We start from the raw sequence: 144,179 nt of genomic DNA, 5'->3' as shown, positions 1-144,179 counted from the left end.
CAAAATTTGTGGGATGCAGCCAAAGTGGTAATAAGGGGGAATTTTATATCCTTAGAGGCTTACTTGAATAAAACAGAGAAAGAAAAGATTAATGAATTGGGCTTGCAACTAAAAAAACTAAAAAAAGACCAAATTTAAAACCCCAATCAAATACTAAATTGGAAATTTAAAATTAAAATGAGAAATTAAAAATATTGAAAGTAAAAACTATTAAACTAATTAATAAAACTAAGAGTTGGTTCTATGAAAAGCCAATAAAATAGATAAGCCTTTGGTAAATCTGATTAGAAAAGGAGGAGGAAAATGAAATTAGTAGTCTTAAAATGAAAAGGGAGAAATTTCCACCAATGAAGAGGAAATTAGATAAATAATAAGGAGTTATTTTGCTCAACTTTATGCCAATAAATTTGATAACCTAAGTGAAATGGATGACTACCTCCAAAAATATAGACTTCCCAGACTCACAGAGGAGGAAGTAAATTGCTTGAATAGTCCCATTTCAGAAAAAGAAATAGAACAGACAATTAAACAACTCCCTAAGAAAAATCCTAGGACCAGATGGATTTACATTGAATTTTACTAAACATTTAAAGAACAATTGGCCCTAATGCTATATAAATTATTTGATAAAATAGGAATGAAGGAGTCCTACCAAATTCCTTCTATGACACAGACATGGTACTGATACCTAAACCAGGTAGGCTGAAACAGAGAAAGAAAAATTATAGACCAATCTCCCTAATGAATATTGATGCTAAAATCTTAAATAAGATATTAGCAAAAAGACTACAGAAAATCATCTCCAAGATAATACACTATGATCATGTAGGATTTATACCAGGAATGCAGGGCTGGTTCAATATTAGGAAAACTATCAATATAATTGGCCATGTTAATAACCAAATTAACAAAAACCATATGATCATCTCAATAGATGCAGAAAAGCATTTGATAAAATCCAACATCCATTCCTATTAAAACACTTGAGAGTATAGGAATAAATGGACTTTCCTTAAAATAATCAGCAGCATCTATTTAAAACCATCAGTAAGCATCATATGTAATGGAGACAAACTGCAACCATTCCCAATAAGATCTGAGGAAACAAGGTTGCCCACTATCACCTGCTATATTTAATATTGTATTAGAAACGCTAGCTATAGCAATAAGAGCTGAGAAAGAGATTAAAGGAATAAGAATAGGCAATGAGGAAACCAAATTATCACTTTGTCGATGACATGATGGTATACTTAGAGAACCCCTAGAGATTCTAGCTAAAAAATTATTAGAAATAATCCACAACTTTTAGCAAAGTTTAGGTTATAAAATAAACCCACATAAGTCATCAGCATTCTTATATATCACTAACACAATCCAACAGTCAGAGTTACAAAGAGAAATTCCATTTAAAGTAACTACTGATAATATAAAATATTTAGGAATCTATCTGCCAAGGGTGAATCAGAAACTTTATGAGCAAAAGTACAGACCACTTTTCTTTTTTTTTATTTTTATTTTTATTTTTTTTAATTTCATTTTATTTATTTATTTATTTATTTATTTTTTATTTAATAGCCTTTTATTTACAGGATATATACATGGGTAACTTTACAGCATTAACAATTGCCAAACTTCTTGTTCCAATTTTTCACCTCTACCCCCCCACCTCCTCCCCTAGATGGCAGGATGACCAGTAGATGTTAAATATATTAAAATATAACTTAGATACACAATAAGTATACATGACCAAAACATTATTTTGCTGTACAAAAAGAATCAGACTTACAGACCACTTTTCACACAAATTAAGTCTGATCTAACCGATTGGAAAAATATTAAATGCTCTTGGATAGGGCGAGCAAATATAATAAAGATGACAATATTACCTAAACTAATCTATTTATTTAGCGCTATACCAATCAGATCTCAAAAACTATTTTAATGACCTAGAAAAAATAACAATAAAGTTCATATGGAAAACAAAAAGGTCAAGAATTTCAAAGGAATTAATGAAAAAAAAAATAAATGAAGGTGGCTTAGCTGTACCAGGTATAAAATTATAATATAGAGCAGCAGTTACCAAAACTATTTGGTATTGGCTAAGGAATAGATTAGTTGATCAGTGGAATAGATTAGGTTCAAGGGATAAAACAGTCAACAAATATAGCAACCTCGTCTTTGACAAACCCAAAGATCCCAGCTTTTGGAATAAGAACTTACTGTTTGATAAAAATTGCTGGGAAAATTGGAAACTAATATAGCAGAAACTAGGCTTTGATCCATACTTAATGCCGTACACCAAGATAAGGTCAAAATGGGTTCATGACCTAGGCATAAAGAATGAAATTATTAATAAATTAGAGGGACACAGGATAGTTTACCTCTCAGACCTGTGGAAGGGGAAGGTCTTTATGACCAAAGCAGAACTAGAGATCATTACTGATCACAAAATAGAAAATTTCAATTATACCAAACTGAAAAGTTTTTGTACAAACAAAACTAATGCAGACAAGATTAGAAGGGAAGCAATAAACTGGGAAAATATTTTTACAGTCAAAGGTTCTGATAAAGGCCTCTATTTCAAAATATATAGAGAATTAACTCTAATTTATAAAAATCAAGCCATTCTCCAATTGAAAAATGGTCAAAGGATATGAACAGACAATTCTCAGAAGAAGAAATTGAAACTATTTCTAGTCATATGAAAAGATGCCCAAGTCATTATTAATCAGAGAAATGCAAATTAAGACAACTCTAAGATACCACTACACACCTGTCAGATTGGCTAAGATGACAGGAACAAATAATGATGATTGTTGAGGGGATGTGGGAAAACTGGGACATTGATGCATTGTTGGTGGAGTTGAACGAATCCAACCATTTTGGAGAGCAGTTTGGAACTATGCTCAAAAAGTTATCAAACTGTGCATACCCTTTGATCCAGCAGTGTTACTACTGGGATTATATCCCAAAGAGATTATAAAGAAGGGAAAGGGACCTGTATGTGCACGAATTTTGTGGCAGCCCTTTTGTAGTGGCTAAAACTGAAACTGAATGGATGTCCATCAGTTGGAGAATGGCTGAGTAAATTGTGGTATATGAATATTATGGAATATTACTGTTCTGTAAGAAATGACCAACAGGATAATTTCAGAAAGGCCTGGAGAGACTTATACGAACTGATGCTGAGCGAAATGAGCAGGACCAGGAGATCATTATATACTTCAACAACAATACTATATGATGACCAGTTCTGATGGAACAGGCCATACTCAGCAATGAGATCAACCAAATCATTTCTAATGGAGCAGTAATGAACTGAACTAGCTATGCCTAGAAAAAGAACTCTGGGAGATGACTAAAAACCATTACATTGAATTCCCAATCCCTATATTTATGCACAGCTGCATTTTTGATTTCCTTCATAAGCTAATTGTACAATATTTCAGTCTGATTCTTTTTGTACAGCAAAATAACGTTTTGGTCATGTATACTTATTGTGTATCTAATTTATATTTTAATATATTTAAAATCTACTGGTCATCCTGCCATCTAGGGGAGGGGCTGGGGGTAAGAGGTGAAAAATTGGAACAAGAGGTTTGGCAATTGTTAATGCTGTAAAGTTACCCATGTATATATCCTGTAAATAAAAGGCTATTAAATAAAAAAAAGATATTATAAATTGTATCCTTCACAGAGGAGATCCATTTATGATGGGAGTTTAGGTCAGACTTTCCTTTCACGATGTCATACAAAGACTGCATTAAAAAAATAGAAATAGGGGCACAAGCTCTTAGCCACTGAATTTGTCCAATAAGTTTCTGAAAGAGTATTCCCCTTGTCTGATTGTAAGTTAGGTATCTGATTAGTAACTGCAGAAGTCCCCATGAGGAGTCCCAGGTAAATAATGGGATAGTTATGTTGGATCTTTTCTGGGGCTACCACTAGTCCATGTTGAGCAAGAACACTTATGGTCTCTTTAAATAGAGCAGCAAGATCTTTCCCACTGCTTGTTAATAACAGCATTCTGAATTTCCCAGATTTTTTTTTCTTTATGATAAATACAGGACTATTCCATGGGCTGGATGTTGGTTCTATATGTCCAGCCTTCAATTGTTGTTGCACAATTTCACATAAGGCTTGGGCTTTATAAATTGAGAAAGGCCATCAGGGCACCCAAACAGGGGTATTAGATTTCCATGTTAATGGTGTGGGTGTGATATGAAAGGTGGTGCCCAAACACCCAATTACCCCAATTAAAATCCTGTGGAGGTGGTATATAAACTGAGTCCCCACAAGCCTTCAATATATCCCTTCCCCATGGTTTGTATCTGAGACCTGTACCCAGAATATTCCCTGTTTGTCTGTAAACTGCCAGGGCAGGTCTTCTTCTGCAACCCTGTTAGATATAGCAGCCATGAGGGCATTCATTTGGAAGGCACTGGAGCCATCATCTCTTCCAGGCCAGCCTCCCCATCTATAGTGAGCATGACCTTCTGGCAGTTAGTATTAGCATTTGTGGCTTGCACCTCTGAAAGCGCCCCCCACCCCCAATCAGTTGATAAATGAGGTTTTGCCATTCTGGGATGGCTCCCAGTTTTTCCTTATCATAGGAAGCCATATGATTGATTACCTACAACCTCCCACTTTTTAAAATCAATTTCCAATCCTGCTTGCTTTATTATTCTATAAGCTTCTTTCTCTAGCACCTCCTGGTCTGGAACTCTCACAATAATTTGTCCCATTTCCTAACTTCCTACTCACTAGAGCAGAGTTCTGTCTCTTTTCCCATCTGTAGACCTGCTACATGGTGAGGTCCTAGCCAAAATTGTCCTTGTTCAGCCACCACTTGTAGCATCTCTTAATGGTACTCTATCTTTGTAGCTCCCCTTTGCCCGTCCATTGATGGCATGGTTAGGCCACATTTACCTGTCTTCGAGCACCAACCTGGATCCCACAGAGGCAGACCGACAAGGAGGTAGGGGTGAGGCAAAAGAAAACTTTATTCTTAGGTAGCACATATTTATACTCCCCTGAGAATCCGGGGGGGAGGGGAGGTCCTCTAGGAATCTGGCTTTTTAACCCTTACATAAATAATATTGAAAAAAAATTATAAGAAATTTCTATGATGAAGAATTTTTCAAATGTAAAATGAATATAGAAATAAGTCAAATTTATAAAATAGGGCCATTCCATAATTAACAAATGATCAAATAATATAGTCAGTTTTCAGAAGAAATTAAAGTTATCTATAGTAATATGAAAAGCATGCTCTAAATTATTATTTATTAGAAAAATTCAAATTAAAACAACTCTGAACTATGCTCTCATGCTTATCAAAAATGATAAATGCTGGAGAGTTTGAGAGAAAATAGGTCTACTCATGAATTGTTGATTGATTAATACACTAGTACAAACATTGTATGGGGAGGAAATAGAAATATTCCCCAAACACCATAAACTATACATATTTTTGATCCAGTAATATTGCTACTTGAAGGAGAAGACCATTACTGTTTCTATTTACATTCAAACACTTCATTGCCTCTGTCAAACTGAGACTTATTAAAGACCTTAGCTTAAAAAGTCCAAGGTCTCCTATTGCATCCAAGGTCTAATCAACCTGATCTATATTTTATCATAAATTGTCATTTGCTCTGGAGAAGAAAATCATATTTTCACATGATCTCATGTGAAACTTGACTTTTCACAGCCCTTCTTCCCTTAAATCCAATTTACTTGCATGACATCAACTCACTTATATAAAAGTCTATTTTGAGAAGAAAAGTCAAACAACAACTACTAGTTTAATATCACAAAGAGATCAAAGAAAAAAGAAAAGGACTTATAATGTACAAAATACTTAATACAACTCTTTTTTTTTTGGTGCTGAAGAATTGGAAATCAAGGGAATGCTTATCAATTGGGATGGCTGAACAAATTGTTGCATATTAATGCAATGTTGTACTATTGTGTTGTAGAAAAAGAAAAGGAGGGTGATTTTAGGGGGAAAAACATAGCAAGACCCATATGGACTAAGGCAGAGTGAAGTAAAATGAAACATGAGATCATCATGCATAGTAAAAAGCAATATTATAATAATGATCAACTATGAAAGACTTTACTCTGGTCAACATGATGACCCATGATAATTCCAAAGGACTCATGAAAAATTCTGCCTACCTTCAGAAAGAAAATTGATGAACTCTTACTTCAAATTGATGTCCTCACTTTATGTCTTGCTATTTTTAGAAATATATCTAATATGTAAATAAGTTATCTATGATTTTGCATGTATAATTGATTTTATATTGTTTGTTTTATAAGAAAAGGTGAGATGGAGAAAGGGAATTTGGAATTCAAAACTTAAGAGGAAAAGAATATTTAAAATAAATAAGTAATTAATTAAAAATGATTTTAAAAAAAAGAAAGTAGAAGTAAAGCTTAGAATCAAAACGACAGCAGATAAGCCATAGCCATACTTGGAACCAGCTAATGTGCACTGTCTGCAAACATAATGTGATAGAGTTGGACATTTTAGATAATGTAAAAACAATCTGCATTGATTCTTTTTTATATCTTATTTTCATTGATTTTAGGTTAAATATGTGCAATTCTTTTAAACATATTTTGATAGTTGTCATGCTGTGCAAGAAAATCAGAACAAAAATAACAAAGAATTAGAAAAAATTGGGAAAAAAACTGATGCTTATAAGTTGGGGAATGGCTGAACAAGTTGTGATAAATGAAGGTAATGAATATTATTGTTCTATAGAAATGCTGAATAAGCTGATTTTAGAAAGGCCTGGAAAATTTACATAAACTGATGCTAGGCATGACAAGCAGAGACAGGAATACATTATATACAGTAACAGCAAGAATATGTGTTGATCAATTATGAAAGGTTTGGTTCTTCTGTAGTTCGGTGATCCAAATCTCAATAGACTTGGGACAGAAAATGCCATCTGCATCCTCAAAAAAAAAAAAAAAACTGAATGTAAATCAACACATACTCTGTTCACTTCTTTTTTCTGTTTTTTTTTCTTTCCCATGGTTTTTCCCTTTTGTTCTGATTTTTCTTTCCCAATATGATTCATAAAGCAATGTGTGTTAAAAATAAATAAAATTAGTGCCATACAAAAAGAAAACCAGACCAAAAGGGGAAAACACATGAGAAAGAAAAAAAAAACTCAAATAAACAAATAAGGTGAAAATACTATGCTTTACTATGCTTTGATCCACATTCAGTCTCCTCAGTTCTCTCTGAATGTGATCAGCTTTTTCCATTCCAAGTCTATTGGGATTGCCCTGAATAATCACATTTTTTATTTTATTTCCTTCCTTTTAATTCAGACTTTTGGAATTATTGACCTCACATCTTTAAACTAAAATTCAGGGATGTTTCTTTTCTATTTTTAATAAGAAATGTTCATGTTGATATTGAGAATTTCTCAGTTCATTTCATCCAGAAATGGAGCCATGACCTGAGTTGTTGAAGGTTATAGCCAAGAAGTCTCAGTAGTTATGGATGCAACCATAATGGAAAAATATGGTCACTTCTAAATGTTTTCTATCAGATGCTAACTATCCCTTGAAAAATTTAGAAAAGTAATATTCAAACTGTAAGTGTTATTTCATAACAGTATCAGACTTCTACATATTTACATACCTAACCATCTTTGACATATTTCTAGTATTAGATGTTTAGTGATGTAAATATAGAGTGAATAAAGTGCTAGGTGCAGTGTAAGGAAAACTCTTCTTCTTTAGTTTAAATCTGGCCTCAAACGCTTACTAGTTTATATGAGTCTGGTTAAGTAACTGAAGTCTATTTGCCACAATGTCTTCATCTTTAAAATGAGTCAGAGAAGGAAATGGCAAACCACTCCAGTATCTTTGCTCCAAATAAGGTCACAAAAAATCAGACATGGCCAAAACGACTCAAAACAAATACTTCAATTTGTATTTTATGATAGAATTATATATAGAATAGAATTATAATTAGCCCTTTAATAAAATGTGCTGTCATTACTCTTCCTTAGACAAAATCATTGAACATTACAAATCATTTTTGTCACTAATAATATGAAAGGACTGCTAAGAATTACTAGTTTCTTGTTTCATAGCCCCTTGCATATAATATTTAATTCAAATTTTGATATATAGAAACAAAGGACCATTATCTCAGAGGTGAAGATTTGTAGAAATACAACATATACTACTAGGTTTTTTTTTCTTTTTTTGGTAGCAAGATTGTACTTAATGATATTATATTTTGGTTGGTGTGATCCACTGTTAGGGAAAAAAAAATTCCCCTTCTCTTTTAAAATGTTGTTGGAATAGCAAGATAAAGCTTCATATTTGGAGAAAAAGGATTATTTTTCAATATCTATTATATGATATTTTACTTTGATGTTATTACAAAAAGAATAATGAAAAGGGAAGAAACATTGAAAGAACTTTTATTATCAGCTGCTCTGGAGAATTATTCTACAAACCACAGGAAAAACACTATTGTGTAGCTCTTAAGGAAAATGTGATGTTGAATTATAGCTTTAATATTCAATCCTTTTGTATGTCATATTTTCCCAGAATATGCAGTGGTTGTGATGGAAATAAATTTACTCTGTAAACCCCATTTGCCTAATTATCCATTCGCTAGAGCTGATACATGGTTCCTGGGACTGGTAGGTCACAGAACTCTGTACAATCCCATTTCCACCATGAATTATTATGAAATAACTAATATTTACAGATGGTATATGTGAAGTAGTCTTGTGGACAAACAACATTAGTTTCTGGGCTGCAACTCAATCAGAAATTTCTAAGATAGCTATAAAGCTCAAGAACTCATTATTTTAGTGGTCTCAAAGTTTCAAAAATTCTCCTTCCTACTTCAAATCCTAAATTATACCTCAAACTTGAGTAGTCAAAGAGATTATTTATACAAGGAATACAATATTACAATGAAAATGACAAATATATGAACTATATCAATACATGAAAGTGTATGTCTAGCAAATATTTTATTGGACAAAATGTTTACTTTTTATTTGGGTTGTAGATATGGGTGTGATTTCAGTTGTATCTCACTCTTTGTGGTCCCATTTGGAGTTTTCATGGCAAAAATATTAGACTGGTTTTCTACTTCCTTCTACAACTCATTTTATAAATGAAGAAATTGAGGCAAAAGGGTTAAATGACTTGCCATGGCCAAACAGATACTTTTGCACTCATAAAAAATAAGTCTTCCTGACCTAGTTGATACACAAGTGAATACGCACATACACACTTTAAATGATAAAAGCAGACCACAAAGTTTTATGTATTCACTGATTATGTATCTGAAAAAAGTAGCCAACATGTATTTAACTTAGCACTTTAAAATTTGGAAAGAATATACATATGCCATTTCATTTGATCCTTATTACATTTTGAGGGGGAGTTACTATTATTGTTCCCATTTTATGGATGAAAGGACAAGGGAAACATTAAAAGATTTGCCCCCAAATCACACTGAATTCAGGTTTCTCTTTCTTCAACTTAAGAATTATTATCCTTCCTCATTCTCATGTGTTTCTGTATTTAAAAATATCATAAAGAACTTGAACGTGAAGAAGAGTTAAATTAATAATAACTGACATGTCCATACTACTCAGCAAACATCACATACATGCATATATGCATATATACATATATATATAGAGAGAGAGAGAGAGAGAGAAACACACAGTCACACATGCAAATGTATATATATATATATATATTTTTTTTTTTTTCACTGCACAATGTCAGTACTACAGATGCTTTAGAATCATTAAGTCATTAATCCATGGTATCAGAAAGATATCTGTGAAGTGCAATGTGGTAAAATGCACTAAAATGTGGTATGCCTGTATAGGATGATGATAATGATGATGATAAAATTAATAACAATAATAATATTTATTATCATTATTATAACACATAGAAATCTAGTTCTTTGCAAATACTCAAAGTCCTTCCATCCTTTCAAAGTTGTCATGACTTTTGAAAGTACTGAGTTACCTCCATTCCATGAATTACCAAGGGGGGAATGCTGATTATGTATTTTAAAATTATTGCTAATTGTCATCACTATTATTATTAGTCATAGCAACGTACAATTTAGAATTGTATACTACCATATATACAATAATATGCTAATATTAAAAATATGTATATGTATATATTATATATATAATATTTTGATACATCTAACAAAAAATGGCAATCCATAAAAAGCAAAATGAAAGTACAATTATTCTCTCCACATCCCCTCCACAGAGGTTAGGATTGGAGCACCCCAGCAATCTGGAAAATCCACATAAAATTTTTGATTCCCTCTTTATTACCAGAGAAGAAAGATGAATTAGTATGGTACTAAAAGATAAAATATATTATTATACATTACTATTCATATATTTTATGCATTTTGGGGTTTCTAAATTTTTTGTGTCATCTACTGATTTTTTCATGTTGTCTGCTGCTTCCACAGAACTCTCCCCAAATTCCCTTTTACTTTCTTATGCCAACCCAAGATATTTTGAAACTTAATGAAGAAAATCAAGATGTGGAAGGTATAATTATATAATGATAGTTAAATCATCACCATACTTAAAAAGGTAGAAGGAAAGATTTAGGTTATGTGTCCCAAATAGCTAAGAAATTATATTAGGAAGAGATTTGCATTCACATGATTTTCTTTCATCTCTCAGAGTATTGATACATATGAGAATACTGATATTCCTCCTATCCTTGAGACATTTGCTGATTGTAGCTTCTTAAATAATCTACATGCAGTGAAATTAAGGCTATTTGTGTATGTGTGTGTGTGTGTGTGTGTGTGTCTGTACTCCAGATAATGTTAACTTATTCCTCCTACAAATTCAGATGCGGAGACTTTTTTGTAATAAATAGAACACTTTGTGGCATGCTGTATTAATATAATGGAGTATTATTGTATAATAAATGATAAATTAGAAGATTTTGAAGGAAAGTATGAACTTTCCTGAAAGTATGTGAACTAAAGCATAATAATAATATAAATGGAAAGAATAATAAAATTCATCTCAACATTTAGTAGTATTGAACTCAAAAAAGAAATATATCTTCCTTTTCCCTTTCAACAGAAACGTGGAGGGCTATGGATGTGGAATGCTGCATATACTCTCAGGCATGGTCTATATATTGATTGATTTTCCTTAACTATGTTCTTTTTCCCCCTTTATGAGGAAAGGTCACTAGAGGGCAGAATGTATCCTGAAATGACAGTAATATAAAACAAACAAATTCCATAATTTTTTAAAAAAAGAAATCAAATAGAAGTTTGAACAAAAATTAGACTTATTATGTTTTTGTGGAAAGAATAAGAAAAAGAATGGGCAAAAAAATTTTTGTATCATTATTTTATACACCAAAAAACTACACATCATTGAATGATGATAACAACACTTATAGAATTAATGAACTCTACATATGACTTTTTTTATTTGCCACTATGACAAAGAAAATTACAAACTACCATATTAATGATTAGTTTGCAAATTAAATATGTCATAGGCCAAATTTAATTAAAAATTCTAAAGCAATCATTTATTAGGGGCCCACTTTGGGCAAAGTCTTGTAAGTTGATAACAATGCTAATAAGTTGTGTTTTAATTGAGAGAGGGAGATATTAGGACTAATATATTATAAGTTAAGCAATATATGTAATATGTGCAAACCTAAAAATAAAGTTATAAGTATTAGAGAAAAGAGAAATTTAATAAAGAGCACAAGTGTATAATAAATTGAACTTCAGTGGCATTTTAAGAGTGCTCTGAACGACATTCCTGTAAAATATGCACATTGACTCAAATATCTTAAATATATAGTATGAACTGAAAAGAAGACATTTCTGGAAGTCATTTCTGCACATTGAATGGTGAAAGGACATGTTCTTCTATTTAAGAAGTGCTTAAGAAAGATGAGCCATAGTATTAGGAATTTATTTCACACCCTAAATCATCTTCTTCACTAACCCCTAATTTAATGATTTGGGGGGAGTGCTAAAATCCAAAAATGACTCATCTATTTTGAACATTGGTGGCTTCCTGCTATTACTAATGTTACAATAATGTTAATTAGAAAAGTTTATTTGAGGTAGAAATAAAAGCATAAAGGTCTTGATCATTATGGAGATTACACAGTTTTTAATCACAACACAGATAGAAAATTTGCAAACATTTGCTTTCTCTTCTGTTTAAGAGCTTATAACACTTTTAAAGGAGATGTTTTTAAAGGAAGAAGAGTGAGTTCCTCTTTTAGAGGCATATTATTTTGTGTTATTAATAGCTTGATGATGGTCAAAGTAGGATCAGATTTAGACCATTAACTTCATCTTAATTGTCAAGTTAACAATACTTGCATTGTGTTCCAAAGAAGGGGAAACAAGTGTTCATGAATAAATGAAATTATTTTGAAGGGTAGGTTATTAAATGTTAATATCACATCTGGCTCTTTCAATTGGCCCACATACAATGTATTTATAGAAGACACATTACCCTGCTGTCAGTCCATTGGAAAGTGAAAAGTTAGTCCTTGCAAAGCCCCCTGGGAACCCCTGGGTCTGGCCTGCTTAGCAGGCTTGAGCTGGATGTTTCCTTCTCCTTTGCAGAAGGAGGCTGACATCTGGTGCCTGTAGGGTTATTGTGATGGAGAAATACAGCTTTCATTTCATCAAAGGGAACAGGTCAGGCTGGAACAATGGAGCATGTTTCCTGAAAAATGGGTTAAAGCATAACAGAAGCTCATTCATCTTCCATTTGATCTGGAGTACAGCTGGGCATCTGTATCTGTTACCTGGGTGTCTCAGTTGGCTGAACCCCGGCTAATAGAGTAACTGCTCTCACCCCCAAACACCACCCTGTGCTGGGGAGCGGTCACAGGGATAGGCTATCAAGGCCCTTCCCATTGTGAGGGTCAGAAATGGGACTTGTCCCATTTGGAAACAGATCAGTGTGTACAGGCCATCTTCAAAACCATCTTTCTCTGCTCCAGTTCCCTCTCTCTGTTGACTATAGCTTGGATCCTGCTGGTATTGTAGCCCCAAAGACAATTGCATTCCAGCAGCTCTCAGTGTGCTCTCTGCAACCTTAAACTCCAAGAGTGCAAATGGGAGGTCAGTGGTCTATGTAATGGTTTATTAGAAACAATTATTCTGGCTTTAGGTCAAAAAGTCTTGTTCTGTATGACTTTAATACAGAGCAACTAATTTTGCCATTGAAAACTGTAGGGATTCTCCAAATAGTAAGTATTATTAAATTAAATTAAAGCACACACACACACAGGAACACAGGAACCTGAATACACATGCACAAATCACATAGAATAATAGAAGCAACCTACTGAATTAGAATGGACTCATTGGCTATCTAGTTCAATTAATACCTCCAAAAGAATCCCTACCATGGCAAACCTGAATGGTCTTCCAATCTTTCTTTGAAGGCTTCTATACAAGGAGATCCCTTTACCTCCCAAGGGAAAGTGTTCCACTTGCAGACAATTTCACTTTGTGTTTTACTTTTTCTCTGACATGTCTAAATTTTTCTTTGCATTGATTCCGATTCTTTCCTTAAGCCAAACAGAGCAAGTGCAATCCACATGATAAACTTTCAAATACTTAAAGAAAGCCATCACACCCCACCCAATTTTTCTTTTCTTCTCTTGGCTAAACTCATTTAGCTCTTTCAACTAATTCTTATATGGCACAGATTCAAGACCCTTTACTCTCTTGGTAGGGACTGTATGTTCAGGGAGGGTTAGTACCATTGGTATGGGAGCTACTGAACTTTTTTCAGGGCTGCCCATCCATCTTTGGTATCTACCTGATTTACCCAATTCTCACCTGGGGTTCCAAGAAGCAGTAACAAACACAGCAAATAAACTTTGTTAAACTGTTTCAACAGATAAGCAATTGACAGACCTCACATTTATTAATGATTTAGGGGGGGTGTCCACCCCAAGCATGTGAAGATTGCCTTAGGCAGAATGGGTAGATGAGAACAATTACTTTCAAGAACCAACTCAGATTCTGTGGAGTGATTAAAGCTTAGTGAGATTTCACAAATGACAAGGTCATCCCCTGTATTGTGGCATATTGTCAATTGTTTTGTGCAACTCTGTCTCACTGAAATCCAATCCATGCACAAAGTAAGACATCACCATGTGATGTCACGGGTTCTCTTTGAAAATGAAGGATGAACAATAATATTCTCCTCTGGATGCTTTCCAGATTGTTAATATTTCTCCTATATTATGGTAACTAGAGCTGAACATAATAACCCAAATATGGTCTGGTAGCATGATTCTCTCTTTTTTCTGCTATCTGCTTCTCTAAGCATAACCCAATATTGCCTAATCCTTTTGAATCTCCCAGATCTTTTTATTTTTCCAAATTGGTGCCTAACTCCTTTATAACTGTGAAGTTTTGAATTCTTGTAAGATTTCATATTTATTTATGTTAAGTTTCATTTATTAGATTCAGTCCAAATGTTTTAGTCTTTTAAAATCTTATTGAATCCTGTCATCTATTGGTTTAATTATCCAACCCAAGTGTGTTTGGAATGGAAATGTAGACTAGGGAAATAAGAAGAACTAGGTTTAAGCATGTAAGTGATCATAAAATTAGGAACTTATTGTCCAAAATAGATTTTGTTTTATGCATACATAGGTAGCCATTTTTTAAATGAGCTACTCCTTTCCTATCTGATAAAATATATATTTATTTTTATATTTGTGCCTTGTTAATTAGAAAAATGAGTGTCTGCTAGAGTGAAGTCAATAAATGTCTGTCCTTTTTCACAACTAGTCTTATTCATGACAGAGTTGGCACAGAATGAAAGCCACAAGCTTTTATAGGTCAAAAGCTCATGTATTAAATAGTTACTATGGCAGTAAAGAAACATCAGCTTTAGGAAAGCAGAGAAGTCCACCTATCCCTCAGAAAAGCAAACATCAAAGGCAACTAATTGCTAAAGCAGTTAAAACAGAAAGAATATGAACATACATCAGAATGTGAACTCAAAGGCAGAAATTGTCCTTTGCCTTTCTTTTGTATCATCAGCATTTAGTACAGAATGACATAGAGTAGATGCCTAATAAATCCTTATTATTGTTTTATTTGTGTAATAATAATATGTAAATATATTATTGTAATAATAATGATAAATAATAATAATAAGTTAAATTATTAACTATTGAAAAGCTTCACAGGACATTGCCTTCCCAGGTGAGGCTCTTTCCAAAAGGAATGCTCAACCAAGCCTATGGCATGAGTAAAATATACCTGCTAATCTAATTGAGATCTGAGACTTAAAGCAGTCATTGCGACACTTGGTGTGATTTGGTTACTATATATTGATACAGAGGTAAAGACTTTGGGAAAATTTTGCTGCTGTTATTCTCCCGCTCAGATTCTGAAAATCCTGATCTTTTACCCATATTTGTCCATTTATTTCCCTTTCCTAAAGTCTTTTTTCCCTATGGATCCTCCTCATGGAATGTCCATTTATTCCTCATCCCTAATATGTGAATTTGCACACTTTACTCCATAGAGAAGACAAAATGCTGCTGAGAAATTTCCTCATTCTTATATGGTTTTCTGTGGTGTAGGGATGGATAGATATGACTAGTAGTGATTAGACTGTTCAAGGGAAGAGATAAAGAAATTTGTGACACAGACTAGACTAATTTACCTCATGCTTTTAAAATATGTCACTTAGATTCAGCCCTTTTCAAATCCTCAGAAATGATATCCATGGAGGTTCTAGATCCTTTGGACTTTACATTACTTTTTGATATGTCATATGCCTGTAATTGTCAAGAGAAATACTAGTGAGTAGATGGCTCTTGAAGCAGTAGCAAAATTTGCTTTTTTCTGAGATAAAGAAAATGAGGTCGAAATTAAATAATTTGTCAAAGGTACACAACTGGTAAGTATCTGTGGCTGGATTTGAATCCATGTCTTCATGACTCTTGGCCTATCTACTACACCACCTAGCTGCTAGAATGATTCTTTGATACTTTAAAAATAACTTTTTATTTTGAAAAGTTATTTTTGCTTATCTTTATCAAAGTGATGAAAATCCATGGGTAGGAGTACAAATGATGGAGTCACAACACTTTAAGTTGGAAGAGATCTCATCAGCCACTCATTCCCATCAATAGCTAAAAAGTAGTCCCCATTATAGTGAACCTAACCATAGTCAGGTGAACTCAATGTCTCCATGAAACTCTAAACTTTAAGTGGCAAAAGTATACATCCATATTCATTAAATTGAGAATTATTCAACATGAATCATGAGTCCAGTGCCTCAAAAGATCTAAGAATAAATTTTCCATTCTATTTCCATTTTGCTTATTTTTCAATAAACTAATTAAAGTAGACACACACTAATTCTCGATGCAAGACTTTCATGAAGGGAAGCTCATCACCTCCTGAGACAACACATCCTAATTTTGGATCTCTTTGTCAGGGGGATTTGTTTTGCTTTGTTTGCTTTTCCCCCTGCCAACCTCAAGTCTAAATTTACATGTTTCTATATTACAACTGATCCTTGGGTTATAATTTCTGATTCCAAACAGAACAAGTCTAACCTTTCAGCTAGGTAACAACGCTTATAAATATTTGAACACAAGTCATCAGGTATTTGTTATTTGTTTCTTCTTAAAAGAAAAGACAAGTTCTTTCAATTGATTTTATATGACATAGACTCATGGCTCTTCACTATCCTGGTTGTGATTGTCCCCTTTGGATACTATCCAGTTTTCAGTATCTATGGAGTGTAGTTTCAGAACTCAAAAAGTTAGATGTAATCTAAACAGGTCAGAATACATAAATTTTCCCTGATTGCCTTCAAGACTCAAAGAAAATTCCATTTTCTGCATGAAGCCTTTCACAGTTTCCCCTGGTGCATTTCATTTCTGTAGGTCTTACATCTTAGAAAAATGTTTGCTTTTTATTTATATTTATTAAATATTGAATTTTATTCTAAAATGCATTGTTATGTTCTTTCTCGTTAGAATGGAAAATTCTTGAGGGAAAGGCTATTTTCCTTCTTTTATGAATATATTGTATAATAACTGCTATATTGTTAGAACTTAATAAATGCTTTGGGGTTGATTGAATAATTAATTATTATTTCCTTATTCCTATAATTTATGATCCTGTCAATACTCTGCAAGACAGATCATATTGGTAACTCATATTGAACTCCCATTTCATGAAGTCTCTGAGGTCCCTTTTTTCCCTTCCCAAAATGCTGTATAACCATGAATTCTTTACCTGTATCCAGTTTCTAATCTTGCTTCCAGCTTCTACAATAATAGAGTTTTAGATGAAACAGAAGTGTGAAAATAAATGGTTAATAACCAGCTTTCTCTTACAAAACAACAAACATATACATGATACACTTTTAAGTTTAATGTGCATAATTATATTTTCTCTATTATTTTCTTAAGTCTTGACATCCAACAAATAATTGAATCAAGCCATGATTTGTAGTATTTGCGAAGTTCATAAGGGTAAATCCTCACATTGAAAATTCAATAACTCTCTAGCATACTTCTTACATGATAAAACTGGAACCCCAAAAGTAAATATATTATGCTTTTGTTGGGAATACATTAATACTAGGAGACTTTATTGGGACATATTACCACCGTAACATATTTGATATATTAGAAAGAATCTTGATCTCAGAGTAAGTTGTCCTGGATCCAAATCCTGCCTCTCTAACTCATTAGCTCCATTACTCAAAAGTCATTATATCATTTTCATTTTTCAAACCCTCAATTTCCTCATCTATAAAATGTGGATAATAGTATCTGTACTAACTATCCTCACAGACTTATCATGGGGAAAGAATATTACAACCTTAAGGTTCTCTATCAATGTGAGTTTTTTTATCAACTAACTGTGACATTTAAATAAGTCACTTAAACTGTCTAGTTCTTTGAAAGGAATTATGAAATGGTAGAGGGAAACCTAGATTTCAAGGCAAACATTCATTTCTCACACCGGATACTTGTTGCTTGTGTGACTTTGGATAAGTTATTTGCTTCCTATGGACCTCAGTTTCCTTATTTGTAAAATAAAGGAATTGGACTAGATTGCTGCTAAGATTATTTTTCAGCTCTAGATCTATAATCTAGGAAATAGGAAAGTATATGACAAAATAAAGTGCTGGACCTAGAATCAAGATCTGACTTTCATATTCATTCTCTAGTTATATGACCCTAGACAGGCTTTTTAAACTCTTTATGTCTCTTTCTCCTTATCAATAAAAGGGGGATAGTAGTACTTACCTCATTGGATTGTTGGGAAGATCAAATAAAATGACATTTGTAAAATAGTTTGCAAACCTTAAAGTACTACATAAATGCTAACATTATTGTTTTTACCATGAATTTTTTTTTGAAAAATGAAAGGCTTAGATTCGATGATATATAGGTAATTCATATGATTCTTTTAACCTTGATGTTCAATGATGTTTATTTTTATTGACACATTTTTCTTGCAGCATGCAAAATTTCTTATTCCTTCTTATTTGCAGCCAGTTAAATATGGAGGGGGAAAATGTCAAAGTACTGATTTTGTCAGTCCATAGAAAACAAAAGGTGTTAATATTCCTTAAATGTTAAATCCTTTGGTTTGTGTGTATCAAGATGCTCTATTTAAAAAGGGCTCAGTAGGAACAGGAATGGTCATTTGAAGATAAACCGATGATCTCCGATTTTTTCATGGTTAAGGAGTTGTGCTCCACTCAGGGGAAATGGATGGCCATACTTTGATTTGAACATTTATACTTCCATAACAGCAACATGATGTTTACAAGACTATTTTTAAAAGAAAAAGACAAAATCCGGAAAAGGATTCTTAGCAGGAAAAACAAATACAAATATATTCCTCTCTTTCAGAGGCCATACTACTGATGATAGTAAATAACAACACTGATACTACTAAATGCAATGGTTCCTGAGGGATTTAAAAAGCTGCATTTTAGTTCCTCCATCTAATAAGTGGTAAATAAAGTTGACATCTATATATTTCTCAAGAGGTAGTTGACTTGGGGCATTGAGAATTGGCCTTAGAGTCAGTAGGATCTAGTTTTACATCCTCCTTCTAACATTTGCCTAATTTTGGTTTTTAACCAAGGCACTGTCAGTGCCCCTGTAAAGTCTTTGAAATTCTAACTTAAGAACAGTTGTTGACCTACATTGATTAGATGGAGATTCTTCATCTGGAGTTCCATACACCAATGAAATTGAAAGTTTGAATCGAACCAAATCAATCCAAACCCAAAATAACAGTAAATAAATAGAAAGAAGATAGTTAGATAACATTTCCAGGATCCTATAATTTTACATTTTTTGCCATATAGAACAAATTTTTTTGAGAATTTCAAATTGTAAAAAAAAATGATTAAAAACCCTACCTAGTAATTTGAATGGAAAATGTCCATTTCTGAAAACAGGATTCTTGCTTTAGAGATAGCAGATACTTACACTTTTGTTATTATTCTTCCTTCTTTTTTCAGACATATTCTTCATTATTGCATTTAAAGCTCCATGAGGACAAGAACTATGACTTATTTAAATTTATTCTCTCCAGAAAAGAAGTTTGCTAGCTTTAAGAAAAGTTGGTTTAATTGAGTTGAATAAAGTTAATTGGACTTCATTATTTACCTTACACCTAATTTGACTTCAGCTTGTAAAGAATTATAATGAATTAGTCAATTGAAAACTCATGAAGTTGGCCTGCCCATGACACCACATCTTGATATTTCTACTATTCAGACACTTCCATTTTGCTAATGGTTTATATATTGCATTTTAATATTTTACATTTTCCCAATTACATAATTTTATATTCTTTTAAAAATTATTTCCAAATTCTTTCCTTTCCTTCTTTCCTCCCCCTTGATTTGATACAATACATGTGCAATCAGGCATAACATATTTCCATATTAGTCCTATTGTAAAAGAAAATACAAAATGAAATATAAAACAAAACAAAACAAAAGATAAACATAGTTTTTGTTTGTTTTATTTTGACATACTAGAGTGAAGAATGCTAAAACAACAACAACAAAGATGAGTAGCACTAAAGTTAGATAATAGAACTAATAATTTTCAAGGGCAGAATTAGAAGCCACATGTCTTGACTCCATGTCCATGTCAATATAGTCATTGTATCAACTAGCCCATTATAGATTTTTTTACAATTCACATACACCTTTCTTAGGAGGTAATTTCATAAGATGCTATTATTTCTAAAATTTGTAATTTTTTTAGATAATCTCTTGATAACATTGATAGCATTAAGGTAGGTAGCATTTCAAATTAAGACAACTCTAAGATACCACTACACACCTGTCAGATTGGCTAAGATGACAGGAAAAAATAATGATGATTGTTGGAGGGGATGCGGGAAAACTGGGACATTGATGGCATTGTTGGTGGAGTTGTGAACGAATCCAACCATTCTGGAGAGTAGTTTGGAACTATGCTCAAAAAGTTATCAAACTGTGCATACCCTTTGATCCAGCAGTGTTACTACTGGGCTTATATTCCAAAGAGATCATAAAGAAGGGAAAGGGACCTGTATGTGTACGAATGTTTGTGGCAGCCCTCTTTGTAGTGGCTAGAAACTGGAAACTGAGTGGAAGCCCATCAGTTGGAGAATGGCTGAATAAATTGTGGTATATGAATATTATGGAATATTACTGTTCTGTAAGAAATGACCAACAGGATGATTTCAGAAAGGCCTGGAGAGACTTACACAAACTGATGCTGAGTGAAATGAGTAGGACCAGGAGATCATTATATACTTCAACAACAATACTATATGATGACAAGTTCTGATGGACCTGACCATCCTCAGCAATGAGATCAACCAAATCATTTCCAAAGGAGCAGTAATGAACTGAACCAGCTATGCCCAGAGAAAGAACTCTGGGTGATGACTAAAAACCATTACATTGAATTCCCAATTCCTGTATTTATGCCCACTTGCATTTTTGATTTCCTTCACAAGCTAATTGTACAATATTTCAGAGTCTGATTCTTTTTGTACAGCAAAATAACGGTTTGGTCATGTATACTTATTGTGTATCTAATTTATATTTTAATGTATTGAACATCTACTGGTCATCCTACCATCTGGGGGAGGGGGTGGGGGGTAAGAGGTGAAAAATTGGAACGAGGTTTGGCAATTGTTAATGCTGTAAAGTTACCCATACACATAACCTGTAAATAAAAGGCTTTTAAATAAAAATTAAAAATAATAGGTAGCATTTTTCATTGTTATTCCTTTGGAATTATTTTAATTATTGAATTTCTGAGAATTGCTTAGTTATTCACACCTGATCATTGTAAATTGTTTATATATTTTAAAATGATCTTTGCTAATCAAAACACCTAGGAGTTATAACCTTATACCCATCAAATTGGCAAAAATAGTTTAAAGAAAAACTAAATGCAGCATTGTTAGGGGTATGTAGTAATAATTTTACAAGGGAATCATTGTTGGAGTTCTGAACTAAGAAAAAAATTTTTCCTTTGAAAACAATCTAAAAATATGGAATAAAAATTATCAACTTAACCTCATTTTAATTCAATATTTCTGTAATTGATAATTTGAAAACACATTGAAAAAGAGTTTTTTGTTCATAGATAGTCTTATCAATATTTTTGTAATTGAGAAAAACAAATGGAATTAACTCAATTTAGAATTCAATAATGAAGAAACATTTGAATAAAATATGATATATGACAATTTACAAGGAAAATGAATGGACAGATATTTCTGATGGAGACTTATAGATAAAAACTGAAAAGTTGTGACATTTTTATGTTTTAAATTAATTTGTATATAAATAGTTGTAAAGCAGTCTAAGCTCTTGTGTTGATAGTTATTACTATACATAAAAATCTGTTAATGGAAATATTAAAATGGTCTTCAAAATAAGCAGTAAAAGGTATTCAAAGAAAGTCAGCTAATTTTATATGTGGCTCATCATCTTAAAGCTCCAAATATAAAGCAATTATGAAAGTTTAATTGGGCAGAACACAGCAGATGAAAATATTCTATATCTTCTTTCAATCTCTTTCCCAGTATTTGGCGGCCAGATGCCATAAAATTCTCTGGTTTCTTAGGCCTTTTCCTTCTACTTAATGGAGGTTTTTGGTTTGGCTTTCAGCCAGAAAGAGGTTGATCTGGGCTGAATGATAATGACTTCTAAATCATTTTTTTTTTTTTTAGTGCTAGTTCAAATCTTAAAGTTCACAAAGTGTTTTCCTAATAATAACCCTGAGAGGTGGATAGACTATAGTTATGCTAGAACTCAGAAAAATACTTCCTCATAGGCAGCAAGAAATGACTTCTTGGGAAACATAGGACATGAAAAAGCCTCCCAAGACACTGAATGTCCCATACATTCTAGTTTTCAATAAAACTTCAAGATATCCAGAATTTTTTTAAAAATTTCATTATTAGGGAATCTGCCTCCAACTCATTCATGAACATTAAGAATATAAATTCCTTAAAGCCAGGACTGTTTCACTTCTGTCTTTATATCCCCAGTGTGTCTGACACACAGCAGGCACTTAATAAATACCTGCTGATAACAACAATAATGCCAACAAGAAACACTTTGAGTGTTTCAATTCAGTAAGAAGCATTCACATTTGTCTTTTATCTCCAGTACATATCTTTATGCCCAACACAATGCAGATACTTAAGAAATAAACACTTGTTCATTACAACAATAAGAATGGAAACTGAAAAATGTAGTGCATTAAGGTTTGCAAAACAATTTCTTCCTAAAATTTTGTGCAAAATGTAAAGCATTATTCCATTTTACTGAATAAATTGGCCTTATAAAATATTATATCTTGCCAATGATAAGAGAATCAAAATTATCAACGGCAGAATTAGAAGCCAGATGTCTTGACTCCATGTCCAAATCTCTAATCACTATCTAAAGCTGCCCATTTTACATCTTTTACAATTCACATATACCTTCCTTAGGAGGTAGCTTCATAAGATGCTGTTGCTTCTAAAATTTTTTACCCTGTGACACATGTTGATAAATGTCCCTTTCTCTTTTCAACAATGAAGTGATTCAAGGTAATTCCAATAGATTTGTCATGGAAAATTCCAACCACACCCAGAGAGAGATCTACAGAGCTTAAATATTCATTAAAGCAAAAAATTTCCATCTTTTTGTTCTTGTTCCTTTGCTTGTTTTTTTTTTCTTCTCTTTTTCATCTTTTTCCCCTTTCAATCTGATTTTTCTTATGTAGCTAAATATGAAAATATTTTGCATGTTTAACATACATCGGGTTGCTTGCTGCCTTGGAGGGGTAGAAGGAAAGGAGAGAGAGAAAAAATTGGAACACAAACAAGGTTTTGCAAGGGTGAATATTGAAAACTATCTTTGCATGTATTTGGAAAAATAAAATGCTATTTAAAACAAAAGTCTCCATTTCAGGTAGACTGCCACAAACATTCCCTTTTGTTGGTGCCATTCCCTTTTAGTAGATCCTGCCAGATCCACTGACTCTTTGGCTTATGTAAACTTTTAGTTCCAGGATAGCTTTAGGCATTGGAGAGGATGCCTTAGATACCACATATTAAATCCATTGCCTGCATTATGCTACACTGATATAAAATTTCACAAGTAATCTATTTAAAGGGAAGATCTGTATTTTTAAAATGGTTGCCTGCTTTGTATATGTTTACACAAATTTGGAAAGAGATAACTTGGAGAAGAACTGGGGGAAAAGGGAGAGAGCAGGGAGGAAGTCAGTATGGAATTACATGTGCTTTAGATTCTTTAAATGCAGATAAGAGAATTGATTCAATTTAAAAAAATACCTTGTAGACAGTTTAACTGGTGTTTTAAAATAAGATAAAAGAGATTGTTACTCATAAGTATCCAACTCTTCACTTCTTCCTGCCATTTTGAAATTTCTCAATCTTCTTTCCATCTAGCTGAAATAGCTCTTTAGTGCTGTGCCTCATAAAATGTTACATTTCTCAATAATAGGATTTATCCTCTCTGCTATAGCAGCTCTTTATAAGAAATGGATGATGGGAGTTTTTACTATCATGGTAATCTTGCTAGTCTTTCTATTTTATATCTTATGATTTTCTATCTATATTTTGTACCTCCCTATAGCCATTTCATATTGAAAAGCATCTTCTTTGTTTACTGTCACTTAATGGAACTATGACTTTAATGAATTCCTTATCCTTCCAACTCCATTAATTAACAATAATATGTTATTGTCAAATCACTCTATTATCTTTGCCAAGAAAATCCCAAATGGTGACACAAAGAGTGGTATAATAGAAACTGTTGAAATTTGTGTCAGGGAAGCTCTGTTATGGTAATTTCTCTTTGGTGAGGTGTTATTCAGGCTCTCTAAGCTTCACTTTATTTCACTGAAAAAACATGATTTGGGTATGATAACTTTGGAGATTCCTTTTCAATTTTAAATCAATGGCCTGTGCTATAATTTGTCCTTGACACTTTTTCAAAACTAGTAGGTCCAGAACTTAAGCTCTACTTACTACAGTGACACATTAGAGAATTTTAGTTGAAAAAAATAGATTGATCCACAAGTATTTATCACCTCTACACTCAGTAAACTCCAATGTCTCCCTGTCACCTTGAAGATCACATATAAAATCCTCTCATTGGCTTCAATGCTATTCATAGCCTTTTCTGCATTTTCTAATTTTCCTATAAATTAAACCCTCTTGCAATTCCCTTTCCCTTTCCCCAAACACATTTATTGTGTCATCCAGTAGCATAGGCTCCTTCCTTTTCTTTAAACAACCATTTTCATCTCCTATCTCTACCATTTTCTCTGACTTTTTCCCAAGGCTGGGGTGTTCTTTCTCATTTCTGACTCATAACTCCCCTGGCTTTCTTTAAGTCCCAGATAAAAGCTAGCCTTCTACAAGCACCCAAGCACAGATAGAAGGATTGAGTATGGAGAATTAAATCAGGAAGAGTGAGTTCAAATCCAGCCTCAGACATATACTAGCTGGGTGACCCTGGATTAAGACCATGTACTCTATTTACCTAAGTTCCCTCCTCTGTAAAATAAGCTGGGAAAAAATGAAAGACTACTCAATATCTTTTCCAAGGAAACCCTACATAAGATTACTGGAGTCATACATGACAAAACAACAAACTACAAGAAATCATTTCAATCCCCTTCAAAGTATAGTACCTTCTCTTAGTTGATGATCATCATTTGATCCTGTAAATAGCTTTATTCTATATAGTTGTTTGCATATCTCCTCCATTAGATGATGAGTTCCTTGAGAGCAAGGATTATTTTATGAATTTTTTTTCATCTTGATAGCCTATAGTAGGCACTTAGATGCTTATTGATTATATACCAGGCCTTGTTCTAGGTCCTGGGGATAGAAACAAAGGCAAAAGTGAAATATTCTTTGCATTCTAGAAGCATGTGTGTTAGAGACTGAGGAACCCAAAAAACTCATCTAGTCCAACCACTCTTTTGCAGATGAAGAAACTGAATTTCAGGAAAGTAAAGTCACTTGCCCAAGGGGCATTAGCTGCAAGTTTTAGAGTAAGAATTTGAAGCTGCATCCCCTGGCTACAAATCCAGAATTCCTTTCATCTTTACCCAAACAAACTGAATTTTGTTTCATCAATGATTCAAAGCTTTCATCACTTTCTTCTCAACTCTGCTTTCCATTCAGTTCATCAATATCTTTGTCACTGGGCAATTTGCAGCTTGGATTAAAATCTTTCAGATACTCCCTCTCATGCTGGGTGAGTTCCTGAAGCCAAACCGTTTTTCCTTTTATGTGGACTGCAACCCTAAGCCTGTTTTTCCCGCCTGTTACTGCCCTGTAGATTCCTTTTTTGCATCGGCACATTCCAAGCTGTTTTCTCCTTATTAAATATCAACCTTCCTGTCACTCCTGTGCAATTACAACATATATCACAAAGATGTTTAGAAGAGTATGCTGGAGAAGAAGTAAACCTATCCAACTGTTATTTTAGAGGCCAGATTTCACCTGATCATTTCCTTCCTTGTAAGCAATAAATGTGTCACCTTAAAACAGCTGATGTGAACATCCAAACATGATGTTAGAACGCTACCTAAGGTTTTGCAAACATCACACATGGCTCCCTGAATGTTCCAAAACTGGGAAACAATATTGATTTATTAGAGTTTGTATCAACGTGGAAATAAAGAGAACAAATGTGTTATAGGCAATATTTTGTGTTTATGTGTGTGTGTGTGTGTGTGTGTGTGTGTGTGTGTGTGGAGTTGGTCACTGAAAAAAATATTGAACGAGAACCAGAAAACCTGACACAATTTAGCTAGCTAGGTGAGCTTTATTTGATTACTTCACCTCAGAATCCTCGGTTTCTCCATCTGGATAATAGAAGGGGGGTGGTTGGATTAAATCTTTGTTAGAATTCGCTTCCTTTTGACAATTCTATGCTTCTCTCTCTTTTATTTTTAATAGTTTTTTTTTAAATTACAAGTTATATGCATGGGTAATTTTACAGCATTGATAATTGACAAACCTCTTGTTCTAATTTCTCCCCTCCTTCCCCCTACCTTCTCCCCTAGATGGCAGGATGACCAGTAGATGTTAAATATATTAAAGTATAAATTAGATACACAATAAGTATACATGACCAAACTGTTATTTTGTTGTACAAAAAGAATCGGACTCTGAAATATTGTACAATTAGCCTGTGAAGGAAATAAAAAATACAGGTGGATAAAAATATAGGGATTGGGAATTCAATGTAATGATTCTTAGTCATCTCCCAGAGTTCTTTCCCTGGGTGTAGCTGGTTCAGTTCATTACTGCTCCATTGGAACTGATTTGGTTCATCTCATTGCTGAAGATGGCCAAGTCCAGCAGAATTGATCATCATTTAGCATTGTTGTTGAAGTATATAATGATCTCCTGGCCCTGCTTGTTTACTCAGCATCAGTTTGTGTAAGTCTCTCCAGGCCTTTCTGAAATCATCCTTTTGGTCATTTCTTACTGAACAATAATATTCCATAATATTCATATACTACAATTTTATTCAGCCATTCTTATGGTTCTCTTAATATAGCTATATAACAAGCACTTCATAATACATTGTAATCTATTTGATATAATTTAGAATTTTTAAACTAATGTCTTTAGAAATAAAATGAAATTTGATGAAATCTGTAATTTCAACTACTTACTATCAATGAAAATCCACATAGCTTCATATATGTGTATATATATATACACACATATACATATATCAATGAAAATCCACATAGCTTCACATATATACATACATGTATATATATATATGTGTTTATGTATATGAAGATTAACATCTTGAAAAGTTGCCTATGACAATGAAAGATTATGACCTATCCAGGATCACACAGCTAGTATGTGATCAAGCCAGAAATGGAACCAAAGTTTTGTGCCCTTGAGGTATTCTCTTTCTCTATAATTTTATTCTATAATTTCATAAAGTATCTAATATAAATGCACCCATTGTATGAAACAATTTTTATGAAAAAAATTAATGGTTTGAAGGGTGAAAGGTATACAGTAGAGTGATATGTCATCCAATATGTTATTATGTTTACCTGATAAAGCAACTAATGAGAAATATTTTTTTTTTTGTTTGTAGCAGCCCTTTTTGTAGTAGTAAGAAACTGGAAACTGTGTGGATGCCCATCAATTAGAAAATGGTTGGATCAGTTATGGTATATGAACTTAATGGAATATTATTGTTTAAGAAATGATCAGCTGGACGATTTTTAGAAAGGCTTGGAGAGACCTACATGAACTGATGCTGAGTGAAATGAGCAGAACCAGGAGATGATTGTACATGGCCATAAGATTATGTGATGATCAACTCTGATAGACATGGCTCTTTTTAACAATGAGTTGATTCAGGATAGTTCCAATTGTCTTGTGTTGAAGAAAGCCATCTGCATCCAGAGAGAGGACTATGGGAACTGAGTGTGGATCACAATATAGCATTTTCACTTTCTTATCCTTGTTTGCTTGCATTTTTTCTCTCTTTTTTTTTTTTTTTTTTTTTTTTTTTTTTTTTTTTTTTTTTTACTTTTTGACCTGATTTTTCTTGTACACAATGATAATTGTAGAAACAGGTTTAGAAGAATTGCACATGTTAAACATATAGAATTACTTTTATCTAGGGAAAGGGGTGGGGGCAAGAGAAGGAAAAAAATTTGGAACAGTTTTGCAAAGGTGAATATTAAAAATTATTTGTGTGTACATTTTGAAGAAAAGCAGCTTTAATTAAAAAAAAAAGATATTTTCCCATGATTTTTCCCCCTCAGGTCATCCCCTCAATTTCCAAATTTTTTTGCCCTGACAAGATTTGCTATACTGTGAATATTATTTTGTACATATAGATCATTTTCCTCTTTTCAAAAAAATTTTTTTTGGTATTCATATTCATGATACTGATTTTGTTAAGTCAAAAGATGTACATGACTTTATAGTCCCTTGGGCAGAAATCATATCTTTTGATGACTTATCAATTGAACTTGGAGAGGTTTCAGGGACAGATTGGATGACATCCTGCCTTTATTCCACCATTGTGGCTCCACCTGTATAAGAAATATTTTTAATGATATTATTTTTTATCTATAGAATAAATATTTGTCTAGTCATTTCTCACCATTGGACCCAGACAGGTGGTAATCTTCACTTATAAAAAAAGAGAGTAACAGTGCTTTAATGCTGATTACTACTGTAGTCATTATCCTTAAGGCTTGAAATTAGAAGCATCTTGGTCTCACAATCACAGGACAGAAAAGAGTACCTAATACAACTTTTTGTGTATGTGTGTAGAGACCAAAAAAATCAGGGGAAATTAGTGTATTATAAACTGAAACTAAGTTAGATTTGTTGTTGAATTCCCTCTCTGTCTAATGAGCTCAAGCTATATTAACAAAAGAATAATGTCCAAGATTAGGAAGATGATAGTTCTGTATTCTTCAAGCTTAAATATACTTTATTATGTTCAGTTTTTAGTGGTACATTTTAAGAAGGAAATTGACAAGCTCAGATGTGTGTCCAAAAGACAAAAAGACAAAATTGATAATTGACAAACCAATTGTGTGTGTCCAAAAGAATATGGTCAAGATACTGAGTAGACTAGAAACCATAGCCATGTGAATTCAAAAGTATTAATGCTATTTATCAGAGGAGAGAAGAGGAAACTTAGGAATGTGATGCATTTCTTTAACTATTTAAGGGAATCATATAGAAGAGCAGCTATCATATTGGTGCTAATGTGTGCAAAAGTAGAATGTCATATGTAAATGTGATGAAACACTACTGTCCTGTATTAAATGTAAAAGTAGATAGTTTCAAAGAAATATGGAAAGACTTGTATGAACCAAAAGAGCTCTCACTTTTCTTCCTCCTATTCTACCTGTTGTCTTTTTTCTCCTTCCCTTCCTTCCTTTTTCACCCTTCTCTCTTCATTTTCCCCCTCTCTCTTCCTTTCTTCCTCTTTCCTTTCCTTCTCTTTCCTTCCTTTTTACTTTTTTCTTTCTATCTATCTTTCCTTTTTGCCTTTCCTTTCTCCTTTGCTCCTTTTCTCTTTCAACCTTCTGTCTCTTCATTCTTCCCTCCCTTTCTCTTTCTTTCCTTGCTTTTTATTTGCTTACTTGAAAGTGAAAGAAGTGGAATGGAGAAAAAAATAGCTGAAAACTGAAAAAAATGTAAAATAATTAAAAAAATAAATATATGAATGGTCTATTTCAGAAAGTGGCTTGTTTCTCATCACTAAAAGATTATAAGCTGCTGTTGAATTTCTCAGATATATTATAAAGGTTATTCCTATACAGGTATAGATTGGATTAGATTACATCAAACATCCCTTCCAAGTCCCATCTTGTGAGTCTGTGAAATGTTAAAATTATGGGACTAACTCAAGTATCCTACTATGTAACTCTTAGAACATTAGTTGCACCTCAGAGCTAAAATAGAAGCATTATGAAGCTGTACACACACCTTCTCTTTCAATCTTTGAATTTCAATCATACATTGCTTTCCTTCTATATTATTAGGATCATTATAAGGAAGAGAACTTAAAACACCTAAGATCTAGTTCCATGTCTGCCATCAATTAGTGATATGACTGTAGACAAACCACTTCAACAGTCAGGGGTGTATGTTCCTCATCTGTTAAATAAGGGGATTGAAGCTATACAGTCGCTTCAATATCTAACCTTCTTTTCTATGAGATTATGCTTCATGAGTATAAAACAGAAGGAGAAAAACTGTAAAAAGAAAGGGTTCAGCTACAATTTAATTCATTACCAATTATTTTTATCTTTTCTCTCATTTAATCCTCATGACAAGTCTGTGCCTAAAATACCATTTATACACACACACACACATACACACGCATATATATGTACAAGGATAAACATATCTGTCATCTACTTATAAATATGTGATCAATATATATTATAGTCACACTTATTTACATAAATATTTTGTATATACATGTATATACACACACATACATATAAATAAATATATACATATAACTCAAGGAAATACATCTCCATATCCAAAGTACAGAAAAAAAAAATTGTTCAAGAAACTACAATTCCAATATATACAGGTTGTTTTTTTTTTTATATTCAGCACAATAGTTCCAAAGTTTTCCAACTTATCTTTCCTTCTAAGCTTTTTTTCTATTCTGTGAATATTTTAAAAAATACTTTGTTAATATTTTGATATTTTAAAAACATGTACATCTGTCATTACGCTTTTCTTCCTACTCTCATTTTAAAAATCTTCCTTGTATAAGTATTGTCAAACAAAACATTCACATAGAACATATTCAACCATTCTGGAGAGCAATTTGGAACTATGCTAAAAAAGAAATAAAAACTCTGTATATCCTTTGATCCAGCAATGTTTCTACTGTGATTATATCCTAAAGAGAACTTAAAGGAGGGAAAGGGACCCACATGTGCATGTGCAAAAATGTTTACGGCAGCTCTTCTTGTAGTGGCAACAAATTAGAAACTGAGTGGATGCCCATCAGTTGGAGAATGGCTGAATAAATTGTGTATATGAAAATTATGGAATATTATTGTTCTGTAAGAAATGACCAGCAGATTGATTTCAGAAAGGCCTGGAGTGACTTACATGAACTGATGCTAAGTGAAATGAGCAGAACCAGGAGATCATCATACGTGGCAACAATAAGACTATACATTGATCAATTCTGATGAACATGGCTCTCTTCAATAATGAGATGATTCAAACCAGTTCCAGTTGTTCAGTGATGAAGAGAGCCACCTATATCCAAGAGAAGACTGTGGGACCTGAGTGTGGACCACAATATAGCATTCTCACTTTCTCTGTTATTGTTTACTTGCATTTTGTTTTCCTTCTCGATCTGATTTTTCATATGCAGCAATATAACTATATAAATACATATACATATATTGGATTAAACATATATTTTAACAAATTTAACATGTATTGGTCTACCTGCCAGCTAGGGGAGGAGGTGGGGAGAAGGATGGGAAAATTTGAAACAAAAGGTCTTGCAAGGGTCAGTGTTGAAAAATTACCCATGCATATGTTTTGTAAATAAAAAGCTTTAATAAAAAATTTAAATATCCTGTAAAAAAATCCACATATTGGCCACATCCATTTTTCACATCTTATCCGTCATCCCTCTGTAATGAGGGAGGAAGTATCTTTCATCATAGATCCTCCAGAGTCATGGTTGTTCCTTGTTTTGGTCAGAATTCTTAAAATTTTCCAAGTTGTTTTCCTTCATGTCAATTATTCTCTTGATTTTCCTAACTTCATTCTGTATTCATATCAGGTCTCCCAGTTGTTTTTTTTTTCTGAATCCTCCTTTTTCTCCCTTCTTGTGGGACTATAATATTTCACTATAAACATAAACCTCAATTTACCCTGACATTTTCTAAAAAAAGAAGTTCTGTCATTCCAGTTCCAATCCTTTCAGAAATCATTCAAATCCAAAAAGAAAAAACAGAAACTTTAAGTAGATAAATGGTGTGCTATGAACAAAAGATGACATGCTTTTAAATCTAAAATGGAAAATTTAAAACACAGTGTGTACTTTAAAAAAAAAAGTTTCCTTTTTAAAAAAAGTCAATCCTTATGTCCATTACCTCTCAGTAGAGGGGTGGAAGTAATAAAAAGTGATGTCTCCCCAGTGCAGCTATAATATTGGCGTGGAAAACAGTATCAATTTCATTTCAAATATTCTGAGGAGTTCTGGAAGCTGATGCATAAATAATGCATTTAGAGTCATGCTTCTCAAGTGTTGGATATTTTTTCTAGAGCCAGCTAGGTGGTTCAGTATTGGTCCTAGAGTCAGGAAAAACTGAGTTAAAATCCCGTCTTATACACACATCGTACATATATGACTTTAGGCAAGCCAGTTGATCTCTTTTTACCTCAGTTTCCTCTTCTGTAAAAAGAGGCTTACAATAGAATTTACCTTCCAGGACTGTTGTGAGATTCAAATGAGATAATAATTGTAAAGTGCTTTATAGCATGGTGTCTGGTACATAGTAAGAGTTTTATATATGTTAACTTATTTCTATGCATCGTCTCCACTAACACAGACACTACTTTAATTTTTGGCCCTTATCATCTTTCATCTAGATTATTATAACAACTTATCCTTTATCTCAAATATCTTCTCACTTTGGTTTGTCCTTATAGCTGTCAAAACTGTTTTCCTTAAGACAAAATCTAATATACCACTACTCAGTAAACTCCAGTGACTTCTTAAATCTAAGATAAAATGAAACTCTGCTTAACCTTTTAATACTTTCAGGACCCTGTCACAATTTTTATTTCTAGCTTCATCATACATTATTTCCCCTTCTTCACATTATGACCTAGTCAAATTGGCCTTCTCATATATTTTTCACATATACCATTTTATCTCTGATTTCCATGCTTTTATGCAGACCATCTCTAAGCATGGTTGCCCACTCCTTTATCTCTAGGTCATATAATTTCTCTTTGTCTTCAAGACAGCTAAATTATCACCTTAAATAAGAAGGTTTTCTCAGTTATCAACAGAGCAATCATCTTCCTCATTATCTTTTATTTAACAGTGGATAGAGCCCCAAGTCTAGAAATAGGAAGACCTGAATTCAAATTCAGCCTCAGATACTTATTAACTATGTGATCCTGGGCAAGTAGTTTAAGTTTATTTGCCTCAGTTTCCTCATCTGTAAAATGAGCTGGAGAAGGAAATGTCAAGTCACTCCCGTTATCTTTTCAAAGAAATCCCCAAATGGGGTCACAATCAGACATGACTGAAATGGCTCAACAATAACATCATCTTTTATATTTTATATTTATTCTGTGGAAATGTAGTTATAAACATCTATCATTTATCTATCTGTCTAATCTATTTTCTCCCAATTAGAATATAAGTTCTTTGAGAAGCAAGATTTTTTTTCTTTATATTTATAAACTTAGTATTTAGCATAATATCTGGCACTTTGTAGGTGCCAAATAAATGCTTGTTAATGGATTGGCCCATATTAGGATTCAGCTTTCTTCTTTATCTTCAGATTGTTTTCTTTTAGTTTGGGAACTCTAGAAACACAATAAATAATAATAGGATAATAGTATTTAGAACTAGAAAATTATTTTTCTATAGAAAATAACCTATATATAGAACAATGTTAAGCACTATTATTTCAAAAGCGTATATCAGAGGTGGCATATATTATCTCAGTTAAACTCTTCATTTTAACCATGTAGAACTTGGGACACAGTGAATTACATGCTCAGGATCAATCAGGAAGTTAGTGGGTGGGTAGAAACTTGAATAAAAAATTTCCTGAGTCACAATCTAATATTCTTGCCTCTATGTTATTTTTCATCCCCTATAAGTATAGAATTCTGGAGATATACAATCTATAGTAAATAGAGTCATGAAAATATTAAAGTTTTTTTTTTTTTTTTTGCTTTTTGGAACTTAAAAAGAAGATATATATGTAATTTTAGAATATCTTCCAGCAAAACTTAAATGCAGTCAATACTGTGTCTGTGTGTCTGTGTGTGTTTGGATTCCGTGTTTGTTTTTTTAGCTTTAGAGGAAAAAGCAAGGACCTTGGTTTGTCCAAGGTCTCACAGCTGGTAGAGAAGGAAATTCAATCTAGTTCTTCTGAATATTAAAGGAAAGCCAACATGTTTGCAAATTCCTTGCAGAGAATGGTACAACAGAGACATAATAGCAAACTCTTCCCAAAGGCAAGGGAAACAGAACAATAAATGTCTCTTGACACAGCTGGGTGCTAACCTTGGCTTTAGCAAACAATGTAAGTTCATATTTTGCATTGCAAATCATTTGTCTTTCTAAATATGTATTTGCTGGAAGGAAAAGATCTCTAACTTCCTAGTTGTCCCATGTAGTTTCTCATTCTGGGTGGAAGGTTTAATCCAAAAATATATAAAGCTGTTTTTAAAAAAAAATTCTTTGTGGTGACCTTAATCCACTTGTGTAAACAAGTTTATAGTCTTTAGACATTATAAATTACAGGGAATTTCACAAGATGGAATATTTGCTAACATTTAAAATTTTTTGGTTTTGTGTTATCTTAACCAATTGAAAGATACTTGCGGACAAGTATCATGGCTTACATTTCTTTGCATCACGATGACTGACACAGTCTTATAGATAGCAGTTTCTCAAAACATATTTGTTGATTGCATGAAATTTGGTTGAAATGATCTTAGTTATGGGGAAGAAAAAATAACACCTTAAATTTTTTTTTAAATACCCATTGGTTTTTCCCCACCACCCTTCTTCTCTGTGTTGTTTTTAGTTGCTTAGAATAGAAGTCAAGGCTGGAGAGGAAGATGAAAATGAGAGAGGAATGAAAACCACAAAAAAAAATCCAGGGCAGTTTTTCTCCCCTTCCACCCCCCCCCAAACTGCTCCTATGCTTTGACCAAACCATTTTAGTTTGAATTTTTCATTATAACATTGCATTTCTGATTTTTTTTTTTTACTTCACCTTTATATAGTGCTTTAAGAATTACAAAGTGCAGTGTTACTACTGGGCTTATATCCCAAAGAGATCAAAGAAGGAAAAAGGACCTGTATGTGCCAATATGTTTGTGGCAGTCCTCTTAGTAGTGGCTAGAAACTGGAAAATGAATGAATGCTCATCAATTGGAGAATGGTTGGGTAAATTGTGGTATATGACTTTTATGGAATATTATTGTGCTGTAAGAAATGACCAGTAGGATGAATACAGAAAGGCCTGGAGAAACTTACTCGAACTGATGCTAAGTGAAATGAGCAGAACCAGGAGATCATTATATACTTCAACAATACATTTATGAGGATGTATTCTGATGGAAGTGGATATCTTCGACAAGAAGAAGATATAACTCAGTTCCAGTTGATCAATCATGGACAAAAGCAGCTACACCCAGAGAAGGAACACTGAGAAATGAATGTGGACTACTTGCATTTTTGTTTTTCTTCCCAAGTTATTTTTACCTTCTAAATCCAATTCTTCTTATGCAACAAGAGAACTGTATGGTTCTGCACACATATATTGTATCTAGGATATACTATAACATATTTAGCATGTAAAAGACTGCCTGCCATCAAGAGGAGGGGGTAGAGGGAGGGAAGAGAAAAGTCAGAACACAAGTGAGTGCAAGGGATAATGTTGTAAAAACAAAATATGCATATGTTCTGTCAATAAAAAGTTATAATAAAAAAAGAAAAACAAAAAAAGGATTACAAAGCTAACTCTATATGTTATTTCATTTGATTCCTTCAACTTCTGTGAGGTAAATGCTGTTATTTCCCCTATTCTTTCCCTTTTTATAGAAAGTAAATAAGTTGCTCTGGGTCAACACAGACTGAATTCATTGAATCCCAGTTTGTCAGACTGCAAATCCAGCATTTTATACATTGGTGAATACGTGCCTCCCCAAATTAATTCCTTTGATATTTGTATGTTACCATTATCTATTAGATGTATGATCTTTTTATTGACAAGCATTCACTGGAATTCTTATGCATTATTTTGATTAAAAAGTAGTCTCCTTTTGCAATAGCATCATATAGATAAAACATATAGATGATTGACTCATTTTGAAACCATTAATACCAAAGAATATCATCTTCTTATTTGGGGATTTCTTTTTGATGTCCAGATAGGAGAAACTCAGGACCAAACTCTTAGATAAGAATCAAGTTTCCATGACACTGGGAATAGTTTCCATCAGCAGCAATCTAAGCAGCTCAACTTTGTTCCACAGTTTCATTTTGACCCTCATATGATAGACATAGATTAATGAAAATGAGAACACCTTAGTTTTTCAAAAATATAAAGTTGGGAAGGATAGTTCTCATGGAAGATCTTGAATTATGGGTACAAACTTTTGTGTAACCCAAGCATAAACTAATCTTTCCTAGGGACACAGTATATAAAGCATTGGACCTGGAACCTAAAAACCTCAGATGCTTAGTGATCTTGGGCAAATAATTTAAACTGTCTGTCTCAGTTTCCTTATCTATATAGTAAGGATAATAATAGATTCTATTGTGAAAATCAAATTAGATAATTTATAAATGTTAATTATTATCATTGTTATAATTTATTATTATTTGCTATTGGAAGATCAGAATCTTCTATTATTTAGAATATAGGCCTACAAAAGTAGAGGGTTATTCTGCTATTTGAAGCAGTCATTACATCTACTACTTCCCTTTCTCCCATCAACAAGGTACAAAAGACTACCTGGGAGTGAGCTTTTGTGTAGTTATGTTCTGGAACACTAACTTTCTAAATTCTACTTTAAAGTTTGAGAATAGTAGACCTAGTAGTGTTCTGCTATACAGCTCTCACTGTAATCTATTTTTTTCACTGGTTCCCTAATCTTGTTCATCAAAACTCCCTGTCTTAGATACCATTGTCATATTTATGGCACTTTGCCAGAAATGTCATCTCTGTTCTAATCAGCCTATTTTGATCCTATTGGGTTTGTTGATAATATTTCTCATTCCATTATGTCCTTTGAAATTGCTACTCTATGGGATAGCAAGATGGTGCAGTGGATAGAGCACCAGCCCTGAAGTTAGGAGGACCTGAATTCAAATTTGGTCTCAGACATTTAATACTTCTTGGCTGTGTGACCCTGAGCAAGTCGCTTAACCCCAATTGCCTCAGCAAATAAATAAATAAACAAACAAACAAATAAATGAATGAATGAATAAATAAAAAAGAAATTGCTAGTGTTGTGCCACAGTTTCCTTTTATTGTTCTGATTCAGTTTCCCTAATTGTCTTGCCTCAGTTTCCCTAAGTTGTCCTACCTTAATCTCCCTGGTTTACAACGCCCCCTCCTGATTATTAGGATTGATATAGGGCTATTTACTCTAAGGTTATATATTGTAAATGTGTAAACTGAAGACAAAGGGGGAGTTCAGCCTTCCTGGCTTCTAAATCCTCCTAAATCATCAAGAATTCATGGTCCTATCTTCCAACTTGTCAGAATTAGATTGATGGTCCCTACCTAGAAATTCCAGCTCACTAGAGTTCAGTCTCCACTCCCTGCCTTTGTTTTGCTACCTCAGCTTGGAGGTACCTGTGCATATATATGTCATTGAGAACTCATATTCACTGCTGGATGCTTTGGACAACAGCCCTGGGGGCATCATGTCCCTGCACAGTCTCTCCCTCTCAGAAATCCAAATAAAATATTTAAAACGCTCTAATATCTATTTTGCCTCAGTTTTTCTGGCATTATACTAGTCTACTATTAACAAAAGTGCTAGATGGTATTGTGGATAGAGCGCTAGGATAGGAATCATGAAGATTCCTTTTTCTTAGTTGAAATCTAGCTTCAGACATTTTCTAGTTGTTTGACCTTGGAAACACCAAAAACTTGCAGACTCCAGAACTAGATTTGAAAAAAGCAACAAAATAGGCTAATGCTTAGGTGACTCCCTCAGGTGAGCAAAGGTGAATTTTAATATAAAACTCAAAGTCAAGAAATAAACTAGAAAACAACAACCACAATAACAACAAAAGTTATAATACTAAGAGCCATTTTTTCAGTTGACAAATGGTCAAAGGAGATGAAAAACTTTTCAGAATAAGAAATAAAATCTATTTAAAAATCATATGAAAATGCTCTAAAACATTATTAATAAGAGAAATGTAAATTAAAACAACTCTGAGATACCTACTTCATACCTATCAGAAATGGCAAATGCTGGAGAGGATAAAGGAAAAACAGGTCCACTGCTAACTGTTGGTAGAGTTGTAAACTGTAGGAACCTGCTGTAGGAAAAATCGGAATTGTACTCAAAGGAGTATCACACTTTTTATACTTTTTGACCAGCTATATCATTACTAGGCTTGTACCCACAAAGATATAAAAAAGGATCTATATTTATGGAAATATCCATAGCAGCTCTTTTTGTGGTGGCAAAGAAATGAAAATTGAGTTGATGGTCATTAATTGGGGAATGTTTAAACAACTTCAAATATGGTTATGATGAAGTACTCTTATGCTGTAAAAATTATAAGATATTGATTTTAGAAAATCATGGCAACACTTAAATGAACAATGTGAAGCAGAGTAAAGTGAAAATGAGTACTTATATGAGCATTTAATTATATGAAGAAAGTGAAGAACTGAGAAATCATTGTTCATCTTAACAGAAATGTTGTAATGATGATCAACTGTAACTTAGCTACTCTGATCAGTATACTGATTTAAGATAATTCTAGACTCGTAATGAAAAAGTGTTATCCATATTCCAGAGAACTGATGAGTTATAAGTGGAAATTGAAGCAGCATTTTCTATTTTCCTCTTCTTTCTTCTTCTTCTTCTTCTTCTTCTTCTTCTTCTTCTTCTTCTTCTGCTTCTGCTTCTGCTTCTCTTTCTCTTTCAATACAGCTAATATGAAAATGTATTTTATATTATTCACATGGATAATTAATTGAAATCATTTTTCTTTCCTTCTCAGTAACTAGGGTAGGTTGTGAGGAAGAGAGAGAATATGTAACTCAAAATGCTAAAAAATAAATACATAATTTTAACTTTAAAAAACCAAGTATCAGAATCCAGATGTCTTCTATTGTCAGACATTAAAGAAATTTCTCACAGATTTGGCAATATTTGACTTCTTTTCTCTATCTCCCTACTCCCTTCCCCATTTTACATCCTGCATGGCAAACTTGTGACATGACATCTCCTTTTCCTTATCCATTCCACCTGAAGTTCCTGACACTTATAATACATTATCAATTTGAGTTATTTTTTTGAACACAAAAGAGTCCTCTCAGAAAGCTAAGAATGGGGAGTAAAGATGAGAAGAGGATAATAATAATAAAGGAGTTTTTAATAAGTAAATGTATTGTCTTTGGTAATTTTAAAAATGATTATACCTAGCATATAATAGTTATTCAACAAATTTTATTGAATTGAAGAAATAATTAATATGAGCGGTAATAAGGGGAAATTTCATATCTCTAGAGGCCTACTTGCATAAAATAGAGAAAGAGAAGGTCAGCATAAAATAGAGAAAGAGAAGGTCAACGAATTGGGCTTGCAACTAAAAATGCTAGAAAAGGAACAAATTAAAAACCCCCAGTCAAACACTAAACTTGAAATTCTAAAAATAAAAGGAGAGATCAATAAAATTGAAAATAAAAAACTATTGAATTAATTAATAAAACTAAGAGTTGGCTCTATGAAAAAACCAACAAAATAGACAAACCCTTAGTAAATCTGATTAAAAAGAAAAGGAAAGAGGATTTTGCATTGCCTGTAACACTTCAATAATTGTAATAGACATTCTTAGGGAATTCTTTCTGTTGATGGTGACCTTCTTCAATGCATAAGAGCTTCCTGCTTCCAGACCACTCTTTCTTCTTCTACAACCAGTAAGTCATCTAATTGGCTCTAGAACTCTGAACATCTTGAATTCAAAAAGCAATCTCTATGCAATATACACTTATGTATCAAATACCATGTTTGTCACATACACAGGAGTGGAAATACAAAGCAGGAAAAAAAACAGCAGAGGCCCACACACAAGTTGCCTACCTGAGTTCATTTTCCATGTATAAGTGATAGTAGAATATGGGAAAGAGAATCATCTGGACCCCAGTTCTCTTCATAGGCAAGAAAAAGGCAAAGAGCATTTGTCACACAGAAAACTTATACCCCAAAAGCCTGAACTAACAGTCTGTTTTTTTAAATGATACCTCTTTTTCATTGTAGGTATCGTGTTAGAAGGGACAGCCAAGAAACAGACCCTTTAAGGCTTTTCAACCATGAAGAAATCAAAACTACTTTCAGCATTAGTCCAGCATGATAAACTGAGAAAGGGGAGTGTGGGAAGACCTAAGGATTATAAGAAGACTACATTCTGTCATATGAAAAAAAATTATCTAAATCACTATTGATTAGTGATCAATTTGTAGCTATGCCCAAAGGGCTATCAAGCTGTGCATATCCTTTGATCCAGCAAGATCTCTACTGGGTCTGGGAGAAAAAAAGGAAAAGGGCACAAATGTGCAAAAATGTAGCATCCCTTTTTGTAGTACAAAGAACTGGAAAATGAATGGACGCCCATCAGTTGGGGAATGGCTAAATAAGTTATGCTATGTGAATATTATGGAATATTGTTGTTCTGTAAGAAATAGCATGATGATTTCAGAAAGATCTGGAGCGACTTATATGAATTAATGCTAAATGAAGTGAGTAGAACCAAGAGAACATTGTACATAGAAATAGCAAGGCACTCTTGTGATGAACTCTCATGCACATGACACTTTTCAACAGTGAGGTGATTTGGGACAAGTCCAACAGACTTGTGATGGAAAGAGTTATCTGCATCCAGAAAGAGAATTATGGGGACTGAATGTGGATCACAACATGGTACTTTCACCTTTTTTTAATTGTTGTTGTTTGTTTGCTTCTTTTTTTTTTTCAATCTGATTTTTATTGTGAAGTATAATTGTAGGAATATGTATAGAAGAATTGCACGTTTAGCATATATTGGATTACTTGCAGTCTAGGAAAGGGCAGGGGGGAAGGGCAAGAAAAAATATGGAGCACAAGGTTTTGCAAAGTTGAATATTGAAAATTATCATATGTTTAAAAATTAAAAGCTTTAATAAAAATTTAAAAAAAGAAAACTCATAATAAAAAACTATATTCACCTCTGGAGAGAAAACTGATGAACCCTGAATAGAAATTGAAATATCATTTTCTCATTTTAATTTTTGTTTGATTTTTTTATGATATAGCTAACATGGAAAATAGTTTTGCATGATTTCAAATGTATAATATTTTGCTTTTTTTAGTTGGAGGAGGAATGATGATAGGGAGGAAAATAATTCAGAATTTAATATTTAAAAATACAAGAATGTTTTAAATGAATAAAAAATATTTTAAAGCCTCTTAGACTTTTACATGTAATTGGAAAATATTTAATGATATAAATAAAATATAGTATATAATAAAAATAAAGAGTATGTGCATTGTAAGAATTTATCAAGTATAAATATGAAAAGAATGCCTTGGCTACCACACTGAGTGCTTGTGTTACTATTTTAAGATACAGATTCAAATCTAACTTTTGACATTAATTTTTTAGCTGCCTCCAATTCAGTTAAGCTAGGTTTCAGGTAGTATTTTATAGCTTTTTGAGATATATTTGCTTTGTATATAGTTTAACTCAAAAGTTCTCAATGAGAAGGGTAAGTAACACAATATATTCCAGGGAATATGTGATGGTAGAGACCCTGCTCTAACTACTGAGTTCTGAGAGAGAATGTACAAGCTGGGTAGAATAGTAACTTGGCTTCTGTTTACCCACCAGTCTCCTCATCTAAGGTAAATAATAGTAGAGCAAGCTGTTATAATAAGCTATTAAATCAATGAGTATTACTGAGTGAACTAGGTCATGGGGTTTTCATCACAGTATGGTAACACTAAGGTTTACAAAGATCTTTCCTTACAACATCCCCATGAGGTTGGTAGTTCCAAGATTTACTATGCTAATTTTGGTAACCAAGGACTTAGAAAGCAGACTCTGGTAGCTGATTGACAGCTGGCTTCATGACTAGCAAAACCTGCATGTGGTCCTCAAGAACTAATTCAGTTTCTGAAACATCTTTGCTGCATGACCCTGGTCAAGTAACATAACATCCCAGTGCCCTATGTAAAATACTATAAAACAGGAAGTTATAAAGAAGGGGCTGACCTATATTGGTAGAGAAAATTCTTTCTTATGAGCTCCCTAATCCACTGAAATCATAAATTCTATCCTGGTCCTTCATTTGTAAGGCCTAGGGAATTAAAGCTTAGATAAACTAGAGCCAAAAATTTGTTCTTTGGAGTACAAGAAAATCTAGCAGTATTTCTGTAACACTGAGTTAAAGGAAAGAATGAATTTAAGGTCCTCACAGAGCAAATTTTTAACACAAAACTATGAGTTTCATTTTGGTGTGAAAACTTCCTGATAGAGTTGACGCAAAACAGAATGTTTAATTTGATTTCAGCAGCTAGCTACCATTTACCACCTCAGGGACTGACCTTCCAATTTGAGATAACAAAGTCTGGAATGAAGTCAAAATAAATTGAAGCCAATTCAGTCTTTACATAATTTAGTTACTTGAGGGAACCTGCTGTTGTAGGAGAAGTTTGTCTTTGAACTTTCCCCCCTGACCCTGATCTTTTTGAATTACAGAGCCCATCTAATGCTAACCCATTTTAAAATGGTAGAATTCTGAAAGTACTTTATGAAGAATACGTCATAATGGCTGAGATATTTAAAAAATTTAAATGTATAAATAAAGTTAACTGGAAGTTAACCCAAATATGGCTGTCTCTACATTTGAAGTTCTAATTTGATGTTTTATTAAAAATTCAAAACAAAACAAAACAACATGTTTCCATATTAGTCATGTTATGAAAGAAGAAAGAGAACAAAAGGAAAAAAAGGCAAAAAGTAAAAGAAAATTGAACATAGTCTGTTTTTGATTTGCATTCAGACTTCCTCAGTTCTTTCTCAGGATGTAGGTAGCATTTTGAGTTTTTTGAAATTGTCTTGGATCACTGCATTGCTGAGAAGAGCTAAGTCAATCATAATTGATTATCACAAAATACTGCTCTTACTGTGTGCAGTCTTCTGATCCTGTTCATTTCACTGTACATCAGTTCATGTAAATCTTTCCAGTTTTTTTTCTGAAATTTACCTACTCATGATTTCTTATAGCACAATAGCATTCCATTTATATCCAATTACCACAACTTGCTCAGCCATTCCCTAATCGAGGGACATCCCCTCAATTTCCAATTCTTTGCCAATACAAGAAAAGCTGCTATAAATATTTTTGAACATTTATGTCCTTTCTCTCTCTTTTATGATCTCTTCAGGATATATACCTAGTAGTAATATTATAAATAATGTTTATAAACATTTAAGCCAGTCAAACATTCTATTTCTCTTAAATTGTAGAAAGATACCAAAGGACCAAAGGAATGGTAGAAAATAACTGAAATAAAAAATGAAAAATAAATGTTGAAAACAACTACAAAAAAACAAGCAACTTCAAAAAAAGGACATAAAAAATTATTCCACTCTTAACACTTTACAGAGATAGGGGTCCACTGGTACAGAATATTGAATACAATTTCACATTTCTTAATGATCTCATTAATTTTATTTCATTTGTTTTCTCTTATTTTCCTTTTTCCATTTAAAAATTTAAGGGATAAGTTCTTAGGGAAAAGGAGGAGATACAGGCAATTTAAAAAAATATATTAATACATTTTATTAAATAATTAAATAATGCTATTTTGAGTTTAATTGAAGAAGTTTTTGGTCCTCTCAAGTGTTTTTTAAACTTTTATCATCCCTTCCTTGAATCTGATAATGATTCCTTGATTTAAAAGTTGAACTGATACCTTTATTGTAACCTGACCAAAGGAAAGTGTTCAAAGTCTTGGTATGACTGCTAATTTTCCAGGCAGGCAAAATTATGCAAGGCCTTTTCCCTTTTAAAACTGTTCACAGTGGTGGGTATGTCTCTGCCTACTCCTAACCTCCAATCACTATCCCAGTTCCCTTTGCTCTGACTAAAGCTTGTTTTTTTTTTTTTTTTTCAGTGAAATTCTTCAGTTGCTTCTCTTAGTGAAAAAAAAAAAAAGCTTTCATTAATTCTAATTCATATACTTTGCACTGCCTATGGAGAAAGTAGAAAGTGTGCTAGATGAATTTTTTTTCTTTTAAAAGTTGGAAAAAATAAAAAGAATTTTCAAGACTTTTTCAATACATTTGCAAAAGCTCCCAAATTAAAAAAAATACAGAAAATGTGCAAAATAAATCTATAAAAGACATAAACCCCTTAGACGCTTCTATTTTTAAAATCTGCATGGTTATCTATCCTGAAATTTATGCCAGAGTTTGAATATGAAACTTAGAGGTTAAAAGATTTCGCCTTCTCTGTTGATCTATATAACATGATGAGCAAATGTTTACTTAGCATGGCAACTCAGGCTTTGCTGCATCCAAAGACTCATGTGTGGCACTAGAAACAGAGAATGAGTTAAAGGGACAGAAAAGGATGAATACAGAAGATAATAAAAAAAGGAAATTTTCTTTTCTTGACATTTTGACTGTTGGCTCAGGAACAAAAATGACAAGGGAAAGGAAGGAGATATTTTTATTTTCATGAATGTACACTTTGAAATAAAATAAATAAATAAAATTTAGCTATAACTAAAACCTGGTCAGGTTAACAAAAATAGAATAGATAAAACAAATTCAATGGTTACATTGGAAAACAAGAATTTTTTAAAGTCAGGTTTTAAAAATATTAAGAAAATAAAGGTATTGCCTACAAAAATAACTGACCCATGGTATAAATCAGTAAGAGGCAATTTAAGAATCACTGGAGTACATAAAATTCATAACTAACAAAGAGCCTAAACATAGTTTTTATATCAATCTACAAATTACATGGAAAATACAAAAAGTCACTTTCTATGTAGAGATTACCTATCTCTATAATCAATCTGTGTGAGGTTTGGCATGTCATCTATCTCTCTGGGTCTCGTTATCTTCAACTATATAAAGTATGGTTGGTTTGGATGTTCTTGAAAATATCTCTGTCTCTAAGTATGAGATCTTATGATCTATCTCTTAATCCTACTACCATCAAAAGAAACAGTATATAATAATTTTATCATATTCTAGCTATATTTTAGTTAGGACTTATAGGCAATGTTGCATTGTTTCAAGAATAAGTCAGTAAATAATGAGTATGTTGGAAGTGGGAGGATGGGAGGGCAAGAAGAAATTTCCCTATTTTTGCTTTAGCACAGCAATTTTGACCAGTAAATTTGGTTCTAGCAGTCAGTCATTTATGGCAATTCACACTTTTTATGTGACCAATTTTAATATTTTTCTAAAAATAAACCATAAATGGAGAAATTTCTTTTGATACTGAAAGCATAAATAGATAAATTATTACTCTCATAAGTGATCACATAGTCTGAATTTTGCATCTCTACCTTCACAATTGAGATGAAGAAATTGGGAGATAGCACAAGGATATCCAGAAGGAACACCCACAGCCATTATTAGACTCAATTCTCTGCCCAGACCTTCTATAGAGGATCTCAAGACCTAGAACCTGAAGGATGGTGTTCCCTAAGTAAGAAAGTAGTGAAAGAAGCATTCCCCAAATGGCTTTAATCACATACTCAATTGATGACAATTTCTCAGCTTGGTTATCATTTCCCAGATCAATGGAAGAATGGCTAAACAAGCAAAGATAAAGGTTTATTGTGAGGATGGTGTTGGGCTTCTAAGACACAAACAAGAGGAAATTAAATCCAAAATACAATTAAAACCCCAAAGAAAAACATAGTTCTCCAACAAGATCAGTTAGATTGTTAAGAAAAATTATGCAATTAATAAAATTAGTTTTAATTTGTTATAAATTAAATCAGAGAAATAGAGAAAATAGAAAAAAGGGAAAAAACATGGAAACTATGAAGAAAGATTTAGAAAGATAATTAATAATTTGGTATGGGAGGTAAAAATTTTAGCCAAGTAACAACCATTCCAAAAATAGAATAGATAAAACAAATTCAATGATTACATTGTAAAATAAGAATTTTTAAGTCAAGATTTTAAAATATTAAGAAAATAAAAGTATTGCCTATAAAAATAATTGACCCAGGATAATTTAAGAATCACTAGACTACATAAAATTCATAACTAAGAAAGAGCCTAAACATAGTTTTTCATAAAAGACAAGAGTCTAGATATCTTCTATCCATAGTGTAAAATGAAAGTAAAAAGTCTACTGACCACTTCCTGAGAGAAGGTCGAAAAATGAAAAACTCCAAGGAACATCACAGAATATCATAGAACTCCCATATAAAGAGGAAAAAAAAAAACATGACAGTAGTCAGAAAGAATGACTTTAAATATCAAAGAACTACAACTAATACCACTGTGGAAAACATGGAAAGCACAGAATATAATGTTTGAAGTCAAGTTCAAAATTTGTAACTGTGAGGAATTAGCTGAGTGAAGACAGTGTCATGGGTATATAGCCTTATATATTAATTGTGACTTGAGACTTTATAATAACAAATAGAGCTATAGATAAAAGTTACTGGTGTTTGTCCCCACTTTTTTCCCCACCACCTCTTAATTAATCTTTTAAAGATGATGATGACTTTGAAATCTCTTAAAAGTTTATTACTTGTATTGCTTTGTTTCTGAGTTAGATTTCTAGGATTAGAATGTAAGCCTGGATTCCCCAGGCTGCAATGGGGGCTTCTGCAGTCAGTTGATCAGGGTATTTAATCTTGTGTCTTGTAATTTATGCTTGGCACTTCCTTTTGCTGATAAAAAACTTTGTCAGATAGGAGATGCCCTTTTTCTTTTTTTTTTTTTTTTTTAATTATAGCTTTTTATTTACAAGTTATATGCATGGGTAATTTTACAGCATTGACAATTGCCCAATCTTTTGTTCCACTTTTTCTCCTCCTTTCCCCCATTCCCTCCCCACGATGGTAGGTTGACCAATACATGTTAAATATTTTAAAGTATAAATTAAATAAATATAAGTGTACAGGTCTTAACAGTTATTTTGCTGTACAGGAAGAATCAGACTTTGAAATAGTGTACTATTAGCCTGTGAAGGAAATAAAACATGCAGGCAGACAAAAAATATAAGAATTGGGAATTCTATGTAATGGCTCATAGTCATCTCCCAGAGTTCTTTCGCTGGGTGTGCTGGTTCAGTTCATTACTGCTCTATTGGAACTGATTGAGTTTATCTCATGGTTGAAGAGAGCCATGTCCATCAGAATTGATCATCACATAGTATTGTTGTTGAAGTATATAATGACTTCCTGGTCCTGCTCATTTCACTCAGCATCAGTTCATGTAAATCTCTCCAGGCCTTTCTGAAATCATCCCGCTGGTCATTTCTTACCGAACAATAATATTCCATAATATTCATATACCACAATTTATTCAGCCATTCTCCAATTGATAAGCAAGATGCCCTTTTTCATGAGATATTAGTAACTCCCTCTTTGCTTTTTCTTACTCTGACAGTCTCTGGTTGTTTTTGTGGACATATTATTCCATATAATAACCAAAGATGATGTTCCAACTAAAATAGCGAATAATCCTATATGTTTATGAATGGAAGGGAGAATGGACCATTAGTGAAACAGAGGACTTTCAAGCAGTCTTGAAAATGATTGAGTTGAGTAGACATTTTGATGTATAAATAAAGGTATAAAGAGAAACACACACATACATAAATAAAAGTAGTCATTCAGAAAGATTTTGCAAGAAGCAAGTATTTGTATTCTAATGGGAAGGAGGCTTTTGATCAAGTATCCCCAGAAAACTATATTGTCCCCAAAAGAATAGAAATAGAATAATTTTTGTTATTTTGACATATTTCAAAAGGAGAAAGGAAAGTGAGAAAGATAAAGGAAACACAGGAAAGAAATGGAAAGGGATGGGGTGGAAACATTTAATCAAGGGACAACAGTAGAAGTCTATAGGAAGTAGGAAGGGAAGAGGGAAGTTGATGTCACAAGAACTTCATTTTGAACTGATGCAGGGAAGTGAGCAGAATGAGGAAAACACTACGTTTTTTAATCTAACAAAATGTAAAAACAAATAACTTTGAAAGACACAAGAATTTTGATTGATAAAAAAATCAGTTCTCATTCTAGAGGACAAATGATTTTAAATGTTGCTCATTTCCTGACAGAAAAGTGAAGAATTAGATATGTAGATTGAGAAATACATTTGGGACATAGCCAATGTGAGGATTTGCTTTGTTTGACTATTTGTTTCAGGGAATTTGTTTCTGTTTCCCTACTACCCATGAGAGGAGGAGAATGTTTTTTCCTGGAAGGTAAAAAACATAGAATCGTATTCATTAAAAAAAAACACACATTGAAAATAAAAGAAATTAATCTGTACCATGATAAATTTGATTTCACCACCTCCTTTAATATTATAGACAAAACAATCAGTTCCCAATGATGCTGAATACAATTTTAAATGAATGAAAGGAAGTGGCCAAGGTATTTCATTCAATGAAAGTTTACTCAATTTTTTCTTTTTTACTGGAAAGGTAATTTGATTGAATTTCTGGGAAAAGTATACCCCTGGCTTACAAATTTAAATGAAAACCTTGGGTTTACTTTGTGTTGTTTCCTCATGCCTTCTTGGGGGGGGGGGGGAAATGATATTTTTAGTTGAGAAATGCTCTTGAAAAAAATCAAAACAAGAAAACAAAAAAGAAACAATTTCTAGTCATATGAAATGCCTTTTATTTTCTCCAAGGAACTTGAAGCAACAGAGTATCTTTTGGAAAATGGTCTTTCTGTATACTCACAGTTAGGAATTCTCAAACTTGGAGTTAAGGCAACTCTCAAAGTGCTCTCAACAGCAAATCTCCCTTATCTGTTAGAAGACTGGATCATGCTATCTAGAAAATTCTGAATTCTTTCTCTTCTACCCACCAGATTGAAGTTTAGAAACAATTTTCTGAACTCTCCTTTTCAGACTACATTTATATTACCTCTAAAGAGCTTCTGATATGAATTGCCATCACCCAGACTTGGGCATAAAAAGAAGAAAACTGCACATGGAGAGTAGGGAGAAAACCCTCTCCCAAAACTCAGAGGTATACTGATACACTCAAACTATGTTCTCTAAAAGATAGCCAGGAGAGTCAGTGAATAACAAGCTCAGCTTGCATGTATAAACACCAGGAAGAGGCAATTCTCTGAAGATAGCTCCAGTCTCTGAAATCCAATCAACAGACTTTGAACTTGCTTGCATTATGTGTAAAAATGCCCTCTAGTTGCCACCAAAGAGACAAGCCCAGTAAATTCACCAAGTAATCTGTGTCTTTTCAGAGAACCCTCATTTATAAATGCAAATATCTCTCAAGATCTGCTCCTTCATGAAGACTTATTCAACAGTTAAGTGCCTAAGCATGGTGTTAACTGCTAGAGAAGAAAAATAACAACAAAGATAATTAAGATTAACTTGCTGCCCTTAAGGCATTTATAAGTAGGAAAGACACAACAGACCTATAACAAATAAGCACAATGATACGTTGAATAATGACACAAATAAGAATAAGTCATAGTACAAGTGCTTGATATTAATCCACAAAAATCCAAGGAAAGTAGAGATCACTTCCATCTAGGAAATTAGGGAAGACTTCAGAAAGAAAATGATGAGGTCCTGAATGGTGCGTATATTGGGCAGAGGGAAACTGAAGAACTGATCCCTGAGACAGGTAGAGTTCAGTTTAGTTCTGTGGTCCCAGCATCTGGGGAAGTCAAGTCAGAAATTCCAGCTATATCAAATTCCTGAGGTTAAATTCTCCTTATGAATTTACTTATCCTCCATCCCATGGCCACAGTCCTCCTATGGGTCAGTTCAGTCACAGCTGAGTTTTTCTCTTTACCTCTCCCCCATGCCACATGACACCTCCTAACTCTACTAAAACTTTTGGTGTCTCTAATAATCTCACTTTTCTTCCTTATCGTTAGCTAACTCTTTTAAAGTGTTTTCACTTTCAAGATTTAACTTGTCAGCTAGTCCCATTGGGGAATTTATCCTTTCCATATTATTTTTATTATTACAGCTTTTATTTTTAAAACACATGCATGGATAATTTTCAACACTGATCTTTGCAAAACCTTGTGTACGAAATTTTTTCTTTCTTCTTCCACCTCGCTCCCTTACATGGAAAGTAATTCAATGTATGTTAAACATATTACAACATAAGTTAATATATGTATACATATTTATGCAATTATCATGCTGAACAAGAAAAATCAGATCAAAAAGAAAGAAAATGAAAGCAAACAACAACAAAAAGAGTGAAAATGCTATATTGTGATATATATATATATATATATATATATATATATATATATATATATTTATATACTCAGTTCCCGCAGTCTCTCTCTGGGTGTAGATAGTTCTCTTCATCACAAGATCATTGGAACTGGCCTCAATCATCTCATTGTTGAAGAGGGCCATGTCCATCAGAATTGATCATCATATAAATTTGTTGCCATGTACAATGATGTCCTAGTTCAGCTCATTTCACTTAGCATTAATTCATGTAAGTCTCTCCAGGCCTCTCTGAAACCATCCTGCTTGTCTTTTCTTATAGAATAATAATATTCCATAATATTCATATACCATAATTTCTTCATCCATTATCCAATTGATGGGCATCTAGTCAGTTTCCAGTTTCTTGCCACTACAAAAAGGGTTGCCACAAATATTTTTTGCACATGGGGGACCTTCCTCTCTTTTCTGTTCTCTTTGGTATATAAGCTCAATAGAAAAAACTGCCAGATCAAAGGATATGCATATTTTGATAGCCTTTGGGGCGTAGTTCCAAACTGCTCTCAAAAAAATGGTTGGATCAGTTCACAACTCCAGCAATGAATGAGTGTCTCAGTTTTCCCACATCCCTCCAAAATCTGTCATTGTCTTTTCCTGTCATTTTAGCCAATCTGAGAGGTATGTATTGGTAGCTCAGAGTTGTCTTAATTTGCATTTCCCTGATCAATAGTGATATAGAGGACCTTTTCATATGATTAGACATGATTTTAATATCTTCATCTGAAAATTGTTCATATCCTTTGACCATTTATCAGTTGGAAAATAGTTTGAATTCTTATAAATTTGAGTCAATTTTCTATATATTTTAGAAATGAGGTGTTTATCAGAATCTTAAATGTAATTTATTCCCACTTTATTGGTTCCCTTCTAATCTTTTCTTTATTAGTTTTGTTTGTATAAAACTTTTTAACTTAGTATAATCAAAATCATCTATTTTGTGTTCAATAATGTACTGCACTACTTCTTTGGCCACAAATTCCTTCCTTCTCTACAAATCTGAGAGGTAAAATATCCTTTGTTTTTCTAATTTGCTTTTAATGTCACTCTTTATGAATAGATTATGATCCTATTTCAACCTTCTCTTGTTATATGGTATTGGGTGGGGGTCAATGCTGAGTTTCTGCCATACTAGTTTTTTGCTTTCCCAACATTTTTGTCAAATATTGAGTTCTTATCCCCAAATCTTGGGTCTTTGGGTTTGTCAAACATTAGATTACTATAGTCACTGACTGTTTTGTCCTGTGAACCTAACCTACTCCACTGATCATTTACTCTTTTTCTTAGCCAGTACCAGTTTTGATGACCATTGCTTTATAATAATAGTTTTAGGTCTGGCACAGTGAGCTCACCTTCATTGGCATTTTTTTTCATTAATTCCCTCAAAATGTTTGACCTTTTGTTCTTCCAGATGAACTTTGTTATTACTTTTTCTAGATCTATAAAATAATTTCTTGGGAGTTTGATTGGTATGACCCTGAATAAGTAGATTAATTTAGGTAGTAACAACATTTTTATTATATTGGTTTGGCCTACACATGAGCATTTGATATTTTTTCCAGTTGGTTAGATCTGACTTTATTTGTGTGGAAAAAGTTTTGTAGTTGTGTTCATATAGTTCCTGTCTTTGCCTTGGCAAATAGATTCTCAAAGAGTTTATATTATTGACAGCTATTTTAATTGAAATTTCTCTTTTTATCTCTTGCTGCTGGACTTTGTTAGTAATATATAAAAGTGCTGATAAATTATGTGGATATATTTTGAATCCTGCACCTTTGTTAAAGTTGTTAATTGTTTCTAGTAGTTTTTTTTAATTGATTTTTAAATTGATTCGCTAGAGTTCTTTAAGTATACCATCATATTGCTTTTAGAGAGTCATACTTTAGTTTCTTCATTACCTACTCTAATTCCTTTGATATCCTTTTCTTCTCTTCCTGCCAAAGCTAGTATTTCTAATACAATATTGAATAGTAATGATCATAGTGGGCAACTTTGTTTCACCCCTTATCTAACTGGGAATGGCTCTAGTTTGTTCCTTTTACATATGATACTTGCTGATGATTTTAGATAGTTGCTACTGATCATTTTAAGGAAAACTCCATTTATTCCTATATTCTCCAGTGTTTTTAATAGGAATGATATTGCATTTTAGCAAATGCTTTTTCTGCATCTATTGAGATAATCATATGGTTTTTGTTAGTTTGGTTATTGATATAGTCAATAATGCTAATGGTTTTCCTAATATTGAACCAACCCTGCATTCGTGATATAAATCCTGTTTGGTCATGGTGGATTATCCTGGGACTGACTTTCTACAATTTCTTTACTAACATTTTATTTAAGATTTTTGCATCAATATTCATTAGGGAAATCATTCTATAATTTCTTTCTCTGTTTTGACCCTATCTGTTTAAGTTTCAGCTCCATATCTATCTCATAAAAGGCATTTGATAGGATTCTTTCTTTCAATAGTGTGCATTATATTGTAATTAATTGCTCTTTAAATGTTTGATAGAATTCACATGTAAATTCATCTGACACTGAAGATTTTTCTTAGGGAGTTGATTAATAGCTTGTTCAATTTCTTTTTCTAAAATGGGATGATTTAAGTAATTTATTTCCTTTCTGTTAATCTGGGCAATCTATGTTTTTGTAAATACTTCTATATTTCATTTAGATTATCACATTTATTGACATAAAGTTGGGCAAAATAACTCTTAATTATTGCTCTAATTTCCTCTCCATTGGTGGAAAGTCCTTCCTTTCCATTTTTGATACTAACAATTTACTTTTCTTTTTTTCATTTTTTATTTTTTATTATAGCTTTTTATTTACAAGATATGTGCATGGGTACATTTTCAGCATTGACCCTGCAAAACCCTATGTTCAAATTTCTTTTCTTTTTTTTCCTAAGGAAATTAACTAAAGGTTTATCTATTTTGTTGTTTTTTTTCATAAAACTTATTTTATTTATTAATTCAATACTTTTCTTACTTTCAGTTTCATTAATCTCACCTTTTATTTTCGGAATTTCAAATTTGGTGTTTAAATTGGGAGGGGGGTTAATTTATTCTTTTTCTATCTTTTTTAGTTACAAGCCCAATTCAGTGAACTTCTCTTTCTCTATTTTATGCAACTAAGTATTTGGAGATATAAAATTTCCCCTTATAACTGCTTTGGCTGCATCTCACAAATTTTGGTATGTTATTTCATTATTTTCATTCTCCTGGATGAAATTACTGATTATGTCTATGATTTGCTGTTTCTTCCATTCATTCTTTATATTTGCATCCTTTAAGTATACCTGTAACAGAGCTTTAGATCTGAAGAGTTAAACATATCATCTTGCCATATAGGGATATAAGCTTTTTAACTTTTAAAAGAAAGCTATTTTTCTTTCCTTTTTACCTTTTTATGATTCTCTTGAGTTTTATGTATTTGAAAATCAAATTTTCTACTTATTTCTGGTCTTTTTATCAGAAATAAATGAAATTCACTTGTTTTATATAACATGCATCTTTGTTTCTTAAAGACAACGTTCAATTTTGATTGATTGTTGATTTTTGGCTTCTATCCAAGTTTTTTTTTTTGCCTTTTGGAATATCAGTTACCATGTCCTTCGACCCTTTAATGTGGAAGCTGCTAGATACTGGGTAATCCTAATTACCCTGATTATGTCTCCTTGATATTTGAATTGTTTCCTTCTGGCTGTTTGAAATATTTTCTACTTGATTTGATAATTCTGAAATCCAGCTACACTGTTCCTTGGAGTTTTAATTTGGGGTATCTTTTAGGAGATAATAGGTGAATTCTTTCAATGGTTCTTTTACTCTTGTTTTAGAATAGCTGAGCAGTTTTTCTTGATTATTTCCTAAAAGATGATGTCTAAGCTCTTTTTTTTTTTAATCATAGTTTTCAGGAAGTCTAAAAATTCTCAGATTGTCTCTTCTGGATCTATTTTCCAAGTCAGTTGTTTTACCAATGAGGTATGTTACATTTTCTTCTATTTTTTAAATATTTATTGGGTTTGTTTGACTGATTCTTAAAGTCTCATTTAGTCATTTACTTCCATTTGTTCAATTCCAATTTTTAATGAATTATTTTCTTCAGTTAGCTTTTTTTATCTCCTTTTGCATTTGGACAATTGAACTTTTAAATGAGGTGTTTTGTTTCTTGCATTTTTTTCCATTTCACAGATTCTGTTTTTCAATGAATTGGTTTCTTTTTTGTATCTATTTTGTAAGGAGATATATGCTTTTTACTTTTCATCAAATCTATTTTTAAGTTTTCTTCAGATAATTTGTTTTTCCTTTTTCAAACCCTCTTGCAAAGATCTCATTTTCATTCCCCATTTTTCTTCTTTCTTTTAAGATACTTTTTGAATTCTTACAAAAGAGCCTTATGAAATGGGAACCAACTCACCTTACTCTTTAGGGCTTTATATGGAGATGATTTGCCTTTAGGAGCCTCAGGAGTTGAGGTCTGTTTTTCTCTTTCTCCATAAAAATCATATTCAGAGTTTTTTTTCCCCTTTTTTTGCTCAGTTTTTAAAAGTTTGAGGCATGCTCTTAAGCAAAGGAGCAACTGCTGCTTTAGTTTGCCCCAGGGCAGATACTGCTGACTGACTGCTGGTGCTGTGTAGGCATGGCCTTTTGTATTTGCCTTGAATATCTCCCAGGTAATCTGTTGAAGCATTGGCTTGCAACCAGGACAAAGTAGCCTAAGACCCTCATAGTAGATTCCCAGGTGTACAGACTCTGCAACTCCCTTGTTTTCTGCAATGTATCTGGGATCCTGAGTGTCTCCCCCTGCCCAGTTGAACAGACCTTCTCGGAAGTTCTTCCAAAGTATCTTCTTCTGGAAATTTGTTATACTCCAGATATTTGTGGCTTCTGTCATTACAAAGCCAATTCAGAGACTTGATATGTTGTTGATACAAGGAACCGTAGAAAGAGCTCAGATAGAGAAGTTTCTACTCTCCACCATCGTGGCTCTGCCCCTCCCCCTTCCATCATCATTAAAAGCCCTTTGTAAGCTCCAGTGAAATGGGTTGTGGTCCCTTTAAGAAACTATATTTCCTATTGATCTATGATTTCTTTCAGATCTCAGTCTATCTGGCTGAGGCATATCTTCGCCAGAAAAAAAAAAAAGTTGTCTTTACCAGATGCCAGGGCCTTTGATTCACAAATCCTGGTCAAAAGCATCCCTTTGAATTCAAATAGGAGATCTGGGCTTATCCCAGCCTCCACTGGATCTGAGCCAACTTGGGCTCTCCCAGCCTGCACTGGTTCTAAACTGCTTGGGTTTCCCAACCCCCATCAAGACATCCAATATAATGAGCTTCCATCAACTAAGGTCTTTGCAGATGGACCTGGCAGCTCCCTTTTCTGCCAGCAACTTCTGTCCATTGAGAACTGCATTCTCAGTGCAAAACTCCATTTTCCATAGATCTGCCTGCTGGAATTTTTCTACTATTATCCTCTTCTTTAACCAGATTTTATGCCTCTCTGTCAGGATTTCTAACCTTACTTCCAATCCCCATAATAAATCTCTATTATCAATCTAGGTTTTCGGGTCTGTAAATTCCTTTACAGAGAACCTCTGCGCAGCCAGAAGGGAGTCCCCAAAACTCCCTACCCCTATGCTGAATCCCAAAGGGTTGTAGGGGAGCCAAACTTCTCCATCTGGTTCACTGAACCCCAAACCTGCCACTACACCTTATCATTTAACTCCCTGACCACCAGAAATCCTAATTTCATTTTGGTTCCCTAAATCTAAAACTCATCACTAGCTGTCCCAACTCTATTTCATATTTACCATTCCTGGTGTCTATTGTATGCCGTGATTTTCTCTGTAACGTCTTCTCTAAAAAAAACCCTGTATTTTGCCAGTTGTTGTTAATTCTTCACGTGACTGAACCCAACTTTAGCTGAACTATTATTTTAATTAGTTTAGTTATATACAGTCAATGCTACATTCTTTAATATATGTGTGTATAATTACATGTTATGCATTCATATATATATATCTCAGTTTCATAAACAGGACTGTTAATCTGACTACATTTTGTTATGAGATTTTATGTGCAATTTCGCTAGCATGTGCTGGTATATATTCATCTGTAGCCTATATAGTAGTGCATACTAGGCCAATGATTTCATTACTGTAAACATGTTTCAGACAAGCAACTCCCTCTACCAACAAATTTAGAAGTCTTCCTTTTAATTTATAATATATAGTTACCTAGGGCATGAAATGGTTAAATGATTGGGTCAGGGTCATAGAAAATGATTTATTTAATTCAAATGCTGACTGTCTATTGATCTTTATCTCATATGTCCTCAAAAAAAGGGTTTCTTTACTTTTAACAAATCACAGACCACTTTGGCAGCATGATGCAGCATTTGGCCACCTTATGAAATAGGGTTACAAAGGAAAGCAATTATAATGAAATTCAATTATAAAAATATTTTGAGAAAATTCAGAGACTTCGGGTTAAAAACACCTGTATTACTTTTCAAATGAAAGAAAATAAATCTGATTTTAAGAGAAGTTATTATAACACTGTCATTCATATGTTCTTAGGAATTATCAGGGGCAGTTGAAGGACAGAAGTTGAAATATAGAGAATAGAATATTTAATTTAATTTATTTCATCAAGCTTTTATAAAACTTCATTATAGTGTACTATATTCAGAACTAAAGATAAGGGGGAAAGAGCAGTAATAGGTATGTACAGCAGAAAAAAATATTTCTTTTCTTTTTATTTTAATTATAGCTTTTATTTACAAGATATATGCATGGGTAATTTTTCAGCATTGACAGTTGCAAAAACTTTTGTTCCAACTTTTCCCCTCCATTGCCCCACTCCCTCCCCGAGATGGCAGGTTGACCAATACATGTTAACTATGTGAAAGTATATGTTAAATACAATATATGTATACATGGCCATACAGTTATTTTGCTGTACAAAAAGAATCAGACTTTGAAATAGTGTACAATTGGCCTGTGAAGAAAATAAAAAATGCAGGTGGACAAAAATAAAAAGATTGGGAATTCTATGTAGTGGTTCATAGCCATCTCCCAGAGTTCTTTCACTGGGCATAACTGGTTCAATTCATTACTGCTCTGGAACTGATTTGGTTCATCTCATTGTTGAAGAGGGCCACATCCATCAGAATTGATCATCATATAGTATTGTTGTTGAAATATATAATGATCTCCTGGTCCTGCTAATTTCACTCAGTATCAGTTCATGTAAGTCACTCCAAGCCTTTCTGAAATCATCCTGCTGGTCATTTCTTACAGAACAATAATATTCCATATCATTTATATACCACAATTTATTCAGCCATTCTCCAGTTGATGGTCATCCACTCAGTTTCCAGTTTCTGGCAACTACAAAGAGGGCTGCCACAAACATTCTTGTACATACAGGTCCCTTTCCCTTCTTTAAAATCTCTTTGGGATATAAGCCCAGTAGTAACACTCCTGGATCAAAGAGTATGCATAATTTAATAACTTTTTGAGCATAGTTCCAAATAGCTCTCCAGAATGGCTGGATGTATTCACAACTCCATCAACAATGTATCAGTGTCCCAGTTTTCCCACATCCCCTCCAACATTCTGCATTATTTTTCCCTGTCATTCTAGCCAATCTGACAGGTATGTAGTAGTATCACAGAGTTGTTTTAATTTGCATTTCTCTGATTAATAATGACTTGGAACATCTTTTCATATGGCTAGAAATAGTTTCAGTTTCTTTGTCTGGGAATTGCCTGAGGAAAAAAAATATTTCTATATGGAAGTAGCAGATAAGGTGAGATTTGAATGAAGGTGTAAAGACAGACAGACACATAGAATTAAAACTTGGAGGTGAGATAAAGAATGATAGGATTGGAGGATATTGGGAAGATGATAGAGTAATTTGGAAATTCCAAGCTTTTTAGATTTCCCCCAAAAACAAAACAAAATTACTTATTAGGAAGAAGGTAGATGAATGAACAGAGGTACTCTTAAGGCAACCAGAGAAGACCTGAAGAAAGATCTCAGAATTGCAGTGTGAAGTGTAAACGTCTCCATTCTAGCTCCATTGAAAGAGTAAGCTAAAACTGATAAGGTTATGGTAAATATTTGTTTAGGATTTGTTATTGGAGGTAAAATTTCTTGGGTTTGTAGTTAATATGTCACTGCATTTTTTTTTCCTCCTGTAATTTCTATAATCAGAGCAATGGTCAATGAGAAACTGTTCTTTCAATTATGTCATACCTTGCTGTTTCCAATCTGGTTATCTGTAATCATTATATCCTAAATACTTGAGCAAATAAGTATTTAGTCTGATCATCTATTCGTTACCAGATATTGAGTCTTGATATTCAAGTGTTTTTAAGGTTTATAACTAATGAGAGGCCACATCTTGTAGCAGTCCTTGTGGACCAGTCTTTCTATCTCAGACTGTTGTAACTTTTCTTTGTTAGATTTGTTTTTGTTTATAGATTTCGTCAAATTACAGATATATTGACTTGCTTCTGGGACCTAGATCAAGCTTTGATTGTCAGCATACCACACTATACCCATCCCCCTCCCTGGACTGAGCATCTTTGCCTATTTTCAGCAGGAAGCAGCTTTTGAGAATCAACGCCCCTTCTCCTGATGTAATCTGAACTGATATGGGGGAATGGGAAAGTGGTTGAATTGTTAGAATTTTAACTGTATTACTGTGTGTTTAAGACTTAGGATGGAAATTGTTAAACTTGTGTAACTATTGCTGTTATGTTTGAGGGACTTTTAGTCTGTTATGTATATGTATATGTATATGATTTATATGTGGGATGATTATTTGATAATTCCTTTCTGAAAGAAAAAAAGGGAGGAAGAAATAGGAAATTGGGGAAACTGGTGTATTTTCTTAGACACTCCTGCCCTACCCCCTATCTTACTAGTTCAGATTTAATTGGAAGCCCTTTAAACAGTCCTTTTCATTTTTTACTCCTTGCTTAAATTTACTGGACTATGATTTGCTTGTTGTATTTTAACTTTGAAATCCCTTATTCTGTTGTTATTGCCCTGGCAGACTCAGTTTTTGGGATTATTTTTTAGAAACAACCAGAAATCGGATACCTGTCTTGGAACTGTCAGTCTCTGTGATTTGTTTCTCCACTCCTGTTATCACAGGTCCTTAATTAGTATTTCAGCATACTTAAAATGACCTTGTAGTTGATATTGGGCTTTTAAAAGTTTGGGGTTTGCCTGCCTTGGTCTAACTATGCATAATCTGCTCAGAAATCTTATCCTTTCTGCAGTCCTGTCTGTTCCTCTGGGCAGGGACAGGTGGATCTACTCCAAGCCTCACCCTTCTCCCTTGGAATGGATTGCCCCTCTGAATGGGCAGCACAACTGTCTTGAGCCTGCTGCTCTGCAAGAAGAGGCCGAGTCATGCACAAATGACCACAGACCTAACTCACAGTAAACTGTCCATATGCTCCCCAAATACAGAGGACCTGACATGATTGAAATAAGGAACTTTGTGTATTGCTGATTAACTCTGGGGTTATCAGGGAGAGACTTGACCTTGCCAAAAGTCTTTGCATTGTTCTAACTTTATTTTGATTTTTATTTAATCTATTTACTTCACATAAGATTCATCAAAATTGTGGTGCTAAGACTTTCTAGAGGAAGGTAATTCAAAGATTTGAATAGTTAGAAGAGAGAAAGTGTGGAATGTTGTGCCACAGTTCCCTTTTGATGTCCTGAATTATACACACACACACACACACACACACACACACACACACACACATATTATATACACATATATGCATACATATATATGTACATGTATATAGATTCAAAATATTAATTTTATTCTCTTCCTATTCAGAAACTGACAAAGAACTATTTTTAAAGTTCTTTTCAGATCCTTAGATTCTTTCTTGCTTAAGTTTTTATTTAGTTTATCTAGAGCTGAAAGAGAAACATTGAAGTATTTCACTATCACAATTTTATTGTCTATTTCTTCCTGAAATTTGACAAACTTTATCTTTAAGTATATTGTATGTGTGTGTATGTATAATATATATATATATATATATATATATATATATATATGAAATACACATACACACACATATATATGTGTGTGTGCATGTTTGTATATATTTGATTCATTCATATGCATATATGTACATATATTCATGTGCATGTATGTCTACATATTTGATTCAAAATCTAAGGTGTTTTTCATATGATATAAGCTTTCCATTTAGTTTTTTTAAATTTCTATTTGTGCTGTATTCTTATTTTAAATCATGATTGCTACCTATGCTTTTTAAAAATCTCATCTGAAACATATTTTATTCTAACCCTTTAATTTTAAATCTATAAATATGTATGTATTTCTTGAAAACACACAAAGCTTATTTAAATACAGAATCTTGTTGAATTCTGCTTGAAATATATTCTGCTATCCTCTTACCTTTTGTGGGAGAAATCATCCCATTTAAATTATAATTATGCCTACTAATTGTTTATTTCCCTTCTTTTTTATCCTTTTCTATTTTCCTTCCCTTTTTACTCTGGGACCGTTTCTCCTTTTTTCTTTCCAAGAAGATAAGGCATTATTGTAAAGGGCTAAAACTCCAAAGAAGTATACTTGAATCAGACAATCAAGCACTTAAGATTAATTACCTATTTGCTCTGAGACAACTACTCTCTTAGTATATGTTTGGAAAAAATGGCTCTTCTCACCATTGGTGCTGGCTTAATGTTTGATGTTAAGATAATTGTAGGCAAGGATTAGAGGGTGGGGTAAGAAAGGAGAGACTTTACTTAGTTCCAGCACAAGGAGGAGAAAGGTAGAGATTCTGGACTCCAGAATTGAGAAGAGATTTTTGGCTAACTCCTGGCAGTTTGTCTACTTCTCTCCCTAAAGACCAAGGATTTTTACTTATCTTGACTCTGGCTGATCCTGAGGCCTCCAGGGAGCTAGTCCAGACTTTACATATTATCACATAGTAATTAAGGAGCCTGAGTTTGGATGACCTCTTGAGACTTGAATTTTGAGTTTCATCAGGCTAAATTAGTTGAGTATCCATTCTATGTCTGACATCAGTGTTGTAAACCCTGAGGTGGTGATGATGCGGACCAGGTTGAATAGCAATAGACAAATTGGTCCAAACTGGAGGAGATGATGATTAGTGTTGGATAGAGAAATGACTAATACCTTCATTTCTAGTCTGGGTAAAATAAGAACTTGTCTTAAAAATAATTAAAGCTATTTTTCAATTTAAAAAAGTGGTAAAAGACAGTTTGATTAATTAATTTAATTAAGTAAATTAATTGAATAAATTGTACAATTGAATAATCGAATTGAATTGAATCTGTATAGCTTGTATAGACTGAGTTGAATAGAAGACCCTAAAACAGAACAAAATTGCTTATATACATTCTGCTTTATTTAGCTTTCTCTTTACCACTTTGAAATTATATAAATAATAAGAGGTGTTTGAAAATGCTGCATCCAGGTAACTTATAGGGGTATAATTTTCAGGCAACTTAATGAATCTTAGATTATATTTTCTCAATATGTTCTCCAATTGTATTCTATTTGCTAATATATATCTTTCATTTTCTTCTGTTTTCCAATTTTTTATTTTGTTTTCATATTTCCTACCATATTTACTTTGTTTTTTTTAATTCTTAGAAAATTTAGTAGTTTATTATTTGATGCTATAAATTCTAATCTACATGTTCTCTTTGCAAGTTTCCTTAATCTTAAATTTTGTTTCTAATTTCAATTCTTTTAGGTTTCTTATAGTCTTTGTAACTAGGTTATTCTTTTTTCTTATACTAAATGGACTTCTTAGAATATTCTCTTTAGGTTTTACTGTTGGAATTCTTTCAGGCAATAGTTTACTTTATTGTGACCAGCATTTTCTTCCATATTCCAATATTTCCAATATAATTTTCTTTATTGGGTCTTTGTTCTTGTATTAGACTTGGTACTTTCTTGTCTTCTTGGATAAGTACAGGTCCTAATTGATTCTGAGGAAGAAAAAAAATTTTAAGGTCCCTACTTAAACTCTAATCAGCATTAGTCAACCCATTATGATTTTATAAGGGATAATGATTGTTAGTGATTATTCATCTAGCAATGCATATTTAGTCAATCATCTAATAATAAAACAAGCAATTCATATATTCTGTGTTAAATTTTCTAGGCTTTAGACCTTCTCCAGTGATAGCTGTCACTCATTTGAGGCTGTCTGAATGTTGCATAGGATCTGATTTATCCTTTTGATTAAATTGGGAACTGGTTTGGTACAGTATTACACTCTGACTTCATGATACTTAGATGTTTTGTATCTCACCAACCTTGGCTTGTCTCCCTTTATCGATTCTCTGTGATTCTGGAAGTATTTTTGTTCAGTTCTTCATTGAATAGATAATCTTACAATTGTTTTTCTTTTTTTCATTATTACTTTTCCTTCTACTACAATATTAGACTTTGTTGAAATATTTTTAACTCTTTAGTTTCCAGTTATGTCCCACCATTCTGTTGATCATAATTCTTTCTGTTTAGAAAAGGTCGAGTGAGGCACCTACAGAACAAGGAGGTGGGATGGTGGAGGTGGAGGTCGTGAACATTAGGGAGTAGGCAATGAAATGTGACTAATAAATAAGGGATGTGAGTGTCACTGGCATGTAGATATAATCAAGAAAGAAGCTACAGAGAGAGAAGAGAAGGATGCCCAGAACTGAGGCCTAAGGAGTTCAGTAGTTAGATTATGATAATTCAAGAGAGGAGATCAAGGAGAAATCGCATACATGGAGAAGAATAAAAAAAAAAGTCAAAAGTAGAAGACTATATGCAGAAAGAAAGATTGACCAGGTTAATAAATAAATAAAAATATATAAATAAAGTGAATAAAGACTAAGAAAAGGCCAAAACATTGAACTTTTAAGTCTTACACATATACTTGGGAAGAGATCTTCTTTAGTTGAGTGAAGGAATGGAAATTCAGATTGAAAGAGCTTGAAAAAAGGGTAGAAAATACTTAATAGGACAGGTAGATGTCACAGTAGATAGAGCACTGGCCCTGAAGTCAGGAGGATTTGAGTTCAAATCCAGTCTCAGACACTTAATACTTCCCAGCTGTGCGACTCTGGGCAAGTCACTTCACCCCAATTGCCTCAGCAAAACAAAAAACAAAAAACCACTAAGTAAATAGGATTCCCCCTCAACAACGCAACCTCTACTGAATTTATATTCAATTCATTTTTCATTTGGTATGTATTATGCCCTGTGAAGATAAAGAGAAACATGGAACAGGTTCTGCTCTCAAAGAACTTACATTACATCTGAGGGTTGCAACATGTACATAGGTAAATAAATACAATGTATATACTAGTCCATTTCAGGAAGGAAAGATCATTTACAAAGTGACAAAGGTCATGTATCAGAAAATGCTTTTTGTAGAAGATGACACCTGAGTTGTTACATATTCGAAGAGACTATCAAAGGCAGGAATGATGGAGTGATATCTTTAGGGATAGAAGAGTCAAACAAATCTTTCTTAAGAATGAAGAAATTTGGGCATTTTTCAAGGTGACGGAAAGAGCCAGTGGATAAGGAAACTCTATGGTTATATGTTAATAGATCTATCTGAGGAAGTTGAGTAATGGGAACAGCTTTGGAGCTGTGAAAGCACTTTTGTAAGTGTTTTGAATTTTAATTTGTAGAATGTGTTAATTACAGAGCTATGTATAGATTGTTTCTGGGCATCCATGTGGGAAAGGTGATATAAAATTATTGCACAGTACTTTATAATTTATAAACCATACTGACTACAAGTTGAGCACAGTAAAGTCATCTATTAAGTGGTAAACAAACCAATTTCCTTATGAAGCTTTAATATTCCTGATCATATAAGACTGCTTTAAAAAATTTTTAAAGCACTCCTTTGAAAAGAGTGGACTACTCACTATAGGCAAAATATGGTGGTTGTTCTATGTAATTGTTAAATTAAATCCTGATATAACACAAACTGCTTTTGCTTGATTTTCTGTGCTTCTATAGAAATTGCTCTGCATCCTCTGGAATTCATTCTTTTCCCCTCAATGATGACAACCAGCAGTATAGCCAATTGACAACATCAAACCTTAACTGAGTCTGGAAAAAAAAGCACGAGCAGAGCCAACTTTGTAGCACCAGCTCAATCTCTTGTACTTCTAACACTATGTTGAGAGTGTTATTTATATAAATGATAAGAAAAAGAAAAAAAATCCTTTCCCCACAAGCCTCCAATACTATTCTTTCTTTCTTCTCTCTTTGGGAAGAGCCTAACCTATGGGTTCTTTCCTTCCTGTTTCCTATAAATCTTAAAATCTCTCAATCTTCTTCCTTTCCTCCCTCACTCAATATACCTGATGAAAAAGTAACCTGTCTCTTCTCCAAGACTAGCCTTTCACATTCACCTTTGAGCCTAATTATTGCCACAATCTTCATTTCAATCTATTGATTCTTTTTATCTTGCTTACAAAGACACCCAAGTTGCCAAGGTTCTGAAAACAAAACCACCACCACCAAAAAAGTCCTCTCACTAAGTATTACTACTGTCAAGACATTGTCACATTCCTTCTCCTGATCCAAGACAAATTCTTTTTTTTATTATTTATTTTTCTCCCCAGCTGCATGCAACAATACCTTTTTAACATTCACTTAAAATATTTTTAGTTCTAAATTTTTTCTTTCCCTCCCTCAATATCTTTTTCCTGAGACAGTAAGCAATTTTATATTGCTTATACAGGTTCAATCATGCAAAACATATCTCCAAATTAGTCAAATTATGAAAAAAGACACAAACACAAAGAGGAAAAACATGAATAAAACAAAGAAAGTTAAAACAAAACAAAACATTGCACATGGAACTACATTCAGAGTCCATCAATTCTTTCTCTGGAGATAGGTAGCATTTATCATTATGAGTCCTTTGGAACTGCCTTGGATTATTTTATTGCTGAGAATAATTAAATCATTCATAGTCTTCACACATTATTGTTGTTACTGGATGCAGTATTCTCCTGGTTCTGCTCACTTCATTTTACATCTGTGCATCTTTCCATGTTTTTCTGAAATTCACCCACTCATTTTATATTATAGCACGGTAATATTCCATTACAATCATATACCACAACTTGTTCAGGCATTCCTCAATTGATAATTCCTTCAATTTCCAAGTCTTTGAAACTACAGAAAGAAATGCTAAAAAATATTTTCTACAAAAATGTCCTTTGCCTGCCCCCTTTAATTTTTTTCTGGATACTGAAATACTTGTAGTAATATTATTGAATCAAATTGTTCTACAGAATGATTGGATCAATTTACAACTCATCATGACGCATTTATGTCCTGATTTTCCCATAACCCTTCAATATTTATTATTTTCTTTTCCTGTCAAATTAGCCAATCTGTTAGGTGTGCAGTGCTACCTGAGAGTTGTAATCTGCATTTCTCTAATCAATATTTATTTAGATTATGACTATTTTTATATGAATAGAGATAATTTTCATTTCTTCATCTGAATATGTTATTCATTTGAAAACCTATCTATATGTAAATATCTGCATTTATCTCTCTCTCTCTCTCTATGAGACCTTTATAATGGTTTCCCAGTTTTTTGCTTTCCTTCTAATCTTGATTTTAGCTTGTGTAAAACCTTTTTGATTTAATGTAATCACACATCCATTTTATACTTAGGAATGGTCTCTGTCTTGGATTTATAAATTGGACAGGTAAACTGTTCCTTGCTCTCCTAATTTGCTTATGATATCATACTATATGTTTAAATCATGTATCCATGTTGATCTTATCTTATGTATAGTGCAAATGTTTATCTATATCTAGTTTCTGCCATACTGTTTTCCAGGTTTCCCAGTAATTTTTGGTCAAATAGTAAATTTTTATCCTAAAAGTTTTGATCCTTAGCTATATCAAATACAGATTAACATGTCATTTATACTGAGTCTTGTGTAACTAATCTATCCTCCTAATCCAGCACTCTAATCCTTAGCCAGTGTCAGTTTTAATGATTAACATTTTATAATGCAGTGGAAGATCAGTTATAGCTAGGCTACCTTTGGTTACATTTTTTAATTAATCACCTTGATATTCTAGCTATTCCCCAATTGATAAATAATCAAAAGATATGATATATGTACAAAGAATTATAAAATCATGCATATCCTTTTACTTGATAATGACATTACTAGGCATGTATCCCAAAAAAGATTTTAAAAAGGGAAAAGGATCTACATGTACAAAAATATTTATATCAGCACTTCTTTCAGGACAAATAATTAGAAATTGAGGGGATGCCCATCAGTTGGGGTGACTGAATAAATCCTGGTACCTGATTATGATGGAATAATACTGTTCTAAGAGAAATGATGAGCAGAATACTCTCAGAAAAACTTGGAAATTTCTGTGTCACCTCATGCAAAGTGAAATGAACTGTGTACAAAGTAATAGCAATATGGTGGGATTATCAGCTGTGAATGACTTTGCTGTTCTCATCATTACACTGACCTAGAAGGACTTATGATGAAAAAATGCTGTTCATAGCCAGAGAAAGAACTGATTGTGTCTGAATATAGATTGAAGCATATTTAAAAACAAAACAAAACAAAAAAAACTTTTTCATGAAGGTGTTTTTTTTTTTTTTTTTTTTTTTTTTGGAGGGGTATATATAGCTCGATAGATTTCTTTTCCAGGACTTTTATAAAAATGTTTTGCATAACTTCATATGTGCCTTCCCAATGGGAGATAGGGTGAAAAGGGAGAAAGGAAAATAATTTGAAACTCAAAGCTTTTTTTGGAAAATGTAAAAATATTGTTTTATGTGAAGACCGCGTATTTTAAAATCAGCCGGAGTCAGGAATTCAGGTTAGGAGAAAATTGTCAGTCTTTATTCTCAGGGAAGAAAGATCGGAGGTGGAAGAGAATCAGCAAGAGCAATGTGTGTAGCTGAGTCAAGAAGCTAGCTAGACAAGCAGCCACACGACCAGCAGCTAGGAGTATGGAACCCAGGCCAATCTCTCCCAGCTTCTCTTCCTGTCTCTCTCTCTGCCTCCACCCACCAAAATCATCATTTCCTATACAACACATCAGGACTTGCACAGAGAGTGGGCAGGGACCATTCTTTATCCAATCATGTATATTAATAGAGTATAGCCCAATTACTATTTAGCCTTACGTGCTTGGGACCTCAGTGCATCAACTCAAGCCTCAGCCCATTACAGTTTTACATATAACTGGGAAAAATAAAATATTAAAAAATGGTACTCTTGATTTTTATTGTGCCAGAAAAATTTTGTTATGATATTTTTCTTGCTCTATACAATATCTTTGGTAGTTTAATTTGATGATATCACACTGAATAAGTAAATTAAATTAGGTTGATTTGTCATCTTTATTCTATTGGCTCAGTTCATGAGCAATTAATACTTGTCCAATTATTTATGACTTTTTTGTGTGAAAAGTGTTTTATAATTGTGTTCATATAGTTCATGGGTTTGTTTTGGCAGGTAGACTCCTAAATATTTTATGTAATCTATAGTTATTTTAAAAATAATTTGTCTATCTCTTGCTGCTGGGCTTTGCTGGTACTATATAGAAATGTTGATGATGTTTATGGGTTTAATTTGTATCCTGCAACTTTACTAAAACTACCAATTAGTTCAGCAAGTTTTATAGTTGATCTCTAGGATTCTATAAGGATACCATCTTATCATCTTTCAAAAGGGATAATTTTATTTCCTTATTGCCTCTTTTAATTCCTTCAATTTCATTTTCTTCTCTTATGGCTATAGCTAGCATTTATACTAGCTATAGCTAGTATAATATTGAACAATAGTGGTGACACTGGCCATCCTTTTTTCATCCAGGGTCCTACCGGGAAAGCTTCTAGCTTATCCCTGATACAGATAATGCTTGCTAATCATTAATTTTATTTTGTTTTTTTTCCTTTTCTTTGTTCTTTTTTATTAAATCTTTTTATACTGAAATACATTTTAAATCTAATATATGTATTCATATTTATACAGTTATCTTGTTGCAAAAGAAAATCAGATCAAGGAGGAAGAAAAAGAAACTGATAAAAAAATGCAAGCAAATAGAGAGAGTGAGAATGCTATGTGGTGTTCTACACTCTTTTCCTATGGTTCTCTCTCTGGGTGTGGATGGCTTTCTTCATTACTGCACAAGTGGAACTGATTTGAATCATCTAAATGTTGAAGAGAACCATGTCCATCCAAATTGATCATGTATAGTCTTGCTGTTGCCCTTAATGAAGATCTCCGGGTTCTGCTCATTTCACTTAGCATCAGCTCATGTAGGTCTCTTCAACCCTCTCTGAAATCATTCTGCTGGTTGTTTCTTATAGAATACTAGTATTCATTGGAATTCATATATCATAATTTATCTAGGTATTCTCCAACTAATGGGGATTCACTCAATTTCCAATTTCTTGCCACTACAAAGAGGGCTGCCACAAATATTTTTGCATATGTGGGTCCCTTTCCCTCTTTTAAGGTCTCTTTGGGATTTAAGCCCAATAGAAATACTGTTGGATTAAAGGGTATGCAGAGTTGGATACCTTTCTGAGCACTGCTCTCCTTAACAAATCCAATATAATTCTCAAGAGTTCTTTCCTTTTTACCTTTTTATGTTTCTCTTGAGTTCTGTGTTTGGAGATCAATTTTTTTTTGTTCAGTTCTTGTCTTTTTATTAGAAATAGGTGAAATTCACCTATATCATTGAATGTCCCTCTTCTTTCCTGAAAGATAATGCTAATTTTACCTGAATGGCTTATTCTTGCCTGAAATCCCAGTTTCTTTTGTAATGTCAGAGAAACTGAGGCAAGAGAGAGATTAGAGAGTTTTTAATATTTTATTTGGAAAGGGAGAGATTTACTGGGACCAAATAGATCCATGGTTTGTTCCCAGGACTGAATGAGACTATCATCTCCAAAAATCCAGCATTCAACCATCATCCAGCTGCCAAATGCAAGTTCTCAATGACATATTTATACACAGTAGCTAAACAAAGGAAGGGGGGTGGAGTACAAACTCTGGTAAGCAGGAATCTCCAGACAGGAACCATTAATTAAGTTCGATAGGGGGGGACTATAAATTTAAAAACTAGGGAAAGAAAGTGTCGCTACAGATCAATTTGGGTCCCCTTTCTGAGTTTAATATTGAAATTTATAATTGAGCAAATGCTCAGTTATATCAGTCTTCATGAACAGAATTTGAATTAAGGGCATTGAGGCAGAACACTTTACAGAAACTGAGGCAGAATAATTTAGGGAAACTGAGGCACAACCAATTAGGGAAACTGAAGCAGAACAATTGAGGAAACTGAGTCAGGGCAATAAAAGAGAACTGTGGCACAACACTTTGCTTTTCAGAATATCAGAATATCAGGCCCTTTTGATCCTTTAAATAATTGTAGGACTGGGAATCCTAATTTTGCTCTTCTTATTTAAATTTTTCTTTCTGGTAACGCAATTCTTTTCCTTTGGATAGTTCTGAAATTTAATAATATTCCTTGGGATTTAATTTGGGGGTCTCTTTAGGGGTGATTGGGTAGATTTTTTGATGGTTTTTTCTTTCTGATTCAAAATTAGGGAGTTTTCTTTTAGTTACATAATTTAGTTATGATTAAATTTGTCTAGATTCTTTTTTTCATTATGGCTTTCAGGAAGACCAATAACTCTTAGATTATCTCTTCTAGATTTATTTTCCACATCAGTTGTTTTTCCTAGGAGATATTTCATATTTTCTTCTACTTTTTCATTTTTTGCTTTTGTTGGACTGATTCTTGAAGTCTTACTGAGTCATTGACTTCCATTTGTTCAATTTTAATTTTTAGTGTATTATTTTCTTATTACCTCTTTTTAGCTCCTTTTGCAATTGGCTAATAGAAATTTTTTGTTCGTTGCATTCTTTTCTTCTTTTTTTCCATTCCCTCTTGCAATGATCTCATTTCATTTCCCCATTTTTCTTCCCTCTTTTAAAATCCTTTATGGAGTCTTTGAAGAAAGCCTTATGAATGTGGACCAACTCATGTCTCTTTTGCGGGCTTTTTCTGGAGTTGCTTTGCCTTTAGGAACCTCAGTATTTGAGGTCTGTTCTCTCTCTCCCTCCATAAAAGCTGTAGATGGTGAGAGTTCTTTTTTTGTTTTTAAATTATTTTTTAAAGGCTTCAATGCAAAGGAGGGACAGATGCTTTAATTTGCCCTGGGGCAGTTCTGCTGATTGGTTTCTTTTGGTTTATTGGGTAGGGTTTTTTTTTTATTTTTTTTTTTTTTTATTTAATACCTTTTATTTACAGGTTATATGATGGGTAACTTTACAGGTTAAAATTGCCAAATCTCTTGTTAATTTTTTACCTCTTCTCCACCCCCCAGATGGCAGGATGACAGTAGATGTTAAATACATTAAAATATAAATTAGATACACAATAAGTATACATGACCAAAACATTATTTTGCTGTATAAAAAGTCAGACTCAAAAATATTTACAATTAGCTTGTGAAGGACATCAAAAATGCAAGTGGGCATAAAAATATAGGGATTGAAATTCAATGTAATGGTTTTTAGTCATCTCCCAAGGTTCTTTCTCTGGGTGGCTAGTTCAATTCATTACTGCTCCATTGGAAATGGTTTGGTTTGATCTTGTTGCTGAGGATGGTTAGGTCCATCAGAACTGGTCATCATATATTTTTTGTTAAATATATAATGATCTCCTGGTCCTCTCATTTCCTAGTATCGGTTTTGTAAGTCTCTTGGGCCTTTCTAGAATTCATCCTGGTTGGTTTTCTTTAAGGAACAGTAATATTCCATAATATTCATACCACAATTTTATTCAGCCATTCTCAACTGATGGACATCCATTCAGTTTCTAGTTTCTAGCCACTACAAAAGGGCTGCCACAAACATTCGTGCACATTTAAGGTCCCTTTCCCTTCTTTATAATCTCTTTGGGATATAAGCCAGTAGTAACATGTGGATCCAAAGGGTATGCACAGTTGGATAACTTTTGAGCATGGTTCCAAACTACTCTCCAGAATGGTTGGATTCGTTCACAACTCCACCAAACTTGCAATCAATGTATTTTCCCACATCCCCTCAACAATCATCCATTATTTTTTCCTGTCATCTTAGCCAATCCTGACAGGTGTGTGGTAGTATCTTGGGGTTGTCTTACTTTGCATTTCTTGATTAATATTGACTTGGAGCATCTTTTCATATGACTAGAAATAGTTTCAATTTCTTCATCTGAGAAATTGTCTTTCATATCCTTTGACCATTTTTCAATTGGGAATGGCTTGAATTTTTATAAATTAAGGTTAATTCTCTATATTTTTAAATAGGGCCTTTATCAGAACCTGTGACTGTAAAAATATTTTCCCAGTTTATTGCTTCCCTTCTAATCTTTTCTGCATTAGTTTTTTTTTTATTTTTTTTTTATTATTTTTTATTTTTTTTTATTTAATAGCCTTTAATTTACAGGATATATACATGGTAACTACAGCATTAACAATTCCAAAATTCTTGTTCCAATTTTCCCTCTTACCCCCCACCTCCCTAAATGGCGGGATGACCAGTAGATGTTAAATATATTAAAATAAACTTAGATACACAATAAGTATACATAAAAACATTATTTTGCTGTACAAAAAATCAGACTCTGAATTATTGCTTAGTTTGAAGGAAATCAAAGAACCAAATTTTGCATAAATAAAGGGACTGGGAATTCAATGTAATGGTTTTTAGTCATCTCCCAAGTTCTTTTTTCTGGGTATAGCTAGTTCAGTTCATTACTGCTCCATTAAGAAATGATTTGGGTTGGGAATCTCGTTTGAGGATGGCCTGATCCATCAGGACTGGTCATCATCAAGTTTATTGTTGAAGTATATAATGATCTCCTGGTCCTGCTCATTTCCTCAGCATCAGTTCTTAAGTCTCCCAGGCCTTTCTGAAATTATCCTTTGGTCTTTCTTACAGAACAGTAATATTCTATAATATTCATATACCACAATTTATTCAACCATTCTGAACTGGTAAATCCATTCAGTTTTCCAATTTTTTAAACAAAAGGGCTGCCACCCAAAATTCACACTTAAGGTCCCTTTCCCTTCTTTATAATCTCTTTGGGATATAATCCCAAGTAGTAACAATGCTGGATCCAAAGGATTCACGGTTTGATAACTTTTTTGGGGTGGTTTAAACTTCTCCAAAATGGTTGGATTAATTCCAAACTCCACCAAAATGCATCATTGTCCCAGTTTTCCACATCCCTCCAACAATCATTTATTTTTTCCTGTCTTTAGCCAATCGGCAGGTGTGAGTGGAATCATGGGATTGTCTTAATTTGCATTTCTCTGATTAATTGACTTGGAGCATCTTTTCATATGATAGAAATAGTTTCAATTTCTTCATCTGGTTGTCTGTTCATATCCTTTGACCATTTTCAATTGGAGAATGGCTTGATTTTTTTATAAATTAGAGTTAATTCTCTATATATTTTGGAAATGGGCCCTTTTATCAAAAACAACTTGACTGTAAAATATTTTCCCAGTTTATTGATTCCTTTCTAATCTTGTCTGCATTAGTTTTGTTGTACAAAAACTTTTCAGTTTAGTATAATCGAAATTTTCTATTTTGTGATCAGTAATGATCTCTAGTTCTGCTTTTTCATAAGACCTTCCCTTCCACAAGGTTTTGAGAAATTAAAACTATCCTGTGTTCCTCTAATTTATTAAAATTTCATTCTTTAATCCTGGTCATGAACCCATTTTGACCTTATCTTGGTTGTTTTGGCGTTAAATGTAGTTTCAATTTTAGAATTTTTCCTAATTCATTCAAATAAATAAAAGACTAGGTTGTAATTTTTCTTTTTATCCCTTGGAACCTTAATCATTCCACTGATCAACTAATCTATTCCTTAATAATTCCAAATGGTTTTTGAAACTGCTGCTCTATAATATAATTTTTATATGGTACAGCTAAAGCCACCTTCATTTGATTTTTTTTTTCATTAATTCCCCTTGGGAAATTCTTGACCTTTTTGTTTTCCATATAACTTTTTTATTTTTTTTAGGTCATTAAAATAGTTTTTTGGGACTCTGATTGGTATAAAACTAAATAAATAGATTAGTTTAAATTAATATTTCCATCTTTTATTATATTTTAAAACCCTAATCCAAAGAGCATTTAATATTTTTTCAATTTTAGATCGGACTTAATTTTGTGAAAAGTGGTCTGTAATTTTGTTAATAAAGTTTCTGATTTTCCCTTGGAATGGATTCCTTTTTTATATTATCAGTAGTTCTTTTAAATGGAATTTCTCTTTGTAACTCTGACTTTTGGATTTTATTGTGAATATAAAATCTTTGATGACTTATTGGGTTTTTTTATAAAACAACTTTGCTAAAAGTTGTGGATTATTTCTAACAACTTTTTGAGAATTCTTAAGGGGTTTCTCTAGAGTATACCATCATTGAATACCAAAAAGAGTGACAATTTGGTTTCCTCATTTCCTATTCTTATTCCAATCTCTTTTCTCAGCTCTTATTCTAAATTGGCTTTCTAATAAATTATTAAATAATTGGTATTAATTGGGCAACCTTGTTTCCTAAGATCTTATTAGGAATGTTTAATTTGTCTCCATTAACATATGATGTTAGTTATGGTTTTAAATAGATGCTGCTGATTATTTTAAGGAAAAGTCCAATTCCTATATTAAGTGTTTTTAATGGAATGGATGTTGGATTTTGTCAAATCTTTTTATCATTGAGATGATCATATGGTTTTGTTAATTTGGTTGTTAATGTGGCCAATTATATTGATAGTTTTCCTAATATTGAACCAGTAGGGCTAGTGTTCTTCAGAACTTTTACAAAAGGCAAATCTACCAACCACCTGCTTGCCACCAGGACAGAGTGGCCTAAGGGGCTCACAGAAGATTTCCAGTTGGGTGGAAGCTACAATGCTCTCTCTGCTCCACCTTCTTGTCCAGGTTTCCCTATGCTGTGGTCTGGGCTCAGCAGACTGTCCCCGCTGCCTGATTGAAAAATACCTGTTCTGCAGTTCTTGCAAGTTATCTTCTTCTAGAAATGTCTTGTACTTCAAATATTTGTGGATTCTTTGACTTCAAACCCAGTTAAGAGACTTAATCTGCTGCTGGTTTGAAAAGAAGTTTAGAGGAGGCCACACAGAGTTGTCTCTGCTCTCTGCCATCTTGGCTCTGCCCTGTAAGTCCTAATCATTAATTTTAAGTAAAACTCCACTTATTCGTATTTTTTCTTCTGCTTTTTAATAGGTATGGAAGTTGTATTTTGTCAAAAACTATTTAAAAAACCTATTGGTATAATCTTTTGGTTTTAGTTTCTTTTGTTATGGATATGGTCAATTATGCTGAGTGTTTTCCTAATATTCATACAGCTTTATATTCCTGATATAAATTCTGATTACAATGTACGATCCTTGGGATAGATTTCTATAATCTCCTTGAAAGTATTTTATTTAAAATATTTGCATCAATATTTATTAGGGAAATTGATCTATAGTTTTGTTTCTCTGTTTTGGATCTTCCTGGTTTAAATATTATTACCATATTTGGACCAGAAAAAAATTTTGTAGATCTCTTTTTTACCTATTTTCCCAAATAGTTCATAGCATATTGGAATTATTTGTTCCTTAAATATGTGGAGAACTCACTTGTGAATTCATCTGGTGCTGGAGACTTTTTCTTAGGTAGTTTATTGATGGTTTATTCAATTTCTTTTTCTAACATGAACTTATTTCATATTTTGTTTCCCCTCTGTCAATCTGGGCAATTTACATCTTTCTAAATTTTATATCTATTTTATTTAGATTGCGAGAATTGTTGTCATACAATTTGGAAGAATAGCATGAATTTTCTTTTCTTTGATATGAATTCACCCTTTTTCATTTTAGAACTTTTGTTTTTATTTTTCTTTTTTTCTAAATTACATTAACCAATCCTTTATCTATTTTACTAGTTTCCCATCTTAAAATCATCTCCTAGTTATTGTTTTTTAAAATTTAGTCAATGATTGCTATTTTTGCTTTTTAATATTTTTAACTTCAGCTGAAGCACAATACATTCTGCTTCAGTCATTTACCTTTACTCTGTGTGTCTCTCTGCTTGAGATATTGTAGGATTCTGGTTTTTAATAAATTCTGTTGTATACCTCTTTATAAATGAATTCATACCATTTACATTCACAGTCATGGTTAATAACAGTGTATTTCTTTCCATCATACTTTTATCCTCTTTATATTTCTCTCTCCTTTCACCTTGTTCCTTCTTACCAGTGTTATACTTCTCACTCCTACTTTCTTCAATCTGTCCTTTCTTCTATTAGCTCCACCCCTTTTTTGTTCCTCTTCTACTTTTGTATAAAATAATATATGTTTCTATACCTAAGTGTGTATGCTATTCCCTTTTTGAGTCAAATTAAATGAAAGTAAGTTTCAAACAATGCTCACTCTCCTCTTCTTTCTCTTTACTGCAATAGATCTTTCACACCTCTTCCTATGAGATACTTTACCCTATTTTACCTTTCCCTTTCCTGTTCTCCAAATAAATTATTTTTCTCACCTCTTTTTCCATATCATCCCATCAAAATTATTTTACAAATGTACTTTCCATTTACAGTTCTAATAATGATCCAGTAATTAAGAGTGACAAATATCATTTTCACAAGCAAACATATATACAGTTTAACCTTATTGGATAACTTAGATTTTGTTTTTATTCATTTCTTCAGGTTTGCATTTCAAAATTTGATTTTTTGTTTAGTTCTCGTGTCTTCATCAGGATTGTTTGAAAGGCCTCCATTTCCTTGAATATCCATTTTCCCTCCTGAAAGATTTTATTGGTTAGGTGATTCTTGTTAGTAATTCAAGTTCCTTTGTTTTATAGCATGTCATATTCCAAGTCTTCCAGTACTTTAAAGTAGAAGCTGCTAAATCTGGTGTAATCCTAATTGTGACTCCTCGATATTTGATTTTTTTCTGGCTGCTTTTAGCATTTTCCCCATCACCTGATAATACTGTAATTTGCCCAAAATATTCCTTGGGGTTTTAATTTTAGAATCTCTTTCAGGAGGTTATTGGTGGATTCTTTCAATTAATATTTTACTCTCTGGTTCTAGGATATCAGGATCGTTCCCTTGACAATTTCTTGAAAGATGCTACCAAGACTCTTATTTTTAATTAATTCATTGTTTTTAGATTGCCCAATAATTCTTAAAATATACCACCTGGCTATATTTTCCATGTCAGTTGTTTTTCCATTGAGATGTTTCATATTTTCTTTTATTTTTTTTCATTTGTAAAATTGAGTTTGATTAATTTTGTTGCCTCATGGACTCAAAGTTTCTTTTGGCTTAGTTCTAAATTTTAAAAAGTTCTTTTCTTCCATGTCCTCCTACTCCTATTTTTGTGTTTCCTTTACTGAACTATTAAATCTTCTTTTTTCATGATTCTTTTGCATAGTTGTCATTCATTTTACCTATTTTTCTTCTAATTCTTTATTTGATTTTTAAAAATCCATTTTAAACTCTTCCAGGACTTCTTTTTTTTTTTTTTTTTTTTTTTTTTTTTTTTTTTTTTTTTGCTAGAGAACAATTCATATTTCTCTTTGAGGCTTCACAGATAGACACTGCTTTCTCCTGAGTTTGTGTTTGGATTTTCCTTGTCACCATTGTAGCTTTTGATGGTCAGTATTTTATTTTCTTCTCATTTTCCAACCTATTTTACAACTTTTATAGGGGTGGAGAGGTCATTGTTCCCTTTTTCATGTTCCAGGGACCAAGAGCCTGACACTTGAGCTGCTGTTCCTGGGACTTCCAGACTTGATGGTTTGTCTACTGTGATGTCTCCTCCACATCTGCCAGATATGTAGTGCTGGAGGTTTCTGGACCTCTCTACCAGGGGACACCAGGGAGGACTCAGAAGGTCACTGGAGAGAGTCTTTGGCAATGAGCTGGAAGTCTATATTGCAGTCCTAGTGCAGGCTTGCCAAACAGCTCTGGCCCCAACCTCAGTGACTCCAGTGTCAGCAAAACAGGACACTGTTGCTTTAGCACATTGGATCTTACAGTTACAGTGGAATAGGGACATTTCAAACCACTCCAGGATAGAAAAAAAGGGCTTGGAGTCAGGTTTCTAGAAGGATCTCTGAAAAGAGCTGCAAAAAATACCTGAACCTTGGGACAGTATATCCTCCACCCTGGAAATATAGCCTCAGTCTAAAAAAGAGTTAAAAATCAACTAATGGGCCAGGAAAATGAGCAGACAATGGGAAAAGTTTCTTATGATTGAACATTATTATAGTGAGGAGGAAAATCAGAACATATAATCAGAAGAAGATAACAAAGATAAAATTGTTTGAAAGGTAATTTGGGAAGACTTAGGCAAGTTCCTGCCTTTTCTCTGTCATCTTGGCTCCATTGTCCCAAATTAATTCTTTGGAAAATATATCTATACCTATTGGCCATATTCTTCTTTTAATTACTTCTCAGCTATTTTAAATCTATCTTTTTACTTTATCACTCAACTGAAAGCTGCCAAAGTTACCAAATTAGCAATAAACTTTTAAATGCCAAATACAATAGCCTTTTCTCACTCCTTATTCTCAAATTCTATGCAATACTTGATATTAATGACTACCATGTCTTCTCCAGTGTTGAATATTGTGATGGCACATAATCCTTATTGGGTCCTGATTGTCTCAGAAGATTCTGCTTGCCCAGAAATCCTGACACTCTTCCACTACCAGATTCATTCACTTATTCATTTAGATTTTTGTTTTTGGACTGGGTAAAAGATGAGATTCTTTCTTCAATTGCCACCTATCCTTAATCACTGAATGAGTGCAGTCTCAGTCAACCTGAGACCTGTTGAATGCCTTAGCTTAAAAGGGCCAATGTTCCCCCATTTCATCCTGGGCCATTTCATCTTGATCTGTATCTTCCCACTGAACCCAGATGGCTCTGGAGGGAAAGTGAGGCAGGTGACCTTGCAAGTCCTTTTTCACTCAAATCCAATTGACTTGTATGTGTCATGGTCCTTTTTAAGAAGGAAGGGCAAATAGAAACAAACAATAACAATAACAACAACATCTCTCTTCTCCTTTGTTGAGCAATTTGATGGCACATACTAAGCACCATAATCAGTGTTGATTTTTATATCACTTTAATATTATATGCTAATAAATTACATATAAAAGGAACAGAGGAATTTTGTTCAGTGAAGGATGAGGAAGACATGCATTGTAGGCACATGGGACTACTGTCCCTAAATGTCAAAACCAATAATAGTAATTTTGACAATAATAAAACCTACCTCTAAACTCTCCTCCCTGAAAGGCCTATAAAATAAGTATGAAATAGTGCAAAGGAAATAGTGCAAAAATATGAACAACAAAAAAATGAAAATTCTGAGGAAGAATACATCATTCTCATTGATGTACCACCATTGGTGGGTGGTAGGAAAAGGGATGTCATAGATAGATTAAGGAGAATGAAGGATATGTCATTTGAGTAGGGTCTGAACTACCAGATATTTGAGGATTAGAAGTCTCCTCTACAATATACACAAGTAGTCATCCCACCTATTTTTTGAAAAATTCTAGTGAAGTGAGGAGGGAAGCCACTACCTCTGTGTCAGCCTATTCTACTTCTAACTGGAAGGAAAAGATTTGAACAGAATGATAGAGACATATATGTGCTTGTTTTTATATTTTCCATGCAATTCACAAGCATACTGACATTCATTAATGAAGAGGCTTATTACATACTGCTACTAAGCCTCCAGTTTTCTAAATACACTCTGGATTCCAGAGGAGTTGATATATTATAATTTGCCCAGGATCTACTTAGTGCTTCCCCTCTGTGGAGCAGCAGGCTATAGTGCTAACATCAAATTAAAATGTGCATTTTCCCCCTAGGTCTCCATGACTCAGAGACACACCATTAACCTAGGTGGTCAATACAGTTTTAAATTAGTCCACAAGGAAGAAAATCTGAGTCTAAGAGTGCTTGTAAACAGAAGGGACAAATATTTGATGAGAGAGATCATTCAGCCTTTAATGAAACCATGGTTGAGCTTGAGTATGTTTTGCTGACAGTCCATCTTGTCCCCAAAGATCTTGTTGAGTTGAGCCATGGGATAATCATCCATCAGTTTTCTAAAAGCCAAGGAAGAACAAGATGGCTGGAGCTCCCCCTTCCTAACAGCAAGGGGAGTTCCAGGAATCAGAAACTATGACTTTGCATGTTGGAACTGACTCACTTATCTTTCAATGTCAGGTCAAAGGTATAGAGAAGCTTATGTTAACATATAATATTAAAAAGCAAAATTGTGAATGAAATAAACCTAGATTCCCTAGATAACAAAAAATAGACAAATTTGTCCTTCAACCCAAGAAGTCTGGGATCATTATGTGGTACAGTGGAATCAAGAAGACTCATCCTCAATAGTTCAAATCTGGCCTTAAACCACTCACTATCTGTGTGACTTTGGGCAAAGGCACACCACTGCCATGTTAGCATCCTCTTCTAAACTTTTTTTGTTTATAAATATATGCATTTATCCTGTTTTGCTTTGTTTCCAGATTGGATATATTTGTTTTGTCTATGAGGAAAACCCAGAGACCAGTCAGAGGTCCAATGCCATTCTTTTACTTTGCTTTTTTCCCAACTTGGGTTGGGTGGCCTAGCTTGATGCCCTTCTCTTTGGAAGTTTGCTGTCCTCCCATTCTCTTAGGAGCTCATCAAACAGGTACCATATTTAGTGCAAGTCTATATTAGTCCTTCTGTAGCTCAGAATTCTAAAATTCATGTAATAGACTAACTTCAAGCTTCTCAGTAGTAGGAATTACAGACAAATACTTCCAAACCCAGGCTCAAAAGTCTTTTCTTAGTACTTCTCTATGTACATCATTAGGAAATAAGCAACTGGAACTGACTCTTCTTTTTAAGGAAAATGTCTTTAACTTTTTTGAATGTATGACATATATCCCTTTACAATCTGGTGAAGTCTATGTTACCCTTCTCAGAATACTATTTTGAAATGCAAAAAATTAAGCAAACAATTTTTACAAAAGAAACCAAATGTATTGAAATGAATTATTGTATTGCAATATTTTTAAATTATCAAAATAACTTTTAAATATCCATTGACCCCATGTTAAGAACTCTTGCTCAAGGAATTTGGCAATAAAAGTGAGGAAATAATATCCCCTAAAGAAATAAAAAAGGAAAAATAATCTATATGTATACCTCTATATCTATATCGATATCTATATATCAGCTCTTTTATGTGGCAGCAAAGATTGGAAATTGAAGGCATATCTATAATTTGGAGAATGGCTGAAAAAGTCATGATGGATTAGTGCTGTGCTTTAAGAAATGACAAATTTCAGGAAAAAACATGTGTAAAGTGAGCAGAACCAGGAGAACATTGTATATAGTAATAGTGACATTCTAACAATGATCAATTGTGAAAGACTTAGCTACTTTGATCAAAACAATGACCTAAGATAATTCCAAAACATCCATGATTTAAAAATTAATAGTAATGCTATCCAATTTCAGAGAGAACTAATGAACTCTGAATACAGATTCAAGTAAATGTTTTTCCCCCCACTTTCTTTACTTTTCCTGCTTTTCTTCACAGTTTTGAGAGATGATTAATATTGAAATATGCTTGGCATAATTCTTATGTATAATTTATGTTATGCCACTTGCATTCTCAAAGGGTGGAAGAAGACAGGAAGAAGGGGGACCAGTTGAAATTCAAACAACAACAACAAAAATAGGGGCAGTTAGATGGCAGAGTGGATAAAGCATTGGACGTGAAATCAGGAGTGACTAAATTCAAATCCAGCCTCACATACTCAACATTTATTACCTGTGTGATCCTGGCCAAGCCATTTAACTACAATTGCTTTGAAAAAAAAGAATAAAATAAGAAAGAAAAATAATTAAAAAAGAAGTTAAAGATATGAAAATGAGGAGATAAATTAGATGTTTGACAGAGAATGTTCAGAGATCAAGAGGCTAGTGAAGAATTAAGAAAATAACTAATGGAACAGTAGTATGACATACTGTCCTCTTACCATCATCTTTGAAGTTAAGATAACTGTATTAGAATTATGATTCAGGCACATGCTATTCCAAATCTATGAACTTTCTGAACCTCAGAGTTTTCATCTAGAAAAGGAGAAGCTGAGGAAAAGAAAGACAGATATCTTTATGGAACATTCATTAAAAAGCATAGATAAGAATAAAAATAAATTCATAAAAGGACTATAGGTGAACAATGTTGTTACCATCCCATTAAATTTATTTTATTCTTAAAGACTGGAAGTAATAGATTATCATTTTTGTATTATTTATCTTTTGTTCTTTATATTCCAGCTTGTTTTTGTTTGTTAACCTTATCATAAAAAATAATAAAATTAGATCATGCAGTCATGAGCTGTGAATGCTATTGCTTATAAAATCTCTATTAATATATGAAAAACCACTGGAAATAGCCTTATTGCTATTTCCTTTTTTTCATTTCCCTCTACCCTTCTCCCTCCCCCATTCTCACTCCCACACACTTAAAAATTCAATGAAAGGATATGGTCAGAATAACATCAACAGTAGTCCTTCTGATATTGCCTCAAACTTGTACGAGGTCAAAAAAAATAATATTGAGCTCAGAAAAAAACATCATAAATCCATTGCACTAAAGTCATATATTTATTTTTAATGCTCAATCTTCAGGATCTCCTACTGGCTCATAAGAAGAAAAATAAGCTCATCAAACATATAAATGATGTTTAGGCTTAGAAAGACAAAGTTGCATTCATGCAGAAGAAAGAACCGGAAGGACTAGCATTATTCCTTTTTATTTCAGAGGGCAGAACTATGACATGATGGCGGAAGCTGCAAAGTGATGAGAGAAGGATTTCAGGTAGATGTTAACATCACTTTCATACATTCAAAGCTTTTCAAAATGGAAGTGCTTTCCCAGGAGTTATTGGATTTGCCCTTTACTGAAGGTCTTTAAACAAAGGTTAATCAAGCCAGTTGTTGAGGATATCATAAAAGATATTCCTATTTTTCCCATTTTTGGATTTGGTTAGATGATCTTTTAACTCTTAGAATCTGTAATTTTGAGTTTGTTTTATCTTAATGGTGAGAGGGAGTATAGAAAGTTTTTAGAGTAGTAGAGTGAAGTACACCACAGCAACGCAGTGTATTTGTGACAGTCATCTTTCTGTGGCATAACCTCCTTAGTAGATACTGAAAGCAGTATCCTGAAAGACTGAATTTAGCAAAACTGTGATTTCTGAAATGGATCTGGAGAGAAAGCCTGGTAGCATTCAGTTAGCATTTATTAAGTAGCTACTAAAGGTAAAAGACAATCCCTACTTGGTATAATTAGCAGGAGCAAAGACTAAATTTCATCTTAACTCTTACATACTTTTTCTATTTAGTGATCCCCAAGTTTATAACTTGTAGTATTATAACTTAGAATTTTAAGTTTATCTACAAAACACATTCATTTTTTTCTTTTTTTATTATAACTTTTTATTGACAGAATATATGCATGGATAATTTTTCAACATTGACCCTTGCAAACACTTCTGTTCCAACTTTTCCCTTCCTCTGCTCCGCCCCCTCCCCTAGATGGCAGGCAGTCTCATACAAATACATTCATTCTTAATGCTGCAAAGAATTTACATTCAATGATGTGTTATTGAGGAGACTCTGAGAATATAAATCATTAATATGCATGCCCTGTTACTTAGTATACTAACACAGCTAAGAGTCAGTGATTGTTATTATGCTCCAATGGTAGTACCCTTATGCTCATTTCAATATTCTTTATTGATAATATTTTGGGTTCATCATGCAAAATGTCAGTGTCTGTTTCTCTTTTGCTTTGACAAGATGTTTCTTTTTCTACCTCAGAATGTTGAAGTTTGAACCATGTCCTATCATTCAGCCCTAACACAACTACTTAAATATTTTTATTCCTAGTAAGCTTTTATTTGGAGAACGTAAAGAATCTATATTTGGACCTAGTCAGAACTGATTTTCAGGTCAGTAGATGACAATGACAGAAAGTGTTTGTCTGAAAAAAAGTAATTCCATCACATTGTATCATACATCAGTGGAAGATCAGTGGTGATGGCTGACAAGCAAGCTGCTGGTAGGAAAGCAGAACCATAGATGTACAAGTATAACTTTTCCCTCAAAACACAGAGTAGGGTGATAACATCAAATCATGTATATGTCTATAGATATAGGTGTAAATATATACTGCTTGTCATATATACAGATTGATACATATATATGAAGAAATACAGAAAAGGGATATGTATTTTGCAAGCTATATTGAAGAATTAATATAACTTAAGATGTAATAACTACACTCTGGTATGGCTATAGAAAATAGAACTAGTACCATTAGAAATAGAGTAGTCCCCTATTTCCAGCTTGATCTTTGAAGATCAGTGTGTGGCTGACATGAAAGTCTGGAGGCATAGAGTACCTAATGTAAGAGAAATCCTCACAGAGTAGGGGAAATTTCTGTTCATCTAATTAGGTAGCTAACACTGTAGTTTAAGAAACTTTGAACACAGAAGGTATTTTTGCTAAAGGTGAGCTATATGGAATTATTATTAGATGAAAATAACTCTGTACTCAAAATAGCAACTTGATACATTAAATCAGAGGTCTCATTTAGTGATTTTGTTGATTGTATGGATGTAAGAAATAGTTAATAATGTAGACTGAATCCTGAAAAGATTGTGCTCATACCTAATGTGAAAGCAATTGTTTAGACTATTCTGTGACACAGTGTGATTCATGCTGAATAGGTTCACAATAAGCCATCTATACTAAAAGGAGTTTTGATATGACCCTAAGAAATAGTAATAATGGTGATGAACTAAGGATGGCAACTATATGATGACTTTATTGGTGTTTACGTTTCAGTCTTTACATCTGTTATCTCACATATGGTTCAGTAAGTATCATCTAGGTTACAAGACCTTGGGTGATAATAAGTATAGGATGGAATGAATAGAAGACTTAAGACTGTTTAGATTAAGTCAAACTGACAAGGTTAAATATCATAGGTTAGCAAGACTGTAGAAGTAGATGAAATACGTCTAGCTGAGATAAGTAATCTGGAAAGAACAAGTGCCTATAGAGATCGATTCCTCCAGGAAAGACTGATCTATAATATTAGTAATATCTTCTCTAGAAATAAATGAAGATGGTATGGCTTATATGCACCTATTTATTGATGTGTACCATGGAAAGATGGCTAAGCTGAGCTTGTCTAGGGCTCTTACTAGATGTGATTAGTGGTAATGTTAAAGTTTAGGAGGAAATTCCTAGTGAGTTTTTGTGTTTAGTTGGTTTGTTTTGCCAAAATGTTTTATTACTTAATTGGCAAACACAGCAATCTCTTCAGTCACCAGCTTGCTAAAAATAAGATTTTTTTAAAAAATCAATTCGGTTCAAACATCTATCTGGTTGAACCTTTGTGTCATATGGGTCTCTTAATCTAAAATAACTTTTTATGCTACTTATTGAAAGTAGTACAGGGGAATATTCTTTGATCTAGCAGTGTTACTACTGGGAGTATATCCTAAAGAGATCTTAAAGAAGGGAAAGGTACCTGTATGTGCAAAAATGTTTGTGACAGTCCTCTTTGCAGTGGCCAGAAACTGGAAATTGAATGGATGCCCATCAATTGGAGAATGGCTGAATAAACTGTGGTCTATGAATGTTATGGAATACTATTGTTTTGTAAGAAATGACCAGCAGGATGATTTCAGAAAGGCTTGGAGAGACTTACATTAACTGATGCTGAGTGAAATGAGTAGAACCAGGAGATCATTTTACACAGCAACAACAATACTATATGATGATCAATCCTGATGTACCTGGCTCTCTTCAACAGTTGATACAAATCAGTTTCAATTTTTCAGTAATGAAGAGCACCAGGTACACCCAGCGAAAGAACTATGGGAAATGAGTGTGAACCACAACATAGCATTTCCACTCTTTCTGTTTTTGTGCGCTTGCATTTTTTGTTTTTCTTCTCAGATTATTTTTACCTTCTTTCTAAATCTGATTTTTCTTGTGCAGCAAGATAACTGTATAAATATATTGTATTTAACATATACTTTAACATATTTAACATGTATTGGACTACCTGCCATCTAGGGGAGGGGATGGAGGGAAGGAGAGGAAAAGTTGGAACAGAAGGTTTTACAAGAGCCAATACTGAAAAATAACCTATGCATATGTCTTGTAAATAAAAAAAAACACTATAATAAAAAAATAAAATAAAAAACCATGAGCTTTCAAAAATAAAAAATGTAGCACAGGGGAAATATATAAATATCTGAGGTTGAATCTTCCCTCAAATATTATTAGCTACAAAAGGGTGGGCAAGTCATTAAATCTGGGTTTTCTTATCTCTTAATGGGGCATAATATTTAAAGTACTTTATAGCATGTTTGATGGGAGTAGGAGGAGAATGTAGCTCTAGAGCTAAAAGAAATTTCAGAGACTATTTTATACAAGAGGAAACAAGCCTGATGGGATTCTTATTGCTGCCTCCAGCTCACCTATGCCCCAAACTGCCTCCAGCCGGAGGCTTACAGAAATTATTTATCATGGGTCTTACTAGAATAATTAGAAAGTCAGCGTATTCTGTAACCATATTACTAGGTTACCAAATGATGTTTGCCATGGTTTCATCATAAAATAGAAATTAGCCAATAAGAAAGTAACTACAATAGAATACAAAATAGGACATTGGACAGCAAATTTCAATAAGTGTTCTCCTAACATGGGACCTTCACAAGTCCCCTTCTTTTCAATCCTTGGAGTAAACCTATGTAATTATAAAATCATTATTATATAATAATACCCGCAAAAAGGGCTTTTCTGTATACATTCTGGATAACTATATGCATAGTTCCTCTCCCTGTCAGCAGACTCCTCCTCTGACCTCTTATGTATCCATCTATTTAAGTCACATATATTGATAGATATAACTATATCTGTATCAATCTCAGTGGCTAGATCACTGGTCTTTACATTAGAAAGACTTATCCTCAGGAGTTCAAATCTTGCCTTGTACAAAAACTTAACTAGCTGAGCAAGTCATCTCTTGTTGCCTTAGTTCCTCATCTATAAAATGAACTGGACATTACCTGTAAATGAATATGACAATACCTGTCAGGTTGGCCAATATGACAGAAAAGAAAAATGGTTAATATTAGAGAGACTGTGAGGAAAAAATTGTGATACTAATGCATTGTTGGTGAAGTTTGGCATTGAACCACCATCTCTTGGAGACCACTTTGGAACAATGCACAAATGGGTATAAAATCATGCAATATCAAGCAATGTAACTACTAGGTTTATATCTTGAAGACATAAAAAAAGAAAGGGAAAAGGACTTATACATGCAAAAATATTTAGTGATGGCAGAGAAATAGAATTTGAGGGCATGCCCATTAATTCAGAAATGGCTAAATAGATTTTGGTATATGATTGTGATGAGATATTATTGTTCCTATAAGTAATGATGAGCAGGCTGATTTCACAAAGATTTACATGAACTGATGCTGAGTGAAATGAGCAAAACCAGGGAACATTATACACAGGAATAGCAAGATTATGCAATGTTCAGCTGTGATAGATTAAGTTCTTCTAAGCAGTGAGGTGATTCAAGGCAATTCCAAGTCGTGAGACAGAAAATGCCATCCACATTCAGAGGGAAAATGTGGAGACTGAATGCAGTCTGAAGCATATTATTTCTTCCCCTTTTTTGTTTGATTTTTCTTTGTTGCAACTTTTCCTTGTTGTGACTTTTCCCCGTTTTTTCCTGATTTTTCTTTCACAACATGACAAATATATTTAAAATAATTATATATGTTATAACCTATATAAGATTGCCTGCTGTCTTGGGAAGATGGGAAGTAAAGGAGTAAGGGAGAAAAAAAAATTGGAACTCACAATTTTAGCAAAAATGTTGAAAACTACCTTTACATGAAGTGGAAAAAATGAGAAGTAAAGAAAAATCATTATTCAGGATCAAAACTTGAAGAGAGAGAGAAAAAAAAAACTGGAGTTGATAAAAGTCCGTTAGAATTGACAATTAAAAGATTGTTCATGATTTTGGAACAAACAACTTCAGTACAAGAAATACAATGACCAAATCAATTCCAATAAAGCAGTAATGAACTGAACCAGCTACACCCAGGGAAAGAAGTCTGAGAGAAGTCTATGAATCACTACATAGAATTCCCAATTGCTCCATTTTTGTCCGCCTGCATTTTTTATTTCCTTCACAGGCTAATTGTACATTATTTCAAAGTCTGACTCTTTTTATACAGCAAAATTTTTACATGTTTTTACATGTATACATATATTGTATTTAGCTTATACTTTAACATATTTAACATGTAATGGTCAACCTGCCATCTGGGGGAATGGGTGGGGGGAAGGAGGGAAAAAAGTTGGAACAAAAGGATTTGCAATAGTCTACATATATCTTGTAAATAAAAAGGTATAATAATAAAAAAGATAAAAATAAAAAAGGAAAAATAATAGCTCTATATCACAAAGACATCTTCTCCTTTCTTTTTCTTCCTCCATGTCTTCTCATTATTCTTCCTCCTCCTCCTTCTTCTTCGCCAACTATTTTTTAAATCTTTTTCTTCATTATAGCTAATGTAACTAGATAGCAAAATCTCCTGGAGTCAGGAAGATAAGTTCAAATGTCACCTTAAATGCTTACTAGATGAGTGAGATGGAATAATTCATTTAACTTCTTTCTACTTCAATTTCTTCAATTGTAATTGGGGATGATAATAATAACATACCTTATTGAGTTTCTGTAAAGAAAAAAATTGTAAAATACTTAATAAATATTGTCTTTAAATAAATCACAACCATGTATTGAGGAATAAATTATCTTTAATTGGGATAACAGAGTAGCAAACTTGTCACCCTGGGGGATGTTCAATGTATTTCCCAATTAAAGAGATTAATGAAAAAAAAATTGCTTAGAAGGAAAAGGGGAAGAAGTAGAGGGACTACGTAGTGTGAGATAACAAGATATGTTGTAAGGGAACAAGGCCTGATAATGACATCCCAGCTATTAAGCTACGTGGCACAATGGTTAGACTGAAGAGCCTAGAGTTAGCAAGACTCCTCTCATCTCCCTGACTTCCATTCTTGTCTCATTCACTTAGTAGTTGAATGACCCTGGACAAGTGACTTTCCTCAGTTTTCTCATCTGTAAAATGAGCTAGAGAAGAAAACCCACTCCATTATGTTTGCCAGGAAAACTTAAATAAGATCAGGGATATGCCTGAACAACAACAACAAATCTTGTGACCCTTCTTTCCACGGAATTTCTGAGAAGAGGTGCCCAATCAGAGGGAGGGGTTTTTTGAACATATGGTACTACCAAAGTATGAGTTCTAGAAAATTAGTACTCTTCTGGGATGTTGAGATTTCTGTGGCAAAGGATTCATTACTTTGAAAAACAGCTCCTCCATCCCCCTGTTTTAACAGATATAATCATTTGGACTTGTGTCTGTACACAAATTAAAAAGAATACATACATACATACATATATATATATATATATATATATATATATATAATCATTCAAAATACTTTGTCAAAAAATATTCACCCAGAAAAAAATAAATACCAATCTACATTTTTCTGGACTTTAATTGGAAGCTTTTGGTTAATTGGAAGCTGGATGACATCTTCTTAAAGATTTTTTGATGATACTTATCCTGTATTTGGGGATTATTAATATATTAATTCTGAAGTCTGACACTATTCATTCTATAATTCTAAGCAAAAAGCTTGGCATGGTATGAACAATGCCTAGGTTTTTTCTCTAAACTTTGCTTATAGACAATAAATATTGTGCTTTCTTCTTGTGAACCGAGTTGCCTCAACCTTAGATAGAATAGTTACACCTAAAAAGGAGATTAAGTAAGGAATCTTAGTAGAGAAATTATGAAAGATTTTGAATTTAAGAAGAGAAATCTCATCAGTCATATAGGAATAGATCCTTAAAGAGGAGGAAAGAGCTGAAACAATGGAATCTGTGAAGTTGTAACTAGGATAGGAAAATACTTTTTGAAAGAAAGAGGTCTATAATAGATTGGTTTTCACTAACCTAATCCAAAGTTATTTATCCTTTAAACTTGGGACAGTAAAATGGCATGCTTGGTAAAGCTTCAGTAACCTTAACAGACATATTAAATGGATACATAGACTCTTCAATATAGTTTAATATTACCTGGGAACTTTATATTCCCAACATGCTCTATTTTCTTTTTGTTGGTCAGTCATTTCAACTATGATTGGCCTTCTGTGACCCCATTTAGGGTTTTCTTTGCAGTGATATTACACTGGTTTGCCATTTATTTCTCCTCTTCATTTTACAGATGAGGAAACTGAGGCAAACAGAGTTAAGTGACTTGCACAGGAACATATAACTTGTATGTGTGTGAGGATGGATTTTAACTCTGGTTTTCCTGAATCCAGTCCTGGTTTCTATCCATTGCACCACCTAGTTGATAAACTAAGTGGCCAGAAAACATGGTTGCATCTACTCTTTTATAGATTTGAATGCACCATTTCTTATATTTGAAGATAAAATATATTGTCATAATATTAGGCATATCATTTTTCTTTTCTACAGATTACTTTTTCTTAAATTTAAAAATATTCATTCTCTATACACCTAGCTGGTATGGTGATTAATTTAGTTTAAAAGCAGGTAGTACATAATGTTGAAGTTCACATTAAAGAATATAAGAAATAGCAATACCTTCTATATAATTCCTAAGGAATAGCCTTTGGTAGCTGTCCAAAGGAAATAATGAAGGTGATATGATTGAGCTTTATATAAGTTTCAGTAAATTTAAAAACGAGTTCTCTCCTTTGACATCCTACTAACAAAATTAACTCATCTGGTGAGACTGTGGTTCAAATATGATCAAAGGTAGTATAGGCAATATTCATTTATAGACCAGTTGTGCATTCACAGGCAATTCTTTTAATACTAATTCACCAGAGTGCTATTGATTAACCTGGGAACTAAAATCATACATTTTTTAGAAATAGACAGTGTCTTAGATGTTATTTTTCCCTTCCCCTTCCCCTTCTCTTTCCCCTTTCTCTATTTCTTTTTTTTTATTTCTTTTCATTGTCTCTCTCTCTCTCTCTCTGTTTCTTTTCTGTTACTTTTTCTCCTTTTATCTGTCTCTGTTTGTCTCTATCTTTCTGTCTGTTTCTGTGTGTATGTGTGTGTGTCTTCTTTTTATCCCTAATACTTAGCACAGTACCTAGATTTTATTTTTTCCTTTTGGAATAGATTTGTGATTTCACTGGGCTATGGTCTCCTCAGTGAGGTATTCCATCTACCATTGAAAACTGGTACTATCCTACTACTGGGATTATACCCCAAGGAGATACTAAAGAAGGGAAAGGGACCTGTATGTGCCAAAATGTTTGTGGCACCCCTGTTTGTAGTGGCTAGAAACTGGAAAATGAATAGATGCCCATCAATTGGAGAATGGTTGGGTAAATTGTGGTATATGAATGTTATGGAATATTATTGTTCTGTAAGAAATGACCAGCAGGATGAATACAGAAAGGCTTGGAGAGACTTACATGAACTGATGCTAAGTGAAATGAGCAGAACCAGGAAATCATTATATACTTCAACGATACTGTATGAAGATGTACTCTGATGGAAGTGGATTTCTTTGACAAAGAGACCTAATTCAGTTTCAATTGATCAATGATGGACAGAAGCAGCTACACCCAAAGAAAAAAACACTGGGAAATGAATGTAAACTATTTGCATTTTTGTTTTTCTTCCCAGGTTATTTTTACCTTCTGAATCCAGTTCTCCCTGTGCAACAAGAGAACTGTTAGGTTCTGCACACATGTATTGTATCTAGTATATACTATGACATATTCAACATATATACGACTGCTTGCCATCTAGGGGAGGGGGGGAGGGAGGGAGGGCGGGAGGGGAAAATCGGAACAGAAGTGAGTGCAAGGGATAATGTTGTAAAAAATTACCCTGGGCATGGGTTCTGTCAATAAAAAGTTATTATAATAAATAAAAATAAATAAATTTAAAAAAAACTAAAAAAAAGAAAAGAAAATTGGCACTATCTCTATGACATACTCTTTTTCTTTTTTTCTTAAATCTTTTAATTTTCAAAACATATGCATGGACATTTTTCCAATATTAATGCTTGCAAAATCTTGTCTTCCAAATTCTTTCCCTTCCCTCACATTTCTAAAATATATCTGAGAAGTAAACTACCCTTTGTTCTTCTAATGTGTTTATAATATCATTCTTTATGTCTAAATCATGACCCCATTTCAACATTATCTTGGTAAGTGAATACTTATCTCAAAAGCTGGGGTCTTGGGAATCTGTCAAACACTAGATTGCTATGGTTATTGAATATTTTGTCCTGTGAATCTAACCCATTCCACTGATCGACTACTCTATTTCTTAATCAGTACCAAATGATTTTAATGATCGCTACTTTATAGTATAGTTTTAGGTCTGGCATAGCTAATACAATATTGAATAGTAATGGTGATAGTGAGCAACCTTGTTACACCCCTGATCTTACTGGGAATGGTTCTAGTTTGTCCTCATTACATATGAAACTTGCTGATGGTTTTAAACAGATGCTAATGATCATTTTAAGGAAAAATACATTTATTCCTATACTCTCTATTGTTTTTAATAGGAATAGATATTAAAATTTATCTGTTATGGGCCAAAACTTTGAATTTTAAAAAAGGATTTTTGCAAGGTGTTAAGTCAGTGAAATTGATGAGACAATGGTTATCTAGTTTAGCATGGTGATTAATAGTTCTCTAGTTCAGTACATGTACTTAGTACTTAATATAGTTCCACAAGATTCACATCTATGATAATAGAGTATATAACATCCAGCAAGGACTGAACCAGATTCATTTCCATATTCATCAGGTTCTGTAATGGGCTGAGGCTTGAGTTGATGCACTTGAGGTCCCAAGCACGTGAGGCTAAATAGTAATTGGACGATACTCTATTAATATATATGCTTGGAGAAAGAATGGCCCCCTCCCACTCTCTGTGCAAGTCCTGATGTGTTGTATAGGAAATCACAATTTTGGTGGGTGGAGGCAGAGGGGCAGGAAGAGAGGTGGAGAGGGATCTGGCTGGGTTCTGCCCTGGTGGCTGCTGGTCTCGTGGCTTCTGATGTGGCTAGCTTCTTGACTCAGCTGTACATATTGTTATTGCCAATTCCCTTTTACCTCCAATCCTTCTTCACCTCTACTGAAAATAAAGATTGAAGATTTTCCCTTAACCTGAATTTCTGACTCCGGCTGATTTTAAAACACGCGGGAATTACAAGGTTCTTGGTGGCTCTCCTGAGGGACTGAGAGGCTTGGAGATTCAGGCTTAGGGAAGACTAGCAGACTGAAGGCTGAAGTACAAGCCCTTGGACTCAGATTCATTCATCCCATCTCACACCCTGTGGTGGCAGACCTGTCCTTCTGTATTTTCTCCACTGAAACCAAGACTCCTGAAGGCCTTTAAGAATGCTTACTGGGCCCCAGGCAAAGAGACAAGATTTTGAAGGAGACAATAAAGGATTTGGACTTTAACAGTTGGCTATTCTCTTGGTGATTAATCTACTGAAATGAAGGCTGTCCCAGAGACCTCCATAAAACCACAGAAAACACTACATTATCAAATACTTTTTCTGCATTTATTGAGATAATCATATGATTTTTGTTAGTTTGGTTACTGATAGAGTCAATTATGCTAATAGTTTTCCTAATATTGAACCAGTACTGCATTCCTGGTATAAATCCCACTTGGTCATAGTGTATTATCCTGGAGATGACTTTCTGTAGTCTCTTTGCTAATATTTTATTTAAGATTTTTGCATCAATATTCATTAAGGAAATTGGTCTACAATTTTCTTTCTCTGTTTTTACCCTACCAAATTTAGGTGTCAGTATCATGTCTGTGTCATAAAAGGAATTTGTTGAGAGTCCTTTCCCTATTTTTTCAAATAGTTTGAATTGTATTGAAGTTAATTATTCTTTAAATGGTAGAATTCACATGTGAATCCATCTGGACCTGGAAATTTTTTTCTTAGGGAGTGGAATAATAGCTTATTCTATTTCTTTTTCTAAAATGAGACTATTTAAGTAGTTTACCTTCTCTTCTGTTAATTGGGGCAATCTTTATTTGTATAGGTATTCCTCCATTTCACTTAGATTATCAAAGTCGTTGACATTTGCTGTTGGGCAAAATAATTTCTTCTCATTGCTCTAATTTCCTCTTCATTGGTGGCACATTTTCCCTTTTCATTTTTGACACTAATAAATTTATTTTCTTCTTTCCTTTTGCTAATCAAATCAACTAAAAGTTTATTTATTTTGTTTTTTCATAAAATCAAATCTTAGTTTTATTTATTAAATCATTAATTTTCTTACTTTCAATGTTATTAATCTCCTGTTTTATTTTTAGAATTTCAAATTTGGTATTTTATTGGGGGTTTTTAATTTGTTCTTTTTTTAGCTTTTTAGTTACAAGCCCAATTCATTGATCTTTTCTTTCTCTATTTTATGCAAGTAGGCATCTAGAAATATAAAGTTTCCCTTAAGAACTGTTATATCAGAGACATTTCCTCTATTTACCCAGATTTCTGTTTTCTTTCTAATTTTTACTTCATTGGTTATGTTCAAAATTTTTTCAAATTAATTTTTTCAAAATCATCTATTTCACATCTTATAATGTCTTCTCTTTCTTGGTCATAAATTCTTTCTGTATCCAAAGATCTGACAGGTTAACTATTCCATGGTCTCTGAAATTGCTTATGGTATCAGCAATTAAGTCTAAATCATATATTTATTTTGACATTATCTTGGTATATGTATATAAGACATTTAATAAATTCTTGTTGAGTTGAAATGAGGTGAACTTACCATTTAGTATATCCTTTCTTTAATGTTCCTAAACAGGTTTTTGGGGAGCTTTCACTTGTATATTTTTAGATGGAAGCTTAATTTTATCAAAAGTCAAACAACTATTTTAGGGATCTGTAATTTTATACACACACACACAGACACAGACACAGACACAGAAATACGCATACACGCACACACACACATATGGATGCCTCAATGAATAGAGCAATAAACCTAGAGTTAGGAAGGCTTATTTATTTATTTACTTTGAGTTCAATTCTGACTTTCAATACTTACTAAACTATGTGTATAAGTTACTTAATCTCATTTGCCTTAGTGTGTTCCTCATTTCCCATAACATGAATCAGAAAAGTAAAAGGAAAACCACTTCAGTATTTTTGTCCAAAAAAAATCCCAGATAGGATAAGGAAGAATGCAACTGAAATAACTGAACAACAATTATAGTTATAGAATATTTCCTTCTACAAACTGGAACCTACTGTTTTGAGACTTCTACCATTGGCACTATTTCATCTCTCTTAATCCAACCAGAACCTAAACTTTAGTTTATAATCTTGGAAGGAAACACATTTAGCACTGTCTTTTGTGCTTTGTGAAGAAATTAAAAAAAAAAAAAAGAATTTTTCATAATCAATAGTTTTATCAATTTTTATAACAATTGATGACAGAACTTTTGTATCCTGTAGCTTTTCTTCATTTCACTTTGTTTTCTTCAATGGCTTTTGTAGGTATTTTGCTCTGGTCTTGCGAGTTCACTTATGTAGGGAACTAGCACAAAAAAAAAAAAAAAGTTGTACTGAATGATACAATATTTTAGCTTGTCTATAAATTATATTCAAAGAGTCCTGAAGTTGGGAAGACCTGAGCCCAAATCTGGCCTCAGACACTCACAAGTTGTGTGACTAGTCATTTAACCATGGTTACACCTCCTTCTCCCAAAGGAACTAATTGATTTCTGAGAAGTTAAATGACTTCTTCATGGTCACACTGCTCGCCTGTGTCAAAAGCAGAACTTAAACTGACAGCCTTCTGACTTCAAAACTGACTCTCTATCTAGTATCCTATTATGGCTCATCTGCTCAGTTTTTGCAAACTTAATGTGAGGCTTTGCATGTATCCCATTTAGAGTGCTTTTTGTTGCTTTCAGACCATTTTTTCCTACTCTGTCAAGGTCTTTTTGTATTTTGGTTGTTACAGTCAGTATATTGGCTTACCCTTTCAGCTATATGACACCTACACATTTGATAAGAATGCCATTATCCAATTGTTGATAAAAATGGCCATGCATTCACTAAAATGACCATACAAGCCTCAGTGAATAAATCAGTACAATTAATCATTACTCTTTTAAGAACAACTTACAGTAAATGTCTTATTGATATTGGCTCAGTTGACTCATCTTCATTTCCAGAGAATAGCAATTCTTTCTTGCTCTCCACTTCCTTATCAAGCATAAAAATTGTAGGTCTGAGGTATTTCTGAGTTATATCAATAAAGAGACAAGACAGGAAGATGAATAATGGGGCCCTAGAATGTGACTGCTTTACCAGAATTTAAGTGATACTCATTGCAATTGAGCCCCAATGTGTTGAACACAGGGAAGAAGAATGGTTTAAAGTGAATGATCAATAACTTTGTTCTGTATTTGGCTTGAAATGAAATTCTTGTAACTAAGGAGTACAAAAAAATTACATAGAAATTTCAATGACAAGTTTCAATGGATGCTGCAAAGCTATGGAATTGGGGGAAGCAACAAACCACCTTAGGATGCAGCTGTCACAATTAGGGTGGAAATTTGTTTTGGAAAAAATGTCTATGGGCTGCTTTCCAGGTGACAAGGCTGATGTCAAAAGTGACAAATGGCTGCAGCTGCAAACGTAAGACAGTCTCAGTATACAAAGTATAGAAAGGCTTCTTGTTTGCTAAGTCATAGACTATGCCCAACAACAAAATTAGCATTGACTTCTGGGCCTTTAAAAAACACTAATTTGGAGGAAAACCAGTTTGAAGTCATGAAATGTTTGAGTAATAGAATTTAAAAATACAGTTCCATTACATTCAGACATTTCACAGTAATTTCAAGCATATTTCCTCTCTGAGGTCTGATCAAATGACTACAATAACAAAATTACTTTTAATAGTATAATTATTTGTGTGCAGTTGTAAGTTGAATATGAAGAGAGCATATCTAAAAAAAATAAAACTAAGGGATAAGAGAGGAATGCACTGGGAGAAAATGAAAAAGAGAGGTGGAATGGTATAAATTATCTACCACAAAAGAGGTAATACAAGCTTTTATAGTAGAGACGAAGAAATAGAAGGGGAGTGAATGAATCTTATATTCATCAGAATTGGCTCAAAAAGGAAATAACGTACATATTCAATATAGATGTAGAAATCTATATTATTCTGCAGGAAAACTGGAAGGGAATGAAATTTAGGAATAGGAGAAGGGTAAAAGAAGAGGGGACATATTGGGGGAAGGAATGGTTCTCTTTCTGGATGCAGATGACATAGTTTTACAAGTCTTTGGAACTGTCTTGAATCATCTCATTGTTGAAAAGAATCAAGTCCATCATAGTCTTCTTGTTATTGTGAATAATATTTTCTTGATTTTGTTTACTTCACACAGCATCAGTTGATGGTTTGTCTTTTCAGGCTTTTCTGAAATCAGCCTCCTCATGATTTCCCATAGAACAATATATTCCATTACATTAATATATCATAATTTATTCAGCTGTTCTCCAACTGATGGGCATCTGCTCAATTTTCAGTTCCTTGCCACTAATAAAAAGGGTTGTTACAAACATTTTTGCACATGTGGGTCCTTTTCCCTCATTTATGATCACTTTGAGATAAAGACCTAGTAGAGACACTGCTGGATCAAAAGGCATGCACAATTTGGTCAGCCCTTTGGACATAGCTCCAAATTACTCACCAGAATGGTTGGATAAGTTCACAACTTCACCAAAAATATATTAGTGTCCCACTTTTGTCACATCCCCTTTAATATTAAGCATTATCTTTTCCTGTAATCTTAGTCAATCTGAGAGGTGTGAAGTGACATCTCACACTTGTCTTCTTTTGTATGTCTCTAATCAATAATGATTTAGAGCACTTTTTCATGTGACTAGAAATGGCTCTAATTTCTTCATCTGAAAATTGTCTGTTCATATTCTTTGATCTTTTATCAATTGGAAAATGACTTGTTTTCTTATAATTCTGAGTTAATTCTCTACATATTTTAGAATCAAGGAGAACTTCATGTCTCAAACATAGGGAACAGAATAAAATTTATTTTAAAAATGAGCCCTTCCTCAATTGATAAGTGAACAAAAGATATGACCTATGTCCAAAGGGATATAAAAAAGAAAAAGAATTTATATATATATTAAAATATTTATAACAACTCTTGTTTCAGGCAAATTATAGGAATTTGAGGAGATGCACTCAATTGGGAAGTGGATGAAGAAATTATAATATGTGATTATGATGGAATACTATTATACTATAAGAAATGATGAGTAGGATGCTCTCAGAAAACCCTGGAAAATCCTCCATGACCTCTTGCAAACTGAAATGCACTGTGTACAAAATAATACCAATGTGATGGAATGGACATTTGTGAATGACTTTGCTATTTTCAGCAATAAAATGATATAAGGCAACTCTGAAGGACTTAGGATGAAAAATGCTATTCACATTCAGAGAAAAAACTGATTGTATCTGAATAAAAATTGAAGCATACTGATTTTTACTTTATTTTTCTTCAATGTATTTTTTGGGGGGAGGGGAAATCTGTTTTCTTTCACAATAGGACTTTTATGGAAATGTTTTGCTTAATTTTACATGGGACTTCTCAATAGATGAGAGACAGAAGAAAGAAAACAATATGGTACTCAAAGTTTTAAAAAATAAATAGCAAAGAATAAAATACTATAAAAAGGAAGATGATGGAGAGCAGAAATGACTTTCTGTTACCTCCTCTGACCTTTTCTTAAATCAACAGCAAATTAAGCCTCTAAACTGGTCTTGGAATCAAAGAATCCAAAAATATTTGTATTTGGACTACAACACATTGCCAGAAGAAGGTACCTTGGTGGAAAGTCAAAACAGGTCGGTTTTAAATGGGCAGGGGGACAATCTGCTGAGCCCAGACTGCAACCCAAGGAGAGGGGCAAGGAGAGGGGCAAGGAACTGGGGTAGGAAATCAGAGCATTGCAGCTTCCATTCACCTGGGAATCTTCTGTGAGGGTCTTGGGCTACTCTGTCCTGGTTGCAAGCAGGTGATTTGGCAGATTTGGCAGATTTGGCAAATTATAAACCACTGAGCCCCAGAAGAATCACTGGAGTTAGCCACCATTACACAGAAGTGGAAATCAAGCAACAGAACTGCCTCAGGGCAAATTAAAACAGCTGTTGCTACTTTGCATTGAACAGATCTCAAGCCTTTAAAAAAAAAAAAAAAAAAAAAAAAAAACAGAAAGAACTCTCACCATAGATAGCTTTTGTGAAGAGAGAAGAACAGACCTCAAATCCTGTGGTTCTTAAAGCCAAAGCAACTCCAGATGAAGCCCCAGAGGGAGACAAGAGCTGATCCCCTTTCACAAGGCTTTCTTGCAAGATTACATAAAGAATCTTAAAAGACAGAAGAAAATGGGAAAATGAAATGAGATCATTGCAAGAAGGAATGGAAAAAACCTATAATGCCCTACAAAAAGATATATGGAAAAATAAAAACAATTCACTGAAAAATAAAATTTGGGAAATGCAAAAAGAATGCAATGAACAAAACCATTTAATTGGCTAATTACAAAAGGAGCTAAAGGTAGATGAAGAAAATAATAGTACACTAAAATTTATCATTGAACAAATGGAAGTGAATGACTCAATAAGACTTTAAGAATCTGTCAAAAAAAAAAAACAAAATTGAAAAAGTAAAAGTGAAATATGAAATATCTCCTAGGAAAAAAGAACTGACTGGATAATAAATCCAGGACAGATAGTCTAAGAATTATTGGATTTCCTGAAAGCCCGGATGAAAAAAAGAACCTAGACATTATCTTACAGGAAATCATAAAGGAAAATTGCCCTGATAGCTTAGAATCAGAAGGTAAAATAGCTATAGAAAAAATTCATTGATCACCTCCTGAAAGAGACCCCAAAATTAAGTCCCCAAGGAATATTGTGGCTAAATTTCAGAACTATCACACCAAGGAAGTTATTGCAAGCAGCTAGAAAGAAATAATTTAAATACTGTGGAGCCACAATTAAGATTACCCAGCGCCTAGCAGCTTCTACTTTAAAGGATTGAAGGGCCTGAAATCTGATATTCCAAAAGGGAAAAGGAATTTAGATTACAGCCAAGAAAAAACTATTCAGCTAAAATGAGCATTATCTTTCAGGGAAGAAGATGGAATTCAATGATATAAGTGAGTTTCAACTATTTCTAATGAAAAGACCAGAACTGAACAAGAAATTTGATCTTCAAATACAGAACTCAAGAGAAGAATAAAAAAAGTAAAAAAAAAAAAAAAAAGAAAAAAAAGAAAGAACTCTTGAGAATTACATTTCTGTTAAGGGGTATACTTAGAGATTGCAGGTATAATTTGATTTTATTATGATAATATGAGAAAGAAACTAGAGATGGAAAGGGGATCATACTGGAAAAAAAGAGGAAAAAGAAGGTAAAAATAATGGAAATTTTATCTCATGAAGAGGTAAAGAAAATCTATTATAACTGAGGGGAAAAAAGCAAGGGGGATGAGCATTGTGTGAATCTTCCTCTCATTAACTTTGGCAAAGAGATAAGGAAGGAAATATATTTTTATAAATAAATATATTTAAAATAAATATATTTTACTAAAGGGTACCACAAATAATGAAGCAATATAAATACTAAACATATATGCATCAAGTAGTATAGGATGGAAATTCCTAGCTTCTAGGTTCCTAACTATGATAGATGCAAGAAGAAATAGACAGCACAACTATCCTAGTGAGGGATCTCAACCTTGCTCTCTCAGAACTCGATAAATAGAACCACAAAATAAATAAGAAAGAAGTTAAAGAGGTAAACAAAATTTTAGAAAAGTTAGGTAATAGATCTATGGAGAAAATTGAATGGAGACAAAATATTATACAAAGTCTTTTATATGAATTAATTCCCCTTTCTTTCCCTTAATTATTTAAATAGTTTAGCTTATTCATTAATTTACTGAATTTCCTTTTCCAAAGACAACAGTTTGGTAAACCAGGTTGCTCATTACCCTGTTTGATTTTTTTTTTTCTTAGATAATTGTGGTTAAGTGACTTATCCACAGTCCTACAAGGAGGGCTTGATAAGTGTCTGAGGACAGATTTGAACTGGGGCCTTCCTGACTTCAGAGCTGCCCCACCCTGTTTGATTTTATGCTGCCAATTGTTAGTTCCACCAAATCAAGAGTTCATCAAACTGATGAGATTAAAGCAAATAGTCCACTATTTGGAAACAAGTAATAGGAACTGCAAAGTTTTAGCAAGTGAGTTATGGAAAATCAGTCATTCTTTTAATAGCTTATAAAAAGTAAGCTGACCCTCTTCTTTTGGGCCCTTTGAACTCTCTACTATACATTCTTCATTTGAAATATTCATCCTGGCATCTTCTTCCCGAATGCTGCAAGAGGATGGAGAGGGGATTTCTCTCCTTCTCCACTTCATTAGAAACAGTAATGATGACACCAAAGAAAATATAACATTATGAAAGACATGTACTTGCACACAACAGAAAAGAGGATTTAAGACAATATTACTGAACCGATTTTTCTTTGCCAAATAGGAAAGATCTTTGTGTTTCCAAACATGATCCTGCAATCTAACCTTTTTGCAGTGAAGAAAAATTTCCTAGTCACCCCCTGCTTTTAGAGTTTCCTCATGGATAACTTCAATTTTGAAAAGTCCTAGTTTAAGAAAGTGTTCAGGCATGTCCCCTTCTATATAGAGATTTCCTGATTCAACAAATAAAATAAACAAGAAAACAAAAGAATTGATTCCCATGGAGTCTCTAAAAGAAAAGTCTCTAAAAGCAAACCCAGTGAAACAATGGGATAATAAAAAAACAAGGAGAAGAACTTTGTTTTCTCATTTAGCTTCAGAGTATTTTTTCCTAACTTTGGGGGTGATCTAAATCACAAGGTAGTACTCTGATTCTTCTGGATCCTGTGCAAGAATTCTAGGAAAGAGAGGCTCACTGGAAAGATACTTCTTTCTTGTTATAAATCTATGATTTCATTACCTTCCATAAATATATTAATTAACTTACATCCTTAATTGATAGGTGATATTATAATCCCCATTTTGCAGTTGAGGAAAATTAGACAAAGAGAGGTTAAAGGACTTGCCCAGGTCTCAAAGCTATAATAAATCCGAAACAGAATTTGAACTCAGGACTTCCTGTTGCCAAGTTGACAATTCTGCATTCTATGCAAGCACTGAACTATTTAGGTACCACATTCAATGTCCCCAAAGTCTTTGTGTATTGTTATTAAAAAAGTTATTAAAATATAAAAAACACATATGTGATATGTACGTATGCATTTTTGTATGCATATATGTATATCTATGAATTTGTCTCCTCTTTTGTGATATTAGCTCTTAAAAGGGAGGGGGATATCTTTTTTTTTTTTTAATTTAATAGCCTTTTATTTACAGGATATATGCAAGGGTAACTTTACAGCATTAACAATTGCCAAACCTCTTGTTCCAATTTTTCACCTCTTACCTCCCCACCCCCTCCCCCAGATTACAGGATGACCAGTAGATGTTAAATACATTAAAATATAAATTAGATACACAATAAGTATACATGACCAAAACGTTATTTTGCTGTACAAAAAGAATCAGACTCTGAAATATTGTACAATTAGCTTGTGAAGGAAATCAAAAATGCAGGTGTGCATAAATATAGGGATTGGGAATTCAATGTAATGGTTTTTAGTCATCTCCCAGAGTTCTTTTTCTGGGCATAGCTAGTTCAGTTCATTACTGCTCCATTAGAAATGATTTGGTTGATCTCGTTGCTGAGGATGGCCTGGTCCATCAGAACTGGTCATCATATAGTATTGTTGTTGAAGTATATAATGATCTCCTGGTCCTGCTCATTTCACTCAGCATCAGTTCGTGTAAGTCTCTCCAGGCCTTTCTGAAATCATCCTGTTGGTCATTTCTTACAGAACAGTAATATTCCATAATATTCATATACCACAATTTATTCAGCCATTCTCCAACTGATGGACATCCATTCAGTTTCCAGTTTCTAGCCACTACAAAAAGGGCTGCCACAAACATTCGTGCACATACAGGTCCCTTTCCCTTCTTTATAATCTCTTTGGGATATAATCCCAGTAGTAACACTGCTGGATCAAAGGGTATGCACAGTTTGATAACTTTTTGAGCATAGTTCCAAACTACTCTCCAAAATGGTTGGATTCGTTCACAACTCCACCCACAATGCATCAATGTCCCAGTTTTCCCACATCCCCTCCAACAATCATCATTATTTTTTCCTGTCATCTTAGCCAATCTGACAGGTGTGTAGTGGTATCTTAGAGTTGTCTTACTTTGCCTTTCTCTGATTAGTAATGACTTGGAGCATCTTTTCATATGACTAGAAATAGTTTCAATTTCTTCATCTGAGAATTGTCTGTTCATATCCTTTGACCAGTTTTCAATTGGAGAATGGCTTGATTTTTTATAAATTAGAGTTAATTCTCTATATATTTTGGAAATGAGGCCTTTATCAGAACCTTTGACTGTAAAAATATTTTCCCAGTTTATTGCTGCCCTTCTAATCTTCTCTGCATTAGTGTTGTTTATACAAAAACTTTTTAGTTTGGTATAATCAAAATTTTCTATTTTGTGATCAGTAATGATCTCTAGTTCTTCTTTGGTCATAAAGACCTTCGGGAGGGGGATATCCTTGTCCATTTCACATAATCTGGAGAATCATGAAATTGGTACCAGATCCATGAAAGTCTTGGCCATTGTTTGAAGATAGCTTAGTCTGATGTCATCCCTAGACAACTCAGTAAAGAAAAGACGGATTTCCTTTGTGGGGATAAAGATGATCGCTGGTGAGAACAGTTTCACATATCACCTGCTGGTAAGTAGGGAACAAGATCCAGCTTAATTCTGGAGGCTGACACTGATATGTGAACAGCTTTATTTCCATTGTATCTGCCTGAATCAGCTTTTACTGCTCTGTTATTATTCAATGCAAATGTAACTCACACACAGTGATGAAATGGTAAATTCAGAAAAAAAAAAAAGCTGAAATAAGAGCTGTTTGCCCTTTTTCAAGAGAACTTGGCTGTTAACTCATTTTTTCAACTTGGGAGGAAATAAAACAATGCTTGGTGAATAAGCAGAGCCTTATTGAACTGATTTCTTTTTCAGTAGCACATCTCCAAAGATCCTGAGAAGTAGCAGTTGATATAATTTTTGGGGTTTTTTATTTTTTAAAAATAATTATAACTTTTTATTGACAGTACATATGCCTGGGTAATTTTTTTTACAACATTATCCCTTGCACTCATTTCTGTTATAATTTTTCTCTTCCCTCCCTCTACCCTCTCTCCTAGATGGCAGGCAGTTTTATACATGTTAAATATGTTATATATGTGTGCAGAACCAAATAGTTCTCTTGTTGCACAGAAAGAATTGGGTTCAGAAGGTAAAAATAACCTGGGAAGAAAATAAAAATGTAAACAGTTTACATTCATTTCCCAGTGTTCCTTCTCTGGGTGTAGCTGCTTCTGTCCATCATTGTTCAATTGGAATTGAATTACATCTTCTATTTGCCGAAGAAATCCACTTCCATCAGAATACATCCTCATACAGTATCATTGTTGAAGTGTATAATGATCTCCTGGTTCTACTCATTTCACTCAGCATCAGTTCATGTAAGTCTCTTCAAGCCTCTCTGTATTCATCCTGCTGGTCATTTCTTACAGAACAATAATATTCCATAACATTCATATACCACAATTTACCCAACCATTCTCCAATTGATGGCCATCTATTCATTTTCCAGTTTGTAGCCACTACAAAAAGGGCTGCCACAAACATTTTGGCACATACAGATCCCTTTCCCATCTTTAGTATTTCTTTGGGATATAAGCCCAGTAGTAGCATTGCTGGATCAAAAGGTATGCACAGTTTGATAACTTTTTGGGCATAATTCCAGATTGCTCTCCAGAATGTTTGGATTCATTCACAACTCCACCGACAATGCATGAATGTCCCAGTTTTCCCACATTCCTCCAACATTCATCATTACTTTTTCCTGTCATCTTACCCAGTCTGACAGGGGTGTAGTGGTATTTCATTGTCTTAATTTGCATTTCTCTGACGAATAGTGATTTAGAACACTCTTTCATATGAGTGGAAATAGTTTCAATTTCATCATCTGAAATATGTTCAGATCCTTTGACCATTTATCAATTGGAGAAGGACTTGATTTCTTATAAATTGGAGTCAGTTCTCTCTATATTTTGGAAATGAGGCCTTTATCAGAACCTTTCATTGTAAAAAATGTTTTACTAGTTTGTTGCTTCGCTTCTAATTTTGTTTGCATTAGTTTTGTTTGCACAAAGGCTTTTTAATTTGATGTAATCAAAATTTTCTATTTTATGATTAATAATGATCTCTACAGAATTCTTCTTTGGTCACAAATTCTTTCCTTCTCCACAAGTCTGAGAGGGTAAACTCTCCTGGGTTCCTCTAATTTATTTATGATCTCATTCTTTATGCCTAAATCATGGACCCATTTTGGTCTTATCTTGGTGTATGGTGTTAAGTGTGAGTTTATGCCTAATTTTGCCATACTAATTTCTAGTTTTCTCAGTAGTTTTTGTCAAATAATGAATCTTATCCCAAAAGTTGGGATCTTTGGGTTTGTCAAACACTAGATTGCTATAGGTATTGACTATTTTGCTTTGTGAAACTAACCTATTCCACTGATCAACTAATCTATTTCTTAGCCAATACCAAATGGTTTTGGTGACTGCTGCTTTATAATATAATTTTAGGTCAGGTACAGCTAGGCTACCTTCATTTTATTCTTTTTTTTCCATTAATTCCCTTGAAATTCTTGACCTTTTGTTCTTCCATATGAATTTTGTTGTTATTTTTTCTAGGTCATTAAAATAGTTTCTTGGGAGTCTGATTGGTATAGCACTAAATAAATAGATTAGTTTCCGGAGTATTGTCATCTTTATTATATTCACTTGGCCTAGCCAAGAGCACTTAATATTTTCCATTTATTTAAATCTGACTTTATTTGTGTGGAAAGTGTTTTGTAATTTTGTTCATATAATTCCTGACTTTCCTTTGGTAGATAGATTCCCAAATATTTTATGTTGTCGACATTTATTTTGAATGGAATTTCTCTTTGTATCTCTTGCTGTTAGGTTTTGTTGATGATGTATAAAGATAATGAGGATTTATGGGGATTTATTTTGTATCCTGCAACTTTGCTGAAGTTGTGAATTATTTCTAATAGCTTTTTAGTAGATCTCTGGGGTTCTCTAAGTATACCATCATATCATCTGCAAATAGTGATAATTGGTTTCCTCATTACCTACTCTAATTCCTTTAATCTCTTTCTTGACTTTTATTGCCCAGGCTAGTGTTTCTAATACAATACTGAATGATAATAGTAGGCAACCTTGTTTCACTCCTGATCTTACTTGGAAAGGTTCTAGTTTTTCCCCATTATATATGATGCTTAATGAAGGTTTTAAATATATGCTCCTGACTATTTTAAGGAAAATTCCATTTATTCCTATCCTCTCAACTGTTTTTTTAAGGAATGGATGTTGGATTTTATCAAATGCTTTTTCTGCATCTATTGAGATGATCATATGCTTTTTATTAATTTGGTTATTGATATAGTCAATTATGCTAATAGTTTTCCTAATATTGAACCAGCCCTACATTCCTGTTATAAATCCTACTTGGTCATAGTGTATTATCCTGGGGATGATTTTCTCTAATCTTTTTGCTAATAGTTTATATAAGATTTTAGCATCAATATTCATTAGGGAGATTGGTCTATAATTTTCTTTCTCTGTTTTCAACTTACCTGGGTTAGACATCAGTACCATGTCTGTGTCATAAAAGGAATTTGGTAGTAATCCTTCCATCCCTATTTTTTTCAAATAGTTTATATAGCATTAGAGTTAATTGTTCTTCACATGTAAATCTATTTGGTTCTGAGTTTTTTTTTCTTAAGGAGTTGGTTAATAGCTTGTTCTATTTCTTTTTCTAAAATGGGACTGTTTAGCCAATTTACTTCTTCCTTGCCCTTTAATCTGGGCAAGCTAGATTTTTGAAGGTATTCTTCCATTTCATTTAAGTTACTGAATTTGTTAGAATAAAGTTGGGCAAAGTAACTCCTAATTATTGTCTAATTTTCTCTTCATTGGGAATGAGTGCTCTCTTTTCATTTTTAAGACTAATAATTTGATTTTCCTCTTTCCTTTTTAAAATCAGATTTACTAAGGGTTTGTCTATTTTGTTTGTTTTTTTTTCATACAACCAACTCTTAGTTTTATTAATTAATTCAATAGTTTCTTTTTTTACTTTCAATTTTATTGATCTCTCCTTTTATGTTTAGAATTTCAAGTTTAGTGTTTGATTGGGGCCTTTTAATTTGTTCCTTTTCTAGAATTGTTAGTTGCAAGCCCAATTCATTGACTTTCTCTTTCTCTATTTTATGCAAGTAGGCCTCTAGAGATATGAAATTTCCCCTTATTGCTGCTTTGGCTGCATCCCACACATTTTGGTATGATGTTTCATTATTGTCATTGTCTTGGTTGAAGTTATTAATTATGTCTATGTTTTGCTGTTTCAACTAATCATTCTTTAGTATGAGGTTATTTAGTTTCCAATAATTTTTTTGGTCTATTTTCCCCTGACTTTTTATTGAATGTAATTTTCATTGCATCATGGTCTGAAAAGGATGCATTTACTATTTCTGCCTTACTGCATTTAAGTTTGAGGTTTTTATGTCCTAATATATGGTCAATTTTTGCATAGGTTCCATGAACTGCTGAGAGAAACTACTTTCTGTCTCTATTTAGTTTTCTCCAAAAATCTATCATATCTAACTTTTCTGGTATTCTATTTACCTCTTTGACTTCTTTCTTATTTATTTTGTGGTTTGATTTATCTAATTCTGAGAGTGCAAAGTTGAGATCTCCCACTATTATTGTTTTGCTGTCTATTTCATCTTGCAGCTCTCTTAATTTCTCTTTTAAGAATTTAAATGCTACACTACTTGGTGCATATATGTTTAATTTTGATATTACTTCATTACCTATGCTACTCTTTAGGAAGATATAGTGCCCTTCCTTATCTCTTTTAATTAGATCAATTTTTGCTTTTGCTTGATCTGATATGAGAATAGCTACCCCTGCTTTTTTGACTTCACCTGAAACATAGTAGATTCTGCTCCAACCTTCTACCTTTACTCTGTATGTATCTCCCTGCTTCAGATGTGTTTCCTGTAAACAACATATTGTAGGATTCTGGCTTTTAATCCAGTCTCCTAACTGCTTCCTCTTTATGGGTGACTTTACCCAATTCATATTTATGGTTAAAATTACAAATTCTGTATTACTTGACATCTTGTTAATCCATGTTTGTTAGGATTCTCTATTATTATTTTGGTTGTCACATTTATTGCCATAAAGTTGGGCAAAGTAACTCTTAATTATTTCTCTAATTTCCTTTTCATTGGTGGAAAGTTCTCTCTTTTCATTTTTGAGACTAACAATTTGATTTTTTCTTTCCTTGGTTACTGGCACATATTAGGCACTGAAAAAATATTATTTGGGTGAAAAACTGGCAAATAAAGATATAGATGCAAGGTACAAATAGAATAGATGGAAAGTCATCTTTGAAAGAATGGCTCTAGCACATTGGAGGACTAGAGAGGCCTCTTGCAAAAGATAGAGATTTGCATTATTGATTAAAGAAATTCAAAGTAAAACACTCTGAAATACCACTAAACACCTCTCAGAGTGGCTAAAATGACAGCAAAAGATAATGACAAATTTTGGAGGGAATGGTGAGAAAAATAAAACACTAATACATTGTTGGTGGATTCTGGAGAGCAATTTAGAACTATGCCTAAAAGGGTATCAAACTGTGCATACCCTTTGAGGCAGCAGCGCTTCTACTGGGCTTATATCCCAAAGAGATTTTATAGGAGGGAAAGGGAATCACATGTGCTCAAATGTTTGTGGCAGCCCTTTTTGTAGTGGCAAGAAACTGGAAACTTAGTGGATGCCCACCAGTTGGAGCATGGGTCAATAAGTTATGGTATAGGAATGTTATGACATATTATTGTTGTATTAAAAAAATGACCAGCAGCATGATTTCAGAGATGCCTGGAGAGATTTACATGAACTGATGCTAAGTGAAATGAGCAGATCCAGGAGATCATTATACATGCCAACAACAAGATGATACAATGATCAATTCTGATGGACATGGCTTTCTTCAACAATGAGATGATTCAGGCCAGTCCCAGTAGACCTGTGATGGCGATAGCCATCTACACCCAGAGAGGGCTGTTGGAACTAAGGGTAGATCACAACATAGCATTTTCACTGTCTTTGTTGCTATTTTCTTGAATTTTATTTTTTTCTCATTTTTTAAAAAAAGCTTTTTGATCTAACTTTTCTTGTGCAGTAAGGTAGTTGTATAATTATGTTTGCCTATATTAGATTTAACAAATATTTTTACTATGTTTAGCATATATTGGATTACATGCTTTTCAATAAAGGGAAATGGGAACACAAGGTTTTTCAAGGGTTAATTTTGAAAAATTATCCTTTCATATGTTTTGAAAATTAAAAATTCAATAAAAAAGATGGATTTGAGATAAGTCTTAATAGAAACCAGGATTTCTATTTGAGAGTGAGGATTCAATGATTATGCTGAGATTTTGAACATGGCTTACAAGGAAAAAGATGATGCTCTCTATAGCAAAAGGGATATTGGAAAGGTGAAATGACTAGGGTGAAGAAAGAGATGATATGTTCTATTTTCAAAATACTATCTGACTTACAAGATTTCCAATTCTAGAATCTAACAGAAGTTAGTGATGTATGAATGATGTTTGTGATATGGGCTAGATTTTTCTCTCTCTTGTCAAATGAATATATATATATATATATATATATATATGTATATATATATATATATATATATATATATATATATATGTAATATACGCATACATATAGAGATTCATGTATATATATCTGGGATTCATCTGAAATTTATTATTTCATCATAGAGATGAAAAGGGAATCCATTGGACCTAATAAGTTTGCCAAGGGAGACAGAATAACAGAAATATAGAAGAAAAATTGTCATAGAAGAGAAAGATACTGCTCATTAGTGAGACACCAAAAAAAAAAGATGAAGATGAGAGATATATGGAAGAAAACAGGAGTATGGTATAAGAAAGTTTATAGCAGAAAATATATATGAAGAGAAATTAATCAACACTAACAAAGGATATAGAGATATCATTAAAGAAAAGAATTAAGAGAAGGCTATTAGATTTGACAATTAAAAGATCATCAATAACTTTTTGAAGAGACAATTTCAGTTGAGTGATGAAGTCACTTTTCACCCTGCAGAGATATAAGAGGAGTGTGAGAGGAAATGAAGTGAGTCACCTATTATAGATAACCTTTTCAAGAAATTTAGACATGAAAGAAGGAGAGAAATAGAATGATAACCAGCAGTGCTGAATGAATCATGTAAGGAGTTTTTGAAAATGTGGGAGACATCATATGTTTGTATGGATTAGGGAAAGATGCAGAATCACAAAGAGATTAAAGGTGAACTATAAAGAGAGAGAGAGAGAGAGAGAGAGAGAGAGAGAGAGAGAGAGAGAGAGAGAGTGAGTTAGGGAGAGACAGAGACCGAGACAGAGACAGAGACAAAGACATTCAGACAGACAGGCAGGCATACAGAGAGACAAAAAACATAGGCAGAGACACAAAGATAGAGACTGGAGAGAGATATGCTATAGAAGATGGAGGCGGTCATATTGAGGATGCATATAAAAGAATTTACTTTGATAACAAGAAAGTTTATTTTTTCATCTAATGTCAGAGTGAAGGAAATAGTAGAGGATGATATTTAAATTATGTGAGATGAAGAAGGAAAATAGGGAGCTTTTTGGCACATATGATCATTTTTCTCTTTTTCCTTTTTGTATTTGGATTAAATGGTTGCCCAGGGTCACAAAGCTAATAACTGTTAATTGTCTGAGGCTGAATTTGAACTCAAGTCCTCCTAGTTTCATGGGTGGTACTTTATCCACTGCTCCATGTAGCTGCCCCTGTTTTTCCTCTTTTAGGGTAAAATATAAATGGAGTTATTAGCTGAGAAGATGGGGCTAAAGGAGAAACAAGAAGTTTTCACACAGCCGCTGTAGAGAGTATAGTATAAGTAGGGATGGATAAAAAAACTTGTCAGTGGCAATTGAAATCCTGACTAGCATTAGATAATATACATTCATAATGGACTCAATTAGCACAATTTTCTGATTTTCTTCAGCTCTATACAGCAGTTCATGAACAGGTGTCAAAGAGACTAATAGAGTCATTTGTGTTATTTTGAATAGGCAAGGTTGGAATTGCTTAAACTTCATAAACTATATCTTTTTTATTTTATTTAATTTCTTGGTTTTAATCTTAACTAGGGCACTGATGATACAATTATATCCAAACTGCTGATTTGGAAATGCAGCCCACATTAGTGACCATTCGTTTTCTGTTAGTTTAATATTCATCAATTTGGTTTTTAGAATGCTGTTTGGTTTTAACCATCTTCAACATCCTTCTAATATAAATTATTAAAATAGCACGTAACAGAGTATTCTACCTTCTGGCTGTCATCTCTAATAATTAAGTAATGATCTTCTCACAATGATTTGATCAAGTTTCTCTTCTGCTGACAAACTTTTATGGATCCTTATTTCCAACCAAAATAAACCAGAGTTCATAGATTAGTATTTAGGCCCAGCAGGATCAAATATCAGGGGTGACTTCTTACATGACTGGTCCCAGCTTGTCTGGATACAAGAAGGCTCAGAAGAAAAGGAACTGGAGAGACCATTTTCTCAATGTTCGAACCAATACTCTCATCCCTTTTCTCCCTTCTGTTTTTTTTTTTTTATGACAGTCAGTCAACAAGAACTTATAAAACACTGATTTTGTGCCAGGCTTTGCTAAATACTGGTGATAGAGCATCCTATCCTCACCCCATTCATTTGGGAACTCAGAATTTCTATTATTCCACTAAATCTTCAGATTCACTCTTTCCTTGACAATGGTGCTGGGTCAGTTTTATGCAGCTCTCCTCACCTTCCCAAAAGACAGGAATGAATATTGCTTAAACAAATAGGGAGGAACCACTATAATACTTCATGAAAATGGACTACAACCTAAAATCTCATATTATCTATCCTGCCACTTTGTCCTGTTGTCTCTATACCTTTCAGACCCTTAGGACTTGTTGTTTACTCTGCTAATCTAGCCTTTGAAGCACTGGGGCTTTCCATTTGTCCTACAGCTAAACTCTTCTCTGCATCTTTCTAAATTAAAATGTGAGTTCCTGGAGAACAGGAATTGTCATGCACACATGCATACATACACATGTGTATGTTTGAATGTATGGATATATATGTATATATACTATAATACTTATGGATAGATGGATGTGTACATACACACAAATACATAATAAACACAGTATCTAACAGTATTTGGCCAATATTAATGTATTTAAGTTATGCGCACACACACACACGTATGTGTGTGTGTGTGTGTGTGTGTGTGTACACTGATTCCTTCATTCAGCAATTTCCACTTAAACTTCTTGCCTAGATATCATATACTATTTGAACTGCAGCTAAAGTAAATTTTCTAACTTTATTCATTATTTTCTTGGCCACTATTCCTGGAATGGACTCATCTCTATGCCTTAATATTATTTTTTATTATAGCTTTTTATTGACAAAACATATGCATGGGTAATTTTTCAACATTGACCCTTACAAAAACTTCTGTCCCAACTTTTCCCCTCCTTCCCTCACCTCCTCCCTTAAGTGGCAGGTAGTCCAATACATGCTAAATATGTTAAAGTATATGTTAAATACAATATATTTATATAGTTATCTTGCTGCACAAGAAAAATCGGATTTAGAAAGAAGTTAAAAATAACCTGGGAAGAAAAAAAAACTGCAAAGAAACAATAACAGAAAGTGTAAATGCAATGTTGTGGTCCACACTCATTTCCCAGGGTTCCTTCACTGGATATAGCTGATTCTTTTCATTACTGATCAATTGGAACTAATTTGGATTCTTTCATTGTTGAAGATAGGCACTTCCATCAGAACTGATTGCATATAGTACTGTTATTGAAGCATATAATGGTCTCCTGGTTCTGCTCATTTCACTTAGCATCAATTCATGTAAGTCTCTCCAAGCCTCTCTGTATTCATCCTGTTGGTCATTTCTTACAGAACAATAATATTCCATAACATTCATATATCACAGTTTACTCAACCATTCTCCAATTGATGGGCATCCATTCAATTTCTAGTTTCTAGTATACCTTAATATTCTTATATTCCTTTATATACTACTTCAAGTTTCACTTTAACATGAAATCTTTCCTAAACATGAAATGATCATTCTTTTCTTCAATTTTTCACAGAACTTTGCCTGGACTTCTCCTTTATATTTAGGGATGATAGGTTTAAGGTATATTAGAGATGATGTAATGCAATTATTTTATTTTACAAATTAGGAAATTGGGGCCCAGGGAGGGTGTGGGGATCAAATAATTTGATCAAGATCATACATCCCCAGTAAGGAGAAAACCTGATTTAAAGTCACACGCTATGACTCTACATCCAATTTTTTTTCCTACTGTACTATATTTTATCATACTCTACCTTGTGTGTACAAATCTGTGTGAGTTTATGTGTGTGGGTAGTGTGTGTGTATGTATGTGTGCATTTGTCCATATAACGCTCCATTCAATTTAAAATTCCTTGATACTTAAAAATATTTTATTTAACTTTTTTTCATTTCATAGCTCCTAGTATCATGCTTTGTACATATCAGATAATTAATAAATATTTCTCATATTGATTTTTACCTAGAATAAAAATAGCATTCCCAGTCTTACAGATGAGTAATAAAGGGACCTCAAGAATCTAAGTTTCCAAGATTGTAAGGTTTCATTTATTGCCATATTCTCCACTTTTTAGCTAGGGAATTACAGTCTTGTGATTGCATCATTACATAGTCATGATAATCATCATCATCATCATCATTACCACCATTTGAACATTTAGCATCATTATTCATCATTATTATAACTGTAGTTGGTTAAAGTTTACAAAGATTCATCTTCGTCTTTTTAAGTGGCCATTACTTTAAATGAACTTTAAATTAGGATCATATGTTAAAATTTAAATACCCATCATGAAAAAGCAAGTTTTATGTGTTTTGCCTTGGGAAAAAATAATTCAATTTTATTTATTCTCAGTTCTAAATATTTTCCCTCTCCTTTATCCTCCCCCTCCCCATCCATGAAAAATGCCAGAAAAATAAAACTCCTTCAACATCAATATAGTAGTTTTAAATATATTATAACCCCCTTTTGGAGAAACACTTATTTCCCAATAGTTCTTACCAAATTGAGAAAACAATAAGAAAAGCCTCATTTCTTCCTTGATTGTAGCATTTCAAAAAAAAAATGTAGGAAATCTGACTCAATGTGGAAATTAGTTCTCAATACTTCCTAGTAGTAGTCTTTTCCTATATATATTAAGGCAGGGTTCCTTAAAATGGGGAAAAGAAAATTTTTTGGTTAAATCTCTCTCTGTCTCTCCCTGTCTCTGTCTGTCTTTCTCTCCCCACCCCCACGTTATTGCTACTATTATCATCCTTTGTATTATAATATTGTGTTATTATCATCATAGCTCCTTAGACAATGTTGCACAAAAATTTAGGGGTACACTTCATGGGATATATGCTTATCTATCTTTTTAACCCTAAGTGCTATTGTATATAAAATAATAATTTTATTCCTATGTGCTTTGATTGAATCATTCAATTAATTGTGTTTACTAAAGGGGTGCTCACTCTCTTTGTTACATAAAATCAAAATTCCAGACTTTAGGCCTTAAAGCCAAAGGCCAAGTTGCCTCAGTTTTATGACTTAGAAATGCTTACTGTCAATGCCACTCATCCTTTTTTTCTGGGGTTCACTACTGGAAGTACATTTAGATGGACAATTCTGATAGCTAGAGATTGATTTCACAACTGCACTATCCCTTTTAAATAAGATTAAATGAGATTACATGTGGAAAGGGCTTTGAAAACCTTAAAAGACTTTATAAATTTTGTCTATAATTTTCCAAATTGTGTTACTGTTTGTATTATGGAATGCAGGGCATATTATCCCCAATCAATGGAAATGGCAAATACCTAGAATTGTCCTTTCTCTTCCTTTCCCTCATTCTAATGCCTTCCATTAGATTAGAAACAAGATGGGGGGAACCCTCATTTCACAACCAGGACAAGTCAGTAAGGCACAAGGCAAAGAGACCCATGACAAAGTATTGCCATCTAACTTGTAATGTTTATCCTGTTTGTTCTTTTCTCCTAGAATTCTAATCTTGAACTAAATACTTTCCAGAAAACACTTTTGTAACATTTGGCCTGACATTGTCCTATCACAAAAACATTCCTACACAAATTTTTTTTTGTTATTTTTTTGTTATTTTTACTTTTTAGGAGTTTCAAATGACACTGGTAAATTGCAAGGTAATCAACAATGTCATTGTGAGCAAATCTCTAAGGAAAGAAATTATTAGATTTTAACTTCCAGTAGAAAAAGGATGTCAAAAGTCACCTGATCTACCCCTGTCATCGTCCAAGTGAAGAAATCTGAGGGAGGCCCAGCAAAACTAAGTGACTTGCCCATGAGGGAGTACTTTATGTTAATTGATACCATATAAAATATATTTTAGCTAACTTTTAATAAAAGCAATTCCATCTTGATTTTAAATTGAAATTTTTATACACAAATATGATCATTATGTATAGATATAGATCATTATAGAGGATATAATTTGTAGATAGATTTATTAAATAAATAAAAATGTATTTGCTTTTCCAGAAAATTATGAGAGTCTTATAATTGTTTAAAACCACAATGGAATAACGGGCTTAAAGACAGTTAAACTGGGCAGAGCCAAAATTGTGGAAAGAAGGTATGAAGTCGCCTGAGCTCTCCTTTGTTTTCCTTGGAAACAACTTTAAATCAAGCCTCTAAAAAGAATCTGGAGTGATAGAATCCCTCCAATTCAGAGGGAAAATTCAGAGTGAAAAAATTTTCTAGTTCATGATATTTTGGAAAGACTTCAGCAAAGGTCTACCTCAGTTGGGTTAAAGGGAGACACAGTCCAGCACAAGCATGGTGCAAGGAATGTAGCAATAAAATCTTAGCCATAACACAGATTGGCAACAAAACCCTCTTGGTCCTGGTTCAGCAGTTAGTGCACTGCTCAGCATGCCATCTGTGAGACCTCTAACCAAAGTACAGAAGGCAATTTGTGAGTCCCGGATCCAGGTACATTGGCAGAATTAGGCCAGGCTAACCCAGTCCAGTAGGAAAGATGGCAGCATCTCTGGCCCCAACATGGAAAGTCATTGGGAGACCTCTGTCCTTCTTAAAAAGAGGCTTGGGACAGTCTTCTTTTTACCATAGGAGCAAATATAAACATTTAAAAATAAGTACAAGTGCAAAAATATAACAGAAAGCTGTTAGGGCAATAGAGAAGATGAAAATTCAACTTAGCAGAGAACAGTATTAGCAAAATGTCAGCATGAGAAGCATGAATTAGGCTCAAGCTCAAAAGTTTCTCTTAGAAGAGCTCAAAAAGGATTTTAAATATTAAGTATAAGAGAGAACTTCTGGAGGTAAAACTAAGGTGGTAGAGTGAAGTCAGTAAGCTGTTGGAGCTATTCCAGGTTCCCTCAAAAACCAAATGAAGCCAAGTCTCTAAACAGAGACTGAAAGAATGAAACCACTTTCCAGCTCAAGATAGATGGAAAAAGCTTCAAGAAAGAGCAGTAAGACTGGGATGAAAAGGGTGTTCGGTCCAGATCAGATAGATTCTGGGAAAGTCAGTGAAAAGGTAATAGTCTCAGTAAATCAGCAAATAAAACCCTCAGTCCTGGCTTAGTAGAGAAGCAGATCGGAGGGACAGCTTCCATTCCCAGCTCAGAAGACAAATTCTAGAAAACCAGACTGTTTCCTAAAAAGATCAGCCAAGTTATCCACTAGAAATACAAGGTACTCTTGTTCACAGTTAAGGCTCAGAGCTGCACACAAGCTTGAGACAGCACTATGTTTACTCTAGGAGCAGAACTCAACCATAAAAGTAAAAAACAAAACAAACAAACAAACAAACAAACAAAAACTCCAGTAAATACCCAAAGTAAAGAAAACAAACAAGAAACAGAAAAGAACCTTGACCATAGAAAGCTATTATGGTGACAGGGCAGACCAAAACACAAACTCAGATGAGGACAGATTATCCACAGAAGAAATCTCAAAGAAGAACATGAATTGGTCTCAAGCCCATAAAGGCTTCTTGGAAGTGCTCAAAAAAGACTTTAAAAGGCAATAAGAGAGGTGGACAAAAATGAATGATGATCAATTCTGATGGACGTGGCCCTCTTCAACAATGAGATGAACCAAATCAGTTCCAATAGATCAGTAATGAACTGAACCAGCTATACCCAGAGAAAGAACTCTGGGAGATGACTATGAACCACTACATAGAATTCCCAATCTCTCTATTTTTGTCTGCCTGTGTTTTTGATTTCCTTCACAGGCTAATTGTATACTATTTCAAAGTCCGATTCTTTTTGTCCAACAAAGTAACTGTTTGGACATGTATACATATATTGTATTTAACTTATACTTCAACATATTTAACATGTATTGGTCAGCCTGCCATCTGGGGGAAGAGGTGGGGGGAAAGAGAGGAAAAGTTGGAACAAAAGGTTTTGCAATTGTCAATGCTGAAAAATTACCCAAGCATATATCTTGTAAATAAAAAGTTGTAATATAATAAAAAAATTAACCAAAAAAAACTGAAAAAGGAAATGAGAAGTATTCATAAGAGAATCAACAAGAAAGGAAAAAAGAAAGAAAAAAAATTGTCTGAAAAAAAACTTCACATCGGAAGGAAAAAAACATTAAGGAGTAGAAAAGGTCTGTAGTGGAAAAAGACAAAAGGGAATATAATGGGAAAATTAGATCACATGAAGAGGTATAAAAGGCCTTTTAGGCCTCATTTCTAAAATATATAGAGAATTGACTCAAATTTATAAGAATTCAAGCCATTTTCCAATTGATAAATGGTCAAAGGACATGAATAGACAATTTTCAGATGAAGAAATTAAAACCATTTTTAGTCCTATGAGAAGGTGCTCCAAATCACTACTGTTCAGAGAAAGACAAATTAAAACAACTCTGAGGAACTCCTACACACTTCTCAGATTGGCTAAAATGACAGGCAAAGATAATGGCAAAAATTGGAGGGGATGTGGGAAAACTGGGACAGTAATACATTGTTGGTGGAGTTGTAAAAGGATCCAACCTTTCTGGAGAGCAATTTGGAGTATGCTTAAAAAGTCATCAAACTGTGCATACTCTGGGGCAGTTAGGTAGTGCAGTGGATAAAGTACCAGTCCTGAAGCCAGGATAACCCGAGTTCAAATCTGGGCAAGTAACTTAAACCCAATTGCCTCGGTAAAACTAACCAAACAAACAAACAAATGGTGCATACCCTTTGATCCAGCAGTGTTTCTCTGGACTTATATCCCAAAGAGATCTTAAAGGAAGGAAAGGGACCCACATCTGCAAAAGGCTGTGGCAGCCCTTTTTATAGTGGCAAGAAACTGAAAACTGAATGGATGCCCATCAATTGGAGAATGGCTGAATAACTTTCGGTATATGAATGTTATGGAATGTTATTGCTCTGTAAGAAACAATTGACAGGATGATTTCAGAGAGACCTGGAGAGACTTATATAAACTGATGCTAAGAGAAATGAGCAGAACCAGGAGATCATTGTACATGGCAACAACAATACTATATGATAATCAATTCTGACAGATGTGACTGTCTTCAACAATGATATGATTCAAACCAGTTCCAATGATTTTGTGATGAAGAATGCCATCTACACCCAGAGAGAGGATCATGGGAACTGAGTGTGGACCACACCATAGCATTCTCATTCAAATAAAAATAAATATAAAATAAACCCAGACATATCATCAGCATTTCTATATATTGCTGATACAGCCCATTATCAAGAGAAAGAAAGAGGAATTCTATTTAAAATTACTGTACACAAAATAAAATACTTGAAGATGTACCTGTCAAGACAAAGCTAAGGACTACTGAACATAATTATAAAACACTTCTCATATAAAAAAATTCAAATATAAACAATTGGAAAAATATCTATCATTCATGGCTAATATAATATAAATGATAGTTCTGCCTAAGTTGTTCTACTTGTATGGTGCCATACCAATCAAATTAACATTATATATATATATACACACACCATAATAAATTTGGTACTTCTAAGCCACCATCCTTTGTTTTTGTTCATTAATTTCCTTGAAATTCTTGATCCTTTGTATTTGTTCATTAATTTCCTTGAAATTCTTGACCTTTTTTTCTTCCACATGAATTTTGTTATTATTTTGTCTAGTTCTATACAATAACCCCCAAACTCCAGTTTCTGGAACAAAATCTCACTATTTGACAAAAAAAAATGCTGAGAAAACTGGAAAATAATTTGTCAGAAACTTGGTATAGACATACATCTTACATCCCATTCCAAAATAAGGTGAAAATAAATACATGATTTGGGCATATGATGCAATAAACAAATTAGAAGAAGAAGGGATAATTTACCTATCAAATCTTTGGGAAAAATGAATTTATGACCAAAGAATAACCAGAGAACATTATGAAAGGTGAAATGAGCAGCTTTGATTACATTAAATTAAAAAGGTTTTACACAAACAAAAAAAAAATAGAAACAAATAAAAAGGGAACTACAAAGCTGGGGGAAATCTTTATAGGCAGTATTTCTGATAAAAGTCCTATTACTAAAATATATAAAGAACTCAACCATATTTAACAGAATATGTCATTTCCCAAATGATAAATGGTCAAAGGACATGAACAGAACAATTTTCAGTTGATGAAATTAAAGTCATCTACAGTTTTATGAAACATACTGTAAATCACAATTGAGAGAAATGCAAATTAAAACTCACACCTCTCAGATTGGCTAAGATGACAGGAAAAGATAATGATAAATGTTGGAGGGAATGTGAGAAAACTGCGATACTAATGCATTGTTGGTGGAGTTGTGAAATGATCCAACCATTTTGGAGAGCACTGGACCTATGCCCAACAGATTATAAAATCATGTACACCCTTTGACTCAGTAGTGTCATTACTTGATCTGTATCCTATGGAAATCATAAAGAAGGAAAAAAGGACCAACATATGTAAAAATGTTTGTAAAAGTCTTTTTTTTTGGTAGCAAAAAATTGGAAAATGAGTAGATGCTCACCAATTGAGCAATGGTTGAATAAATTATAGTATATGATGGTAATGGAATATTATTATACTATAAAATGATAAACAAAAAAGTCTGCAAAGATTTACATGAACTGATGATGAGCATAACATGCATTGTACACAATAATAGCAAGAGTGTGAAATGATCAATTAAGAAAAAAATTGAGAAAGAAAAAATTAAGAAAATTAAGACTTGGTTCTTCTCAGTGCTTCAGTAATATGAAGTTATAACAATAGACTTTTGACAGAAAATGCATTCTGCATCTAGAAAAACAGCTAGGGAGATTCAATGTAAGTCAGCACATGTTGTGTTCACTTTTTTCTATTTTTAAAAAATCTCTCATGTGTATTTTTTTTGTTATTTTTCTCTCCCAACATGATTCATTGAGCAATGTGTGTTAAAAATAAATTTAAAAAATTAAGTATGAGAGATAGAGTAGCAATTAAGAAATGAAATGAAAGCTATGCAAGAGTATTATGTGTGTGGGTTCAACAACTTCACAAAAGGAGCACAAAAATTGTCTGGAAAAAAATCCTTAAAAATAAATTTGGCAAAATGGGGAAAATAAACTGAGGAAGGCAACTCCTTAAAAAGTGATTTAGTGAAATGGAAAAAAAATGAACAAAATAGTTCATTTAGAAGTAGAATTGGCGAAATAGAGAAAGAATGAAAATTTCTTACTAAAGAAAATAAAAATTAAACATTAGAATTGGATAAGTGAAAGTGAATGAGTTAATGAGACATAATCAATCAAACGAAATTCAAAAAATGAAGAAAAACAGAAGAAAATGTAAAATATCCCATTCAAAAAGCAATCAATGTGAAAAATATATCCAAGAGAAATAATTTAAGAATTATTGGACTACCTGAGAAACATGATTAAAAAAAAAAAAGATCTTGGACCATATCTTTCAAGAAAACATCAAATAAAATTTTCCTGCTACTGTAGAATTAGGTCAAAAAGTCATTTAAAGAATGCATCATTTTTTTCCTAAAAAGAAACCCTCAAATGAAAAGTCTAAACTACTATTTCATTGTAGATAAATTACTGAAGTTTAGGTCAAGGAGAAAACACTGCCATCAGTAAAAAAGAAACAATTCAGATAATGAGGAGTAATAGTCAGGATTACCCAACACTTAGTAGCTTCAACAATAAAAGATTGGAAGGCCAAGAATACGATATTCCAGAAGGCAGGGGAGTTTGGATTAAAACCAAGAATCAACTATCCAGCAAAATAAAGCATTACTTTTTAGGGGAAAAGATGGACTTTGAATAAAATAGGGGTTTTTCAACATTTCTGATGACAAGACCAGAACTTATAAGCATTCAAGCCATTCTCCAATTAATAAATGTTGAAAGGATATAAATAGATAATTTTCAGATGAAGAAATTGAAACTATTTATAGTCATATGAAGAAGTGCTCTAAATCACTATTGATCAGAGAAATGCAAATTAAGACAATTCTGAGGTACCACTACACAACTCTCAGATTGGCTAAGATGACAGGAAAAGATAATGACTAATACAGGAGGGGATGTGGGAAAACTGGGACACTGATACATTGTCGTTGGAACTGTGAATGGATCCAACCATTCTGGAAAGCAATTGATCCAGCAGTGTTTCTACTTGAGCTTATATACCAAAGAGATCTTAAAGGAGGGAAAGGGACCCACATGTGCAAAAATGTTTGTGGCAGTCCTTTTTGTAGTGAGTGGCAAGAAACTGGAAACTGAATGGATGCCCATCAATTGGAGAATGGCTCAATAAGTTATGGTATATGGATGTTATGAAATATTATTGTTCTGTAAGACCAGCAGGATGATTTCAGAGAGTCCTGGAGAGACTTACATGAACTGATGCTAAGTGAAATGAGTAGAACCAGGAGATCATGGTACAGGGCAACAAAATGATTATACAATGATCAATTCTGATGGATGTTGCTCTCTTCATCAATGAGATGATTTAAACCAGTTCCAATTGTTCAGTGATGAAGAGAGCCATCTACATCCAGAGAGAGGCCTAAGGGAACTGAGAGTGGACCACAACATAGAATTCTCATTATTTCTGTTGTTATTAGCTTGGATTTTGTTTTCTTTCTCACTTTTTTTTTTTCTTGATCCGATTTTTTTCATGTGCAGCAAGATAACTGTATAACTATGTGTGTGTGTATATATATATATATATATATATATATATATATATATATAATTTAACACATATTTTAGCATATTTAGAAAAATCAAAGGAGAGCTTAATAAAATTCATAATAAGGAAATTAATTGAATTAATAAATAAAACTAAAACTTGATTTTATGAAAAAAATAATCAGATTAGAAAAAGGAAAGAAAAAAAAAACAAATTACCAGGATTGATTAAATTTTCCAGCAATAAAGAGGAAATCAGAGTAGTAATTAGGAGAAATTTTGCCCAATTTTATGTTATAAGTTTAATAATCTAATTGAAATGGATGAATACTTACAAAAATATAAAATGTCTAGGTTAATAGAAGAGTATATAACACATTTAAGTAACATTTTAAACAAAAAATTTGAACAACCCATCAATAATCTCCCTTAGAAAAAATCTCTAGGGCCAGATGCATTAACAATTTAATTTTACCAAACATTTAAATAATAACTAATTCCAATACTATATAAATTATTTGAAAAAATATTTAAAGGATTCCTACCAAACTTCTTTTATTATGCAAAATGTTGCAGATACCTAAACCAGAAAGAGACAAAACAAAGAAAGGAAATTATAGACCAATTTCCCTAAGGAATATTGGTGCAAAAATTTTAAATGAAATATTACCTAAAAGGATACAGCAACTTTTCACCAGGATAATTTAGCATGACTAGGTGGGATTTACAGTGGGATTTACATTAGTCATTCAGGGCTGGTTTAATGTCAGGAAAATTATCTGCATAAATGATGATATCAATAACAAAAATTATATAATTATCTCAGTAGACACACAAAAAGCTTTAGACAAAATTCTGCCCCCATTCTTATTAAAAAACATCAGAGAACATGGGAACAAATGGATTTTTCCTTAAAATGACAAATAGTATCTGCATAAAACCATCATCAAGCATTACGTGTAATAGTATAATAAAGGGAAAGCTAGAAGCATTCCCAATAAGATCAGAGGTAAAATAATCGTGTCCAGTATTGCCATTATTATTCAATATTGTATGAGAAATGTTAGCTTTAGCAATAAGAGAAGAAAAGAAATGGAAATAATTAGACAGTGAGAAAATAAAACTATCATTCTTTGTAGATTATATGATGATATATTTAGAGAATTCTAGAGAATCAACTAAACAACTACCTGAAACAATTAATAACTGTAGTAAAATTCCAGCATATTAAAAACCCCACACAAATCATTAGTATTTCTATATATTACCCACAAAGCCGATCAGCAATAGATAAAAAGAGAAATTTCATCTCAAATAATTGTAGACAACATAAAAGTATTTGTTACTCTGCAAAGACAAACCCAGGATGTATATAAACACAATTAACAAAGCACTTTTCAAACAAAAAATCAAATCTAAACAATTGGAAAATATATCAGTTGCTCATGGGGAGACCAAATTAATATAATAAAAATGACAATTTTATCTAAATTGAGCCTACTTATTCAGTGCCATACCAGTTAGACTGCCAAAAATATTTCTTAGGCCTAAAAAAATAAAAACAAAGTTCATCTGAAAGAAAAAAAAAATCGATCAAGAATATCAAGGGAATTAATGAAAAAATAAATGCAATGAAATGTAACTTACCTATATCAGACCTAAAAATATTTTATAAAGCAGCAGTAATCCAAACAATTTGGTACTGGCTTAAAAAATAGAGTGGTAGATCAATGTAATAGGGTTGATACAGAAGACAAAACAGTCAATAACTATAGTAATTTATTGTTTGATAAACCCAAGGACTCTAGCTTTGGGACTTAGAATTCACTATTTGATAAAAATTTCTAGGAAAACTGGGAAGTAGTTTGGCAGAAACTAGACATGGACCAACATTTCACATCCTATACCAACATAAGCTCAAGATGGGTCATGATTTAGAAATAAAGAATTATACTATTATCAAATTAGAAAAGCAAAGAATATTTTAAGGTTCAGATCTTCGGAGAAGAGAGGGATTTTTCATCAAAAAGAACATTAAGAAATGCAAAATAGATAATTTTGATTGCATTAAATCAAAAAGTTGTTGCACAAATGAAACAATGCAGTGAAGTGAGCAGAAACAAGAAAACATGGTACGCAATTACAGCAAAATTATGGAATGATCAACTATGATAGATTTAGTTTTTATTAACAGTCCAATGCTCCAAGACTAGTATAATAGAATTGAATTGGAAACTGCCTTTCACATCTAAAGAGAGAACTATAAAGATTGAATGCAGATAGAAGTACACTATTTTCACCTTTTTATTTGTTTTCTTTTTCTTTCTTGTGGTTTTTCCTTTTCATTCTGATTTTTCTTTCACAACATGACTGCACATGTATAACCTATAATTATAGGTTACATATTACTTTCTGTCTTGGGAAGGAGAGACTTGAAGGAGGTAGGGAGAAAAATATTAGCTCTAAAAATTTTATACAAAGTAATGTTGTAAAACATCTTTACATGTAATTGTAGAAGAAATAAATACTATTGAGAAAAAATAAAATAAGTTAAACTTCATTACATATAACAAGAAAAAAGGAAAGGGAACTCTGCTCTATATTATTAATTGTAATACTTACATTGATCCTCTGCTCCACCAACACCCTAGTGTTCTAATCTCCTGACACATTTCTCCATTTGCTTAAAGGCCTTTGTTATATCATATCATATCTTAGTTATAATTGACATTTTTTCCATCTGGAAAAAGCTTTGCAAAACATTCCTGAAATAAGTTTCATCAGAATTAATCAAAAATAAAATTCTTTTAACATAAATTGAGTTGGAGGCAGCAGAAACACCAACATACTGATGTTATAATACAAAGACCATGTCATGCATAAAGAGACTGTTCACTGTGGCAATGGAGTTTAGAGATGAAGAATAAGGGGATATCATTGGATAGCTTTGTGTTTTACCTAACAATTTTTGCTAGCTAGTTGCTAATCTCTGTCATTTCTATATTGCTAAAGAAATGCATGTTATATCAGCACTACAACACTCCCACTCCTCCACCCCCTGCCTTGGCCCTTTTCTGGTTCTGTGGTACTTTATTTCATTCTTTATTAATAAAACAAACAATTCTCATTTTGGGCCATCTTTTATTATTTGTTTGCTTTGTTTTGTTTTAATTTGATCACAATAGAGGACTGCCAGTGAGGAAAATTCCTCTTCCAATGCCTTTTTGAAGCTGTTCAAATTATAGTCTGCATATAGTCACCTATGCTAGGCACACTGAGCAATTAAGTGAATTGCCCATGGTAATACAGCGATCATCTTCCACTTAGGTAATTTGAACCTAGATTTTCATGAATCCCTGTTCTCTATTCACTTGGCTAATTTGCAATGCCCGAACTCTTAGGTTTCTCCTAAGTAATGAGTGTATATCAAGTATTTTGCCTATTGGTAGATGAAGAATTGGGAATGCCTTAGCTATTCTTAACAATACAATGATTCAAGTTCATTCCAAATGCCTAATGATGGAAGTATACCATCTGCCTTGAGACACAGAACTGATATTGGTTGAATACAACCTAAGCATGATATTTTTTTTTCCTTTTTTCTTTCCCTTTTTCCCTTTTATTTAAGTCTTCTTGTACAAAATTACTAATATGGATATGTTCTACATAACTGTACATGTATAAGCTCTATCTTATTGCTTATAGTCTCAGGGAGGGGGTTAGAGGGAAGGGAGGGAGAGGGTAATAGAATTTGTAACTCAAAACTTTAAATAAAAATGTTAACAAGTTAAAAAAAAAAAAGATACGGCTTGCCTAGGTGGAATGCTTTCCCCAGAGATCACTGCCAAAGCATGTTTCTTTCCTATTTCAAAACAAAAGGAATGTCTCTTTAATGAAACCTTCATATAACATATAGTATTTATACACATTTATAGAACTCTTTAAGGTTTGCCAAGCACTTTACAAATATTCTATCATTTTGTTATTACAATAACTTTAGAAGTAAGTAACAATATTAGCCCTATTTAACAAATAAGGAAATTGAGGCACAGTGATGTTAGATGGCTTGTCCAAAATCACAGAACTAATCAAACTGAAGTCAGAAGTGAACCAAAGTCTTCAGATCCAACACTATAATCTCTCTACCAACCAGGATCTCTTCTGCAAGCATCATGCAACAGTTCCTATAGAGAGCCTTTGGTTTCCTCAGATATAAAAAGAATGGACTGAATTAAACAGCCTCTGACATCTCCTCTAGCATTATTGTCCATTCTCTTATGATTTCTACCTGAGCAAGACAGAAGAGACAGAGACAGAAAAGAAGGGGGAGACAGACAGACAGAGACAGAGACAGAAATAGATAGTGAAACAGAAAGAGACAGAGACAGACAGACCTAAAAGACATAGATACACAGACACAGAGAAACAGAGAGACAAAGACAGAAACAGAGGTAGACAGAAGAGACATAGAGACACAAACACAGACAGGGAGAAAGAGAGGGGGAATAAACAGATAGAGACAGACAAAGTTGGAGATAGACACAGTGAAACAGAGACAGGGATAGACACAGACAGAAGAGATAGATACACAAACACACATACACACAGAGACAGAGACAGAGAAAGAGAGAGACAGACAGAGACAGAGAAATAAGGGACATAGATAGACAAATATAGACAGATACTGAAACAGAGATAGACACAGGACAGTGAAAGAAACAAAGGTAGACAGGCAGAAGAGACAGATAATACACAGACAGACATACACACACAGAGACAGAGACAGAAAGAGACAAACATAGAGAAACAAAGAGAGACAGACAGAGAGACAGAGACAGAGGGAGAAAGAGAGAGATGGAGGGGGAGAGGGAGAAGAAGAGCAAGAAGGAAAGAGAGAGGAAAGAGAAAGAAAAAAATAGATTTCACCTACTTTTTGTCCCCACACTCCAAGAGAGCTGCATATAAGCAGGGCTGAGGATTCTGAGTTCTATAGTCATTTTTATCTATTTATTTAAAGACCTACCTATTCCTATATCCTGTAATGCTGTTCTTGGCCTCCTGAGCTCTGCCTATTTCTTCATGCCCAGTTTGAACTCTGACCCATGCTGTTCAATACATGTTTACTGACTTACTGTCTCTGATAACTGTGATAATGCTTAGAATATATAGACATTCATTTAAATGATCTGATTATATAAAGCAAGGTGGGAAATAATTCACTACTGCTTTTTTCCACTCTCATGCTATTATTCTGATATTGTTTTTAAAATGATAAATTTGAATTAAATTTCATGATCTTTATTTAAAATATACTCACCACTGAAGTATTTGAGTCTTATCTCCAATTTCAGTATAGAAACCTTTAAGTTCAGCACAGTGAATAGGAAATTCATTTTTTTTTCATTTGCTTTTCTGACTAATTCAGTCAATTAAATATATTCTCCTAGTACCATCCATGACCCCAGTGTAGAGAAAGAAAATGAATTTCTGCTGTTAGCACCTTGTCCTGGTCGAGATTTGAGTTTTATTTTCACATTGCTTCCAGACTAATTGCAGTCTTGCTGTGCTAGTGTCAGTCTGCATAGCTCAAAACCCCATTAGCATTCAGTATTTAGAGAGTAAACATAATTGCTCACTAAGCTCTAAAAATACTTCAGCCTTATGTGCTTCATCTTTCTTTGTTAAAAATTCAGGTAGCTTAGGTTGTCCCACAAAGTATGTATACCAGACTGTTCATTTTTGCTTTTCTTTTTGCCTGAAAGTGGGACCACTTTTTGCCCTTTAATAGCTGGATCAAAATCTATGTAGTTGAGAAAAAGAAGGTGAAATAACTATGGGAGGGACTAGGAAAAAACAATGTCACAAAAAAAAAACCCAAGAGAGAAAAAGCCAGGATGAAAGAATGGTCAATAGGCTCAAATGCTTCATATTGCTTAATAAGGTTAAGTATTAAGAAAAAGCTATTGGATTTGACAATTAAGAAACATTTCATGGTAGATTAAATATGTAAACTTCTTGAAAATGCCAAATGGTACCCAAAAAGAAGCAAATATAGCTTCCTTAAGCATGGTACTTTCTGCTGTGCCCTCATATACCACTTTGTGCCTTCCCCTCATTAAAATTGCTTTATATTTGGTCCCCTGACACAAGTGTCTCTCCACTCTATTCCACCCATCACTCAGATGCCAAAGTGATTTTACTAAACTATAGGTTGATCCATGTCATACTCCCTAATTATATTTACTACCTTCAGAATATATCAAATTATATATAAGTATAAATTATGTTCACATAAATCATATATAAAAGTATAAATTATATTCATATGAGTTAATATTTATAATTTGTGCCTATGTAGTTTATTAATAAATTTATACTTTTATGCATCTTATTTCTTTTATATATTTTTTATACTTATAAATTTGTACAAGTAATGAGGGGGAAAGAAAAAAATAAAGAAAATTGCACACCAATTTTTTGTATTTTTGAAAGGAATAGAAATTTCTACATAGTAGATTCACAGCTTCATGTGTAATAATCTTTTTATTGTCCTATGTTTTGGAAATGTTTATTTTATTCTATAAATTAAAAATGAAGTTGAATAAATTACACATGTACACTCTATAAAAATACATTGAACTATACTTACTATTTCCAGAAACTGTAAAATCATATATTATCTTTAAAGAGTTTCACAAATTGTCTTCCTCCTACTTTTCTATTTTCTTATCGTCACTTTTTTTCTGATACTTTTTGATTGAATGGCACTGACCTTCCTGTTCTTCATAGAGGATGCTTCCTCTCCCTATTCTGTTTGTCTTAATGGGCTATCCCCCACATCTGGAATACTGTCTCTCCTAATCTTCAATTTCTGGTTCCCCTGACTTTCTTCATGATTCTTTTCAAATTCTACATCTTCCTATAGATGTAGGTTTCCTAGGTTCCCCTCCCCCTCTTCTGTCTTTACTTTGTATTTACTTTCCATCTTCTCTAAATATATCATTTATGTATATGTACATATACATATGTATATAGCTGTTTGCATTTGAGTTCTTTGGAGATAATGACATTATCTTTTTTTTTTTCTTTTGTTTCTAGCCCTATGCTTGGCATAGAGTAGATACTTATAAATGCACGTTGACTGACTGTTATTGAAGGTAGCATAGTGTTTTGGAAAGTATTCTGGAATATGAATCAAAATATCCCCAGAACTTTAGACTAGTTTGTTGAATCTAAGGTAAGTTATTTAATTTTTTCCCAGACTTGTTTTTCTCATCAGTCCTGAACATCATCATCATAGAATTTATAGAACACTTTTTTAAAAAAGCTTTTTATTTTATCAAATATAAGAAAAGATAGTTTTCAACATTCACATTTGCAAAACTTTGTATTCCAACTTTCTCTCCCTCCTTCTCTCTACCCCTTCCACAGATAACTAGCAATCCAATATAATTTAAACATGTGTAATTCATCTAAACTTATTTCTAAATTTCATGATGCACAAGAAAATTCAGGTCAAAAGGAGAAAAAAATGAGAAAAAAGCAAACAAAATAAGGTGAAAATACTATGCTTTGATCCGTATTCAGTTTCCATAGTTCCCTCTCTCTAGATTGCATGGTTCTCTTTCCATTACAAGTCTATTTGGTATTGCCTTGAATCACCTCATTTTTTAAAAGACCCAAATCCATCATAGCTGATCATCACATAGTCTTGTTATTGCTGGAACACTTTTAAGTTTTTAAAGAACTTACATATATTATCTCATTTTTTCCTCACAACAATCTTAGGAAGTAAATACTATTATCTTCATTTTAAAGATAAGAAAACTGAGGCAGACAGAGATTAAATAACTTGCCCAATGTCACATAGGTAGGAAATGTCTGAAGTTTAATTTGAACTTCTTTTTTTGTAAATTCAGGGCCATTTGCTGTACAAACTAATTGCAAAATGAGATGTTTGGATTACAACATTTCTTCTTGGTTTAAAGTTGTAGTTTCATCATGCTAATATATCTTTGTGTTTTGCAGAATATTCTGAAGCTCCTAGTGGGAAGTGGAATTGGCAAAAACCTCATTTATATATAATCTTGTCTATTCTAATTCTAAGAATTGTGTATTCTTAGCTCTTCATATTTTTGAAATCCTTAAAAGTGGCTTATGATGATAATAGTGGACACAATGCAACATTCTTCCTGTACTAAGTATCTTCAAGCTACTTTAAAAGCAACCACAAAATCTTATGATGTTGCTCTACTCATTCAAAATAAAGTACTGAGTTGCAGCAGAAATGATAACAAAATCTTTGAGTTTTTATCACATTTTACTACTCTTGAGAAATCTGGAGTTGATGTTATTTTCAATATGCCTTTTAGTCCAAAATTAGATCCACATGACTGTATTTCTTCCCATTCTAATGCCTTTATTTCCAGATGTGTTTATTTAGTATATAGAAATGTGGTCCCTTCCTGACTTTCTTCATCTCATTTTTGACATGACTATGTGAGTTATGTGAAGCGCTGAGGTAGGATTAAAGGTTAAAAAAAAAAACCTGATCAAAGGAAACATTGACTTTACCATGCTTCCCCAAATCCATTTCATGGACAAATTATTGTAGGATGTACACACAGTTCATTACTCTGGGAAATTCTGTACTCAATCCATGAATTATAAAGTAAGTTACTTTTGCCAACTGACCCTTGTGAGACTGTGGGCACAAACTTGGCTTTTTTCTTACAGGTTTCTGAGGAGCAAAAGCACTTTGAAAGCTTGTAGTCTTACATTTTTAATAGGAATTATATAAAAAATAACTGAGGCGCCGGTCTATTTATACAGATGCATACCTCATATGGCACTTCTGCTTGTGACTTTTAGGGTGGCTAGTCTGTTAGTACATAGGGATTCAATTATAATTTTTGGAAAGGAAATGTCAGTTCTTTTGCAAGAATCTGAGGCATTTGGGGCTAATATGTTTCATAATCCTATTAGGATTAGTTTCATTTGAAGGTGAAACAGCAATCTGCTGATAAATGAATGACCTTGCCTTCTCATTTCTTAGTGATTTTACTGACTCCTTTGGAATCAGTGGAGCCCTGGAAAGAACAAAACACTGAAAGTCTTTTTTGAAAATGAAACTTAAATCAATTTATTTAGTAACATGACCTCTGACAAGCATTCATTATGTACCTATAGTAGGCAACTATTCTATATGAGGTACTGGAGATGCAAAAGAGTATAAGTCTTTTGGACTTAAACTGCTTAACAAGAATAACCAAAATTTACATAGTATACTATATGTCAGGTATTGTGCTAAGTACTTTACACATCACATTTGATCCTTAACAAGAGTTGTTGGAGAGAGGTGCTACTATTATCCTCATTTTACAGATGAGAAAAAACAAAAGTTAAATGATTTCCAGGGTCACACAGATAGAACATTTCTGAATTCAGATTTGAACTAAAGTCTTTCCAACTCTAGCACCTAAGCGCAGCATTTTTTTCTGTGTATTCTATCTTCCTAAGTGTTATTTACAATATTACCTAGGAAGACAGGATGCACAGAAGAATGCTGCAAATTAGATTTAGATAATTGCATTGAGAGTCATGAATATTGTAAAAGTTCAGAAGTGAGAATGATTCTTCTGGTAGAGAGAATTTGAATCTGCTCAAACATTGACTAGTTCTATTACTCTTAGCAAATCACTTCAGTTGTCTGGACTGGATTTTGTTATCTATGAAATGAGGAGAGCTAGAAATTGGTAACTTCTGAGGTGGCTTTGGTATATTCATGATCTTGCACTTCTATAAGCCTATTGTAACTAGAGTATCCTGGAAAATTTTTCAAGGATTCAGGTGGAAGCATCAAAAGTTTTTCCCTATTTCCTCTAAAAAAAAAATCACTACCACAATCAAGTATAGGATACTTCAGACTCAATTTATTTATCAATTGGCCATTCAAAGGATTGAAGTTAATTGTCAATTTGCATAGTATATTTCTCTGTCAATACTGATTGAAACTCTGGAAAACAAAAGATAGCATCTAAGTTTCCTTTTAACTCTAAATCTGTCATCATCTGAATTCACACTCTCTGAGTACAGGGGCCATATGGAATTTATGTTTGTATTCCCCTTGGTTCTTAACATGATGCCTCATATATAGTAGGTGATTAATAAATGTTTATAAAATAGATGGAAAGAAATATGGATTAATAAGTGGATAGAAGGAAGGTTTAATTGATGATTCTGAAGGAAGTCACAAACCATTCTTGAAGGAGAGAGGGGACTAAATAAAGAAAAGGTATTTATTTTTAAATTAAATTTGCTATTTATTTTTTGTACACAGTCTTGATCATTGCAGTGAATGACATTTCCCCCCCCCAAAAAAAAAAAAGTAGTCCAAATACAAAAGCATTTTTTGGGAGCAACTAGATGGCATATAAATAAAGTACAACCCCTGAAGTCAGGAGGACCCAAATTCAAAATTGGTCTCAGACACTTAATACTTCCTAGCTGTGTGACCCTGGGCAGGTCACTTAACCCCAATTGCCTCAAACAAAAAAAAAAAAGCATCTGTGGAATGGAATTATTTAGTTAAAACTGAATATATAAGGAAACAGTTCTTTTCTGACCATTCCACATTAAGTAATCTGTTTTCTGCCTATACTTCATTTATCTTTTTCATTTCTCCCCTTTTCTCTCTCCATAAAATACCTGTCACAAGGTAAAGATTGTACCCATCATCCTGAAATACTCTAGTCCTTAATATATCATCTTTTGGCAGAACTTGTAATGAGAGATTTCTCTCCTATTTTATATTGTATTCGACTCTGACTTTAGCAGCATTTTTTTCAATAATATTTCCTTTTAGAAATTGTAATTTGTTTTTGTACTGATACCTCTTTTGGATTCTCTGTTCTCAGGAGCTATTTCTTCTAAATCACTTTTTGGAAAATCTTCATCCACAGCTCTTAAAAAATCTGGAATATAAAAATAAATACATATGTATGTATATATTTAATTTGTATATGTAAATGTACACATGTAAATATACACACATATATAAAAGTATATACATATATACAGACATATATTCACACATATGTAAACAAAAGAGGTATCAGTACAAAAACAAATTACAATTTCTAAAAGGAAATATTATTGAAAAAAATGCTGCTAAAGTCAGAGTCGATTGCTATTCCTACTACATTTGAAAGACTAATTAGATTTTTAAAGGGTGTTTTGCTTTTTTCCAGAGTTTCAATCAGTATTGATTAAGAAATACACTATGCACATTGACAATTAACTTCAATCCTTTGAATAGTCATTTGATAATTGAGTTGAGTCTGAAGTTTGATTGTGGTGGCGATTTTTTATCCAAGATTTTAGAATATGGTACCATGTTTTATTTTTAATAACATGGAGGACAGGTCAATGATAAAAGTGATAATAAACTAAGAATTAAAATATAATGTCTTCAGCTTTGGACTGGAATATGCTGAATGCTTTTATCTTTTGCTATTTACACAAATTTCTGATATATTTCACTATAAAATGCCCAGATTCTATATTCCATTGATTACATTTTGGTGAATGTACATCTAACTAATAAATATGTAGAGAAAACAAGTCCAGGATAATGGAAAATCTGGTTTCTTATCACCTATTACTGTGCATTCTTGAGCATGTCATTTAATATCTCAAGGATCAAGACAACACTAGGACAATAAGTTGCATACCAGTTGCCAATCTGTTTTAGTAAAGGACATTTACCCATAAGAAATTCACTGTCATATTTGGATTTCATAAATACATGTGAAAGGCAGAACTTCAGGAATAGGAAGAAATAATTGAACAATTAACAAATTATTAGGGTTCTGTTTAGACTTCTATTATGAAAGCTAACATTTATTTTTCAGTTTTAAAGGTCTTAAATGGATTCATTTGATTAGTAGTGTTGATACATCAAAGTGTTGGGTGAACCTTTATTCCTGCTAGAAAATTCAATTTACATATTATAATAAAAATTCAAACAGTTTTTCTTATTGATGTCATGAAAGGATGAAAGTGGAATATCACTAAAACACATGAACTATTAGCATAAATTACTAAATAGCAATATAATAGCAAAACTTTATAGTAGAACAGATTCTGTGCCCTTTGGGGAAAAAATAGAATTAGTAGGCATAAAGCTATAGGAGGTCTCTTTACTTTTTGTATTTATTATCTGTATCTCTATTTTGAAATCTAATAATGTATTAGTGAGAGGTAGTTTATATGGAATACTAGAGCAATTTATCGCATTCTTTATATTTATTTGTGTTCAGAAGACTGTGGAACCAGGTATAACTCATTTTTTCATTTCATTTATTTAATCTTGAATAACCTCATCTGTAAAATGATAATACTTATAGTATTTAACTTTAATAATTATTTTTTAAATGCACAATTTACCTTAAAGTGCTGTATAAATGTGAATATCATCATCATTTATACCACCATCAGATAGGAGAATATAATTGTATAGTTCCACATTTCAATTGATTTACTTTGAGGTAATGCTAATCTCAGTTGTTTGTAACTGTTATAAACTTTAGAATTTTTTGTACTGTTTTTTTCTTCTATATCAGAAATTTTGGAAGATATACACTATGATTTTCAAAATTTGCTGCGTGTTTTCTTTTTTTAATTTTTATTTATTTATTTATTTAATTTTATTTAATAGCATTTTATTTACAGGTTAAATGTATGGGTAACTTCACAGCATTGACAATTGCCAAACCTCTTGTTCCAATTTTTCCCCTCTTTCCCCCAATCCCCTCCCCCAGATGACAGGATGACCAGTAGATGTTAAATATATTAAAATATAAATTAGATACACAATAAGTATACACAACCAAACCGTTATTTTGCTGTACAAAAAGAATCGGACTCTGAAATATTGTACAATTACCCTGTGAAGGAAATCCAAAATTCAGGTGAGTAAAAATGTAGGGATTGGGAATTCAATGCAATGCTTTTTAGTCATCTCCCAGAGTTCTTTCACTGGGCATAGCTGGTTCAGCTCATTACTGCTCCATTGGAAATGATTTGATTATCTCATTGCCTAGGTGGCCAAGTCTATCAGAATTGGTCACCATATAGTATTATTGTTGAAGCATATAATGATCTCCTGGCCCTGCTCATTTCACTCAGCATCAGTTCGTGTCTCTCCAGGCCTTTCTAAAATCATCCTGTTGGTCATTTCTTAAAGAACAATAACATTCCATAATATTCATATACCACAATTTATTCAGCCATTCTCCAATTGATGGACATCCACTCAGTTTCCAGCTTCTAGCCACTACAAAGAGGGCTGCCACAAACATTCATGCACATACAGGTCCCTTTCCCTTCTTTATGATCTCTTTGGGATATAAGTCCAGTAGTAACACTGTTGGATCAAAGGGGATGAATAGTTTGATAACGTTTTGACCATAGTTCCAAATTGCTCTCCAGAATGGTTGGATGTATTCACAGTTACACCAACAATGTATCAGTGTCCCAGTTTTCCCACATCCCTTCCAACATTCCACATTATCTTTCCCTGTCATTCTAGCCAGTCTGACAGGTGTGTAGTGGTATCTCAAAGTTGTCTTAATTTGCATTTCTCTGATTAATAATGATTTGGAGCATATTTTCATATGGCCCAAAATAGTTTCAATTTCTTCATCTGAGAATTGTTTATTCATATCCTTTGACCATATATCAATTGGAGAATAGCTTGAACTTTTATAAATTAGAGTCAATTCTCTATATATTTTGGAAATGAGGCCTTTATCAGAACCTTTGACTGTAAAAATATTTTCCCAGTTTATTGCTTCCCTTCTAATCTTGTCTGCATTAATTTTGTTTATACAAAAACTTTTCAGTTTGGTATAGTCGAAATTTTCTACTTTGTGATCAGTAATGAACTCTAGTTCTTCTTTGGTCATAAATTCCTTCCTCTTCCACAGATCTGAGTGGTAAACTATCCTGTGTTCCTCTAATTTATTTATAATCTCATTCTTTAGGCCGAGGTTATCAACCCATTTTGACCTTATCTTGGTGTACAGTGTTAAGTGTGGATCAATGCCTGGTTTCTGCCATATTAGTTTGCAATTTTCCCAGCAACTTTTGTCAAACAGTAAGTTCTTCTCCCAAAAGCTGGGGTCTTTGGGTTTGTCAAAGACTAGGTTGCTATAGTTGTTGACTGTTTTGTCCCTTGAACCTAACCTATTCCACTGATAAACTAATCTATTCTTCAGCCAATACCAAATGGTTTTGGTAATTACTGCTCTATAATAGAATATTAGATCTGGTACAGCTAAGCCACCTTCATTTGATTTTTTTTTTCATTAATTTCCTTGAAATTCTTGACCTTTTCTTTTTCCATATGAATTTTGTTGTTATTTTTTATAGGTCATTAAAATAGTTTTTTGGGAATCTGATTAGTATAGCGCTAAACAAATAGATTAGTTTAGGTAGTATTGTCATCTTTGTTATATTTGCTCTCCCTATCCAAGAGCATTTAATATTTTTCCAATTGGTTAGATCAGACATAATTTGTGTGAAAAGTGGTTTGTAATTTTGCTCATAAAGTTTCTGATTTTCCCTTGGCAGATAGATTCCTAAGTATTTTATACTGTCAGTAATTACTTTAAATGGAATTTCTCTTTGCAACTCTGATTGTTAAATTTTGTTAGTGATATATAAGAATGATGATGATTTATGTGGGTTTATTTTGTATCCTGCAACTTTGTTAAAGTTGTGGATTATTTCTAATAATTTTTAGTAGAATCTCTGGGGTTCTCTAAGTATACCATCATATCATCAGCAAAGAGTAATAATTTGGTTTTCTCATTGCCTACTCTAATTCCTTTAATCTCGTTCTCAACTCTTATTGCCAAAGCTAGCATTTCTAACACAATATTGAACAGTATCGGTGATAGTGGGCATCCTTTTTTCAGTCCTGATCTTATTAGGAATGGTTGCAGTTTTTCTCCATTACATATGATGCTTACTGATGGCTTTAAATAGATGCTGCTGATTATTTTAAGGAAAAGTCTATTTATTCCTATACTCTCAAGTGTTTTTAATAGGAATGGATGTTGGATTTTATCAAATGCTTTTTCTGCATCTATTGAGATGATCATATGTTTTTTGTTAATTTGGTCATTAATATGGCCAATTATATTGATAGTTTTCCTAATATTGAACCAGCCCTGCATTCCTGATATAAATCTTACTTGATCATAGTGTATTATCCTGGGGATGATTTTCTGTAGTCTTTTTGCTAATATCTTTTTAAGATTTTAGCATCAATATTCATTAGGGAGATTGTCTATAATTTGCTTTCTCTGTTTTCAACCTACCTGGTTTAGGTATCAGTACCATGTCTGTGTCATAAAAGGAATTTGGTAGGACTCCTTCCTTCCCTATTTTATCAAATAATTTATATAGCATTGGGGCAAATTGTTCTTTAAATGTTTGGTAGAATTCACATGTAAATTAATCTGGTTCTGGGGATTTTTTCCTAGGGAGTTGATTAATAGCCTGTTCTATTTCTTTTTCTAAAATGGGACTATTGAAGCAATTTACTTCCTCCTCTGTTAGTCTGGGAAGTCTATATTTTTGGAGGTAGTCATCCATTTCACTTAGGTTATCAAATTTATTGGCATAAAGTTGAGCAAAATAACTCCTTATTATTTCTCTAATTTCCTCTTCATTGGTGGAAAGTTCTCCCTTTTCATTTTTAAGACTACTAATTTCATTTTCCTCCCTCCTTTTTCTAATCAGATTTACTAAAGGTTTATCAATTTTATTGGTTTTTTCATAAAACCAACTCTTAGTTTTATTTATTAGTTCAATAGTTTTTAACTATTAATTTCTCCTTTTAATTTTAGAATTTCAAATTTAGTATTTGATTGGGGGTTTTTAATTTGGCCTTTTTTTAGTTTTTTTAGTTGCAAACCCAATCCATTAATCTTCTCTGTCTCAGTTTTATTCACGTAAGCCTCTAAGGATATAAAATTTCCTCTTATTACCGCTTTGGCTGAGTCCCACAAATTTTGGTATGATATCTCATCGTTGTCATTATCTTGAGTGAAATTATTAATTGTATCTATAATTTGATGTTTCACCCAATCATTCTTTAAGATGAGATTATTTAGTTTCCAATTACTTTTTGATTTATTTACACCTAAGTTTTTTGTTGAATGTAGTTTTTATTGCATCATGATCTGAAAAGAAAGCATTTACTATTTCTGCTTTCTTGCATTTAATTTTGAGGTCTTTATGTCCTAATATATGATCAATTTTTGAACAGGTCCCATGAACTGCTGAGAAGAAAGTATATTCCTTTCTGTCTCCATTCAATTTTCTCCAAAGATCTAACATACCTAATTTTTCTAATATTCTATTTACCTCTTTAATTTCTTTCTTATGTGTTTTGTGGTTTGATTTGTGTAATTCTAAGAGTGCAAGGTTGAGATCTCCCACTATTACAGTTTTATTGTCTATTTCTTCTCGCAACTCTCTTAACTTCTCCTTTAGGAAGTTGGATGCTATACCACTTGGTGCATATATGTTTAGTATTGATATTGCTGCGCTGTTTATGCTACCCTTTAGCAAGATGTAATTTCCTTCCTTATCTCTTTTAATTAGATCAATTTTTGCTTTTGCTTGATCTGAGATAAGGATGGCTACCCCTGCTTTTTTGACTTCATCTGAAGCATAATAGATTTTGCTCCAGCCTTTTACGTTTACTCTGTATGTTTTTCCCTGCTTTAAATGTCTTTCTTGTAAACAACATATTGTAGGGTTCTGACTTTTGATCCAGTCTGCTATCTGCCTTCTTTTTATGGGAGAGTTCATCCCATTCACATTTACAGTTAGAATTACTAATTCTGTATTTCCTGACATCCTAATATCCCCAGATTATGCTTTACTTTTTCTTGTCCCCTCCAACCCTCTTTCCCCTTTTTAAACATATGTGCCCCACTTGTATCATGATGCTCACCCTCTTTAGAATCCCTCCCTCCCCACCTTTGAATCTTTTCCCCTTTCTTCCCTTATTACTCTTTTACTTTTCCCTTTTCCTCTCCCCCCTTTTAATGAGGCGAGAGAGAATTTTCTCTAAAACAAATATGTCAATTATTTTCTCTTTGAGTCAACTCTGATGAGAGTAAGATTCACACAATGTCCCTCCCCCTCTCTAAATTCCCTCAGATTTGATAAGTTTCCTTTGCCTCTTCATGAGATGTGGTTTCCCTCTTTTTATCCCCTCTTCCCACCTTTTCTGCCATCATCCCTTTTCCATATCTACTTCCCTTTTTTATGTTATGTCAGTAAAATCAAATTATACATGTAGTCTTTTTCTATATCCACAACAGAAATACAATTCTCAAGAGTTCTTTCTACCTTTTCTGCATTTCTTGAGTCCTATAGTTGGAGATCAAAATTTTTGTTTAGTTCTGGTTTTTTCCCTAGAAACAAATGGAATTCATTTGTTTCATTAAATGTCCATCTTTTTCCCTGGACGAAAATGCTCAGCTTAGCTGGGTAGTTTATTCTTGCCTGCATTCCAAGTTCTTTTGCCTTTCGTAATATCAGATTCCAGGCCCTTCAATCTTTTAATATGGAGGTAGCCAGATCTTGGGTGATCCTTATTGTGGCACCTCAGTATTCAAATTATTTTTTCTGGCTGCTTGTAAAATTTTTTCCTTAATCTGATAGTTCTGAAATTTCCCCACAATATACCTTGGGGTTTTTATTTTAGGGTGTTTTTCAGAAGGTGTTCAATGAATTCTTTCAATGCCTATTTTACCTTCTGATTCTATTACATCTGGGCAATTCTCTTTGAAGATTTCTTGTAAAATAATATCTAGGCTCTTTTTTCATCATAATTTTTGGAAAGTCCAATAATACTCAGATTATCTCTCCTAGATCTATTTTCCAAGTCTGTGGTTTTTGCAAGTAGATAATTCATGGTTTTTTTCAGTTTGTCAGTTTTTTGGTTTTGCTTGACTGATTCAAGAATCTGTCTCAATGAATCATTAGTTTTCATTTGTTCAGTTCTGATTTTTAATGAATTATTTTCTTCATTAGCTTTTTTACTTCTTTTTGTATATGTCCAATTGAGTTTTTAAATGAATTGTTTTGCTTTATGAATTTTTTTTCCATTTCACTAATTTTTTTTTAGTGAATTATTTTCTTTTTCCATTTCACAGATCCTGTTTTCTTGTGAATTTTTTGTCTTTTCCAATTCATAAATATTACTTTCCTGAGATTTTTTTTTTTTTACTTTTTCCAGTTCACAAATTTTGTTTCCCTGCAATTCCTGGGAATTTTTTTTTATTTTCCAATTCATATTTAAGGATGTTGTTGCTCTCTTGTAAAGCTTCTCTTTCCTTTCCCCATTCTTCTTCTAACTCTCTTTTGAGACTTTTAATGGTCTCTTCTATGAGAGCATTATGTAAAAGGGGACAGGTAACATTCCCCTTTGGGGTATTGTCTGGTGCCTGTTTGCTATTAGTCTCTTCAGGTTTGCTGACTTGCTCTTTTTCGGTATAGAAGCTGTCTATCATTCTTTTCATTTTTTTATTCATTTTTTAAAGCTTTTAGGGTATGCCTTCTAGGCAAGGGTATTACCAGTTTACTCTACAGAGCAGGGAGAGATGTAAACCAGCTTCTGGCTCTGAGGTATGGGAGTGCCCTGAGTGAGAGTTTTCCCTTCCCCCAACTGGAGGTGGATTTAGCACTGGCAGAGCTATCGAAGTACCCAGTTGAACTGTGTTGTTGCTCTAAGGCTAGAGACTAAGTAGTGAAAGTGTCACTGCCCCATGCCAGAGCCCCTAAAGGGGCTGTGGGTATTAGCAGCTGACCTGCAGATAGCCCAGCTCTACCAAAAGTCTGGCAGGAAGTCTCTGCCCTTAGAAAGCTCTATTGCCCCAAGCTGAGCCCCCCAATGTGCAGATTAGAGGCTAACCTGGGCTGTGCCCTCCTGCTGTGTAGGTTCGCAACTGCCCCAAGCTGTGATCTGTGCTCTAATTTCCGGTTGGGGGCTGTGCTCAGAGCCTTAGTTCTGTCCCTGCTTGTGCTGATCTCTGCTCCCCACTGCCCTCCCCTCCCCCAGCCCAGGGACAAACCTTTTTTGGTGAGACTGCAGATTTTCTTCGGCTGGTGAGTTGTTATACTTCCAATCTTTATGAATTGTAGTAGTCAAGACTATTTTTAAGGCTCAATATAATATTGATAAAGAGGGTAAGAGAAGAGCTTAGAAAGTCGTGTGTGCCTTCTCCTCCATCTTGGCTCTGCCCTCCCCTGATGCATGTTTTATAAATTTCTGACCTTGGCTTATGATGCACATCCACAGATGTTATATTTCCATACTTAAAAAGAACTATGGCTTGTCCACATAATATTCCCACCCTACTGCCACTTGAAGCCCTTCCTCATTTTTGTGGAGACTTTCATGGGAGACTTCTACCAAAAAAAAATTCATTCCTTAGTAAACAATTTTCTAGTGACAAAGCTCTCTCCATTCAGTTAGGATGATCTTCAAATTAGAAACACAGCCCAAAGTTGTGTTTCACAACATTGGTTCTTCACAAGTGTTTGCTTCATTTGACTGATGAAATTATTCTTGGGTTGAAACTTGAAGATGGTTTAACTTTGAAAGATGTGTAAGAGCTCATACTTTTCTGACATAGCTTTAAAGAGCCTAGGGTCACCTTTGAAACCTGTTGATGCATGGGAAGGGAATTTTAGTAGGGATATCAGTGCTTATAAAATGGTAATAACAAAATGACTCAGATCTTTTACTTGTTTTTAAGAATGAGAAAAGGAAAATGAGAGCAAGAATCTATATAATTAGCTTGTTGTGTTGCAGGAACTATGCTAAATAATTTTTTAAAATATTACCTAATCTTATCCTCACAATAATCCTATGAGATAGGTGCTGTTATCCTCCTTTAATAGTTGGAGAAAAAACAAAACAAACAAACAAAAAACTGAGATAAATAGGTTAAGTGACTTGCCTATGGCCACAAAATGATTATTTAAAACTGAATGGAACTCAGGTCTTCCAGATTTCAACTCCAGTGTGCTTTATTTGCTGCCCCAAACTTAAGAGAGTGTAGTTTTTTTTTAATTGACTATACAGTATAAAATGAATTGTCATATGTGTACATATATGTATGTATGCACATATGTATGTAAATGCTTAACTAGAAATAAATATTTGTATATGTGTATTAATCCTGGCATAATTTCTGAACAATGGCCTACAGATTACAAAGATATTTTAAATAGTCAATAAAATGATAAATCTATCTATTATGTTCTGCTCAGCTGCAACTATCTAGTATTCAGCCACTTAGAGATTCATTTGAAGGGTACAATACTTCAAATAGCAAAGATTTCTCCTCTTACTATCCTTTATTGAATAAAGACTTGACTCAAGGACCTGAATACAAAGAATTAAATCTATTTCTTTCTTCAGAGGATCTAGAAATTAGAAAGTAATAGTCTAACTTGCCTAAACTTGTAGGAAAAAAAAAATTTCTAATCAACTATGGGGAATAAACTAATCAGTCAAATTAAATTTATGAGTGCATTAGAGGCTACTTGTTTTTTTCTATCCTGAGATGTAACCCAGTTATTGGAGTAAAGTACTTTTATAAATGTGTTATGTTATTATTGGAAACAACCAATCAACAAACATATCAAGTACCTACTTAGTTCAAATCCAGCCTTAGACACTTAACTCGCTGTGTGATCCTGGACAAGTAACTTGTAACTTTTGCTTGTCTCTCATTCCTCATGTATAAAATTAGGGAGAAATGGTATACACTATTTGCAGTTGTTGTGAAGATAAATGAAATATTGATAAAAGGCTTTGCTAACTTTAATTTTCTAAAATATTATAATTATTTATTTTTACCATTTAAAAAATTTGACTTCCAAATTCTCTCCCTTCTTCCAGCCCTCCCTTACCCATTGAGAAGGAAAGCAATATGATATTATTTACACAAGTGAAATTAGCTTTGTAAATTTTAAAGTTCTCTATGGATGCTAGCTGTTTTCATTAGTTTGTGCTAGAAACTCATTTAGGACATAAAGACAATAGTAAAAGAATATCTCTATTTAAGAAACATACATTGTATTTGTTATTGTTTGTTAAGTTGGTTTTTGGTTCTGTCTGACTCTTGACTCTTTATGAGTCCATTTAAGGTATTCTTGGCAAATATACTTGGAGTTTGTCATTTTCTTCTCCATCTTATTTTACAGATGAAGTCAATGGGGTTAAGTGATTTCTCCAGCATCACATTGCAGGTGTTTTTGATTCCAGGCCAGTGCTCTATTCACTGAGCCACGTTCTATTAGAGTATCCAAAAGAATTCTTGTGGATTATACAATAGAAATAGCTGACTCTTAAGTGACAA

This window comes from Sarcophilus harrisii, chromosome 4, assembly GCF_902635505.1.
Source record: "Sarcophilus harrisii chromosome 4, mSarHar1.11, whole genome shotgun sequence".
Taxonomy (NCBI): domain Eukaryota; kingdom Metazoa; phylum Chordata; class Mammalia; order Dasyuromorphia; family Dasyuridae; genus Sarcophilus; species Sarcophilus harrisii.
This window is presented reverse-complemented; position numbering follows the sequence as displayed.